General features: G+C 40.2%; 7 protein-coding genes and 1 long non-coding RNA gene across 14 annotated transcripts in view; 5 read left to right on the plus strand and 3 right to left on the minus strand.

Annotated features, from left to right (window-relative positions):
- The window catches only part of SLC35A3 (solute carrier family 35 member A3), a 22,165-nt gene extending 14,033 nt beyond the window's left edge, over positions 1–8,132 (plus strand). For 4 of the 5 annotated variants that reach the window (XM_081324621.1, XM_081324618.1, XM_081324619.1 and 1 more), the window contains 3 exons: positions 3,087–3,205; positions 5,254–5,387; positions 6,246–8,132. In XM_081324621.1, the coding sequence (XP_081180747.1) occupies positions 3,087–3,205; positions 5,254–5,387; positions 6,246–6,336 (344 nt within the window). In that variant the 3' untranslated portion in view covers positions 6,337–8,132. Of the gene's footprint in view, positions 107–3,086; positions 3,206–5,253; positions 5,388–6,245 lie in introns of those variants that run through there. The other variant, XR_014026027.1, reaches the window with a different exon arrangement.
- Positions 8,133–17,095: 8,963 nt separating this feature from the next.
- On the plus strand, positions 17,096–45,747 carry MFSD14A (major facilitator superfamily domain containing 14A). The gene is made up of 12 exons (XM_081325768.1): positions 17,096–17,349; positions 31,406–31,501; positions 33,358–33,420; positions 35,125–35,252; positions 37,609–37,723; positions 38,620–38,838; positions 40,514–40,627; positions 41,030–41,101; positions 41,475–41,587; positions 42,200–42,297; positions 42,595–42,752; positions 43,868–45,747. Exons 1-12 carry the CDS (start codon positions 17,263–17,265, stop codon positions 44,072–44,074), a joined length of 1,470 nt encoding a protein of 489 aa, XP_081181894.1. The 5' UTR covers positions 17,096–17,262; the 3' UTR covers positions 44,075–45,747.
- A 2,015-nt stretch (positions 45,748–47,762) lies between these two features.
- SASS6 (SAS-6 centriolar assembly protein) lies at positions 47,763–70,280 on the minus strand. The gene is made up of 17 exons (XM_081322657.1): positions 70,187–70,280; positions 66,427–66,487; positions 62,794–62,873; positions 61,977–62,081; positions 60,058–60,229; positions 59,405–59,482; positions 58,824–58,943; positions 58,552–58,743; positions 57,796–57,990; positions 56,873–56,962; positions 56,608–56,787; positions 55,582–55,663; positions 54,115–54,233; positions 53,167–53,292; positions 52,570–52,667; positions 50,472–50,566; positions 47,763–50,063 (listed from the first exon to the last, which is right to left on the minus strand). Exons 1-17 carry the CDS (start codon positions 70,252–70,254, stop codon positions 49,978–49,980), a joined length of 1,947 nt encoding a protein of 648 aa, XP_081178783.1. The 5' UTR covers positions 70,255–70,280; the 3' UTR covers positions 47,763–49,977.
- A 101-nt stretch (positions 70,281–70,381) lies between these two features.
- On the plus strand, positions 70,382–79,167 carry TRMT13 (tRNA methyltransferase 13 homolog). 3 transcript variants are annotated; one of them, XM_081323985.1, is made up of 11 exons: positions 70,382–70,541; positions 71,640–71,686; positions 71,769–71,835; positions 72,612–72,674; positions 73,837–73,909; positions 74,195–74,301; positions 74,858–75,025; positions 75,591–75,657; positions 77,367–77,441; positions 77,834–78,233; positions 78,749–79,167. In XM_081323985.1, the coding sequence occupies exons 1-11, from the start codon at positions 70,404–70,406 to the stop codon at positions 78,924–78,926; spliced, it is 1,383 nt and encodes a 460-aa protein (XP_081180111.1). In that variant the 5' UTR covers positions 70,382–70,403; the 3' UTR covers positions 78,927–79,167. The 3 variants fall into 3 exon arrangements, with proteins under 3 accessions (XP_081180111.1, XP_081180112.1, XP_081180113.1); XM_081323986.1 differs by having other exon boundaries at positions 73,840–73,909; XM_081323987.1 differs by having other exon boundaries at positions 70,398–70,541; positions 71,644–71,686.
- LRRC39 (leucine rich repeat containing 39) lies at positions 78,993–92,933 on the minus strand. The gene is made up of 9 exons (XM_081323988.1): positions 92,857–92,933; positions 92,335–92,602; positions 91,784–91,889; positions 89,058–89,214; positions 87,318–87,454; positions 84,108–84,253; positions 83,111–83,263; positions 79,988–80,127; positions 78,993–79,231 (listed from the first exon to the last, which is right to left on the minus strand). The coding sequence occupies exons 2-9, from the start codon at positions 92,493–92,495 to the stop codon at positions 79,185–79,187; spliced, it is 1,047 nt and encodes a 348-aa protein (XP_081180114.1). The 5' UTR covers positions 92,496–92,602; positions 92,857–92,933; the 3' UTR covers positions 78,993–79,184.
- On the plus strand, positions 79,834–84,082 carry LOC308665775. Its single transcript, XR_014025955.1, has 2 exons — positions 79,834–79,953; positions 83,756–84,082. It is a non-coding gene; the product is annotated as an uncharacterized lncRNA (long non-coding RNA).
- A 766-nt stretch (positions 92,934–93,699) lies between the features above and the next one.
- On the minus strand, positions 93,700–116,476 carry DBT (dihydrolipoamide branched chain transacylase E2). The gene is made up of 11 exons (XM_081322927.1): positions 116,395–116,476; positions 110,226–110,349; positions 108,748–108,823; positions 107,467–107,648; positions 105,849–105,976; positions 103,785–104,025; positions 101,767–101,933; positions 98,305–98,382; positions 96,881–97,072; positions 96,392–96,463; positions 93,700–95,211 (listed from the first exon to the last, which is right to left on the minus strand). Exons 1-11 carry the CDS (start codon positions 116,443–116,445, stop codon positions 95,044–95,046), a joined length of 1,479 nt encoding a protein of 492 aa, XP_081179053.1. The 5' UTR covers positions 116,446–116,476; the 3' UTR covers positions 93,700–95,043.
- An 878-nt stretch (positions 116,477–117,354) lies between these two features.
- Positions 117,355–132,536, plus strand: RTCA (RNA 3'-terminal phosphate cyclase). The gene is made up of 11 exons (XM_081322409.1): positions 117,355–117,576; positions 118,130–118,230; positions 121,785–121,928; positions 122,958–123,081; positions 124,427–124,485; positions 125,311–125,452; positions 127,263–127,387; positions 127,532–127,590; positions 128,733–128,827; positions 130,984–131,088; positions 132,202–132,536. The coding sequence occupies exons 1-11, from the start codon at positions 117,529–117,531 to the stop codon at positions 132,298–132,300; spliced, it is 1,101 nt and encodes a 366-aa protein (XP_081178535.1). The 5' UTR covers positions 117,355–117,528; the 3' UTR covers positions 132,301–132,536.
- The last annotated feature ends 10,959 nt before the right edge of the window (positions 132,537–143,495 follow it).

The raw sequence follows: 143,495 nt of genomic DNA on the forward strand, positions 1-143,495 counted from the left end.
CACAGGCATCTGCAACAAACCAAGATTACATCAAAATTACATGCATGTAGTGATGTCATGATGCGTAATCCACCCTTACGTACTTGTGTCCTGTCATCTGATGCAAGTATGTAAGTCAGTTTTTGGGTCATGATGCATGTTTTGTCACCTGCTCACCCTGCGAACCCAGTGGCACCCTTTTTTTTAAGAACCAAAAAAATGAAAATATGAATATCAACAAATGTATATTTAAGAATGCTTTAATTCAAAGACATTTTTGTTTGTCTAGAAATCTAGGATTTAAAAAAATCATAGCAGTATTTTTAACTAAAGAACAAATGAATATTTTCTCCCAAAAAATGGATATAGGAATATAGACTACTGTTTTTAAAGAGAAAAGGCCTAAATAAGTACTAAGTACCTGCATTTTACATACTGTATGCCTATATAAAACGTACTATGATCCAAAGAGTGCCTATTAAAAAAAGTAGCTCTCATAACTCCTCTTAAGTCATAAAGTGAATTTAAAATTGCAGTTGAGTGTGTTTATATTGTGAAAGTCCTAAATTAACTGTATTCATCTTTATTAAATTTGCTAATTGCCTCTGTTAAAATGTACAATGTAGTGCTCAGTATTTTAATACATAATTCAGAGTTCTAATATGGATCACAACCCAAAGAGCAACAATAAAATGTAATAACAGAAATGATGCAATTTAAAAGTACAGAAAAGTAGGGTACAGGTTCGTCCTGGGCTGACAAACACAACTGGGGCCCGAATTTTGGTTGCTAAGTGATGTGGTCATTAAATGAGCCATCACGTGACCAAACCTGATTATGCTATCATTATTTTACTGTGAGAGATGAATCACGTGCTCCTTAAGTGAATCATGCATTCATTAAGCAAATGTAGCTTCCCCGATTGACGTTGCTTGTCAGAAGCCTGCTAAAAAGATTGTAAATGACGGTCATGTGACTGCAAGGTACTGCAATCACTACAAATGTGCCAGTGGCCTAGTTCCCGAATTGAACTGATGTGAGCTTGATTGTAAGTCACTTTTTATGAGGCCACTGTAGCTTTAAACTACCATTAAACGGTCATACGTTGAGGGCTACCTGTATCATTTTTAATATATAGGCCAGGGGTGTCAAACTCAATTTCATTGAGGGCCGCATCAGCATTGCAGTTGCCCTCAGGGGGCCGGGTGGGTATGGCCAGGGTGGGCGTAGCCTATTGGGTGGGCATGGCTAGAGTGCAAATGGCCTACTGGGTGGGCGTGGCCAGCTCTACATCATTCGCATCAAGGGTGCCTCTGGGGGCCTGGGCAGGAGTGGGACAGATCTGAGGGTCTCTGGCAGAAGGAGGGTCTCTGGCCCAGGGCCAAGGCAGTGGGGGCCGTTCCCTCACTGTTTCCAGGATGGCTTCGCGGGCCGCATGAAACCACTTCGCGGGTCGGATCTGGCCCCTGGGCCTTGTGTTTGACATGTCTGATATAGGCAGTCCTCATATTTTTGATATATTATACAGGTAGACCACAAGTTACTACAGCAGTTGGGATCAGAATTCCCATCAGTAAGTGTGATGTCGCACGACCACATTGCTTAGAGATGCAGTCCCTGCAGACCCCTGTTGTCGTTAAGTAAGACCCTTCTCACAACTTCCTGCTGGCTTCCAACAACCAAAGTCAGTGGGGAAGCCAGCAGGAAATTGCAAGTGCCAGCTGGCTGACAAACAGGCTGCAGGTAGGCACGTGGCTGCTGCTGGATAGAAAAGGGGGCGCACTGATGCGGCATGGGATGAACTCAGCGAAGCTCAGGGATGGTCCATGGGTGGTGGGGGAGGTGCCGTGCCAGCACAGCAAGGCTCAGGAAGGGGGGCACGATGGTGAGGAAGTCCTGGCGCAAGCGCAGCAGGGCTTGAAGTGGTTGCTGCCAGCTGGGGGAGAGTGTGCAAGGTGCATGAGTGGCAGTTAAGCATAGTGCAAGCTCAGCAAGATTTTGAGAGAATGCATGAAGGTGTGTTTGAGTGGTGGGAAAGGTACAGCACAATTGTTAAAGGGGGTTGGAGGAGGGTGCAAGGGTGGGAGAGATTATCTGAACGATTTGTAACCTGGATTCTTCATTGATTTTGCTTGTGGGGAGTCAAAGGTTGCAAATCACAATCAAAGTGACAGTGCAACCATTGTAAGTGCGAGCCAGTTGCCAAGTACCCATATCGCCATCACTTGACCGCAGGGATCCTGAGAAGGGTGGCCTTTAAAGGACTGGTTGTAGCTTCAACAGTCGCAGGACAAGTGGTCATTACCTGAGGACTACCTGTAATAATAAGATGGGCTGATAGAACTTCCCGAAAGAAAGCCTAACTCACTTGGGATGGGGTTAACTTGGTTTCTATAAAATTTCATTTCATGTAGATGCGAAATCAAAGAGTTCTCCAGTAGACCTTAAACATGAGGAGGTTAATATTACTACTGTAACAGTACTTACGGTATTTAAAAATTATAAGCAGCCCTTTCCTGCCCCACAGTGGTTGACAGATGCAACTGCAAGTAATAGTGGTTTATGCACATTTTTGCTCCGATAAGCTGTACCTAAAAGTGATTCCCAAGTAATTAAGATAACCATTTAAAAATGCAAAGTATTGCAGTAAAATAGAAAACCTAGTTTTAGAACTGTAATGGTTTTTAAAAGAAACAGCTTCTAAGTCCAGCAGATAATCAGCATGTCTGAGTGAGTAAGTAAGTATTCAAAACTTAAGCATATATCTCTTTCTCACACATGCTGGATACAAGCCGTTTAGGTCTTTTACATGTGTAATAGAGGCCTTCAACTGACTCCTCGTAACACAACAAATAGCATGTATGAGGTGCTGCATTGAAATCATCAGTTTTTACAATCAAAAGTTAGGGTGTCATTGCCATTCTTTGATATCTTCTGATATACTGCATAAAATAGTGAGTAATATTTAAATATACTAGGAGAGGTTTCCACTTGCATCTGAATTATTGGAGTACATAATCCAAATTGTTAATGGGTACCATAAAAGAACAATCGGAATTTCTTTTCTGTTCAACTCACCATGGCTCAATATTTGTCTTGACTTTCAGGATTTTTTGGTAGTATATTTGGATTGATGGGCGTATTCATTTATGATGGAGAACTTGTATCAAAGAATGGATTTTTTCAAGGTTATAACAAGCTTACTTGGATAGTTGTAGTTCTTCAGGTAATACATCCAATCTTACATTTTATCAATTGGGCTTATGTTATATACCAATACTGAAATTACCATTGTGAGTTACGCATTGAGACATATGCTTGATTTGTTCAATTAATACTTAAAAAAAATCAATCTATTCAACAAGGCAAGGGAAAACATACTGACATGGCTTGGGGAATTTTTTCAACTCCTTAACCACAGTTCCTAGGTCACAAAATGAGGCACAGAAGGTCTTAAATAAGGGAGCATGCAGAGTCTGTTAATCAGCACTTGTCATAGGATCTGTCTGTTTTTTTAATGTAATGAAGTAATCTGTTGTGTGATTCTGTGTTTTGTCTTACCCTCGCAAATGTCTCCATGTGTTAATATGTTTGTATATATGCATTGGGAAGCATAGAGCAGGCTGCACATGTTCCACTCTAAGTCATGTGACCAGAGGCGGGGCTTAGAATAGAGCTGTCAATATCGTAGCATTTTGAGTAATTGACCAACTGCCTCTCCTAAAATACCTGAGATATATATATTTTTTACTGAAATATTTTTCTCCATTTTCAAACCCAGTCTTTTTTTTTTTTGCTAGTTTCTCCCACCATACCAAAATTGAACTTGTTCTGTTCAGTTTTTGGAAGTTTATCCCAAGGACAAAGTTTCAATATTCCACTGGGGTGGAAAGAATAAAAAATTGTCCCACTTAATCAGACACATTAATTTTTAATGAATTGTTTTATTATAAGTACTTCCAAGGTAAGTCCCCTGTCCCTCACCACTAATTATGAATGCCAATTATTTGAAAAATGACTTTCTCTTTCTTGATAACCAGAAATTGAATTGACAGGAAATGTTTAAGTTTCCCTCATTTAGTTAGAGGATAAGACTTAAGAATAAGGACAGTTTAACACTTTTATTGTTAATTAAGAATTAATAAAATGCTCAGTATGGAAGCAACTTCTAACCAAAAGAAGAGAGTAAGAATTGTAGATCTAATGGAGACTTTAAAACTTGCAAAATTTAGTTTTATTCCATGATACAATACTATTAATTTTAATATGTATCACTTTAGTTTAGCATAAATCATCCAGAATCAACTATATATTTAAATTAATAAAAAAATATTAATTGGTAGAGGACAGGAAGGCCTGGAAGAATGTTGTCCATGGGGTCGCAATGAGTCGGACATGACTTCTCAACTAACAACAACAAATAATATTAAAATTGGGAAATTGTTTTACATTAAACATTGCAGGTAGTCCTCACTATTTATTTAGCAACCATTCACAAAGTTATGACAGTGGTAAAAAAATAAACTTTGGGGCTCATTTACAATTGTATTTAAGACTCATTTAAGTCTGTATTTTCAGACTGCCAGCACAGTTTCATTGCTTTTCATGTGTAAAAGAGCAAACAGTTATTCTTTTGAAATCTCTCTTCAATCTCTCTACTCTGGGGGTGTGGAAGGCAAATAAAAGTAAGCGATTTCTGTAGGCAATCTATCCCCCATCCCACAAGGCAGAGAGATTTGCCCTCTTACACATTGAGAGCAGAGTGATAGTGTTGGCAACTGGAAAGGGTCTCGCTTCAGAGCAGAGAGATTGGAGACAAAAGGATTTTAAGAGAGTAACTGTATACCTATAGTGCACCCATGGCTCCCAGCCCCAGGTTATGGCATGATTGTATTGCTGTCAATGTGTACAAGACAGTAATCAGGCACTGTAGCATAGCAAAGAATGAGGCAGTGTTACGAGGCAAACAAAAGTTAGTCTTGTCCCAGCTGGAGAACACATTTGCAGTGACATGATTTCCCCAATTAGCAACTGCTTTGCTGAGTGATGGAGATCACTCAATTAGGGTCATTAAGTGAAGACTAGCTGCAATATAGTACTTATAAAAATCATGGCTTTCCAGATTCATTTAGAAAGACAGAGTATAGCATGTAACTTAGAAATAAAGTAATAACTTTCCCTTCAGAATTTCTTTGCTAAATATGCATAGCAAGCTTTATCTGTTTAACCATTAAGTTTAATAAAGTGATTACTACATTTTCAATGTTTTGTCAGGCACTTGGCGGCCTTGTTATAGCAGCTGTTATAAAATATGCAGACAATATTTTAAAAGGATTTGCAACATCGTTATCCATTATATTGTCAACATTAATATCATACTTCTGGCTTCAAGATTTTGTCCCCACAAGGTAAGTTGTATTTTTAAGTTTGTCTTTAAAAACACAAATGCCTTGTACAAGTATAAATGAAATATAAGTTAAACCAAATTTAAATGCTTTGGTGAGTTTGTAAACTAAATATTTTGCACCATAATGGAGAAACTATCCTTTGTGGAGCAATATTGCACATGTCAACTCAAACATAAATCAGTTCAGCTCAATGAGGTGGATTTATTGAAATAATGGTATATAAGGAAAGCAGTTTAATATGCATGTTTTTCTTTCTACTTTCACCCACAAACTTTAGTAACTGTATTTTGCTGCCAGATTTTGATGGTATAACATGGGGGCAGGATGGTTATCTGGAAAATGTCTTGAAAGAAAAATACAATATGTGGGTTGCCCACTTTTGTCTACAAAATATTGGGCTAAATCAGTTGTTTTGGAATAAGGCAGCTTTTTAAGTAAGTGTGGCTGAATAGAAATTAATTTGGAAGACCTCAAAACATGGTTTTATCAACTGGCCTGGGAGCTTATAATAGAGCTAAGTGTCCTAGATGGTTACATGATGCTTGACTAAATGCGCTCTCTCTGTATTTTTTTCACCATTTTATTGTTACCTTTTAATTCATTCCAGTTGTAGTTTTAATTTTTTATTGTGTATGTCGCCCAGAGTCATTATGCAAGATGGGCAGCTGTATAAATGAGATAGATATGAGAGAGAGAGAGAGAGAGAGAGAGAGAGAGAGAGAGAGAGAGAGAGAGAGAGAGAGAGAGCTATGAGAGAGAGAGGGGGGGGGGTATAGACAGAACAATACCCATGTTATGAATGTACAAAACATCAAAACATGTATTCTAAATATTTATTCTCTTCCTTTTTTTCTTTAGTGTGTTTTTTCTTGGAGCTGTTCTGGTAATAGTTGCTACTTTCTTATATAGTTATGATCCAAAGCCAACAGGAAATCCTATTAAAGCATAACAGACTTTTCCATGTCACAGTATTTTGCCAATATTGTGGAAAAAGGACTTCTAAATACTGTTGGAGGATTATCAGGCACTGAAAGAGTTTATACTGTGTCAGAAGAATGATGTTTAATAATTAAATTTGTAAAACCACTTCTGTAAAAGAAGGGAAGTCCAGAGCAAAACTTGAATGTGTTGCTTCTAGAACCTGGGACTAGAAGTGCTTCCAACTTGAACTCTGAGGTTAAATCAGAATGATGTACTATTATCAACAGCTGCAGAAATGTCCTATGCATTCTTCTTGCAAGAGCACCTGGCAACATCTGTTAAATCATACCTCTTTTGCAAGTTATTTCATCTTTTCTAATTTTATAGGAATGCAGATCTACATACTGTACACACACAGACATACACATACACAGAAACAAATTAGAAATCAAAGAGATGTAAAGTTTTGTCCTACAGTAGTTTTTTTTCATACTGATGTCCTCTGGGTGTGTTGGGAGTTTGGATTTTATAACCTAGCAAACAATAAATTCACCAGGCTGGCTGGAAATTTATGGAATCAAAGTATAATATATCTCGAGGAAGAATTGTTTTGGAAAGAAGGTTTGATGATGATGTTTCTGATAAGTATTCTTGTTCAAAACCAATGAAGTATCACTGAATCATTGTTTGTAGATTTATAATATTTTATATAGAAAATAATTAATTCGCTGAAACTGATGTTGTAAAATGTACTGATGCAAATGTCTCATTGTAATTGTTGGTGAATTCTCCAAGAAGAAGAATTTAATATTTTCATTTGGAAGCTTTGTATGTATGAATGCCACAAATTATATTGCTGCACCATTCTCAGTTTTTAAAATGAGACCCTCACCAATTAGAAGCAGCATAGCTACAGTACCTAGTACTTGTTCTACATTAGATGAATAACATTGTGCATTGCCATAACTGATAATGAATATGTGTCTGTTTGTTTAGAGAACAATTTCTTTACTTAATAAGAACATTCTTACAATTTATGGACCGTACATTTCATTGCTGAATATCTTAATTTGAAAATATTTTTAAAATGTATTTTTAAAAGTAGCCATATAACTCTATAAAAGTATTAAGAGTTCCTTTTGGAGCCACAGTAGTATATTAATGTGTATATTATGTACTATAATATAGAGCTTTAAAAAAAATCTGGAAAACTTATTTAACTGAAGCGGCTCTGTCCAGCCTTGAAATCCCATTGTTAGAATACATGCTAATTGTATTAACCATTAAATGAAGAATGTTAATGTGCAATAAATATTAGGCATGAATTGTAAGCAGAAATGGCCATAAAGCCCAGTGGAACACTCTCTACTCTTCATTGAACATAGAACGTGAAATATCTTCTAAGCTTCGGTCCAGGTAATTGCTTATGATGCAGAAGAGCTTCATTGGCAGTGGGGCAATTCTTTATGAACTGAAAGGGCTGTAGTCACACCCATAGAGATCATACCCAGACTATTTTGGAATGTTGAAATATTTAAATATATTCAGAGAACATGAGATAGTGATAAGCTCTGCGAAAGCAGTTTCTATACATTTGCTTGACTAATGGTAGTACATCATTGAAATCCTCATGGAAATTGCTGCTGAGAAATTATGATTGTAATCATGGAAGTCATACTGGCACTTTGTCATCCTCCATGCAGATGTCTGGAACAGCTGAGCTGCATTGTAGGTGGAACTCTTTTTATTTTTAACACATTGTAGACCAGTCTGTCCTAAATGCTTATAAATTATATCACAATAAAATAACATCTACCCTGCGTCTCCCTCTGACCCATATGCATCTATGGTTCTTCTGAAACTTAAAACTCATAGAAAACATAATTGCGCAATTAGACTAGGAATTTTATATTTTTTCTGGAACTTAAGTTACACTAGAGGGGTTGTTTATGAATGAAGAGGAATTAAAGTAGAGGTTCGTAACTCTTGCATTAGTTACATTTGGGATTATTCATTCACAATATGTCACGATTGTTTTGTTATGATAATGGAAGAAAGACTATCCTGGGAGAAAGGCTTACTCCTTTGCAAAATGATTCCAGTATTTTAAATCTAAAAAAATTAAAGATGAAGCAAGGTGCCTGGTGTGTAGTAAGATAAAGGTTTGTACATGTATAGATACTTGTAAGAACTACATAGGGTCCCTCAGAGTTTAACTGATAATTGTATGTGTGGGTGGTGGGTGGATGGATGGGTAGATGACAATTCCACACTATATTTCTGTCAATGGAAGCAATTTGGAATGGAAGAAGGTGGATTCACTTTCCTTATCCATAGTCCGAACTGCATCTTTAAAAGCCTTTGGAACTTAAAAAGTTCCAAAGGTTCCCCAAAAGTGGATTTTGAGGTCAAAGGTCAACTAGAAGAGTGAGAGGATATAGTACCATTCTGCTAGCATATATTTTTTTCTAATATAGAAATGATAAAAATGCGGCACAATTGCTGTCTGAACTAAATGAACAAATTTACAAATGAGATACTCTTATAACAATAGCTCCACTAGCAATGGTTAAGTGGTATGAGTAATTTATTATTCGAACGGTACTGTTTAAAAAGAAATGTTTAAAATGGCAAGGAACTGTAAAATTATTCTAATGGCAGATAAAGTTTCAATTATATATAACAGAGTAGAAAAATGCTATGCAATTTTGAAGGATGTGTAAGTCAGTTTTTCTTATGGATTAATTAAATCCATGATTAGTGGGGGGTTTTAATGTTATCTGAAAACAAAAAAATAAGTTTCTCAAACTGCAAGAAAAAAATATCTTAGTTAAGTACAAATTCCAAATATTAATGCCTAATGAGCTGTGGGAGGACAATGGCCTTAAAGAATAATGTACACTTTGTATCAATAAACTGTTTAAATTGTTTGTCTTCTGTCTCCAAATAATTATAATTGGTTAAGACACCAGACTAGAAATCTGGAGACCATGAAAGCCAGGGTGACTTTGGGCCAGTCGCTCTCAGTCCAACTCATCTCGGGGTTATTGATGTGCGGAAAATGGGAGGAAGAGGGAGGAGTATTGGGTTTCTTCACCACCTTGTACATTAACAAGGATAAGAGAAATGTAAATGTAAAAAATTCTTACATTTCTATAGGAGCAACATCCCTATTTTTTGGCATTCCATACCAACATTGATATAGCCCTTGTGTAAGAAGTAACTCCATCATTAGGCTGTCTTACTTTTTTGTGTATAAGTACCTGGTACCAAGAAATATCAGTCTCGCCATATTGGCAGTAAGGTAGTGTAACCGATAATTAAATACATGCCCATCAAATGTAAAAGTCTGATGCCATCTCACAGCAGCCAATTTCGGATGTCCTCAATATTCAATCACTGCCTTATTAGATCAGTCTGTAAATTCTACAATCAATCTACAAAACAGTCAAGCCATTATTTAAAAACTGATCAAAACAAGTCACTAGTAACAAATGGCATTGCCCTGCTTGGGTTCACATAATTATGTGCTAATTCATATATTTATAAAAACTCTATTATTGTATCTGAAATCAGTCCTAGAAATGAATATGCAAGCATACAACTGACAGCAGTTTCATAATATGAATATAGGTATGGTTTCTAATTAACATGAGACATTATGTCAATATGAATGGAGAAGAGCAACAAGACTAAATAATAGCCAATTATTTAATTATTCTGTCATGTACATCAATATCAAATCTTGAGATGTGTAGGTTTAGGCTAACAATTAAAGCGTTCCTTACTGAACAAGTTGTTGGATTCATTTTTTAATGGTAGCAGTCAGAAGAAGAAGAAGAAGAAGAAGAAGAAGAAGAAGAAGAAGAAGAAGAAGAAGAAGAAGAAGAAGAAGAAGAAGAAGAAGAAGAAGAAGAAGAAGAAGTTGGAAGGGACCTTGGAGGTCATCTAGTCCAACCCCCTGCTCAGGCAGGAAACCCTATACCATTTCAGGCAAATGGCTGTCCAGTCTCTTCTTAAAAACCTCCAGTGTTGGAGCATTCACCACCTCTAGAGGCAGGTTGTTCCACTGGTTAATTGTTCTAACTGTCAGGAAGTTTCTCCTTAGTTCTAGGTTGCTTCTCTCCTAGTCGTTTCCATCCATTGCTTCTTGTCCTGCTTTCAGGTGCTTTGGAGAATAGCTTGACTCCCTCTTCTTTGTGGCAGCCTTATTACTTGTCATAATGGGGGCATTGCCTACTATAAATTCAAAGTTCCACCAGTTCCCAGCAAGGCTAGCATCCACTAACCTAAAGGAATATGGAATCGTAACTGTTGCCTGAAGATTTAGCTTGGGAAGCCAAGAAAAAAAACAAACGGAACATCAAACATATCCACTCAGAGTTCTCAAGACACAAATGATTAGACTCAAATTAGCTCTCTGGAGATGTCTCAAAAATAATAGGAAAGGTGGAACAATCAAGCTGAAGTATCAAGTTAGGGACAGATTATCATGGAGAAAATTTACATGGTCGCAAGAGTCAATAATGACTTCATGGCAAATCACCAATCAAATGTAAAATATATATTCAGTTACAGAATGAGTTAGGATCATAATGGAGCTGGCTCATCATGTCTCACAACAGTCATAAATTGGTTACCCACACGACCAACTTGATCTTACCTTTTTTGCAGCTGTGATTAAGGAAATGTGGTTGCTAAATCAACCAATGGTTCGCTATGGGCTGGTTTTGCTGAAAACTGGAAGTAAATGTCAGTTTTCTGCAAAACTGTTGTAAAACATAGTCGTGTGACCACAGGATGCTGCAAAATGCCATAAATAGCCTGGTTGCCAAACACCAGTATAGTCTGGTTCCCACAAAAAAACCCAAAACATGCTTATGAACTTTGGAGCAGGTTCTATAACTACACTTGTGAAGAAAATAGTTCATAGGGATCTTTTCAAATTTTCCCCTCAGCACGCTTTTATACTGTCACATGTATGCAAACACTCTGTCTTCCTTAATCATTTGTACTAAGGCCAGAGATTGGAATACCAGTCAACAAAGACACCCAAATTCTCTTAATTTCTCTCAGGACTGAATCAAGCACTGTCTGTTCAAGTCTCAAAATCCTTGGCCAATCACATTAAAGCTCCCCCCATGCAAGTCAGTTTGTGAAAAGTGCCTTCCTTTGATTTTCTACTTGTAATAGTGGCCACTACCAAAATCTTCTAACTTAAGATAGTAAGCTATTTGCTCTATGGCAGGGCTTTTCAACCTTTTCACCCATTGAACCACTTTTGGGATATGGCAACATCCGAGTACCGCCAGTCACCTAGCACAGTGTCAAAAACTTGACCAAAAAAAGGAAAAAAGTGATGAAGTACAGGTAGTCCTCAACTTACAACAGTTCGCTTAGTGACTGTTCAAAGTTACAATGGTACTGAAAAAAGTGCCCCGCAAGCCACAGCCAAGCAAGACACCTGCCTGCCTGCCCAGCAGTGCTTTTCCTCCTGTATGAGGTTTTCATTGTTATGAGCATTTCTGTTGAGGATTGGCAGTGGGGGTGAGGTGGGGTGGGTGTTTGGTTTTTATTCCCCCCCCCATCTGCTGGATGGTTGCAGCAGATTTGGTCACTTCACATGACCCTGGGACACTGTGACCATCATAAATATGAATCAGTTGCCAAGCATCTGAATGTAAATCACAAGATCCTGGAGATCTGCAACATTCTAGCTGATTGGTGCTTCTTCTGGGCTCAGAAGCGCCAGGATCAGCGCCAAGCTCCAGCTGGAGCCTGGCGCTGATCCTGGCGCTTCCGCTGAGCCCTGACAGCCCTGCAGCTCCAGCCATCTCTTGCTCAGGCTTGTGCGGTGCTGCCACCGGTTCAGCTCATTCCCCTCCCCCGCTACTACTTTTCTAGGATGGTCGCATATCACCTGCCAGGTGCCAATGCACCACAGGTGGTACCCGTACCACTGGTTGAAAAGCCCTGTTCTATAGTACATATGAAGGGACGCGGTGGCTCAGTGGGTTAGGACGCTGAGCTTGTCGATCAAATAGTTGGCAATTTGGCGGGTTGAATCCCAAGTGCCGCGTAACAGAGTAAGCGCCTGTTACTCGTCCCAGCTTCTGCCAACCTAGCAGTTCGAAAGCACGTAAAAATGCAAGTAGAAAAATAGGGACCACTACGGTGGGAAGGTAACAGCGTTCCGTGCGCCTTTGGTGTCTAGTCATGCCGGCCACATGACCACAGAGACGTCCTCGGACAAGCGCTGGCTCTTCGGCTTTGAAACAGACATGAGCACCGGCCCCTAGAGTTGGAAATGACTAGCACGCATGTGCAGGGGAACCTTTACCTTTACCTTATGGTACATACATCAGCAATTATTATAATGTGAATCCAGTCAACTTTCTATGGCCTATACCAGTGATGGTGAACCTTTTAGAGACCAAGTGCCCAAACTGCAACCCCAAACCCACTTATGTATCATCAGGTGCTGGGTAGGTGTGGCCCATTGGGTGTGCGTGGCTGTGGTGGTAACGGCAGACTGGGTGGGACTAAAAAGTTCAATCAATTAATTCCAATTTTGCGATCTTTTCTTTTCCCCGCAGAGTTGAAATTGAACTTTTTTTTTTGCACACGGCGGCAGAGGTCTAAAGCGAAAAGGTTTTATAAAACACAGCTGAAGGCCTAGGATTGGGGTGATGGTGCACATGCCCAGAGGGCTCTGCGTGCCACTTGTGGCACGCGTGCCATAGGTTCGCCACGAGCCTATATTTTGTGTGCCTACAACTTTACAGCGTGAAGAGTTGAATTAAGCCAAACCTTATTAGAGTGCAATTACTATGTTGTCTAAAATAATGGCTCAAATTCATTTTCAATGAATGTCTTGCTGCTGCTATGACCCAGCAAAGTAAGTTGGCTTCCTCTTGGCTAATTGAAGTTTAAGACTCTGCAGACTTTCCATGAAATATCAGGTTTCATTTAGCTATGAAAAAAACACCAATTTTTGATCCAGACGTACAAAAGGACCTAAGCTTTAATACAAAAAACTATTATTCAGGCATGCTAGGGAGGCTATTCACTATGATTAAATGCCTTACTGTTTTACAGCTAACACACAAAAGAATCTTTACATTAGTGAGATTCAGTGCATTACTTTCAACTCTTTGATGAGGGAGACTCAATGGTACATCATCTATCTCCATATCCTTTGCAGGAAAATAAATCAGTAACACACCCTTCTTAGTTGCTCCTTTTATTCAAATTTTCATAAAAACTGTTTATAACCAATAGCAAAGCAGTTACCAATCTTATCTTCCCCTCTCCCTTTTTGAAAGACACATCTGAAATGACTTCGAGGCAGTGGCCAAATTCTGCTCAATCATCACTGCTATTTGTCAAGAGTAGCTTTGTTTCCTCTTTAGTGTCTCAGGAGAGAATTGGAAAGCAACTGTCATTTTACAAGATTAAGTTACAATAACTGATACTTGTATTATATTTATTCATTTATGGCTTATTACACTTCAATGACTTAAAATGGTTAGTCTCCACTGACTTAAAATTTAAATATTCTAGTATTTGATAATTTAATAATTCCAGTAATGTGAAAGTAGCTGTATATTTTAGAGATATTTTAAACTTAATTTTGATAATGGGTCATGTTGTACTTCATTATCCTAATTATTAATTTATCTTGAATTAATTTTGGTCATCTTTTGTCAAAAAAAAGAAAAACAAGTTCCACTCCTTGAGCCTGGATATCAGAAGCTCAGCTTGGGACTTAGTAACGAAATCTTTCTAATTGGGGAAGTATGGCTTTCTTTCCTTAGCGGCATCTGTGAAATTGTAATCTGTATCTGCACTATCTTCCTCACTGTCTGACTTGATTCTCACTGCTAAAGATAGCTGATCCCTCTCCGGAAGGGTAGGAAAAGGGAGCTCAGGGCAGTGTGGTACTGGGCGATGGATGAAGGAATGTCTGAATACAGTTCAATGTTTGGGAGGGTCCACCATACAGAAGTAGCAGTTGCTTGAGTGGTCAGTCAGTTCCTGCCAAATTCTTGGGATAGCAAACTTCATGACTCTCTTTTCTCCCCTGTACCAGCCTGTAAACATAGCGGAATTATATATATTTTTTTAAAAAATGCTATTTCACACATTACCTTATATTATGCAAGATATTACCATAAGGCATAAAATATATACTGTAGTCTGTATTTTCCTAGAATACTGAAAATAGTGATTTTTTAAAATTGCAACTCTTTTAAATTGTAATAAATCACTGAAATTCCAACTAGCGAGCAGCAATTGTTCACCTTACCTTCAAGAGTTATCTTGCAGTGTTTGCATGTGAAATAAGGTGCCCAGGGCTTGTCTCGATCACCAACAGGTATGCCAAAATATGTTTTGTAGGCCTGGCACATGTTAACTGATGCTTTCACAAAGTACGTTTCACTCGTCTTGGTAATTGTCCACACACATAGCCAAATGCACCTGCTGGATGCAAGCAACCTCTTGATGCCATCTAAATCAAATATTTCATTATTTCGTTATTATTTCAATAATTAGACAAACTAAAATGTTGGTTTAAGGTACCAGTACTTTTATACTTCTATGGATACTATTGGATGGTCCCAGAAAGTGCTATAAAGTTCTAAAGCAGACATGTCAAACTCACAACATCACATGACATCACGCAATGTATCGGGAGTTTTGCCATTGCCGGCAATGAGGTGGGCACGGCTTCTGGATGATGTGCGGGCCGGCACTTTGACACCCGTTCTAAAGCATTCCAGAAAATTCTAGGAAATTCTGACAAATTCTACAAACTTCTGGACAGTTCTTGCAGTTCCAGAATATTCTAGAAGTCTACTCAGCATTCAGTGTTAATCGAGAATGATCTTGAAAACAGATAAATATTAAAATATTGTCCTGAATATCCAAGCAATGTTTTTTGGAACAATAACTGTTTTCTATTTATTTTAGGCATAAGGGATTAGGAAAACACACTTTTTAAGGTAAAGGTAAAGGTTCCCCCACACATACGCGCTAGTCGTTTCCGACTCTAGGGGCCGGTGCTCATCTCCGTTTCAAAGCCGAAGAGCCAGCGCTTGTCCGAGGACGTCTCCGTGGTCATGTGGCCGGCATGACTAGATGCCAAAGGCGCACGGAGCGCTGTTACCTTCCCACCATAGTGGTCCCTATTTTTCTACTTGCATTTTTACATGCTTTCGAACTGCTAGGTTGGCAGAAGCTGGGACGAGTAACAGGCGCTCACTCTGCTACGCGGCACTTTGACCCGCCAAACTGCCGACCTTCTGATCGACAAGCTCAGCGTCCTAACCCACTGAGCCACTGCGTCCCAGGAACAAAAACTAAATTGAAATTTGTTACATAGCATTATAGGTAATCTCAAGATGTCTCTATTTAAAAAATATGTGCGCCTATGAGTCACTTATGCCTTGACAACTGTGTAGTGCCACAAAAATATGAATCTATATTTTGTTTTATAACATAGTCCATGGGCAATAACTTCACAGGATTAGCTTAATTACTTGAGCCCAACATTTCTGTTGCTAAGCTAGACAGTTGTTAAAATGAGTTTTGCCCCATTTGACAACTTTTCTTGCCATAGTTGTTAAGTGAATCACTGAAGTTGTTAGTAGCACACTTCCCGATTGCTTGTCAGGTTGCAAAAGGTGATCACATGACACAGCAACTGTCATAAATGCAAATCAGATGCCAAGCATCTGAATTTGATCACATGACCATGGGGAACGCTGCAACAGTCGTTAAGTTAGGACTGCCCCCGACCTTCGCTCATTTCGCAGGGATTTGAAAACTTGGCTTTTTGAGCTGTCTGGCCCAGATTGAGGGGTTTTAATTATTTATTAATGGGGTTTTAGTTTAAATTCAGGGACTTAATTTAATTTTAGTTTTAATCGATTTTAACTTTGTATGTATGTATTTTTAATTTTTCCCTGTAAACCGCCCTGAGTCCTACGGGAATAGGGCGGTATACAAGTTTAAATAATAAATAAATAAATAAATAAATGTGAAAAACGGTCGTAAGTCACTTTTCTCAGTGCCACTGTAACTTTGAACGGTCTCTAACTGAACTGCCGTAAATTGAGAACTACCTGTACACCACCCTTGGCGGTTGGTTGGCAGCAAACCCCAAGCGTGTCTGTGTATGTCAAGAGAACTCCCATCCACCTAAGCCAGGGGTAGGCAACCTCGGCTCTTTTATGACTCGTGGACTCCAACTCCCAGAATTCCTGAGTCAGCATAGCTGACTCAGGAATTCTGGGAGTTGAAGTCCACGAGTCATAAAAGAGCCGAGGTTGCCGACCCCTGCCTTATCCTCTCTTCTAAAAGAAACCTATTACGTATTTTTTTTCCGCTCGGTCCGTTCCTTGCTTTTCCGAACCCAAAAGTATTCAGAAATACCCGCCCCTCGCTCCCTCCCTCCCTCCCACCTTCCTGTCGAGGCCTACTAAGAGGAAACCGCCGGAGCGCCTCCAACGCCCGCTTCCCCTCGCGCGCCCCGCCCCATATGCCCGGCAAAAAGTGATTGGTTCCCAACAGAGAGCCACGGGAGGGCGTGGCCTCCCGAGTCACGTGCAACAGCACCCCTTCCCACCCCCAACCAATCGGGTGATCGCTTGATACCAACCCCCGGCCGCCGCTACTGCTGCTGCTGCTGCCGCTAGAGCGGCGGGGTTGTTGTACTTCCCCCTCCCCCCCCCCACACACACAAACGCTCCAATTACTCCCTTCCTTCCTTCCTCCCTCCCTCTCCTCCCCAAGATGGCGGCACCGGCGGGCGACTGAGGGGAGGGCCGAGAGCTGGAAGGGAAGAGAAGACGTTTCCCGCCTCGGGCGGATTTTTTTTGTGTGTGTGTTTGTTTTTTGGGTCTTTGCCGCTTCTCCCTCTTTCCCTTCGGCCCTCTAGGAGGATGGTAAAATGACCCAAGTGGGGAAGAAAAAGAAAAGGGCCGCCAACCGCAGCATCTTGCTGGCTAAAAAGATCATCATTAAGGACGGCGGCACGGTGAGAAAGCGGCTGGTGTGGCCGGGCCGGGCGGGGGAGGTTCAGCCAGCCTCAAAGCCGGTGAGGGAAAAAGGGAGGCTGACCGGGCGAGGCGAGGCTTTGTGAGGCCTGCGTTACGGGGTTGAGGGAGCCGACCCGTCAGCTTTGGACCGGCCTCACCGTCCCGAGGCCGCCTCGGGTTTTGTTGTGTTTTGTTTTTTTGCCCGCCTCGAACGACTCGGGTGTAATCGCGTCCTGATGATAAAGGATTCGCGCAAGAGGGAGGGGAGAGAGCGTCCCCCGATATACTCGGTGAGCCTGAGACCGCTTTAAAGCTGGGCTTGAGGGGAACGCGTGTCTTTTAAAAGGCGAATCGTCCCAACTTTTGGGGGGGGACTTTTTTTTGTTTTCTATCCCGTTTTGACGAGGTTCTGATTTGGCTCGGTTTGGTTTCTTTGGAGCGCCCGGGGGCGGGTGGGAGGGGGGGTTGGTGGAAGAAGAGAGATTCGGGGATTTCGAAACGGCGAAGATGAGAATACAGCATGCTTTCTTTCTTTCGTCTGCCCTCTCAACCGCTTAACTTTATAAAATTGTTTCAGCAGGGGTAGGCAACCTCGGCTCTTTTATGACTCATGGACTTCAACTCCCAGAATTCCTGAGCCAGCTTAGCTGGCTCAGGAATTCTGGGAGTTGAAGTCCATGAGTCATAAAAGAGCCGAGGTTGCCTACCCCTGGCCTATACTGACTCTTGGGAAGTTTTGGGGCAGTATTTTTATACTACAGAATCCTTCAGTTAAGAATCGGTCGTTTTCAATGATTTGATATATATATTTTTTATAAGCGGTTAAGTAGTCACTTCGGAGGATGCTTTTGAAAAACTTGGATTGGAATAGCACCATCAAAATATTTAAACCCCTGACTTGTTTTTTTTTTCTTAATCGCTTCGGCGAGTAAGTTTTGTTAAAAGGAAACTGTTCAGATGGGATCGTTGGTTACAAAATAAACGTGAGGTTTAGAAGCGTCAGTTCTGTATATCTTTACACCTGAGGATATCTTTTGGAGAAATGATCTTTAGTTGGGGAACTTGCCCAGTATTTTTTGGTTTGTTTGTTTTATCTGTTTTGTAATAATCACGTAGTCACGTGTAGACATAATTGAACCGAGGAATAAAGCATTGGATGTGATTTTTAGTGATCTGTAGAAATACCAATTAGCAGATGTGTAGGTATTCCTATATATTTGTAGGGTGTGTCTCGCAATTGTGCTATGGACTTCATAGTTTTGTTTTTCAAACTAGACCACTGTAGATTGCCCTTTTGAAATAGAAGATGTGTTTTCCCTGGTGAATAGCTTTCAGTAATGGTAGTAGCAAAGATAGTCAACCTATGGCCTACCTTACAGATCATCCTAAAGATACCTTTATGGGGAGTAAGCATAGGAAGGTTGCTGTAGTAGCAAACTAATCTGGAAAGCCACATACCTTATGGGACGTTGAAGTGATTGCTCTGGGCAGTTATCAGAAGAGCAATAAGGGAAGTTTGCCTCAGTTTGCCACTAAGCACTACTTTATTCTGTTGAATGGTAGAACTAGTTCTGCTTTTGCAGTGATCTGAATCCAGTGGTGCCTGATTGTTATGTGTTTGAATATTTGAATAAAGTTGGTGTCTGTGACATAAGATCCATAGGGTTTAATTTGAGACAAGGTTGTATAAGAAGTGCTTTACATATTTAACATATGCTGTGATTATACCAGTCCATGGTTAATATGCCAGACATGAAAAATATCAGATGTATGCTTAGGGGTATGATAAACAGGCATCAGAGAACTGCAGCAAATTAAAGTGCCCTAATGTGTGTGTCCCTGAGTCTTTAGGGACAGGTTACCTATTTACGTTGCTATCTGAATTCTGAGCAGCTATTATGTTTGCAGTCTGATCCTCAGCTGATTTTGTCTTGCCTTTTGCAGGCGTATTTTCATTTGAGCAATAAAAAAATGCCCTTGAAAATCCCATGTGCATATTAGTAACATGTCAGAGTTCTGAATTTTTAACATTAATAGTCAAAAACATGTGATACCAAATTTATGCCATTGAGTATGATCCTTGCTATTCAAAGATGTGAATAATGTTTCTCTATGCAACATTAATTATGTAGCATTAATAAGGCCTATATTCTTTAAAAGGGAAATAATAGTTACACAAAACATAGGCTTGCTGAAGAAATGTGACCGATCTGTGTAATGCCATGACTGAATGAACGGTAAAGTTTGTTCTGTTGTAATGATAATTTAAATACTGTTAATTGTGGAAAGCTTTGTTGATAATAGTTCTTTAAAATTTGTAGGACCCTTGTTAAGATCCTATTAACTTGTGAAATCTTGGATATATTTCTGTTAAAAGAATCCTCTTTGAAGTATGTTGTTTTGGTATTAAAGAAACAGCCTGGTGGTATTTGAAACAAGATGTTCGGTTACTTAAATTGGATTGTGTGCTACCATCTAGGATATGTGAAATGTTACACAAAAGGTTTGGTACATGGAACAATTAGTATTAGGCGATGTGTCTCTTGAGAGAAACTCTTGGAAGGAAGGCTCTGGGCAGATTGGCATATGAACTGGCATAAGGACAGTGTAGGGTTGACCTGTAACGCCCCTCTGAATTTTATTTCAGTCATTACCTAAAACAACTAGGAGGCTCTGTGTGTTAGTTTAAGGCAAATTGCAACCTACCCAGAACAGTTTGACCAGATTCCTGAAGCACAGTGTGTTTGTTTCACACATGAACAATACATTTTGTGAGCAATTCCTATTATTACCCAATACTAGTAATACTTTGAAAGCTTCTTTCTGCTATGTTTTAGGGTATGCTTCTATCTTTTAAGCTATTTCTTTTTAGTTCGTGGGAAATAGTACTTAATAATACCTCAAATGCACAAGTTTTTCAGAGCTGTGCGCTGTTCTTCAAAGAATAAGTAGTACAAAGTGCTCTTTTCTTTTTTTATAAATATACTATCAAGAGAAAGGAGTTATACTTAAGATTCATCCTGCACTGAAGTAAGCTGTTCTTGCTCTAATGCCACCTATTATTAAATTGCTAAACAGTCAGTTATAAATTTTAGTCAGTATAAACCTATGAATGGAGCTGGCTTTATAGATTTTGATACAGCAAGTACATGAACTCAGAACAATAAAACTGGCGTTTTCAGGGGTCCTGCACTTTCCAAAATGTTTCACATTTTGTAATTGTATAAAATAGTGTAGAGAAAGAATTTACTGTAGATTTAAGAATCAATCTTAAATTTTTCTTTTGTATTTCCATACTTCACGTTTGTTCTTTTTGGACTGGTGAAGATGATATTATTTTTTAAAGAAACTTTTATTCCTTTTTCAGTGTTATTCATTCATATTATAGCTTATGAAAAGACATACTTTAGATTTCAGAGATGCCACATTAAACTTTTGGGATTCAAAGTCATATTTGTAGGGATTAAGCCAGAAGTCAAATGTGGAACATCAAAACTATTACTTTCCAATAATTACATTCCTGGATTTTTGAAAAATTAGTGATCACATATGCTGATTCTTGAAGACTTGCAGAAACTGCTTTAAAAATTTTCTTGTACTTTTGATCTATTACTGCCAGCGTCAATTGTGGCCTAGTACTGTTGTGCAGCTGGATAAATGGAGAATGAATTTATTGTTGGTTATAAAGTTACCTTTCTCATTCTTGAAGAAAATAGAGAGTTGCAGCATTTCCTCTTGCATTTCTTAATCTCTTACGCTTCTTAAGTGTATGGTACTGTACAAGACAAGGCTATTATCATTTTTCATGCAGTGATGCAGTTGGTCCTTGAGTTAACCATTCACTGATCGAAGTTATGCCCAAGCTGAACAAAGGGACTTAAAACTGGTCCCTGAAGTTATGGCTGCGTAGCACCCCATAATCACGTGATCAAAATTTCAGAATTGGACAGCCTGCCTTATGATTACAGGAGTGCTTCAGCTTTCCTGCCTGCCATTCTCCTTCCATCTATGCCCTTTGGAACCCCTGGGCTCTGCTGCCCAAGCCATTCTAGCTTATCTTTGTCATCTTCTTGCTCCCATTGCTGACCAAGCACAACTGTCCAGGCTGTACTAGAGGCAAAAGCTAGCTGCACAGTGCTTTCTTCCCACGGTCACCCATGGCAATGATCTCATGTGGCTAAGCAGCTGGCCTGCTCCAGCAAGAGGGGAATGCTACAGACTCAATCCAGGAATTTCAGCTGGTGGGGTCTAGGGGGCAGAACTTTTCCGCTGTGTCCCCGCTCTTTGGAACATCTTGCTGATGGAGGCGAAATCCTCCCCCGCCTTCCTGGCCTTTCAGAAGAGCTTCAAAACCTGGCTCTGCTGAATGGTTAGTGCCCTGATGGGAGCACCTTATGCTAGAAGTAGCGGAGAGAGAGTAAGAGAGAAGTAGAATAAGTAGAATAAGAGAGAAGATCCCATCTCCATTCCGCTGGTGTACTTGGGTCCTAGTTTTATCCAATTCCTGTTAATTTTAATCTTTTTTATGTGTGTGCTTTTACTGTATTGTAAACCACACATACCCACTTTAGATTGCGTGATGAGTGAGATATAATAAATTTAATAAAATAGAAGGGGCCAGGGCAGGCATGCCTCATCAGCAGTGAGAGCAAGAAGAAGGGAAAGATCAGCTGCAATGGTGGCATGCAGGGTGGTTGGCTGGGCTGGAGCAGCAGTTTTGCATTGTGCTGCTGGGATTTCCTGGGGCGGCTTAGGGCTTTGTGCCATGCTTCTGTGGCTTTCTGGAACACTGCAGCTTTGCACCACGGTATGGTGCTTTCCAGGATCTGGTGGCTTTGAGCTGCACTGTTAGGCCAAGTTGGGGCAGCTAAGGCTTCCAAGGGCGGCTGCAGTGTCATGCTGCACTGCAGGTCAGGGGCTTTTGCAGCTGCAGAGCCGTGGTGCTCCAAGAAGCCCCTGACCTGGAGTGTGGCAAGCAACCTCAGAGCCTCATAGTTCAAGCTCTGCTTGCTACTTCACAGGATAGGGTGCAGGAGGACAGCCAACAGGACAGAGATGGGGGGAGGAAATAGGCAGGTTGGGAAAGTTGGAGGCAGTCTCTTACCTTACCGAAGCTCAGGGCTAGGAGGGATCAAGTCCTGGAATGACTTGTATTGGATGGGTGCCTGCTTAATGACCTGTGATTCTTGATTAACAAGTGCTGGGATTACAGTTGTCAAGTGGTACAATCGCATGACGACTTGCTCTGCCTAGTAACAAAAAATCTGGTTCCAGTATTAATTATACAGGACTAACTGTATTTCATATATTTTGCGTGAAGAAGATCCCAATTTAAATCTTAAATAGCACTGGTAAGATATTTGGAAACAGGATGCCTAACACAATGGAAAGCCAGTGGAAGTCATATTCAAAATCATTGGAATGGCTGCAGGGAGATACTGTTACTGTCATGGTTCCAACACATTAACACCAGGTTTCTGTGTGCTGCATCAGCCTCGAGCTCAGGGTAGGGGCGGAGGGGTGGCAGTTGTCATCAAGGAGGCCCTTTGTCCGCGGGAAGCCACTGCCCCGCAGATAGGCGGATGTGAGTCCCTCCTCCTGAGGTGGGGCCCTGGAGGTCAGTTGGGCCTGTTGCTCGCATACCTTTCTCCCAGCTGCGTGGCAATGGCCCTGCCCGAGCTGCTCGACGCTCTCTCGGGGTTGGCGGTTGAGTTTCCCAGACTTATGGTCCTGGGGGATTTCAACTTGCCTTCCTTGGGGGAGACGTCGGGAGTGGCCTGAGAGTTCATAGCTTCCATGATGGCCATGGACCTGACCCAGATTATTCAGGGTCTGACCCACGAGGGGGGAAACACGCCCGACCTTATTTTTATCTCCGGGCAGTGGCTTAATGGTCTGGGTGGGGTTTCTCCATCTACTCAACCCCTCTCATGGACAGATCGTTATCACCTGCGGCTGGGCCTCCGTCATGCCACCTCCCGCTGCTGGGAGGCGGAACCGACCAGGTGGTTCTGCCCCAGACGCCTGATGGACCCGGAAGGATTTCAGACGGCGCTTGGACTGATTCCTGCCTCCCTTTCCCACAGCCCAGTCAAGACCTTGGTTAACGCCTGGCAACGGGCTGCTTCTGAGGCTCTTGACTGCGTTGTGCTTTGCGGCCTCTTACCCGGCGCAGGTCCCGGTTGGCCCCTTGGTTTTCCGTGGACCTTCGGGAGATGAAGCGCCGGAGGAGGGGCCTAGAGAGCATTTGGAGATCCAGTCGGTCTGAATCTGACCGAACACAGTTAAGATCTTTTACCAGATCTTACCTTGTGGCAATGGAGGTGGCGAAGCGTGCTTACTTCGCCACCCTCATTGCGTCTGCAGATAATTGCCCGGCCGCCCTGTTTAGGGTGACACGTTCCCTTTTAAATCAGGGGACAGGGGAAGATCCCTTGTGGGGATGGGCCGAGGAGTTTAGTCAGCATCTGCTGGACAAAGTCGCTCAGATTCGGACCGGTCTGGACTCTGACTGGGCAGTATCTGATGGGGAAACGACGGGTCTGGCCGATATTATTTGGGAGGAGTTTGACCCTGTGACTCCGGATGAAGTGGACAGGATCATGGGTAGATTGAGTGCCGCCACGTGTTTGTTTGCACAGGTTCGCCTGGTGCGCCAGTTGCGACCCTATCTGGACCAAGATGCTTTACGTACGGTCACTCATGTGCTCGTCACCTCCCGGGTAGTTTACTGCAATGCTGTCTACATGGGGCCGCCCTTGAAGACCACCCGGAGGCTTCAGCTGGTGCAGAATGCGGCCGTGCGGGTTGTCATGGGAGCATCCCGATACTTCCATATTACACCCCTCCTGCATGAGCTGCATTGGCTTCCGGCTGCCCTCCGGGTGAGATTCAAGGTGCTGGTTCTTACCTATAAAGCCCTACATGGCTTAGGCCCGGGATATTTGCAGGACCGTCTGCTGCCAGGAACGTTTTCCCATCGCCCTGTGCGCTCACACAGGGAGGGCCTCCTCAGGGTGCCGTCAGCCAGACAATGTCGGCTGGCGACCCCCAGGGCGAGGGCCTTCTCTGTTGGGCACCTGCTTGGTGGAATCAACTCCCCCGGGAGCTCCGGATGGCCCAGACCTTCGGTCCTTTCACCGTGACCTTAAGACATAGCTTTTCCAACAGGCTGACCTGGACTGATGATAATGGGGTTTTTAATTATGATTTTAAATGTTTTTATTGGTTTTAGTGGGACTTTGACACAATTTAATTCTTTTTTAATATTTGTATTCATTTGTATTTTATTGTTGTTAGCCGCCCTGAGTCCTTCGGGAGATAGGGCGGCATACAAGTCTCATTATAAATAAATAAATTAATTAAAGAATTTTAAGGCAAGAATTATTCCTTAGAGAACATTTTATTCAGGAAACAAAAGTATTGGCACTACATAGTTCAGACATGTCAAACTCGCAACGCCATGTGACGTTGCGCGACGTATCGGAGCTTTTTCCCCATTGCCAGCAATGGGATGGGCGTGGTTTCTTCATGACGTGTCCGGCCCGTGGGCCAGCAATTTGACACCCCTGACATAGTTGTACCCAAAACTAGATTCCCTTCCCCCCCCCATACAAAGTAACAAGTTGCAAGTCCCACGCCCACGAAACAGTCATAAATCACATTCTCCAATTAGCCCGGAGTGCTGGCTCTCCCCAGCTCCTCAGCCCACCAGGAGCTGCATTGTTATTGTGGCTAGCTGAGCTCAAGCGTTCACCCCATCCCCCCCTTCAGCACCTAATTTCTAAACAAAAGAAAAAGCATGTTAAAAGCAAAGTAAACATGGCTGCAATTTCCATCAGTTGTCAGAGCAGGAACATCCAATGTTACAATGTTGACCGTTACTACCGTAGATCAGGCCTGGGCAACATATGACATGTGGTCTGCTGCCATTAAAAAAAAACAAAAAATCTGAAAATCCATTGCTGCCAAAAGCTGCTGTTACCAGGAAGGAACCTACCCCAAAACATGTACTGCCAAGCACCTCCAACATTTACTGGCCTCATCTTCATAGCTGCTGTTGCACTGCTGGCTGCCAAACAGCTGATTGGCCTGTTAGCTATTTATGGCCCATGATTATTTTTTAATTTATCAATATGGCCCTTTCCCTCCTACAAGTTCTTTAGGCCTGCTCTGCAGTAGATGTCCGCAAAAAGCATTTAATGGTAATAGAGCTTCACCTGAAGATAGAACAATTACCTTGAGTAGATTTGAATAGAGTAGAGCTGGAAGGAACCTTGGAGGCCTTCTAGTCCAGCCCCTGCTCAAGCAGGAGAACCTATACCATCTCAGACAAGTGTCTGTCTAGACCAGGGGTGTCAAACTGCCGGCCCGCGGGCCGGACGCGTCACGACGAAACCGCGCCCGCCCCATTGCCGGCAATGGGGAAAAAGCTCCGATACGTCGCATGACATCACGTGACGTCGGGAGTTTGACATGCCTGGTCTAGACACTAGTCTCTTCTTAAAAATCTCCAGGGATGGAGCGCCAAGGCAAGCTGTTCCACTGGTTAATGGTTTTCAATGTCAGGCAGTTTCTCCTTAACTCCAGGTTCCTTGTCTCTTTGATCAGTTTCCAACCATTGTTTCTTGTCCTTCCCTCTGATGCTTTGGTGAATAACGTGACCCCCTCTTCTTTTTCGGCAGCCCCTCAAATACTGGAATACTGCTATCATATCTCCTCTGTTCCTTCTTTTTCTTTAGACTAGCCAAACCCAAATCCCACAGCTGTTCTTCGTATGTTTTAGTCTCTTCTCTGATTTTTTCCCCAAACTCTCAACATCTTTTTTGTGAAACGACCAAAATTATCTGCAGTATTCCAGGTGTGATCTTACTAGGGTTTTATAAAGCGGCTACTAATACTTTGCGTGATCTTGATTCTATGCCTCTGAACTGCAGGAATTGCATTTAAATACCTACGTTTTTAGAAACGGAGAAAAACTAAGGTATTTCTTTCTGCTTTAACATTGTGTGTAATGAAGTAACAATAGTCCCCTAGATGCTGCACCTCCATATTGGGACTGATCTAAAGCAACGGTTAATGTAAGCAACAGTTAAATGTAAATCTGTTGTTTTTCGTTCCTTCATTCTGTCCCATTTTGTGACGTACCTTGACACAAAATTTAGAAGAATTGAAAAGTTTTATTTTTGTGGTTGAGGCTAATGAAAACATTTTCTAGTCATGTATTTTGGATGATAAACTATGGATATTTTGAATAATAATCTGTTATGCTAGAGAAGATGGCAGGAAATGTCACCAATTTACCTTCGGTGTGGGACTGTTTTTGTAGCAAAATTTAATAGCAGATCAATAGGCCAATCAACTCAACCCCAAAATAGCCCAATCAAGGAAATACCAACTCAGCCTGATCAAGGAGCTGCCAAGAACACTGACCAACATTGACAGGGTAGGCCACTTATACATAAACAGGGGAAAAAAACTCACTGCCTTCTAGCACTTAGAATGTTTCCTATGTCTGCAAGAAAACAACCTACCATATTTTTTGGACCATAAGACGCACTTTTTTCCCCAAAAGTGGGGGGGAAAACGAGGGTGCGTCTTATGGTCCGAAGGTGATCCGTATGGCCAGCCCCAACCTCCGCAAGTGGAAAGCAAGGGAGATTGCCAGGAGCACGAATCGGCACGTGCTGAGAAACGCCGATCTCACGCTCCTGCACTCTCCCTCGCTCGGTTTCAGCTTCCCTTGCTACAAGAGAAAGCAGGCTGAAACGGAGTGAGGGAGATTGCCTGGAATGCGAATCAGCTGATCTCGCGCTGCTGCAATCTGCCTCGTTTCAGCCTGCTTTCTCTTGTAGCAAAGGAAGCTGAAACCGAGCGAGGGAGTTTTCAGGAGCGCAAGATCGGCCAATTCGCATTTCTGGCAATCTCCCTCACTCCGTTTCAGCTTGCTTTCTGCAAGAGAAAGCCGGACTGCAGGGCCACCTCCGCGGGTACTGCTCTAATGCAGAGAGGGAAGGACAAAGAGGGAAGGAAGGAAGGAAGGAAGGAAGGAAGGAAGGAAGGAAGGAAGGAAGGAAGGAAGGAAGGAAGGAAGGAAGGGACAATGGGAGAGGCAGGGAGAGAAAGAGAGGGAGAGAGAAAGAGAGGGAGAGAGAGAGAAGGAGAAAGAATTTTTTTTCTTGTTTTCCTGCTCTAAAAACTGGGTGGGTCCGGTGCGTCTTATGGTCTGAAAAATATGGTAATTCAGAGAGCACCAACGACCCCATAATAAAATAGCTCATTGCTGTGGCAAGAACGCTTAACTCTGTTAACTTTTTTGACCAGGAGCACATGTAAAATATTTTGATTAGATGTTATATATGTTCATACAAATTATTGCTACGGGGAGTTTTCTTATTTAGAAAATGGCTGCTACAGTGGGAGTTTCCAATAACAGTAGAATCCAAGCTGCTGAACTTGGTCCTTGCTATCCTGTCCTCCAGGATACTCATTATAAACCAGGGGTCTTCAGACTTGGCCCTTTTATGACTTGTGCACTTCAACTCCCAGAATCCCTCAGCCAGCGTGCCTGGCTGAGGAATTCTGGGAGTTGAAGTCCACAAGTCGTAAAAGGGCCAAGTTTGAAGACCCCTGTTACAAACCCTTAGCTGGCTTTTTTCCCACTAGGGACATGGATACATTTATTAAATACTATGGAGCTCCAGCCACTTATATATATATTCATAGTCATAGTCATGCCGGCCACATGACCACGGAGTCGTCCTTGGACAAGCGCTGGCTCTTCAGCTTTGAAACGGAGATGAGCACCGGCCCCTAGAGTTGGAAACGACTAGCACGTACGTGCGGGCGAACCTTTACCTTATATATCCTGTCATACCAAATAGCATAGTTCCTTAAATAACAGCGTGAACAAAAAAATTAGGAATTCATACAGTATGTTGAACACTGTAATTAATAAATGATCACTTTCCCTTTCCTTAGCAGGGTTCTTTCAGTATGTTAACATATAGCCTTTAATTAAAGAAATGAAACCAATGTTTAAAATAAAGATGGCATACTGCAACACAGTTTTATTTCCAAGAATGCCTATAGATTCCACATTGGCTCCAAAGGCGCGTGTGTGTTTATGTGTGTGTGTGTGTGTGTATGTATGTATGTATGTATGGTATGTATGTATATGTATGTGTGTGTGTGTGTGTAGATTTTCACGGGTATAGGTATGTAGGTCTTGGCGTATTCGGGTCTTTTCCTGTGTAAAATTGAGAGTGTCTTGGCGATGTTTCGACACCAGCCTGAAGATGATGAGTGGGAGCTCGTCGAAACGTCGCCAAGACACTCTCAATTTTACACGGGAAAAGACCCGAATACGCCAAGACCTACCTACCTACCTACCTACCTACATACATACATACATACATATGTATTTTCTTTAATTAAAGGCTATATGTTAACATACTGAAAGAATCCTGCTAAGGAAAGGGAAAGTGATCATTTATTAATTACAGTGTTCAACATACTGTATGAATTCCTAAATTCTTTGTTCACGCTGTTATTTAAGGAACTCTGCTATTTGGTATGACAGGATGCAGTGTGGCTTTAGATTGTATTCCAGTGTTCTAGAAGTCAAAATATTGGAAGAAAATTAGTAGAAAAAATTGTTTCTGTTTTAGTGCTTGTACAGCGTTTACCACTAGTGTCTTTTTATAGAATCCCTTAGAACTGCCTTGGATTAGCTACTAATTCTCTTTCCCCCTCCCCCACCCTTTCTGCACCATATAAGCATTGTAAGAGAAGGAAGGAAGTACTGAGGGAAGCAGCAACTGTGGTGATTTACTGTATTTGCTTAGCAAAAGAAAGGGAATTGTTACACAAGGCTACAGTACTAACCATATACTGATGCTGTGAACAGGAGCTGCTTTATATATGAGAAAAAAGGAAGTGGGATGTAACGATTATCAGGCTTATTTATTTATCAAATTGCACATAAAGTATTTTGATTAGATGTTATGCATACTCGTACAAATTATTGCTATGAGGAGTTTTGCATAGCCACCCATCTCACCAAAAGCAACTCTGGGCAACACACAACAATCAGATTAAAAACCACAGATATATATATATATATATATAAAATAAAGCCAACATTTAGAAATAAATAGTACAACAAATATACCAACCCCTAGGTGAAGAGAGATTAGAAATAACCACCTCAACAATGGAGCCATCTAAACATGTCTCTGTCTCCCTGGGAATCCCAGGCCTAATAACATAACCAAGTCTTGAGGGCCTTCTGAAATCTCAAAAGGGATGGAGCTAATTTAATGTTGGTGAGAAAAATGTTCCACCAGGTGGGTACCACTGCAAAGGAGGCACGTCTCCTGAGACCCACCAAATGTAGATCCCTAGTTGATGGTTACCTGCAGCCTGCTTTCTCTGCCAGATCTAAAATGTGTACACTGCATAGGTTTCAACAAATTCTCAGTGACCATAGTAACAAGCCCATACATATGTTATTTCTAGGCCTCTCATGATGCAGGTTGTTGTCTCTAATCTCATGCTGCAGCATTAAAATAAAGCAGGATCTCAGGAATAAATGCCAAGTCCCTTTCTGCCTAGAACTGCAAAAGAATCTGAGCTGTTCAACCATCTTGGATGGTTGAAGCTCCAGTTGCTTATTATGAACCAAAACGAGCAAGGGATTGAGCAAGATTATTCCTGTTCCTCTGCTGTTCCAATGTTGGTGGGAAGGCAAAGACTCCATGCATTTTAAAAACCAGGTCTCCCACCACCACCCTATTGTTAAACACTGTTTGTGTGTATTGACATACACAAATCGTCCTGCAATTCCAGATAAAGTAAGTGCTAAGATTCCTTCAGCAAAACTTTTCAATGCTGACAGCTCGATCCTTGTATTTCCTACTCTTTTTTTCCCTATGGGGAAAAAAGAGCTTATGAAACAGTGAAGAAGCTGTTCTTTTACTGCTTTTTGGAACCCTGATGCAAAATCCAGTTCAGATTGATGATGATGATGATATTCCGTGTTTCTGACTTCGTTGTTCTATGGGCCAGGTCTTTTCACATCTTTTGATCTTGTTCCTTCTTCTTTGAGTTGTTCTATGCTCTGATATCAGCTTTGATGGTGTCCAGCCACTGGGTTCTTTGACGGACTGGTTTCCTTTTGCCGCTAACTCTTCCAAACATAATTGCTTTCTTCAGTGAATTCCCCCACGTGACATGGCCAAAATAAGTGAGACACGTATTTGTGATTTTGCCTTCCTTCCAGTGACATGTCTGGTGTTATGTGTACCAGTACTTGCTTGTTAGTATTAGTGAAAATATATTGAAAATTTTGTTAATTGACTAGGTTACAACTAGAAGTGTATTAATTTGACTATTTTGACTATGTGATCACTAAGGGAATCAGAGAGGGAATCGCTGTTGATGCAACCTGAACTATTTACAACTTGTTATTTTGACTACCCAACCACCGTATCGCTTCACAAATACATGTATATGTAAATATTAAAAAATCAATAAAACTTGTATAAAAAAATTATTTAATTTCCTATGAGGAGATGAGCAAACAAGTTCTTAATTCTGGTACTTAAGAATTCTCCTTGCTGGGACTCTTGAACTAGCTCCTTTTCAGGAGACAAAATATGTCTGCAGGAGAAGTGGGATTTGGAAGCTAGTCCTACCACCACAAAGGCATCTTGACTAAAGAAGAGGTGTGGAGAGAGAACTACTTTTGGCTTTTATTCTCCAGACTTTATTTAAATTATAGCATTTTCAGTGGCTGAAGAAGTATGTCTAACCCAAGGCATAATTTGTTACATTTATCTGCAGAGAAAAATAATGCATTGTTGAAATGTCTCTGAAGGGCAGGAAAGAATAAATGGAATCCATTTTTTGCTCAGACTCATAAACATTAAATTATAGTTTTAGCATGTACCTTTGGCTGTGTTGTTCATTTTCTGACTTCTAATATTATTTTTCCTTCCCCACTGTTTTTATTACTACTATAAGTAAAGTAACATTCCTGTTTTTTCCTCTTAGCCTCAAGGAATAGGTTCTCCTAGTGTCTACCATGCTGTCATCGTTATATTTTTGGAATTTTTTGCTTGGGGACTTCTAACAGCACCTACATTGGTGGTAAGTGCTAACATTTTTCTAAATCCAGTATTCAGTTTTAGATACGGTTTTTTGATTTAATTAAAAGTGCACTACAGTAGTCCAGATGTACCATTTCTATCTTTTCAGCCATAAAGATAACCATTTTTCTTCTCAATTTTAAAATTAAAGTTGATTTTAAGATTCAGGTTGATAAACTCCAAATATAATTTGCTATTTTGGCAGCAAAATGCAGTTAAATGTAAATTCTGTTGAAGAAAAATGAAATTGGATTTCCATATTCCTAGTTGTTATGCTGCAATTACATGTCCAAACTAAAGTCTTTGCAGATGAATTCCTTTAAAATAATTTTAAAGGTTGCTTCATTTACCAATTCCTTTTTGTTTTAAAGCAATGTTTCTTAAACTCTTTTCTTTTAGGAACCTTTTCCACTTTTAAAAATTATGAAAATAATGCTTTTCTTTGTATGGGTTATATTTATTGATATTTACTCTATTAAAAAAATGGAATGGATGCTTTTGCTGTCATTACCACTTCTCACATTTATTTGATAGTGTTTTAATATTGAATTATGAGAAGTCTTGGGGGGTCCTTTAAGAAATAGTGTTTTTGACAACAAATTTTTTTGAAATTATCTATTCAGTTAAATCTAGAAGTGATTTAGGAGAGGATTATATTTGAGTTGTTTGAATTTTTTTACATAAAGTTGTACAGAACAATGAGAACAATTTTTGAACATTTATTCATTTGTTTTAGATATGTTGTGATGTAATGCATTCCCTGTAATTAGCAAATTGCTTTATTAAAGCCAGTTTGTAACAGTTTAAAATGCATAGAGTTATAGGTTATTTGTTCTCAAATAAATATTCTGTTCTCAGTTAAAAATTCATAAAGAAACCTGGTTTGACTGGTGGTATTAATGAGTGCGGGAACAATACTTTCCTGATTATAGTTGAATTGTTTATAGAGGATGAGAAACATTTCAAAAAATCCATTAGAAACTAGTTTTTATTAATTAGGTGAATTGCTGCTCAAGGAGTTGCGTAATGTATAAGTACAATTATATTTGAATACAGTTATTGTAGATAAAATAACAGCTCTGCCTGTTGTTTTTCCTGCATGCCCATCTCACGGTAAAATAAATACCATTTTTGAGAAGAGACCAACTTGATGGTAGTATCTAGCCAGCCTTGGAGCATCTTGGAAACTATTAATCAGGGTCGGTCCTGGTAATGCTTGGATGGGAGACCACCCCCCAAAAATATCAGAACTATATACTAGCCTGGCAAATCAGAAGAAAATAAATACATTACTGAAGAAGGCATGGCAAACCACTTCTGTATTGTTATTTTAAAAAGTATATGGATGTATCCATTGGATCTTTCAGCAGTTAACCTCAGGTCAAAGATAGTTACTGTAACTTGTTTTTTTTTAATAGCTTTCAAATCAGTATAAAAGAATTGTGTAAATCGCAAGCATTTAGGCACTGAGATATAAATCTCAGATAATAACGTTCTGATTTCTATAAAAACATACTAATATTTCTAGTATTTCAGAACCCTAAATGCACAAAAGGAACCAAAGTGATTCCTAATCCCTCAGAACACAAGATGAAAAAGACATTTATGCTTATATTTTCTTTTCTTATTCAACCCTTCCCTGAGGAGGAGGAGTCAGTCCTTCTTTGCACTTATTTCTTGAAATCCTAACGACCACACAATCACAACTTTTATAATAAATCTGAAGTTTCATGTAATTAGGCAAAGTTGATGCGTAAGGGAAATTTATTTCTTTAAACCTTGATCTTCTTTATTTGGACAGTTTAAAAAAGTTGCACTGGTCTCTTCATACTTGTCATGTGCATAATTATTTTACAGGTTTTGCATGAAACCTTCCCAAAGCATACATTTTTAATGAATGGCTTAATCCAAGGAGTAAAGGTAAGAACTGATTGACTACTGAATACTTCATGTTCAGATAGTTAGAATAATAGATTGTAAAGATGCTTTAAGACAATGGAGTCTCTAAACCTAGCTCATAAAAAAAAGCATGTTCAAGCAGATCATGTGGTAGGACTAGTGATTGGTGACTAAAATATCTATCTTTTCCCATTCCTGTTGTGCTGCTCTTCCATACATATTGAGGAAAAAGTTTTCTTCAACTACACCTAAGCTTTCTCACGCTAATAATAATAATGCTTTTCATCTATCATTGTTTATGCTTCTAGTGACCGGTACAAACCAGAAACGCTTTCTTGACAGATTTGCCTGCTTGATAATCCTTCTTTCTTAATCCTTTGATTTTTAGTGGAAAAGTCTTTCCCCCAATTTTTTTCTAGAATTCTCCCCTCCCCCGAGCTGTGGCCTTCTACTTTCTGCACTAGAAACACTCCCTATGTCTTTGATGCTGTATAGTATATTTAAAGAAAATAATATGAGAGTGAACTTCAAAGACATGCACATACATTAAATTGAATTCATTTTTATATTCTTAAGTCAGTAACCTTGTAAAGCAGACATGTCAAACACAAGGCCCGGGAGCCGGATGCGGCCCGCGAAGTGGTTTCATGTGGCCCGCGAAGCCATCCTGGAAACAGTGAGGGAACGGCCCCCACTGCCTTGGCCCTGGCCCAGGGACCCTCTTTCTGCCAGAGACCCTCAGATCTGTCCCACTCCTGCCCAGGCCCCCATAGGCATCTTTGATGCGAACGATGTAGAGCTGGCCATGCCCACCCAGTAGGCCATACGCACTCTAGCCACGCCCAACCAGTAGGCCACGCCCACCCAGACCACACCCACCCGGCCCCCTGAGGGCAACCGCAATGCTGATGTGGCCCTCAATGAAATTGAGTTTGACACCCCTGTTGTAATCGTTGTGGTTCAGTAGGGACCATTACACATTCCATTCTGGATTCCAAAGGATTTCATATAGACTATACATGGCAGCCCTAGAGTGTTTGGCAATATATCACCTTCCTCTTCTGACTCTCTAGAGAAGAGAACAGTGGGTTGTGACTCTGGTGGACATCAATAAATTTATTTATTGATTCCCCCCCCCCCCGGCTCCCACACCGCCTTTATTTGGCCAAATCAAGACATCTTACATTCCTAAAGCTCCCATTTCCTCTTTTCTCCACAACAGCAACCTTACGAGGTGGGTTGGATTGAAAGGGAGTGATTGGCCCAGATTCATCCATACAGCTGTTGTGCTTAAGGAAAGACTAGAGCTCATGGTCTCCTGGTTTCAAGCCACAGCCACTACATCAAGCTGGAAATAGGTCTCACTTTTCCCCTTGTTCTGCCTAAATATATTGTGATGTATTATGCAGTAGATAAAGGAATGTGCACCGTAGAGCACTTATAAAAACCATTAGTCCACGTGTTATGTACAATTTGTATTCTAGACTAAAATAAATTTTCTTTCCTGGTCGTTTGGTGATTATTCACGCTTATGGTACTCTGTGTGTGTGTGTGTGTGTGTGTGTGTGTGTGTGTGTGTGTGTGTGTGAGAGAGAGAGAGAGAGAGAGAGAGAGAGAGAGAGAGAGAGATATTGGGGGAACTTGTTTTTTAATGGGGAAGTCATGGCCACTACACTCCTGTAGTGCCATTTCTTTGTGTAGGATGAATTTCTGTTTAATTCACAGGGTTTATTGTCTTTTCTGAGTGCTCCTCTGATTGGAGCTCTGTCTGATGTTTGGGGCCGAAAATCATTCCTGCTGCTAACAGTATTTTTTACCTGTGCACCGATTCCACTGATGAAGATCAGTCCATGGTTAGTATATAAAGTCTGCTTTTTATATGCTGGTCAAATAAATCCTGTAGAGTGAGTTTCATCATCTGTCTGTTTTAAAATAGAGTAAATATTGTCTGTTTTTGCCTAAGCAAAATCCCATTCTTCACCTGGTGCATACATAAAATGCATACACAAAATTTCATTTGGATTTAACAGATATTCTGCTTTAATGGACACCATTTGTCCCATTAGCACAGACATGTCAAAGTCGCGACATCACGTGACGTCGCGCAACGTATCGGGACGGTTTTGCCATTGCCAGCAACGGGGTGGGTGCGGCTTCTGCATGATGCGTCCAGCCCACGGGCCAGCAGTTTGACACCCCTACATTAGTACATCAAATTGAAAGATTAATACAGATAATCCACATTTAATAGCCCTAATTGTGACTGGAATTTCCATCGCTAAGCAAAGCGGTCGTTAAGCAAAACATCACACGACTGCATCATTTAGCAAAGGCAAGTCCAATAGTTCCAGTTTCTAAGACCGATTTTGTCATTAGATGAGGTCCTCGTGCTTCTTCTGCCCTGTCATGCTCACCTCCACTTCATCTCCTTCATCTCCTCTCCCTCTGCTTACTCTTGATCCAGCCTTCCTCCCTGCAAAGTGGCCCTGGAGGACTCGTCTCTTGCATTCGTAGGAGAAAGGCTGGGCTGAGAGCAAGCAGAGGAGCCGTGCGTAGGCTCTGACAGCTCTGGCCTTGCCTCCAGCCCTTGCTGAAGCCCGCAGGCCCGGTCTCCAGGAGTGCTTCCAATGTGAGTGGCAGAGCACATGCTGCACCGCCAGGAAGCCCTGATCCCTCAGCTTCTGCCACCACTTCCAACAGTGCCCCCAGCACAGCCTCCACCTTCCCCTGGGGAAACCACCATTGCCTCTCTTACCTTGCTTGGCAATAGAGAGCACCAGACCTCGCCACCCCGTTTCCTCCTCCCCAGCCAGGCCTGGCAAGCACTTTTCAGCTGATCAGAATCTGCAGCCCTGCCGCACTCATCGTGTGCATCCTAGGGCTGCACTGTCACCCAGTGCCTGGATCCCGGGCCAAGTGCAGGAAGAAGGAGGAGGAAGAGGAGGAGGAGGAAGTCAGCTGGAGGCAGGGGCGGGAGAGGAAGCGTAGCTTTGCAGTGGAGTGCAGGGTGGCCAAAAGGACAGAGGGCAGAGATGGGAGGAGGTAGGTGGGTGGGGGATAGCTGAAGTGCCCCTAAGGTCTTACGTGTGTGAGTGGACTACTCAGCACCCAGTGGCCAGAACTTTGAGAACTGGTCTTAAGTACCATTCGTTCAGTGCTGTCAGAACTTTGAACAGTCATTGAACTGATGGTTGTTAAGCGAGGATTCCCTATATTTAACTTCACTCAAAGTAACCTTGAGATTTCTTTGTGCGGCTGTGGGTTGACTCTTTTGGCCGAGTGCCAGATCTCTTAATAAATGCATTGCCTATGGTGCAAAAATTTGGTTTTCCTGTTTTGCTTTGCTCTTGAACAGTAGTAAATGGTAGCATAATGACATGACTATTTTTGGTATCCTTCAGACGTTCTTAATAGTAGCTAGGCTTGAAAATTATTTCTGCCACATTTTTTTTTACAAGATTGTTCTCGGTGTAAGTTTCCCAAAGGGGCAGCTTTGGAAAAGAAGTAATTATGCCTTCTGTCAGTTTCCCTTTCAGAAAGCTAGCTTGATGTTATAGTTGTTTGTTTCTTTGCTAAAAGAAGTAATCTTTTAAAGATTCCAAGGAGTAAAGAATGCTTGAAACTGTGAACATTATAAAAGAGAAATGTATTAGCAGTGGTTAGATTTGCGGTGGCTGCTCAGAATCTTAGATTTGAACAACAATTCTATAGTTCTTTTTCATTTAAAAGGAAAGTATTTCCTATTCAATGCTATCCACAATATTTAGAAACCCATGTTAGTGTATTACAATAATAGTGACAATAATGTGCATGCATCTTGGACAGGCAGTTACATAGTTATTAAAGAGCCTTGGTGGAGCAGTGGGCTAATGCCTCCTTAAGTAACACCAGCTGCCTGCAATTAGTGCAGGTTCGAGTCCCACCAGGCTCAAGGTTGACTCAGCCTTCCATCCTTCCGAGGTAGGTAAAATGAGGACCCAGATTGTTGGGGGCAATTAAGCTGACTTTGTAATAATGCCGCTTGGGGTGTGTGTGTGTGAAAGCCCTAATAAGCAGGCATATACATAGAATGAAGGCTACTGCTAAGCTTGTAAGCCGCCCTGAGTCTTCGGAGAAGGACGGGATATAAATGGAATTTTTTTTTAAAAAAAAATTAAGATGTTTTTAACAAGTTTCTTAGCTCTAATCTAATGGTATTCTCTGTTTTAGGTGGTACTTTGCAGTTATTTCTGTCTCTGGAGTCTTTGCGGTGACCTTTTCAGTGGTATTTGCCTATGTCGCGGATATAACCCAAGAACACGAAAGAAGCATGGCCTATGGCTTGGTATATGCAGCATTTCTATATATTCAGACATTGTGCATGTCGATCGTCAGATCTCTTTGTCCGTATTCATGCAATTGGAAGACCGTCACCGCCCCACCAAGAAGGAACAAGGGAAAAACAGTTGTGAAAGCGGACGAAGCACCTGTGCATTGCCCTGCTTTCCTATTCTCACTATCTATACTGTCTCTAGTTGCTTCTCTGGAATGGGAAGGGAAGGGAAGGGAAGGGGGAAAGGGAGGACAACTGGACAAACTGGAAGGGTGATAAATGAGCAGGCAAGGGAACAAAAGGAAGAGGAGCAAAGGTCTACTCAAGCGAAAAGAATTACGTTGTGCAAACACACATAACTACAGCTGGGAACAAGCTAATCTTCAGGCCGTCGTCGTGGAATTCTGCTGTACTTTCTGTTTGTTGGTTCGTTTGTTTCCATCAGCTTCTAATTTAATCCACAGATGCCATTTATAACCCCCTCAATTCACAGGTAGTTAAGGGGGAAGGGGGGAAGAGAGAGAAGTCTTGCTATAAATATAAGTAACACGATTTAAATAATCACCAGAGGATACGCAGCTTATTTCAGTTCTCTCTCACTAGCATTTTGACATGCGGCTTTCCCCAATTTATTAGAACAAATTGATTTTTTACCGTGGCTGAATTGCCACGTATATTTTTAGGATCTCTGTAGCCAGTTATTACTATCATCATTGTTATTGTCATGTTACGTGTCTTATCCTGTGAGATGCTTTGAAAGCTGCATGACAGAAAGATGGTGTAAACATATTTTAGATGCATACCTCTTCTTCTTGTCAAGAAATTCAGACTTAAAATGTTTAGGATTCTCAGTAAGTGGTGTGGTTGCCTACTAAACCTCATCTCATTTAATTGTTAATCAATCACAGGTTTCAGCAACATTTGCTGCCAGTTTAGTTACCAGTCCTGCCATTGGTGCCTATCTTGGTCGAGTCTACGGAGATAGTCTGGTGGTCGTCTTAGCTACAGCAATTGCATTGTTGGACATTTGTTTTATTCTTGTTGCTGTACCTGAATCACTGCCGGAAAAAATGAGGCCTGCATCGTGGGGAGCACCTATTTCTTGGGAACAAGCTGACCCTTTTGCGGTAATATATTGCACTATATTTCAATACAGTTGGATGGGGGATACTAAGGGGTCATTTAAAATGGGATTTGCATTATTTGGATTTTTTTAAAAAAAAAATTTTTAAATATATACCCACTCTCATGGGATCTCTCTTCCATACATCTGATTGGATTTCAACTCTGCAGAGAAATCTCCAAGCGGGAGCTGAGGGAATCCCAGGCAAAAGCAGTAAACATCCAGATTTTGCCTATATGGACTGGGAAGGCCTGTGGAATAAGGATAGTTCTGGGTTTCTTTATTCTTAAGTTCCAAAATGGAGGATAAATCACTTACCTTCTATTCTGTCATTCAAGTGATCACAGGACAGTACATTCGAACCAAGAACAAGGGGACCCTTGTGGTAGTTAGCATTTTGTATTGTGAGGAACAGGCTGTGGCAGAGAGATGACTAGTCAAGGGGAGTTTAATTAAAAAAAGAATCAGTCTGCCCTTGTCTTTCCTGTACTGCCCATTTCAGTCTCTGTTGATATTCTTTCTTGGAAAGTTACTAGCATTGGATTGTTAGTCTGTGTTTTTTTAAAAAAAATTATTATTTAATTTTACTTTTTTCAGATACAATCTAAAAAGAAAAGAGCGTAGCAGTTTATTTTGAGTTCATTTTGAAATAGGCATCAAAGGACATAGGCTTAGTTTTCCTTCTTCAAGAAGAAAATAAGTAGGAAATAAGAGTTATAAATTATATTAAACCAGGCTAAAATGGAGCTGTGCAGGGTTTAGAATGTTTCATTTTATTTAACGTTGAATTAAATAAAGTAGAATAAAATAGCAAGCTCCTATAAACACGTTGAGGTAGTTTACTATGTATGATTTTAATCACACTTTAGTTTTCTACAATATTAAAAGTGAAAAAATATTTCTGCAGCCGTGTGTTTCCCCTCTTCCAAAGTAAACGTGTGACTGCTGAGCCGAGCTGTAGGATTAGATGGGTAGTTTCCAGATCTGGCTGGAGTAGTCCAGTATTGTGCGCGCCAGTAGAAGAGAATACCTGTGGCTCAAGGTTGAATTATGGGGTCCTTGGTCCTCTCTGAGCTTGGTGGTTTTCTTGTTATCACTGATGATGATGTCTAGTTGGGTAATGAAATATCTCCAAGAAAACGACCCTCAGAGAGCACTAAGGACCCCACGGTATTGCATGTAAAAGTCTTATGGTGCTGACTGCCCTGGGTTTGGAGAAAACTGGTCATCAGGGCCTTACACTCTGCTGGGAAGATGCTATCATTATCTCACCCCTTCAGCCTCAAAAGAGCATCGTCTATAGTGGGGCTGATTTCCAAAAGCTTAACTGTGTCCCAGTTGAGATAAATTTGCTGCATCTCATAGGCGGTAAAGAGTTCTAGCAGGCTGTGTCTCTTTCCATGTCTATTTCTAAACCATATTCAATGGGACGTATATGTATTCCATAGATTCTGGAAAGCAGGTAGTAGTTAATGTACCTTCAGGCTATTTTTGTTTTTTCAACATATTGATTATTTTCTGTCTGGGAAGAATCCCCCAGTTGGCAGAAATCCTGCTTTCTCTTGTTTCTTTCCCCAGCTGTTCCCTATCCGTGATTGATTAAAAAAAAATTAGGAAATCCAGATTCTTGACAGTCTTACTAATAAAGTTAATTGGCTTATGTTTCTCTTTATTTCTAGTCATTGAAGAAAGTTGGTCAGGATTCTATAGTGCTGCTAATCTGCATCACGGTCTTTCTCTCCTACCTCCCTGAGGCAGGCCAGTATTCCAGCTTCTTCTTGTACCTCAGACAGGTAAACATTTGCCTGATTCTTTTGATTGCACACATTCATTTGCAAAAATGAAAGTGAACATAGCCATGACTTACTAATAATAGATCTAGGTCTTAATTTTTGGTAACTGTTTCAACAGAATAAAATGTTTCCATTTTATGCAATTTGGAATTGTTATCTTTTAAGAAAGAGCAGATTTATTTCATTAAAAGTGACTACTGTTCAGCCTCTAATTTCCGTAGAATAAGCTCTACTGTATATACTGTAATATTGTTGTTCTTAAAGAGAGGGGTGTGTTATCTTGATTTCTTAGAGATTTTATTAAAACAAACTCTTTTATTAACTGTACATTTATGTGTGAGGCATTCGTAGTTTATCATAATCCTCTACAGTGGGATTCTTTCTCTTTTTTTTTAAATTTAGATAATGAGATTTTCATCAGAAAGTGTCGCAGCATTTATCGCTGTCCTTGGGATTCTCTCCATTGTTGCACAGGTAATTTGTAACTGAGAAAATAACACTTGCTGAGTACCTGCCAGTACTGTTTGTTCAAGTAGGTTGATAGCCTGGGCTTATGGAACGGGTTCATTTTGATAACTTTCTAGAATGATACCTAGGAGGTATCTGGGGAGCCTTGGAAGAGGGAAGGCTGATTAAAAAAAAAACCATGGTCACCAAATGCCTCTGCCCCAACCTCACATACATGGGCAGCCCTTCCCTGATGAGGACACGCATGCAAGGTCAGCTGACTCCGCCTGAAGGAGGGAGGTGAAGGTCAAGCTTTGTATTGTCGTAGTGATCACAGTGATCAAAGTCCCTGAAAAGTCCTGATTTTTTTTTTAAATTTTTAACCTTTTTCTTTCCTCAGACGATAGTTCTGAGCTTACTTATGAGATCAATTGGAAACAAAAACACCATCTTGCTTGGTCTTGGATTTCAAATATTGCAGCTTGCGTGGTACGGTTTTGGCTCTGAACCCTGGCAAGTAACTTTTCGTTGTGTTTTTATTATTGTTACACCTTTTGTTAACTTAACAGAGGTTTTTAAAACAGCCGTCAGTAGTATGCCTCTCATTGATGTTTTAATGCAAGCTACAGGTAGTCCAGTGACCATTGAAAGTTACAATGGCACTGAAAAAAGGGGACTTAACGACTATTTTTCATACTTAACGACTGTTGCAACATCCCATGGTTTACATTTGGATGCTTGACAACCACTCACATTTATGACGGTTGCAGTGTCCTGGAGTCACGTGATTATGTTTTTGCAACCTTCTGACAAAGAAAGTCAATGGGGAAAGCAGATTCACTTAACAACTGTGTTACTAACTTAACAACTGCAGTGATTCACGTAACAGCTGGCAAGAAAGGTCGTGAAATGGGGCAAAATTCATTTAATAACTTTCTCCCCTAGCAATAGAATTTTTGAGCTCAATTGTGGTCATAGGTCAAGGGACTACTTAGTATTAAGTTTGTTATGGAGTTATATGGTTTTTTTTAGTATCTGACTTATTTGATTAATTTTAAAATCTGTTGAAATCATTGTGAATGCTAGCCCTGATTCATTTATCGGTCTCTGTACCCTCTTTTCCAGGATGATGTGGGCAGCAGGGGCTGTTGCAGCCATGTCAAGCATCACATTTCCAGCAGTGAGTGCACTTGTTTCACGAACTGCTGATGCTGATCAACAGGGTAAGTGCTTCTTAAAATTAACACACAAGATAGAAACGCCTTAATAATGGAAATAACGCCTTACTGAAAATTGACAAATCTCTCTTTTCAAACAACGCCACCATATTATTTTGATTAAGTCACAAATGGCATTTTGCAAGTATCCTAACTACTTGTCAAAAAAAATCAGAACATTTGCTGATATTTCTGTGCAAAGCATGTAAATATGGTTGAACATGTATATTTTTATCTAATAATAACTAATCATAGTACATTGTTATCATTTGCTTATAGATGTTTATTTGAATTATTTTATAGGAGTTGTCCAAGGAATGATAACAGGAATTAGAGGACTCTGTAATGGTTTGGGACCAGCGCTTTATGGTTTCATATTCTACATCTTCCATGTAGAATTGAATGAAAATCCAATGACTGAAAATGAAGTCAATGTGCCCCCCCAACACCATTCACAGCAAGTATGTTTAAGGCACAGCAAATATTTTTTTAAAAAAATGTGTATGTGGTGATAAGAAGAAAAAAAATCATATCTGGTGCCAATTCTTGATCTTTGGTAGTTCAGATTCTATTCATATATAGTATGAAAGAAACTTGTAAGTACTTCTGAACTCTACCTTAGTTCCTGACTTCTTGCACCTGTCAGTATGTACAAAATCCAAATCAGGATGGGAAGTTGTGTAGTCAGAGGATTGTGATTCTCAGTCTTCCCCCTAGCACAAAGTCATCCTAATACTGTGCATTATCTAGACCGTTTTCAACCTAAGTTCAGGCCAGGATAGAGTAATAGCTTTGGTTTGCAATCCAACCTGCTGTTTTATCACCTAAAGCCCAATGTGCATGCACTGAGCTATTTATTTAATTCAAATTTGAGGCCATCAGCTTCATCAAAAGTTCTGGGTGGCTTACAATTTAATTGTTTAATTGTTGGTATTTTAATAATATGTACAAAAAAATGCTGCTTATTTGAGGGACTGTCTTTCCCTAATGGTATTCCTGTATCCCACATGTTGGGGGGAAACACTTCCTTGAAATAGTGCCATCTGATGGGACACAGGTGGAATGCCAAATTAACAGTGCAACCTGTAGACAAGTGATGACTTACCTACAGAAAAGAAATAACAAGAGTATCATTACATAACCATACAAACCCTGCATGCATGAGGATGTTAGTTTTATATGTGGACTGCAATATAATCAACTAATTCCCTGAATATCGATACAGTTCCATCTTTGCAAAATATATGCAGCTTCGGATTTAGATGTTGCTCTCTAACTATGCCACATAAAGTGTTTAGGAGATGAAAAAAACTTAAGCCATGTAGCCAAAGGAGAGTTGAACAGGATTATTATCTATTTTTACCATATCGGAGTTCAGTAATTTGAAATCTCTGAAGTAATGAGTGGAGCAGTGGGAAAGAAACAGCTAGCTCATGGTACCGAAGCGCAACATCAAAAGTGTTCACACTCCACTTCATTCTTGCGTAAGATAATCTAACCATAATTTAACTAAATAAACTATAAAGTGCTGACTTTTTGTCTTATGCTAACTCGGCTGTTTTGTTTTTCTTTCCAGAATTCCATCATTCCTGGGCCTCCATTCTTATTTGGCGCATGTTCTGTATTACTGGCTCTCCTCGTTGCCTTGTTTATTCCTGAACATACCAATTTAAATGTTCGCTCTGGCAGCTGGAAAAAACACTGTGGTGGACATGGACATCCACACAGCCCACAGGCCCCTGGAGAGGCCAAAGAACCTTTATTACAGGACACAAATGTATGATGACAAAACTCAAGGACTCGTAGAGCAAGTTTTATTTTTTCACCTGCAGTTCTGGATACACATTCCATTTTCATTGAAATTGTCATTTCTTAAGATGTTCTTAAGAAATGGGTCTCTTGCATGAAAACTGTTAAGAACCACAAACAGGAAATGGAAAAATCATCCAAAGAAGTTACAACTTAAAATTACTTTGGTTTTTAAAAAGAAGCTAGGATTTTTGTCAAAAGTCCTAAATATATTAAATCTCCTTAATTTTGAACAAAATTATATATGTATATACAAGGTATCAGCATGTGTTCCTGCATCAGTTTCTTGAAGGTGTTAAGCTTCGTTCTCTTCATGCTGGTCTCAGTGAGACATACAAGCAGAATTTGGGTATCTCTTTTGTCTGTAAAATGGTTGGTCAGATGGATTCAAAGCCTTAACATCGATGCACTTGGCTGGGAAGGTGAATTTGTTTGCTATTGGACTTTCAAATCAATGTCTGACAGGTTTTTCCCCCTCTTTTTTTACTAACACAAATCATGTGTTGAATACACATCCTGAACACTTTAAGTGCATTATTCTGCTAATTCTCTGTAGTGTGAGCCTAGATTTTACTATTGGCTCCAACACTCTACCTTCATGAATACAATTTGATACCACTATGCTTTGGATGTTTTGCATAAGGACCTCAACACTTGAACGTACAAACTCAACTCTAAGCTGACAGCCTTGATGATGTTGATGTGCTCTATACATGATTGTCACTTCTATTACTTGACAGGATGAATAGCTGTTTGAACCAAGGACAAATGAGAGTTGATTAGCTTTTCCTACTATTTTATTTGTAAATTACATATGTAGGGGGTATGACAGGCTAGTAAATACTCTTGTCTAGTAATTCAAGTGGCAATTCTTGCTCTATAGTGGCCTTTTAGGATTGTCACAAATAACACTTCAGAGCCAAGGGGTAGTCCTGCATTTTCAGGACCACAGTACAGGAGAGAGCTTTATACAATTACCGATGTGAATTTCTCTAAAAGTGTATATTTTTGTGTCCAGTTGTATTATTTAAGTGTTCCTTTGTATAAAATGTGTATAAAGTATTGTATAGTTCACAATGTTTTCATCTTGTGCTGTGGTTATTGCTTAAGTTTTTTTAAAAAAAACACACCACGGTTGAATAGAAGCTGAAAAATTGTAAATACTCTGTTAATAAAAGTTGAATATTTTAGTGATTTCTTAAAAATGATATACTTGGTATAATATACTGTCAATGTAGTTGATTGTACATCTTTCATATCACATATTTTGTTCTAGATATACACATATTTTTATCAAAAGAATTTATGTACCTAGAAAAACACTTTCTGGAATTTTAATTAAGATTTCTTTAGCCTTAGCACTTGGAACAAAATGTACATTGTGTCAGATGAAAAATGGAAAGCAATAATTGTGTGAATATTGAAGGATTTTTTTGGACAGTACATATATTTATTCCAATTGCATAATGCTAGTATAGTTTCTCTGGGTAAGGTTACAGCAAAGATAGCTCACTTCTGAGTAATAAGAAAACAAAGTACTGTAGTTTAGCCTGTAGGAAGGCATCTTTCCCCAGTGTTAACTAAGGATTCTTTAGAACATTTCTCATTAATCCCATTTCACTGGTTTTATTGCATTAAAAAATGGCTTCTGATATTAGATCCAAGTTTATTAAACTTTATTTTTGTATTGATGTAGAAACATAATAAGAGGCCGGTGGCTTGTCTTTCGGGTTTTTTCCTACTCTTTCCTTGAGATCTTTTAAAAAAGGCTGGATTGATACATAGTACAAATGAACTCTTAGCAAATGTATAAACTAAGTTACTGTTAATAGAAATATGGGAGGAATGGACAGAGAAAGGTTTGCACGAGCTAGCATTAGCATATTAAGATCTTAATGGTAATTCTTTGTAGTCACTAAAATTCAGGTACTACTGGGTAAGGTAGTACTTACTATATGGTCTGCTCTGGATTTTTATTTTAATCTTCACTTGCACTTTCTTGAGAAATCTGGTTAAAATAGCTTGCCAGTTACTTTGCAGCTTTGTAGAAAAGCACTGAAGTAGTTCTTTACCAACAAAAACTTTAACATGTAAACTGCTTGACTCTTATTATATTTTAGAGAACTCTGATACATTCTAGAATAGGAGCATGGAAAATTAACCATTAAATTGGAGCATTCATTCTAGTGAGTACCCAGTCTTCTAGATGTACTTGGACAGAGCAGGCTTTTAAACGGATTTTACATGGGCAAAGTTAGCATCTTCATTTAGTGAGAATGGAGTTTTTTCTGTGTGTGCATACGCACGCAACGGGATTTTTCTGGTCAATCAGAAATGAATCAAAGAAAAACTTAGCATATGTTGAACACAACTCATTTGATACTAGACTATTTTCTTGGTCCTGCTTTAAATGCTTGATAGCCTCTGGAAACAAGAAAATAGTAGTAGGAAACTACATTTTAAGGTCAGTTCTATAATTTGAGCAGCTGGGTATTCAGGCATATTAAATCATGAGGTTTACCACAAATAACAGGCTTATTTTTTCTCCGCTCAAGTTGGATCCGGTAACAATTATATGACATTTGACTTAACTGGTATAGTGTGCTTTTTACGCAACTGACGTTCTTAAATTGAAAAATACTACCTTGCCTATAGAATCTACTGATATGAATATGTGTAGTACGTGTTTAAACCAATCCACTGACTTAATTCTTGCCTACACCGATAAAGTACTGGTTATAAATCAGCCCTATGTGGCTTGGCACTAAATGTTTGAAAAACTGCTAACAGACACCCGAACTAAAATTTTTGTGCTTGCCATTACAGGCAATTTGATGAAAACATGTTAAATAGCTCTCAAAACCACAAAAGGTAGCTTAGGCACATTTAGTAAGTAGTACTAAAGCTGATTCACCAGCAGATACCTGTTTTTGTTATAAGTATATTTTGTTGTTACTAGCTTCTTGGAACATCACTTTATGTGGTAGGGGAAGGAGAATAATTCTATAATTCCAGGTGGTAACATAAAAATTCTAATTTGCCTGCATATGACTATGTCACTGGAGACAATTTTTGGAAAAACAGGTCCTTCAATTGTAGGTAATTGGCACCCTAACCACCACATGAATGTTTATATATCCCCTCTTATATGCTATTTTACTCTAAGAAACAAGAACTTTAAGTGGTGCTCCAACAAGAATGGGAACCAGGAAAGAATGTCAGTTCCTAATATGAAAGTCGTCAAGACCTATCCACTTTTCTGTAATTAACAACACAAAAGTAAGAGCTTTAGTCTAGAAATTTGGACTAAGTTCTAATAACTATCATGGTGATTCCTATCAAGGTTTTATGTGAAGCAAAAGAGAACTTTTTAAGGGAGTGAAACAAAGACTGCCCTCTAGTCCAGAGGTCCCCAACCTTTTGGGCACCAGGGACTGGTTCTGTGGACAGCTTCTTCCGCGGACTGGAGAATGCGTGGTTTTGTATACTGCCTGCATCCCACAGATGGGGCTTCGCTTGTTTGTGTGGACCGGTTGCTGGCATCCCACCCCTGTTCTAGTCTTCACTTTCTAAAATCGTAACTGTACCATAAATAGAAATGTTCCTTTTCCATATTAAGAAAGCCGAAGTTTAGACTCTGGATAGAAACTAAACATCTGTGTAAAAGTTTTATTAAAATGAACAGATTATAGACAAATATACAAATTTTACACTGCAGATAATGGTGCAAAAACACATTTAAATGATTTGAGTTCTTTTTCACTCAATATACAGAATTACGTATATACGCATATACCAAAACGCCAGTAACTAAATCCAAATCACTTAAAATGTCTTCAAACTTTTAAACCCAAGCAATTGAAGGGATTTCAGTTCACACTTTAAATTACCAAGTTTATTTATCTAAATGTATATTTGACAAAAAATTACAAGATATTCAGAGCAGTTCTGTTTGGAAAAAAGTATGAATATAAAACCCCATTAAAGGAGATTATATGGGACTAATATCTAGAAATTTTCCAGCTATAATTATGATGAAGTTCTTACAGCATGCTAAAACTTTTCCCCCTGCATTTCATAACACTTAAGATGGGCCAAATTTTGCTGATTTGATTCATTTAGAGGTACAGTTGTCCCACTGCAAACTCCAGTTTAGAAAGATTCGTGATTTTTATCTTTCCATGCAGCTCTAGCATATTCTTACATCCATTTTTCCACAGGGATCCCTATGGTCGAAAACAGCAAGAACACCTGAACCTCATCACTCTTTACAGTAAAGAAAACTCGGTAGCAAGAGGTCTAAATATAAGACGCTGTACAGACTTTGTTTCCCACGGTCCACAGACCAATGTTATGCAACATATTGAAACATAATTTCTTCGCAAATGGAAACCCAAATATTTTACATCTATGTGAGCAGACCATCTAGAGTTAAAAACATCTGAACAGCATAAGTGCAAAGCATTTCACATTCAAAACAGCTCTCAAAACAACTGTTCTAAATGCAAAATGCTTTGCACATTTCAAAGGAATAGCAGCAAAAATAACATTATCCTGTTAATCTTTCTTATATTAGATCACAGCTTAAAGTATTAGTCATTATGTATGATGCAACAGACCAGGTTCCAGACAATAACATTTCAATTTAAATATATGTTGCAAAATTAAATGCTAAAATAAGGCACCCATTATGTTCAGACAGCAAACTACACTCAAGGGCAAAAATATGTACAGTGGAGGGAAAACCTTGCCAAAAATACACCAACATTTATCGGTGGTTTAAGTACTTTCTAAACCCTGGACAAAATGTCCAGATATTGTTAACCAACAACACAGGTATTCTAAAATATTCTAATATTTATGATAGATTTGTGGGCACTAGTATTACATTCCTAAATATTATTAATAGTTCCATTAAAATTAATAAAATCAATTCGCATACCTGGATTCAAATGCGTTCCAAAGGTAACAAAAAGAACTCGACTGAACCAGCTTATGTTTTTCTACCAGCATGGTTAGAAACCAGACAATACCGTGTTTAAAAATTGCTTCAAACATCCATCAAATAATCATTTTTACTTATGGCCAAGAGACCCATTGCTATTCAAGCTAGACCCTAATGGTTCAACAGCAGAGTTTGCTATTTGAGCTGGAAATGTGTAGTTTGGTCATGTAGTAGCATCATTATAAAAACTTTAAATCTATAAATAATTGGAAAATGTCCAACTTAGAAACAATTTTAACTATCTGTACATTCTTTTTGATATGTTGAAACTGCTAAATTAAAGATTGTGTGAAAGTTTATGCGTATTTAGGCTGACATACATAGGAGAACCAGGAGCCTCATACCCTATTCCATCTGCCATACCCCTCCCTGAGATTGCAGTATTGTACAGTTAGAACAATAAGGCAGATCTATTTGCACTGCACTGAATTTAAGAATTCCCTGCAGAATCGTAGACTCTGAAAAATTGAGCTCCAAAATTTTGCAAACAAAGCCTTTCACAATTTCTTCACTTTTGAGCCCCACATTCCATAAACTTCTAGCATAGAAATAACAGTAAGCCATTTCTTATCGGATAGTGCATCTTTGGTTCTTGAAACTGAAAACAAATACCTTGCATAAGCAAAAATGTAAACGGACCATTAAGAGAAGAACCAATTAGGAGTCTAGATGTCTATCCATTAGACAAATATTCACTTCATATTATAGAAAAACAGTAATTTAAGCATCTTAGAACTAGATCACTTTAGTACCCAGAAATCTATTTAATGTTGATGTTGATAATGTTGATATTTCAAAAGGGAAACAAATGCTTGTAAATGCTAATTGTTTAAAAAACGTCAAAATTGTTATAAACCTTTAATTACAATGTGCTATCCAGGAAAGTAGGCAGAAGTTTTAGAAGGTGCTGCAGACTTGCATGGAATCTGCATTTTGGGTGCAGAGGACTTCATGTATCCTGCAATGATAAGAATTGATCTTGAAATATCTTAAGTTTTCAGAGATTTTGAGAAAATTCTTTTATCTTAATTATATAAATATATATATATATATATATATATATATATATATATATATATATATATATATATATATATATATATATCAGCCCAGGTTCGAATCTCAGATAAAGGGTATGAGTGACTGATGAGAACATAAAGAGTTCGAAATGATCATCTCAGCCTCCCAAATTCTTTATTAGCAATTTGAATAATTTGCACAAATAATGAGCTGTCATAAGTTGACTATATCCTGTAGATAAGCCTTGAGACAGGCCAAAACAGGAATGAAAGAGTTAATTAGCAAGGTGCATTCAAAAAGCCTTGACAAATACTTAACATATATATATATATGTATACACATTTACCTGTGTTTTGAGTTGTGTTTTGATTGAGCCCTCTTAAGGGTATGCTATCTTCCCTTTTCTTTAAATACTTTGTATCCAATCCCACATTTTCACCACTAAATCAAAAGGAAATATAACTGTTGTAAGCAGTCATCTTTTAAAGAGCTTTCTAAGTTTCCATGAAAATTTGCAAGAATTTCAAATGCAATTGCAGATCTCTTATGAATTACTTTATTTAAGACAGCAAGTTCATGAATGCTGACCTCAAAATCATACCCTGGGGACAGAAATTCGTATATTCGAGGCTAGAAAGGGTACAGAGAAGAGCAACAAAGATGATTGGGGGACTGGAGGCTAAAACATATAGGGAACAGTTGCTGGAATTGGGTATGTGTAGTTTAACGAAGAGAAGGACGAAGGGGGACATAATAGCAGTGTTCCAATATCTCAGGGGTTGCCAAAAAGAAGAGGGAGTCAAGCTATTTTCCAAAGGCAGGACAAGAAGGCAGGAAAAGAAGCAACGGATGGAAACTAATCAAGGAGAGAAGCAACCTAGAACTAAGGAGAAGCTTCCTGACAGAACAATTCATCAGTGAAACAACCTGCCTCCAGAAGTGGTGAATGCTCCAACACTGGAAGTTTTCAAGAAGAGACTGGACAGCCATTTGCCTGAAATGGTATAGGGTTTCTTGCCTGAGCAGGGGGTTGGACTAAATGACCTCCAAGGTCCCTTCCAACATTATTATTATTATTATTAATTCCTTAAGTTTAATGTGACTATATTAATTCCTTAAGAGTTTGTCTCTGGAAACCTGGTTTTTCTGCTACTATCGAACAGACCATCTCATCTTCGTCAGGCCTCCATCATACTTAAATATCATCATCTTTTTGAAACATCATACAAAGAAGGTGGAGAGTGGCATATGACTGATTACAGCACTGATATACAGTGCCCTGACAAAATTTAAGAGATCCAGTCAGACAGATGAAGGATCTTACGTATATTTTATAATTGTTCCTATGGCATCTTTGTTATAAGGAGCCATGTTCCATGAAGTGATGGCATTCTGCTTAGACTCTGGGAAAATGAAAAAAATGTTCTAGTCCCTGGAAAAATCAGATATTTGCTTTTAGATGTTTCTTCACTGACCTAATTTCCCCCCAAAAAGGTATTCCTGCGGGTATCATATAACCTGAATCATTATTAAAATTCATCAAGATATATTCTGTTTGCCTGAAGACGTACTAACATTTCCCTGCACACACCCCAAGCTATTCTTAAAAAGAAAAAAAGAACATTAGGGGTTTTTTTCAGTACTATGGAGAGAATAATATGTCAACTTGATGTTAATTTTCTTTCAGATATATATATATAACTTCATAGTTCATTCCTTATTAGAGGAATAACTTAAATACTTAAAAACTATGTCTAGAGGGGAGATGGTGGAAAGAAGAACAAATGTGAAGGCAATGCCTCTTTCCAAAAGGTAGTGAGAAAACCTATTTTTGCACTCAATTCAGGTCAAGGGCTTCTCCTCTGGAATTGAAAATGTGCATCCTTTTAGAAGCAGATTAACTATTCTACCTGTTCATCAATCACATCTGTCCTTTCTACATCAATAGCAACAGTTTGCCCAGGTGGCAATTACATTCATGTAAGCCTTTACTAGAAGTCCTTATTTTCCTATGACTTCAGAGTGAGTATATATATAGGTAAATACATGGCTCTCGTTAGAACGGAAAATTAGAACACGACAGAATGTTGGCTTACATTAATTGCATTTCATTTCCTATTAGACCTCCCACACTGAATTCTCTGGTGCATTGAATCTTTGCCTTGGTGGCTCCCACACCATCTTAGTATCGAGAAAAGGGAAATTCTGATGTCGTGCCATTGGAAGAAATAATGCGTTTTCTTCCATTTAGAATACCGACTACCTCCGGAAGTGACACTGTTGCTTTCACTCTGCACATTCCTTCCACCCTTAGGCCTCTACCCCAGATAGTTCTGCTTCCTCCCAGTTGCCAAGTCTGCCTTCCTATTCAACTCCAAATGGCCTTTCCACCTTCTCTTTAAATGCTCCCAGTTTTCTCCTCAGGTCCACTCTCAACTGCTTACTTTTCTTTATTTGCTGAATGACCTATCAGCCCAGAAATCCCTGGCTGGGCATCTGAACCTCTGTTTGTTTCTGAGAGCTGGACATTGAAGTGAACCTGCTGGAAAAAGAATTTTTTTTCAGCATTATATTTTTTGCCATTTTACCTATCAAAGTCTTAAGTCATACAATATTACATGCAAGAAAAATTATACATATGATTACAGAAATGTTTAACGACTGAATAGTATAAACTGTCAATTATTTTGAGAGGTTGGCGATATAAATAATCTAAAAAAATAAATAAATACAAAAGTATAAGTTGCAGCCTTATGAGTTAACTGCATGGATATCGACCCTGGGATTATTTTGGCCATTCAGCTCCGTACTTCAGGAACCGGGTGACAAACTCTGAATGACATATGGAGCCTTTAGGATTTATTTTTTTCAATTGCTCATCCCTAATTGTTATGTTTTTCCCCACAGATGGTAGTCACCCAGAATAGCAGAAGAAGTGAAGGAGGATTTTGTTTTGGGCAAAAATCAATAAAATGGAAATGACACGACTTGATACAACGTAATGGAACCTTATTTTAAAAAAAACATCTTAAATTCCTTGCCTTTGTTCCTGATATCTGTTGGTTGGCACTTTTGACAGCAGCTGCTTCTGGGAAGCTTTGGAAAGCTAGCAAGGGGGAGATGGGATAGTTCAGCCCAGAGTTTAGAGACGTAATCCTATTATCAGCCTGTAAAAAAAACCAAAAAACAAATTAACTCATACCTGTTGTCTTTGTTTAAAGCAAGCATAGTCAAAGTTCATACATACTACACTTCATATATTGCAGTTCATATTTTGCCTAGGTCTAAATTTAATTTTGGGATGTGGTGGCTCAGTGGGTTAGGACGCTGAGCTTGTCGATCAGAAGGTCGGCAGTTTGGCGGGTCGAATCCCGAGTGCCGCGTAACAGAGTGAGCGCCTGTTACTCGTCCCAGCTTCTGCCAACCTAGCAGTTCGAAAGCACCTAAAATTGCAAGTAGAAAAATAGGGACCACTCCGGTGGGAAGGTAACAGTGTTCCGTGCGCCTTTGGCGTCTAGTCATGCCGGCCACATAACCACGGAGACGTCCTTGGACAAGCGCTGGCTCTTCGGCTTTGAAACGGAGATGAGCACCGGCCCCTAGAGTCGGAAACGACTAGCACGCATGTGCAGGGGAACCTTAACCTTTACCTTAAATTTAATTTTCTTGATGCAGATCCTCTGCTTGGTTTGAACCCCAGGCTGAAGCATTTGCTCTCCTCTCTGACCCTATCTAGAAGTTTGCCATTTATTGACAGGATGGTAAAGGAAGCAAATGGAGGGAAATATGCTAATCTCAAGCCTCATATTTTTATCAGGACGAAGGAAAATAGCTCAATTCCAACTAAGCCCCACGACCCATCCATTTCTGAAGAATTTATGCAAAGTGTGCACTCTCGTGGAATTTTCTCTTCTTACTTAGAAATTAAACTATGAAAGACAGCAACGTGGTCAGTATCAAAGATGAATACACAAGAATTTTACTATTACCATACTATGAGGAGAGCTGCCAGTTCTTGAAACAGTGTTGCTAGAAGTAGATGTCCCTAGCATTTCTTGCTTCCTTGTCATCTGAATTTCATTCAATTGTTTATTCAGCCATGTGATGACTGCAAAGAAAAAAAGCACTTCACTTTTCATCCCAAATATTTTTAATTTTAAAACAAAGTCAAAATCAAATTCTGAATGTGGCTGGATATACGCTTTCAAAGTCAAACCAATGCATTTATATTAATTTAATTTAATTTAATTTAATTATATTTAATTTAATTTAATTTAATAATGTAATTTAATGTAATTTAATGTAATTTAATGTAATTTAATTTAATTTAATTTAATTATGGGACTTATATGCCGCCCTATGTCGCGAAGGACTCAGGGCGGCTAACAACAATAAAACAACAATAAAACAATAAATACAAATATTAAAAGAGATTAAATTTACAAAGCCCCACTAAAAACCAATAAAAATTAAAACAAAATTAAAACCCCCATCTTCAGTCCAGCTTGGCCAGTTGGAAAAGGTATGTCTTTAGGTCGCGACGAAAGGACCAGAGATCTGGAGCCATCCGAAGTTCTTGGGGGAGCTGATTCCAGAGGGCAGGCGCCCCAACAGAGAAGGCCCTCCCCCTGGGGGTTGCCAGCCGACATTGTCTGGCCGACGGCACCCTGAGGAGGCCCTCTCTGTGTGAGCGCACAGGGCGATGGGAAGTCGTTCCTGGCAGCAGACGGTCCTGTAAATATCCCGGGCCTAAGCCATGTAGGGCTTTATAGGTAAGAACCAGCACCTTGAACCTCACCCAAAGGGAAACCGGCAACCAATGCAGCCCACGCAGGAGGGGTGTAATATGGGAGTATCGGGATGCTCCCATCACAACCCGCGCGGCCACATTCTGCACCAGCTGAAGCCTCCGGGTGGTCTTCAAGGGCAGCCCCATGTAGAGAGTGTTGCAGTAATCTATACGGGAGGTGACGAGCGCATGAGTGACCGTACGTAAAGCATCTCGGTCCAGATATTAAGAACAGAGTTATAGAGGTTCACTCCCAAACACAAATTTATAGAATTGCAATCTTATTTTTAATACAATTAGGAACTGATAAATCCTGTGTGACAAGATGGAACTTCTATGTATCACTGTTATTTATTACAAGGGGGGGGAAATAAATGCACAGGTTGCATTAATACAGACAAAACAAATGAATATTTATAAGGAGGGAAAATAAGACTGGCATTCCTCAGAATCATTCTACAATATCCCTACCCTCAAAAATTCTTCAAATATTTAAAAAAGAACTATTCATCTTTATCTTAAATCCAACATTCACAATCATTGCCTAAACAAATGGATAACAGAGAAAATGCCTAGCCCAAACTAAGACTATATCTTCTAATAAATTCTATATACTAAAATATACAGTTGAAAGTATTACAGTAGTTAATGCAAGAAAGTCACATACCATTTTCATTTGTTTTCAGGAGATGTTTGCTTTCTTCCAGTTTTTGTACTGTAGCCTCTAACTGTTCCTGCAATTTGCATATCTGAAATGTTTTCATATTATTAGTTATCTGGAATATTTTTATCCCTAGTAGCAAAACAGCATTTCAAAATTAATGTCAGAAGACCTTTTTCCTAAATAATCATCATTGTATAAGTTGTTTTTGAAATCTAAATAAATAAATGTATATAAATCTATGGGCATTGTTATTTTCAAGACCATAAAACAAAAATACTTCCGGGTATGTCAAAGCAACTGGTAGCATCTAATTACCATTATCTGATTCTAAAAAAACGGAAAAGAAGGTTCGAGTGTTGTTAATGCCTGGATGGGATACCACCAGGAAAATCCAGGACAGTAAATAAAATTGGGAAATAGGAAAATCATTCCTTAATAATAATCATTCATTTTGCTAAGAGACCATTTTTCTCAAGAAAATGACAAGGACATATGGCAAACCTTTTAGACACCGAGTGCCCAAACTGTAACCCAAAACCCACTTATGTATCGTCAGGTGCCGGGTGGGTGTGGTCCACTGGGTGGGCGTGGCCCATTGGGTGGGCGTGGCTGCAGCGATAACGGCAGACTGGGTGGGACTAAAAAGTTCAATCAATCAATTCCAACTTTGAGAGATCTTTTTTTCCCCGCAAGAAGCTGAAATTTATTTATTGATTGAACCTTTTCTCTTTTTTTGCACACGGCGGCAGAGGCCTAAAGCGAAAAGGCCTAGGACTAAGGCCTAGGACTGACCCAGCTGAAGGCCTAGGACTGAGGCGATGGCCCACGTGCCCACAGAGAGCGCTCTGCGTGCCACCTGTGGCACGGGTGCCATAGGTTCGCCACCACGGACATAAGGTGACCAAGAAATGGTCTTTGCTTCAATACAGAGAAGAGTGGGTTTATAGGAAAAAAGAAAACATTATTTCTGATGAAAGGAAAACTTAGCATTTAAGCATTTGCTATTTAGAAGCAAGACTCTCCAGTTACCTCTTGTTCTTTTTCTCGAAGAGAACTTTCCAGTTCCTGTAAATCCTTTTGTTCTTTCTGCAGTTTTTCTTCTTTTTCGGCCAAGAGCTTTTCTTGCTGAACTGTTACTGTGTTTTTCAATTTCAGCTTACTGATTAGCGTTTTTACATCTCCTTGCAGTTTCTTTATTATCTCATTGGCCTGGAAATAGTATTATAGAATACTAAATGATGATCGGATGAAATCAAACCATAATCATAAAAAGGAATGCTATCTTTAAACAAACCTTAAGGAACTCAGTTGATAGAGCTTTCAGTGAGGTTTCCAGTTTTCCTATCTGAACTTGTTTCTTTTCTGCATTTTCTTCCAGGTTTGCCTTTTAAAGAGTATATAATGTTAGGGAGATTATGTAACAAATAAGAGTGAAAACCTGCATGTGTTGGTTTCCAAATATGCAAGGAGGTGGTAGTTCTGCAAATCCTATAAGGGAGTCCGTAAATCCAGCAGCACTTTGAAACTTTAATGTGTTATTAAATATCTGTAAAAATGTTTAATAATGCATGATACAGCAATATGTTCTACAATCTATAATTTGGGGATGGGGGAAGATGATGTATACAATGTGTTTCTAAACACAGCCAGGTTCTAATGAACCATATTACTAGTTTGGCAAAGAAGCTTCAGATTGTCAAAAAATTGTGTTCTATTGTTGCACTAAAATAGGCTTTCAAAATTTAAAAAAACAAAAAATAAAAAAACAGGCAAAAATTCCACAAAGGCTCTACTTTTAATATAATATAAAACTTATAGGTAATACACAGAGATGCTCTATACTCCAAAGCTGAAATCAAAAAGGTGTCTCCTTCAATTAGCTATGTTTTTCCCTTGGCTTGCAAGGTAGCCATAAAACCCCAGGAAAATAATTTTGAGTTAAGGAGGCAGAGTATGATAAACTGCTTTAAAATGGCTATGAACGCTCAAGTTTCTTCCTCCTGAAATCATGAAGCAACCTAGCTTTTTAAAACAAGTACTGGCAGGTAAAACCTGCATGTTCATGTCTCCCCCAATGGAGCTTTTTTTATTTGCAAATCAGACAGTGCGTGCCTAGTCACATACACTTAGCCCAACACGTAACGTAACATTTTAGATCATAATGAACTTTAATGACTGTGTTTGTTATAATGGTACTATAGGAAAAACGCTAGGAACCTTTTGCTCCTGTGTTGCTTCTAATACTTCTTTTGTCCTAGCAACAAGTTGGTCTTTATCTTTGATCTCTTGTTCCAAAACAGCAACTCGCATTTGCAGTTGATTAACTTGCTTCTCCTTTTCGTGGCATTCTGCGTCTAAGGTAGTATTCTCCCGACGTAAGGATAGAACCTCTTGCTTCATTCTCTGGCATTCCTTATCGATTGGAAAAAAATAAAGCATTCTAAAGTACTTTAAAGATTGAAGCTTGATTTAAAAAGTAAAAGTATACACTGCAACTATTGTTTAGACCAGACATGTGAAACACAAGGCCCGGGGGCCAGATCCGGCCCGCGAAGTGGTTTCATGTGGCCCGTGAAGCCATCCTGGAAACAGTGAGGGAACGGCCCCCACTGCCTTGACCCTGGCCCAGAGACGCTCCTTCTACCAGAGACCCACAGATCTGCCCCACTCCTGCCCAGGCCCCCATAGGTACCCTTGATGCGAACGATGTAGAGCTGGCCATGCCCACCCAGTAGGCCACGCCCACCCAGTAGGCCACGCCCACCCAGCCCCCTGAGAGCAACCGCAATGCTGATGTGGCCCTCAATGAAATTGAATTTGACACCCCTGGTTTAGAGCATATAGCTGCATTATATTCACCTATTATAATGGGGAATATTTGCTGTATTTTTAATTGCTTATAAAGTATACAACTAGAAATTGTAAGTCATGAAAATCAGGTCTGTAAATAGACAAACTGCAAATGCTACATACGTCTTCTGCACTTGATAATTTTGCTTTAAGTTCCCTGACTGTGGAATCGCCTTTGTATCTCCTTTCCATTAAGTCTTTGTTAGCAAGTTCCAGCTCCTTCAGCCTGTTCTGCAGTTGCTGGGCAGTTTTCTGATGCGAGTTTTCCAAGTCTCTTTTCTGTTGCTCATTCAGTTGCTGATAATGTGCTTGTGCCTATGAAAAATAGAAAGCGTTTTAATAATTCTTAATTTTAAAAGGCATCGCTTGTTTTATACACTGTATTATTTACATACCTGCAGAGTTTTTTCCTTCTCATTTGATAATTCCTGAGTATGTTTGCTGTTCAATGATGCTATCTTGGAGGCCCATTCGCTTCTTAAATTATCTAGTTCTCTGCTCTTTTCTGACAAGGCCTAAGAGGGGGAAAAAACAGTCACTAGGGTTTCATATAATCCTAAAATTTAACTCTAACAAAGTTTTATTAAAGGACCACAGTCATAATGTCTTATTTGTCTATTTAAAACATATAGCAATATAAATATTGCTCTGTATACCTTCACAATCCTGTATGTCTAAATTGTTTTCTTTTAAAAAGTTTTGTAGCATATTAAAACATGAATTTCCTCTAATGAGGCTTTCACCCACTTAAGCTTGTTACAGTTAATTTGTTATTCTTCAAAATATAATAACACTTCGTTAATTTTGCTATAATTTGCTATTCTGATAAAATTTTCTTTATTTCTATACAGAAGTTCAGCAATATATGTTCCATTAGCTCTATAGTTAGAAACTCTTGATAAAACATAGCTAAAATAGTTAAATATATTTATATTGGTTTTCTGTAAATTGGGGCATACTGAAGCTTTGCTCTTACCTGCTGTGTATAATTCAGCTGTCTTGTAAGGTCCTCCTCTGTTCTGCTAAGTTTTTGTTCTAGCAATAGCTTTTCTTCCTATAAGCAATTGAAAGTTTCACGTCAATATATTTTCAGTCTACAAAGTGTTTAATTGTAATATATTCTCCTGGACATTGGAGGACTTTTTTTATCAGTCATGCACAAGCTTGTACTATAAGATTGCCTTATTTAGCACATCTTTTGCAAGCATATTTACTGTACACTACAGCAGTTACACAGGCTGTTTGGTTTTTTTAAAATATTTTTAGAATATTCATTCGAAACTAGATGAAATTTCAATTTAAACTTCAGTAACAAAGGACTTTGGATTAAATGGATAAAATTTTCCTGTCACTGCAGATGGTGTTTCCGTTGATTTAATGGACAGTCAAAAATAAGACATCCCTTACCTCTCAAATGGTCTGTTAAACTAAGATTTCATTGTATTGCTATCAATCAATTCTAAAAATACAAAGAAATTTAAAGCTAAGATATTAGTGAGCCTTAACTCAGTAGCATGTCCCATTTAACTTCATCTTTTACTTCTCTTAATGACCAAAAATTATTATTGCCAAAAAAGGGCCACACCTACCTATGTATCTATGTATACGTAACTGAAACTATCATTGTACCTTAGAAGATTTGAGGCAGGATGCCAAAAATTTCTTGATTTCAGCATCACTTCCTGGTAAGAATTTTAGTGATAAATGGGTAAGATGTTTAAATGGATTTGTCTCAACCACATTTAGAAATGAGGGTGTATGATCCAAACTAGATCCTGAAGAAACCAGCTGTAGCAAAAACCTAAAAATAAAAAAAATCACACATAACAAAATGCTTCTCAGTGGAACCGCAGAGTTTGCTGCTGCGTGATTACAGCTCATTATTAACTTGCTTTTATTGTACATTAGTACAGAAGCAATACTTGCCTCCTCAAAAAAGGGCAAAGCTACTTATAATCCCTAAGGAAGAATGGGAAATGTTTGCTCACGAACATTTTTAGTAGCCTCAAATAGTTTTCAGTGCACCGATAAAACTCAACACCGTGGTGTTTTTTTGGGGATTTTTAGAGTACAACCGCTATCCCCAGGCCTCTACTTCAACCCCGGTGCCACCAGTTCCACCGATACCAATGGGTACCGCCTCAAGCTCCTATGCCATGACCAGCTATCGCAGCACCACAAAGGCCCAGCTGCTACCATCCCAACATCATAGGGTGAAGCCGCCCCATGGCATAACACACACACACACACACACACACACACACGCTGTCATTGCCTCAGAACATTTTGGCTGCCTTGCATAGTGGCATTGCTTGGAGGCAGTGGCACCTGGGCTGAGGTAGAGGCCCAGTACCTTCAGCAAATTCACCCTGCCTCTGTTGCCCCAGGCCTCTACTTCAGTCCTAGAGCAGTTAGCAAAGCTCCTGCCACCAAGGAATACGTACTGCCTCAACTGAGTCCTTCGGGAATAGGGCGGTATATAAAACCAATTAAATAAATAAATAAATAAATAAACTCCATACCATGGCCAGCCAACCCAAAGCCTCAGCCGCTGCTTCAAAGGCCCAGCTGCCCTAGCTACAGCCACCCCGGCTCTCCAGCCTGAAGTCCCAGTAGTAGCCACCTCCTCCACCTTGTGCTCTGCTGTCCTCAGCTGACTTTTATTTATTTATTTATTTATTATTTATTTATTTGATTTGTATACCGCCTTCTTCCTCTGACTGACAAGGTGTGTCCAGCCTGGGCCTTCATGAAGCAGCTACAGCCTTCGGAATGCCTTGCAAGGCCTTATAAAGGAGGCGTGCAGCTTCGGAAAGAAGGGTAGATGCAGCCAGCAGCTGCCTTGTGAAGAACCAAGGCCGAGGTGCAGTTTATTAGCAGTGGGAGGAAGAAGATGGCAAAAGTCAGCTGTGGATGGCAGGGCAGTAGAGCACAGGGCAGAACAAAAAAAATTCTGTTTGTGTGTGTGTGAGGGATAGAAAGGGAGGGGTGGAGTTGAAACTCATCCTGTAGTAGTTACAATGCCAAGGGCCTGAATTCTGACCACGTAACCACTAGAGGCTGTAACGGTTGTAGCTTTGAGGACCAGGCGTTAAGTATCATTTCTTCAACACAATCCTAACTTTGAACAGTTGCTGAACAAATTATTAAGTGAGGACTACCTGTAAGATGGAGATACTACTACTGGCTGTGCTTTTTGCCTGAATAGCCAGCCCCTTAAAAAAAACAAATAAGGGTAGCTCTAAGCCAGGGGTAGGCAACCTTGGCTCTTTTATGACTCGTGGACTTCAACTCCCAGAATTCCATGGCTGGCTCAGGAATTCTGGGAGTTGAAGTCCACGAGTTGTAAAAGAGCCACGGTTGCCTACCCCTGCTCTAAGCCATCAAGATTCTAGAAGCAAACAAATGCAAATGATCCTATTGTCTCTCCTTTTTTTTAATTTTAGTTTTATTTTCTTGAACTTGACATTCTAAATGATTGATTTACAAATATTATTTACATTCTTTGATTTGAAGATGATATAAAGTACTGTTTATATATTACTAACCTTGGGATTTCTTTATCTTGTTCTTGGATACAGTGCAGAAGAAGATCTATAAATCTCTGAGGAAAAGCAGAAAAATCTACCAGAAGACTTTGCTGGAGTTTTAAGCTACATAGAGAAAAAGAAAAAATTAAATACACCTACCAATGTAATGTGTGTAAGAGCAGCTAATCCTCAAGACATTTCTTTCAAAAGCTAAGAATTCTAAAGTGTTTGGCCCTGAAAAAAAATTACAAAACAATTTTCTTATAACCTTTTGGAATGCTAGCACAATTTACCTGTCATTTCAATTAATCACTTATTACTGCAGTAATACTCATTTCCCTTTCTAGCATTATTTATTTTTAGCCCAGTAGTTTTCATCTAGTTCCTAGAACATGATCCAGAAATAAGAGTGCCTTAAAATGTTGAAAGTCTAAATCAATGTTTGTCAGTGAAACTTGGCAATTTTTAAGATCCCTGGCGTTCAATTCACAGAATTCGCCAGGCAGTGTGCTGGGAAAATTCTGGGAACTGAAATGCACGTGTTTTAAAGTTACCAAGTTTGAAAAATACTGGCCTAAATAGATCCACGTAGATCCGTAGACTAAGGCTAGTATTCATGATTCATGCAAAAAGAGGAAATAAAGTAAACATACCAAACAACATATAAGTACTGAGTTATATACTTTACATAATCCTAACATTATAGAGATTAATTGGGGTGGGTGGGTTTGTTTGCAGCAAGCCTATTGTACCAATATCCTTTATTACTAATGCTGGATAGTGTACTTAAAATGTAAATGTATAAAAAAAAATCAGAACATTCATGAAAACCTACCTCTGAAAATCTTCCTCAGAAATAACAAGATTATAAAGGAAAAAGGGATCTGAATCCTCAGTTAGCCGAACAACTAAATCCTGAAGGAAGACAATGTTAATTTCAAAAATTAAGAAATGTATTTCTCTAGAATTACTTCAATAGTACCAAATCATATAACTCATAAAACGCTGAAAGCTTCTATGCAACATACAAATCCTCTGAGCATCACAAAACAATAGCAAAAGTATGAAGTCTTAAGAGCAATCCTCATTCCTAAATATTTCAAAAGAGACGTCTGACTGCAGAATCTATCCGAATCGGTCTTTAAAGTGAAGGTAAAGTAATGGAAGCCTTGGTGGAGCAGTGGGCTAATGCCTCCTTAAGTAACACCAGCTGCCTGCAATTAGTGCAGGTTCGAGTCCCACCAGGCTCAAGGTTGACTCAGCCTTCCATCCTTCCGAGGTAGGTAAAATGAGGACCCAGATTGTTGGGGGCAATAAGCTGACTTTGTAAAAATGCCGCTTGGGGCCCCCCGAAAGCCCTAATAAGCAGGTATATACATAGAATGAAGGCTATTGCTAAGCACATTGTGCTTTAGATTGTAAGCCGCCCTGAGTCCTCGGAGAAGGGCGGGATATAAATGGGATTTTAAAAAATGGAAGCCTCCTCTCTGATCCATCAACTTCTTTTCCAAGGCCCAGCCCATATTTCTTGGTCTTTTCCATTCCACAGGGTCTTTGTTTCCAGAGTTCAAAGCTGAAAACAGGCTCATCAATACTGTAACTTTGATCCTTAGTCAGCAGATAACATACAACGTATTACAAGTTCCAATTTTATGGATTTTTAATGGCATTGTTTTAATAAAATTTATGCTAGGGTACAGGTGTAGAATGAGGTTTAGGAGCTTTTGATCCAGATTCCGCTCTTTTACCAACTATTTAAAAAGCTACCACTAGTTATTGTGTTATTGTGAAAGGTGAGTGAAATGAGGCATGGCATAGGATTGACAGGGCAACCAAAAACACTGGTGATTTTCAGGGTGCTATTAGAAAGAGAAGAATGGCTCCACAAGATTCTGGCAAAGAGCAGGGCAGGAAATATAAATGGCAAGAAAGCATCCTTGAAGAGGACTAGCATTAGGGAGATGGTTAAATGGCATTAGTGGTGAGGCCCTGGAGAAGCCTAGCTGCAACATCAGCCCAACAATCATATTCACCTCAGTAAGACTGGAAGGTCCCGCAGCACAGCTATAGCTAGTTTCAATAAAGGAGAATATTTGTAGCTCGGGGCTGAAATGAGGGGTCCTTGGGTGTTCTCTGAGCTTAACTGTTTTGTTGCATCTGATGATATTACTTAGTTTGGGTAATGAAACATATGCAAGAAAACAACCAAGATCAGTGTAGCTAGTTTGCCAGTGAAAGATCCAGAAAGGGTCAAAAACAGTAGTGCTCTAAGGACATCACACAGTCTAGGTTAAAACATTTGCTGTTTGAAAAGGAGGAGGGAGAATTAGCCCAGAAAGAGATTTTTTTTTAATGTGTGCCTTTGAATCAGTGTTGACTCTTGGCAACTGCCTGGACAAACCTGAAGTTTTCTTGGCAAGATTTCAGAAGTAGTTTGCCAGAAACACAGATATAGATATAGCAGAACAAATAAGATGTTCAAACAGAAATAAAACATAGGTGTAATTATAAGAAATAAGGCATAGATACGGAAACAAAGGAATAAGGTATTTAGAAATCTAAGATATCTAAGTATAATGATAAAAATAAGTACAACACAACACTTCCACTTCCTCTATAATAAAGGGAAATAAATGTCACCCCTACTATGTGTTCTGCACCATTCCTCAAAAGAACCTATGGTTGTGGGACTGCTATCAACAAATACTATTTTTTCCAATCAGCTGAAGAACCTATAGAGAAAATTTATGTAGTAAACATAAATAATTTGAAGAATCCTCACCTATTATGCTGCTTTTCACTTTTTCTATTGTACATTTACCCCATTTATGTCTCGTCTATTTTCTAAGAGTTCATGGATGAATAAATGAGGATCTAAAAACTAGCATTTTTAAAATATAGGTTAAACTGGCCTATATTAACCAGTGAACCCTTGGTGGAGTGGAAACTTAAACCAATATCTCTCATGAAAGTCCAAGTCTTAGCTACTACATTCTACTATCAGCTTATGTATCCACAATAAATCACAATGAAGTACAAAAATTGTCACTGGAAACAGAACATTCTAGAATAGTCTGGAACATTGCTTCCCTCAGGACCATGGGGACCTCTTCCCAGACTCAGCATTCTTAAAGTAAATCTTACAGATTAGAATGACAGGGTTTTGGCAATTGCTTCAAAGTATTTATTTCAAGCAATTTTTCCTTTAAAGAAGTTATTAAAATGAGTTTAAAGAATTTCAGCATTTGAACTATTTTCCTTTTAGAACTACTTCACTCTGTCATTACTTTATGGTGGAGAGTTTCTCAATTTCTTTCTAATGATCTTTCTGTGAGCCACAAGGATTTTTTTTTTACTAATAACAGAGAAACCTACAGCTGGCTGCTTAAAGACTGAAATGTTATCAGTCTGTGAAACAAATTACATGAAAGCAGTCTGAGGTGTTCCAAAGGGGAGGGTGTAACCCCCAAAACAGGCCTTGTTCACCGACAGTATTGTAAGTTGAACATCTTGAATTGTTTCCTAGAATAGCATGATCTTCTAGGAGATTTCAGCAATAATAGGGGACTGGAGGTTAAAACATATGAAGAGCAGTTGCAGGAATTGGGTATGTCTACTTTAATAAAAGGAAGGATTAGAGATGACATGATAGCAGTATTCTGGTATCTTAGTTGGCTGCCACAAAGAAGGGGGAGTCAAGCTATTCTCCAAAGCACCTGAAGGCAGAACAAGAAGCAACTGATGGAAACTAATCAAGGAGAGAAGTAATTTAAAACTAAGGAGACATTTCCTGACAGTTAAGACAATTAATCAGTGGAATGACTTGCCTCCAGAAGTTGTGGGTGCTTCAGCACTGGAGGTTTTCAAGAACAGATTGGACAACTATTGTCTGAAATGGTATGGGGTCTCCTGCTAGACTAAAAGACCTCAGTTTCCTTCCAACTTTGTTACTGTATAATATTCCAGTTTTCTGGAGTGATCTGTTCACAGTTCAACATATTTTGTATATTTTAAATTGATAAGAAAAAAACAACAGCTTTCTCAGCAGACAATACCAAAGTTCAAAACTGCTAAACAAATGAGAAGGGAATACAGATGAAAAATTAATCACGATGATGTAGAGAAGGCCAAGTGAAAGGATGGGAGGGCAAACTGTGCGAGGGTATCGAATCGAAGGGTAGAAAAGAAACTGAATGAATACGTTATTTGGAAATATATGATTTGATTAGGCTGGCCCCATTTTTGTCTCAACTTTGCCAATGTACAGTTATCATGGAATATTACTTCCAGTTTTATAGGTTCCTTGCTCTTTTCTGTAGTAATGACATATTATTATTCAATGATCAATAAAGTCTATTGCTCATCAAGGCATATGCTTGGCCAGAGTTAGAAAAGTTAGTTAAAATTTTAAGCAGGATCACTTATTGTAACAATTGAAAGCACAATGCATAATGAAGGAGATACAAACCTTCCTATGAATGGGATTTGTTGTTGATTGCATTTCAACACTCACTTGGACCTTTATTCGTCTGCAAAATACATGAAAGTACATTCAATATATTGACGTAAGTAACAGCAATATATTCTTCAATTGATAAATGGAATGTTGTATTTTAATTCAAGTAAAGGTGATCCATTAAGACAGTTTGCACAGAATTATATCTATCATAAAGTCAATATACCATGATTGTCATAAAGCCAATCTTCCCTGATAGTTTTCCGGAAAGCCCTTAAAATGTGACTTGTCCAACAACTTTGGGGATCCATGGGGCCCCTACAAGATGGCTGCATTGTTTGATGGTTGTATTCACCTGCACTTTTGTTTTTTAATGTTTATTTTTATTTTTTAAATGATTATTCTCACAGTTCTATTGGATGTTACATTGTTTTAGCTGCTGTTGGTTCAACATATTTTGTATACGTTTACTAGATAAGAAAAAGATTCACCCAGAATTGTGTTCAATGAGATGGATAGCTACATAATTCACTAAATAATCAGTTATGATTCTATATATCACTATATTAATAACCACTCACACCAGTCATTTTTATTAATGCAGCTTAATAACTAGACATTACTTTGCATGAATAACAATATTCAGATAAATATTATGACATGAAAAAAGTATCATTCATGTACAAGGAAGACAAACTTTAAAGAACCAACAGGAGGAGGAATAAAAAGGGGAAGTGGGGGAATATTTTTTTCCTCAGAGAAAAAAATCCAAAAGCCCAATGAGAGTTGAGCATGGAGAATTGGTTTCAGAATATTCCAAGCAACAATCTTACTCATTTGCAAGGGTAAGTAGTTAGTTCTGAATAGAATATTTAAGAAGACTGTACAGCCCTATAAAATGTGAGATTACAATTTATAGTAATAAATTCCCCCAAATTCAAGGTGGGGATGCTTGGATTTACCATTTTTAATTCACATTAATTTTATGAAAAGATAGAAATAATTATTAACATGATAAATAATCAGAGCCCTTCAAAGATGAATATATAGCATACAGCATGAGGTGAGAACTACACTTTCCAAACTATTTTTTGTACATGTTATGATGATTCTCTTCCTTTCTCCAGGATTTTAGGATTCTATTCTCTCTCTTTCCTTTTCAACCACTAAGGGAAGTCATCTGACACTTTGGGGTATAGCACCCTCAGTATGCGATAATACCCAATTATAATATTTAAACTCCAGAGCAACCAAATAAGATTCTCAAGGTTCTGTCCCAGTGCCTGAAAGCTACATAGGTTTGGATGGAGAGGAACCGCTTCTGACTTAATCCTACGAAGACTGGGTAGCTATGGGCATTTGAACCATCCAGATCGGGGGATATTCCATCTTTGACCTTGAAAGGATAGCCCTTCCCACTTCAAGGGTGATAAACAATCTGGGGTTTAGCTAGACTTGCAGCTCCTGCTTCAAGAGCAGGTGTCAGCTGCATTCAACTGGTACCCCAGTTGCACGCTTACATCGGGGGCTATCCTTCAGACAGTCACTCATGCCCTAGTAACCTCACAGCTTGACTACTGTAATGTTCTACAAGGGACTGCCCTCGAAGACCACCCAGAAACTTCAACTGGTCCAGAATACATCAGCATGCCTTTGTAAAATCTCTGCTTGGCAAGATGCATTAGTTGCCAGTTTGCTTCAAGGTGTGATAGAAAGGGCTACCCTTGTTACCTATAAAGCCCTATGCAGTTTAAGGCCTAATTACCTCAGGGATCACCTGTTGTCTCCCGTAACATTTGCCCAGCTAATTCAATCTTGCAGGGTAGGCACACTGTGGGTTCCTTTGATTGAACGTCATCTCAGGACCCCAGAAGTGTGTCTTCTCTGTAGCAACATAGACCCTCTCAATAGAATGATGTTCTCCCTGACGGTGAGATGGCTCTGGTTCTTCATCCAGTCTTTTGGCAAGAGACATCCGAGGCCCCTCTTTTCATTGTGCCTATTTTTTTTAAATGTATGTTTTACTATTATTTTTTTTGTTTGATTTTTGAGAGCTGCACAGACATGGAGACTTAGGCAGCATATAAGTTTAGCAAATTACTAATCGGTAACATCTGATCCCAAAAGTTATTCCCATAACACCAGCTGCCTGCAATTAGTGCAGGTTCGAGTCCCACCAGGCTCAAGGTTGACTCAGCCTTCCATCCTTCCGAGGTAGGTAAAATGAGGACCCAGATTGTTGGGGGCAATAAGCTGACTTTGTAAAAATGCCGCTTGGGGCCCCCTGAAAGCCCTAATAAGCAGGCAATACATAGAATGAAGGCTATTTATTGCTAAGCACATTGATTTGTGCTTCTTAGATTGTAAGCCGCCCTGAGTCTTCGGAGAAGGGCGGGATATAAATGGGATTAAAAAAAACACTTAAAATTGTGGGAGAATACCATTTATTTTTTTAAAAAAACACCACGAGGAAAGCTTGCTAAATTAAAACTACCAGATCTGAGCTGCAAAAATCCAGACAACCACAGATGACAACAACAAAAACTTTTAGTGGTTGTCGGGATTTTTGCAGCTTAGGTCCAGTGGCTCTGCCTAAACAATTCACACTGACTAAGAGAAATCATGAGCAGGTGGTTAAAGAGTCTTTCCTTTCCCTCCCTTTTTTTCCCCTGACATCCTTCCAAAAGCTTTAACAACTAACCAAGGGACAGATATTGATAAGATGACAATCGGCTCCAAGAGTCCCTCTGCCCAATATCTGGCTGTCATTCAACTGTTAAAAGCACGGAAGCTCCACCAAGGGGAAAAAAAAGAGGGCCAAGATACGTTTAAAATACCTGAAAATATCCAGCTGCTATACAGAGACAGTCATATTTAATTTTTTTAATTTTTAACTTATTGTAATTGGGTTTTTTAATCAGATTTATAGGGGTTTTAGATTTTTAATCAAGGATAATTTAATCTATTTTAGTTGCTATTAACTTTTTGTATTGTAATGTTGTTTTAATTGCCTTGTGAACCGCCCTGGGTCCTACGGGAGAAGGGCGGTATATAAGTTCAATAAATAATAATAATAATAATAATAATAATAATAATAATAATAATAATAATAATAATAATAATAATAATAAATGTAGCCGTTTATTATCTATAATACATCATAAACACAGGATTAATCACAGGCGACTAGAGTGTTAGGTTAGAAAAGCAGCGGCCAGGGTACCATCAACTTAACACAGTTGAAGAAAACAATGTGTACATTTCCAGAATCAGCTCGTCAGCCTGTTGAATCAAGCAAAAACCAAGCTTATACACACCCTCAAGCTCGCAGCAGTTGAAAAGCCTGACAGGGTCATTGATCACTCCCAGCGGCCGGAGCTTGAGAGAAATCTGCGAGAGTTTTCATTCACGACTGTGGTGTTTTTTTTTCAGAATTGCGAGGGGCTTATAGAAACGGGCACGTTCCAAAAACCTATAGCTATTCTGGGGGGGTTTTGTTTTGAAAGGGTTTTTTTTTGGGGGGGGAGGAGGGGGAATCGGGGGAAAATGAAAGAAGCGGAGGCCACTCCCGACGAGAAGTTCCGCCCCGCTTTCCCCGGGCTGGTCGGGGAAAAGCCAACCGTCCGAGTCCCGGCCTGAAGTACGGACGGGCGGCTCCAAGACAGGAAAAGAGGAGGAGGGGGGAAAAAAATCTCCCCCTCAGCTTTTAAGCCGACCGCAAAGACCTCAGACCCCGTTCCTGCGAGGGAAGAAAACCGCGCCGGCGCCTCACCTCTCCTCGCAGCCCTGGCATTTCACCTGCACGGGCACCGACTGGCTGAAGAGGCTCTCCGACGCCATCTTGCACTTTGAGTTTGGCGCCCTGCTCCCGCGGGGGGGAAAGCCAGGAAGGAGCCGGGCAGGAAGGGCGGGGAACGGGCCACGCGGCCCCCGGGGGGAGGCGGGGCGGAAGGAGGAGAGGGGGAGGAGCCACGACACCTGTAAGCAAGATGGCGGGGGCTCCGGCCGAGGTGGCTTCTATTCCTCAGCCGGGGCGATGCGCCTATTTCGTGGAGCGGAAGAAGCGCTTTTGCAAGATGGTGCCGGCGCAGGGCAGGCGCTTCTGTGGCGAGCACAGCGCCGAGGAGGTAGTAAGGGGGAGAGCGAGACAAGCGAACGATCCGTTTCATTTGTAAAAGAAGCTTTTGTTTCAGTGAGCTTCCAGTTTTATCTTTTCTGACCACAGGCAGAGGGAGGAAGGAAATTCACCTTGATCAGGTCGCCTGCGTGTCATATATGTAGAGTGTGTACACACACGCACACACACCTTGATCAGGTCGCCTGCGTGTCATATATGTAGAGTGTACACACACACACCTTGATCAGGTCGCCTGCGTGTCATATATGTAGAGTATGTACACACACACACACACCCCTTGATCAGGTCGCCTGCGTGTCATATATGTAGAGTATGTACACACACACACACACACACCTTGATCAGGTTGCCTGTGTGTCATATATGTAGAGTGTGTACACACACACACCCCTTGATCAGGTCACCTGCGTGTCATATATGTAGAGTATGTACACACACACACACACACCTTGATCAGGTTGCCTGCGTGTCATATATGTAGAGTGTGTACACACACACACCCCTTGATCAGGTCGCCTGCGTGTCATATATGTAGAGTATGTACACACACACACACACACACACACACACGAGATGTTAGATTTTTCTGGTTCATCCCGTTTTTATCTCTTACGTCCATCCGGTATAAAATTTCCGTCTGCCACCCAGTACTGGAAATTATCCTGATGATTGTGAACGTGATTACATGTTTAGGGCAAGTTTTGCTGGGTTGGAGGAGGCTGCCTCAGTTTCCCTAGCATGCCATGCATAGAGAAAATGTTGCCATCGACTTAGAAAACAAGTAATGTACAAGTGGAAAACGGGCAGTGGCAGAATACAGAGTTCTTTTAAAAAACCACAAGTGCCTCAGATAATTTTTTTCAAGGAAGGTTTCTCTTTCACATCACCCCTGGATATAAGTCACCTTTTAAGGCAACATATTGTTGATTCCAATGTAAATCAATTCCATTATGTTCTCTCCCCACCCCACCAATTCCATTATGTTACATCTATATCAATTGGGACTCGCTTTTATTTTGGGGGGGATGTGGAGCTGAAAAAGGGTATGATTTAAAAGTTTTAGTAAATTGTTTATTTTTTCAACTAGGAAGAACATAAAAGGAAAAGAATCCCTTGTCCTTTGGATCCAAAACAGTAAGCAAGAGTAGATTGTGTGATTTTTTTTAAAAAAAAGAACAACGAATAGCATTGTTAATTTGTTTATTTTTAATTTTAGCACTGTGTATGAAGATCAGCTACAAAAACATTTGAAAAAGTGTAATTCAAGAGAGAAGCCAAAGCCTGTAAGTGTCATTGAAACTGCTTGAAATAAAATTAAGGGGGATTTTCTAGGGGCATACTAGCAGAACTGCCTCCAGTAATACCCTGATGAAAGTAAGGATATTTACAGATGGATGCATCACAGAACCACCAATAAATATATGGTAGTGTTTGTACAATAGGGCTTTATTGTATCGCTATTCTACTTTCTCATACTTAATTGATTTTCAGAGATAAGAAAGACTGGAAAGTTTGTGAAGAAATATGGGAAGTTGCAAATAGAAGGCAGTTTATCTGAATCCTTTGTGGAATTCAGTGAATTTAGCCAGATAATTGCATAATGGAAACATGTTCTGGAAGCACCCAGAATCTGTTTGCAACATAAATGGGTCTTGGGTATTATAGCAGAGCAAAGAGGGCTGCCTTAAAGCCAAGAATTTCAAACTATAAGGCAAATCCTTTCAGTAGGTAGCAGTAAAAACAACAACAAACGAAGTAGAAAATAATAGATGTTAAATAAAGTCACATTTTGTTTAGTCAAATATTATATAAAAATTAGAATTCATAAGTTTATTACAGGTCTTATTGTGCTAATAGAAAAAATAGTCCTTGGTTCGCCTATCTGTATACACTTGTCTAAATATTACAAATGATAACTTTATGATTGTTTCGTGCTATAGGTACAATCAAACTCCAGAATGATTTTGTTTTTTCTTAAATCATTTAAAACTTAATGCGTGTAAATACTGGAAAAGAGAGTAATAATTACTCTATAACATATTTCCATATTTCATTTAAGGTCTACTTTATTAAAGATATTAATGCAGGACTGAAAAATGAAACAGAATTATCTGAAGAACAGGTGAATAAATGTCTTAAATATATTTTGAACTGCTAGAAGAGATAAATGCTGCTTTTTAAAAATCCATTATTTTTATTTATTAAATTTATATGCTGCCTATCTCAATAGCCTGTTTGATATTGTGAATTAGGCACTGGCCTAGAAACCAGGAGACTGTGAGTTCTAGTCCTGGCTTAGGCATGAAAACTGGCTAGGGCACACTCTCTTAGCCCAACCCACCTCACAGAATTGTGCGAAAATTTGAAGCAGAAATATTAGGTACATTTGCTGCATTGGGTTGACCAGAAAGATGTGTAGACAGACAGAGAGACATACAGGATTAAAATATAATAATAATATATTTAGTGAGAATATTATAGAAGAATGCTGTTTTATAGAAGTTGCAGAGATAACAAATACCATACCATTGGCCACTGTTGCAGAATTATAGCAGCAAGATATTTGGTCTTGGCAATTAATAATAATAATAATAATAATATATAAAATATATCTAATGCTATTTGAGCAGCAGGAAGAAAAATCCTGGTGTTGGAATGGACAGAAGCATTTATTTTGCCGTGACATCCAAGTGTTTTTCCACATGATGGCTCAAGAACTGGCAGAAAAGTATGCTAGCTTTAAAAAATGCTGACTGCACTGTACCTTTTCTATATAGATCAGGCATGTCAAACTCGCGACATCACGTGATGTCACGTGACATATTGCAACTTTTTCTCCATTGCCAGCAATGGGGTGAGCGCAGTTTTCAGTATGATGCATCTGGCTCGCAGGCCAGCAGTTTGACTTTCCTGATGTAGATAGATATAGGATTTGAATACAGATGTTGTGTAGCATGCAATTCAAAAATTATATCAAGTGTTGTAAAAAAGAGAGCAATACATAGGATACAAACACCCATCCCCCAATAACCTGAAGGCTTGATATGGTTACCCTTATTGGCATCGACTGATTGAAAACAAAACAAAAAGAAAAGCTTTTCCACTCCTGTGAATTGTACTGTATTTATTACTGTTCTTGTCCTTCATCTAAATATATTTTCTAGTCAAGGAGAATTGGATATTGTTTAGATCCTATCCGATGTAGTACAATTTTTGGACTTATTTTTGCTTTGTATAGATGGGTTTCTATAAACAAAGTAAGAAATATACTATGTCCATTCTAGCAGGTACGAATTTCTGCACTTTCTAAACAAGAACTAGAGAACTTAATTAGGAAGCTTAAAAAAGCAAATAACGGTAAGTATTTTATTTTTATGTGGGTAATCACACAATATAAACGATGAAATAATTCAAAATAACTGTTTTGTTATTTAATGGATTTCGATATGTATGAGAATTACATTGTAAAGTTATTTACAATGTAAATAGTGTAAACTACATTGTAAAGTTGTTTACATTTAAAATATTTGCAAAATCGGATATTAGTTTTCTCATACAATAACAACAACAGACATTTGAGAGAATATTTACATTGTTAATTCAATTCAAACTCAAACACACAATTCTTCATTCTATTCTCAGCTATAAATTATGTACTTAAGGACCAAATCCTTTCTCATCATGCCTTAGAAGAAGCCCTAAACGATCCCCAGAATGGAGATGCAGCTTTTAAACATTTAAAGCAACAGGTAGCTGTCTTGCAAAAATTAATATATTTAGTATAATTTCTTGTTCTAAATAAATTGCTTTCTAGTGGCTGAATTATTGTTTCCTTGAAAACACTGATAATTTTATACATGTTTTTTTTAATCTGTTTAATCCACAACCCTAGATTTCCCTAACATTTCATAAGAATATTAATGAACCTTATTTTCTTTTAGGTATATTGTAAAGTCGTTCAGGATTTTTTTTGTTCTAGGTTTTGCAAAAGAAAATTAATTTTTGTAGTAAATATTAAAAAATAAATGTCAGCGTGGAAGAATTAGTTTTCTAAATTTACTGAAAATAATATAATTTATAATAATAGTAATAATATAATGTCATGCAAATAATAAGTCATGCAAAACCTAAGGAAGATAGTATTTGGCTATAGGACTAAATCACAAAGCCCATGCATTTTGGAAGAATTACAATAATACAATATCGTTTCAAAAATCTATGGCTGATTTTAGGATTCATTCACGCTTAATTCAAATAGTACAATGAATATCTTTGCTGGTTCATAAATAAACTTGATGTCTATAGGCTTCTATATTAGGTAACATGAAAAGATTGCATTTGCTTGGACCAGGGAACTGTTTTGTGGAATTTGGAGCCGGACGAGGAAAACTGTCCCACTGGTTGGATATAGCTCTACAGGATGTCCAAGATGTTAATTTTCTTCTTGTTGAAAGGGCATCTACCAGGTTCAAGGTAAGGCGATTATTGCTATAGTTAAAATTAACATTTTAATAATGCAATATGTCAGAAATATAAGAACATTTTTAAAATTATTAGATTTTGAATCTTGCCAGTGCTAAACATTTTTGTCCAGGTTGTAAAATACAACCAGTGTATATATACCCAATATGTTATAATAATTTGTAGTTTGACCCTGCAGGTAGATGGCAAACACAGAAAATTAAAATTAACATTTTAATAATGTAATATGTCAGAAATGTAAGAACATTTTTTTTAATTATTAGATTTTGAATCTTTCCAGTGCTAAACATTTTTGTCCAGGTTGTAAAATACAACCAGTGTATATATACCCAATATGTCATAATAATTTGTAGTTTGACCCTGCAGGTAGATGGCAAACACAGAAAATTAAAATTAACATTTTAATAATGCAATATGTCAGAAATGTAAGAACATTTTTTAAAATTATTAGATTTTGAATCTTGCCAGTGCTAAAATTTTTTGTCTAGGTTGTAAAATACAACCAGTGTGTATATATACCCAATATGTCATAATAATTTGTAGTTTGACCCTGCAGGTAGATGGCAAACACAGAAAACGTTACTTTCAGAGGCTTCAAGTTGATATCCAGCATTTATGTTTAAGTAAGTTCCTTAAAGGTCTCTCTATGAACTCTCTGAAAAACAGTGCAAATGATCCTGGTTGGTTTTTTTTAAAAAATGATGCAGGTAGTGTTCACTGCAGTTATGGAAGAAGTGCAGCGGCTACAGAGTTGGTTTTGGATGCTAAGATTTTTCTTGCTCAAGGATAGTGTCATCACATTAAAGATAAAAGAGTATGGTGCATCTCTGTAGCCCCACCCCCTCCAATCTTCTCTGCATTTTTCTTCCCTCTGTTTTCCATTTTACAGTTTTTATTAATTTATAATATAAAATACAAAAAGAAAATTGAAGGGAAAAGAAAATCAGACCCGGGTCGATAGAGTTGTCCTGAACCAGCCAGGCAGCCTCGTCTCCGAAAAAGAACTCCCTGAGCACTGCCCGCTGAACTTTTATTCACCTCCAACATTACAAAAAACCTCATCAGTCTCATACGAAATAGGGTACATAGAAATAATAAGGATTACTCAGGTGCCTATGAGATCACACAAAAACAAGGTACCATAAGATGTATGTGAAGGCTTTATCATAGCGTTTCCCAAACCTCCCACATGCCAGCCCTCCTGTGAGCCAGGAGAGTGTGCTCTCACTGAAACCAACAGGGAGGCCCATTAGGGGGGTCTGGAAAAGCTGAAGGGTGAGAAACCAAATTCTTGAGAGACCAAATTCTGGCCATTCCCACAAAAATAGGGGAAAAAGGGAGGGAAAGGAGAAGTGTAGAAAAGGGAGGGAGAAAAAAATGGGCATTGACTTCCAACTACCTCTAGTGGAGTAGAATAAAACAGTAACATCAAACCTCAACTTTTACATAATAGTATAATCTAGCCATTCCTACAACAACAAATCTCTCTAGTCAGTAAAACCCAAAATCAAAGTTTCATTTTTATCCATCTCAAGCACAAAAGTCCAGAAGTGGTTTCCTTTTCCCTCTGTTTTACCAGCTGCCACTAGTGATGTCCTAGAATGGCCCTCAGCCACTCCAATCTTCTGAGTGCTGTTTTGTTGCCTCCCTCTCCTTAGTGACTTGCTGTCATGGTTTTTTTTCCTGCTATTTTCCCCTCTCTGAACCCCTTCTACTTAGGACAACTGCATTATTAACTGTTACTGTATGTGCTTTCCATATTCTGCTGGAAAAGAGCTTGTGGGAACTGGAATGCTGAATAAGACAGACTTTTAATCACAATCAGAAGGTGTCTTATATTTTATATTATATATATTAGATTTATACGTATTAAGACAGGGGTCTTCAAACTTGGCCCTTTTATGACTTGTGGACTTCAACTCCCAGAATTCCTCAGCCAGCGTGCCTGGCTGAAGAATTCTGGGAGTTGAAGTCCACAAGTCATAAAAGGGCCAAGTTTGAAGACCTCGGTATTAAGATTTAATACAGCTTCCCTTCTGGGGCTATTGTTACAACAGTCCAATCAAAACAAATTAATATTACCCCATAATTAACCTTTAAATTAAATCTGTGTTTTCCTATGGTATTTCATTACGTATTAATGTAGCAGCATGCATTACTTTTAAGCCCCCAAATGTTTTGACTTACATGCCCCATCAGCAGTAACAGGAATAATGTTCAGGTTTCCTGAGAGTTATTGGCCAAGAATTAAGCTGAGGAAGGATGATGTGTATTATTAACAAAGGTGATAGCAGAATGTCATCATTCTGTTTGGATTTTTTTTTTTGGACAGGTAAAGTTCCTCTTCTTATGGAACAGAAACTACCTCTGGTAGGAATTGGAAAGCATCTGTGTGGTGCTGCAACAGGTAAAATAGTACAGCTTGCTCATATGTTGAAGATATGAGTCATTTAAAAGATAATGAAGTAAAAAAGCTTGCCAACAACTTTTATTCACGTACACATGCTCGCATTACATTGATTACCATTGATGCTTATGAGCAAGGCTTATGGAAGTCATTAAACCTGCTTATTATTAAACAGTAATAATAAAGACTTAGCTTAAAATGAATGCTTCGTGATGGATTTGCGGCAAAAGTAAAAAAAAAAAGTGATTTAAACTGCGTGATAACATGGTCCAGTTATAAATTATGTAGAATTTTCACAGTTACATTAGTGTGTGTGTGTGTGTGCGTGTGTGTGTGTGCGCTGACACCGCATGTAGCAATTAAAGATAAAAATAATCCTCCTCTATTCACAGATCTTGCTCTGAGATGCTTAGTTGACACCTATAGGAAATCATGTCCTGAAGAAAAGGAAGGCCCAGTAATTAAACGCCTCAAGACTGATTGTTCTGGCAAAATCCATAGCAAGTGTGGAACAGAAAACTGGAGCCCTATAGCTGGAATTGTTATTGCACTTTGTTGTCATCACAGGTGTGAGTGGAGGCATTATGTTGGCCAAGATTTCTTTACAAGAGTAGGACTGGGCCCCATAGAATTTAATTTTTTCAAAAGAATGACCAGCTGGGCTACCTGTGGCATGAGAGAAAGAGGATCGGAGACCAGCAGAAGTGGCATTCAGAATAAAGGACAAAGAAACGAAGGTGAACATGATCGGGATGATATAAATGCTGACTGCGGTTTGGATAGTCTTCAAGGGTATGTGGCTCACTTTCAGTACAATTGTCAGCCCACTACACAGGCCAGACTAGGAAATTAACTCCACAGGAAGACTAAAATTTACTTTTATTGAGATTTACTAAAATAGTACAGTCTTGCAAGTCTGGTTGTACTGTACTTCCTCCTGCTTCACTGGAATAACATCTCATTGTTCTGGACTTAAAAAATGTTTTTGCCCCTTTTGCCCAGGTAACTGTTCTTGCTTACTTCCAGTAGATCTTCCTTCTACTCTTAACAACAATAGGTTTCGGAAAGATAAATATTTTAAATATTTTCACTGCCAAAATGTGTTTTTTATCATTTATGCAGTAAGAAAGTCTTAAGTTGGACTAGTCTTTATTCAATTAACGTTTATGTCACAGCTGATTAATAGTACACTAATCAATGAATCCTTTATTTATATTGGAAGGAAAAAAAACAAGCTTGCATTGAATTGCTTGAAAGAGTGTGAAAGTTAGTCACTTTAGTTTCTAAAATTTTTTTTTTTGTTCCAGGCTGCTGACTGCTGACGAACGAAAGCAGATAGGGCACCTTTGCAAATTGTTGATTGATCACGGTCGGATCGAATACTTAGAGCAGAGAGGATATGAAGCTGTGTTGCAGCACTATACAGACTCCAGTGTGTCATTAGAAAATGTTCTTCTGACAGCTGTTCCAGCTCAGTCTTCGTGATCTTCCACAACTGCTTAAAGGTGTTTCAGGAGCTTCACTGCTTCCAGGATTTGCAAGTTTGTAACATCCAGGATTGTGTTTAACAAACCAGAGATAGCTTACAGCATTCTTTGGATCAGAAAAAAAAAGTACTACTAATAAGTAGACAGCTCAAAATATTTGTTACAACAGATCTGGCTGCATTTCAGTTTCAATTTTTTCTGTGCTCCAAAAATTTGTAATAATAACCGTATCAGCTTGGTGTTTTGTTTTGTTTTTTCAGTCCGTGGTGTCAGCAGCACCTGGAATATCACTGTCCGTATTTTCTGAAAGAAAAAAAAGTATGTGTGCCAAGAAATGAACGTTTTTCGGAAATATATCAACTTTGTAAAAGGTTTTTTTTCCAGTATAAAAGATTAAGGCATTTACCTAACCTGACCTAGGAATCATGTGGGGCAGCATAACCTTATTTTTTCACGGTACTTAATGATTATGCATCAGCTTCCTGTACTCTTTTTTGCAGTGCCCACTCTGCCCCAGCAACTCTCTTAAAGAGGAGAGGGAAGGTTTACTCTCTCCAGAGCTCTGTGACCTCACATAAACTAGGATGTTTCAAATGTTTGTTTATTGGACCATTGCGGCATGGTTCATATAACATTAAGACCATGCATTTTAGCGCTAAAGCGAACAGTATTGGTACTCTGGTTCACATATCAGAATAATTTAATGGTCAAGTTCAGATTGGATATTGTTTAATATTTTGGATCTCAACCTTTAAACAATATAAAATGCCACAATGTCAGGGAAATTCCAGTGTCACAAATTTGCCTTTAACAACTCTTAAAAATATTGCAGGTCACATTTGTCTGATTCAGACTTTTTAAGAGAGAGAATGTTTGGTGGTTGTGTACTACGAAGCTACCTATTTTGGCTTCCTGCTTTCCATCCACAAGGCCACTATTGCTTGTCCAACAAGCCCGTCATTAAAAACTGGTTTAAGGTTACGTGCAAACTCAGCTCTTGAAAAATATGGCAGTCTCCTCACTGAGTGAGTATTTATTTTAAACATAAATAAGTGGTACCTTCACTGTTGAGTGATTCCTGGATATATAAATGCATGAACTGAATTCCATAGAGTTCTTGCTCCTCTTCCTCTTCGGGATTCTCACAAGGAGGAAGTGTCACTTGCAGCTTTAATGGGTTATCTCTGAAGTTGACAAATCTATTATGCATTATATAATGGAATTAATGAACTGGTATTCCTTAAACTAGAGTCACTGTTTCAAACTTAATAATTTGACTTTTAGATAAAAATATTGGAACATGGAACACTGAATAATGGTTTAGTGTTAATGTTGAGCCTATATTAGCCCTGCATTAAACTAGTCTTTTTTTCTCCCCCCTTTCTCACTCCACAGAGAATTATGAGAATCTGTTTTAGGTTAACCAGGTTGACTTTAAAACCTCACTGGATTTCTTAAATAAGCTCTTGTTTTAAACTAAAATTGAGATAAAAATTATATGGTAGAGGTGTAGACTCCAGATTGTCACAGCTTGTTTCAACAAAACCTAGTTAAAGATAACCATACTATATCAAGTTCAGATAAGATGGTAAATTATGAATACATTAAACAAAAGCATCTGATTTCATGGTTATACTTATGAGAAAATGTGGCTCAGTTAGGATTACGTATTATTTTCATGTTAACAAAAATTCTGTACCATATGAAATTAGTTTCATTGTATCTTTAGCCCAAAAGCCAATTTGGTATAGTGCACAGGTCGGCAACCCGCGGCTCCGGAGCCACATGCGGCTCTTTGAGCTGTCCCGTGCGGCTCCCAGGCCTCCTCCCTCCGCCATGTTTACTTTTGAAAAAAAAAAGTGGCACTAAAAAAGTTTAATCAATTTAAACTTCTCACAAAAAAAACCTTGCAAAGTTTAAATTGATTGGTTGGTTTGTGGGACTGCCCACAAACCGTTTGTGGGACCGCCCACAAACCGTTTGTGGGACCGCCCACAAACCGTTTGTGGAACTACCCACAAACCTCTTTGTTTTTCTAACTGCACTTGGCAGCAGTGGAGGAAGAGACGGGAGAGCTAGAAAGGTGAGTAGGGGGGATGGTGGAGGCTTGCAGATCTGCCTTCACCACCTCTTCGTTTGCGGGGGGGGGTAGGGTTAGGGTTGCCTCCCCCTTCTCTCTGCCGAGGCTTGAAGCAGCCCCCGCAGAGAGAACGGGTGGTTTGCCTCCCCAGAGAGAAGGGGCGGTTTGCCTCCCCTTCTCTCTGCCGAGGCTTGAAACAGCCTGAGCAAAGAGAAGGGGCAGTTTGCCTCCCCTTCTCTCTGCCGAGGCTTGAAACAGCCCACGCAGAAACAGCCCGAGCAGAGAAAATGGGGCGGTGGAGCGCTCCGCTGAGAGAATGGGGCAGCAGAGGCTGGATCCCCCGAAAGAAGTCTCTGCCGAAATGAGAATGGGGCGGTGGAGGCTTGCCGCCCATTCTCTCGGCAGAGACTTCTTTCGGGGGATCCAGCCTCTGCCACGCCGAGAGAACAGCAAGCTGCCCCATTCTCTCGGCGGAGCGCTTCACCGCCCCATTCTATCGGCGGCTTGCCAACCCGAAAGAATTCTCCGCCGAGATGAGAGAACGGGGCGGCAAGCCGCCAAGGGAATGGGGCAGTGGAGCGCTCCGCCAAGAGAATGGGGCGGTTTGCTGTTCTCTCGGGGCAGCAGAGGCTGGATCTCCCGAAAGAAGTCTCCGCTGAGAGAATGGGCGGCAAGCCTCCACCGCCCCATTCTCTCGGCGGAGCACTCCATCGCCCCATTCTCTCGGCAGCTTGCCACCCCATTCTCTCATCTCAGCGGACACTTCTTTTGGGGGATCCAGCCTCCGCCACCCCATTCTCTTGGCGGAGACTTGCAGAGCTGCTACCTTCGGCTGCTTTTCTTCCGGGGCATCCAGCTGTTGAGAGAAGGGGGTGGCAGAGGCTGGATTCCCCCAAAGGAAAAGTAGCCGAAAGCAAGCTGAAACAGAGAGAAGGAGACTGCAAGAAGGGTGAGATCCGCGCGGGCTGAGAAACACTGATCTCGTGTTCCTGGCAATCTCCCTCAATTTCCACTTGTTGAAGTTCGGGGCTGGCCTTACGGAGTTGTCAGAGCTCCCGGGAGGACTCATACACCCGGCCGCTGATCAGCCTCTTGTTTTGTGCATGCGTGTGCACTCTTTTTTGCGGCTCCCAGTTTTTTCTTTTGTGAGGGAACCGGTTCCGAGTGGCTCTTTCACTGTTTCAGCTTGCTGACCCCTGGTATAGTGGTTTAAGGTAAAGGTCTCTAACCTTTCCAGGCTCAAGGACCAGAGGGAAGGAGAGCAGCTTCAAAATTGGTGTACATGCGCACGGGGCCACGCACAGTGGTGTGGCATTAGCCCCATTCATGCATGTGGCCTGCACTGGCGCAGTGCGCATGCACAAACAGCCGCACACCTCCCACGGCGGCTAGCAGCCCGTTCGCGCCGCACCAACCACCCAGGCTAGCAGTGCAAATGGGCTACAGACACCCATCCCACGCTAGCATCCCTGTCACGTCCATGTGCATGTGCAAATGGGGCCATGGGTGCTACCACGAGTGTGTGTGGGGGGAATACACATGTACACACCGGCCAGCCGTTTCCGCGGCCCGCTGGCCAAGAGCCCACAGCCCGGTCTCGGGCCGCAGACCATAGGTTGGGGACCCCTGGTTTAAGGCATCAGCTAGAAATAAGGAGACTATGAGTGCCTATCCTGTCTAAAGCACAAAGCCAACTTGGTAACCTTGGGCCAATCACTTTATCTCAGCCCTAGGAAGGAGGCAAACCAATTCTGAAAAACTTTACTTGCTAAGTAAAAAGCACAAGATAATTTAAAATATCACCTGCTAGTACAGTTCTAGATTTTGTTCCTCTCAGCTGTTCTCTAATAGATGCTGAGGAATCTGGAAACATAATTGCTTCCTAAGACAGTACAGTATGTCAGTTCTCAGATATTGTGCAGAGACTGGAGATGAGATTGAGATTAATAATGCATTCAGCATGTTATTAGGGATGAATCTGAGCAAACTTTTGAAAAGAAGACTAAAAACATCAGCCATGGACAACAAAGCCAGTTACATTTATCTAGAGCATTTAATCTTCCAATTGCAGCTAAGGTGGGTTTTCTCTTCCCCCCCCTTACCTTAGATTTAGCATGTCCTTTAGGCATTTAGGAATATCTTGCAGTTTGTTGCTGGTCAGAACAAGGGTGGTCATATTTTTAAGATTAGAAATAGATTCAGGCAAATAGGTTATTTCATTCCTTTGGAGCCACAAAGTATGTAGGTTTTCTGCTCTGTAAAGTCAAATGGGTCTATTCATTAGAAAGAACATCAGTTGAAGATGATGTATAATAGTTTGTCTTACTGTAGAATTTCTCATTTGGGCTATAGACCTGGAGTGCAAAAGTGAAGTGTGATAACCTTAAGCAATTTGGAATCTTTAAAAGCCCGACTCCCTGCCAGAGAATCATAGTTCTCTGCTTGCTGTTTATTTTGGTCGGAGTTAACAGTACTTCATAACTGTTCCAACTTAATTAAAAGTTTTAATACATCTGATAAATACTGCAGATTTCCATGGGAAAATATGAACAGCAGTCTTCAGTGAAATAACTATCATTTATCTGTTCATCCTTCTCTAAAGGCATTTTCTGTAATTTCAACAGCAATGAACCAAACATTATTAAAAGTGTATACAAAGTGCCATCAGATAAAGATATGAACCTAGACTGACTGGTTTTAAATTGAACACTTTCTGAATTTTGGTAACCATTAATTATATTTTTCAGCTTTACTTTCCCCATCTGTGAAACAAATCACTGTTTACCTGAAAGATTTTTTTTTACAAGAAATGCTCAACAATACAACAATTAAAATGCTCTTAAAATCAGTTAAAAGAATGGGATCCAAATGGTATACATTTCAGTTTATCTACTTAAATAAATTGTTAGGTCCTATTTTAAAAAGCCTTTATGTCGTATGACTGTTACAGGATACATATAATTCAACTGCTTGTCTGAATTGTATTTGTTTCGTTAGGTAAGTAACAACCTTTTGTTTTTGTCTATGGAAATAAAACTACAAGATCTTTGATAATTAAGTCACACAGACATGAATCGCATCTCTGATTGTTATACTTGCTTGTCAATATTTCCAGGGATTTCTTTCAGCCTGTTGCTCGCCATATCTAGCCACTCCAAGTTAGGCATATCTAGAATGACTAGAGGGAAAGTAGTGAACCGGTTCATACTCAGATCTAAGTGAGAAAGCTTCTTCAAGTTGCTCAGCTAAAAAAAGAAAAAGAAATAAAGAATCTTAGTGAAGATTAATTTTGATAAACCACATTTCATCAAATGATGTCAGCTTCAGTTATAATGGAACAGTGGGAAATTCTGCATTCTGGCAAGACATCTATCATGCTTTGCTCAGGGATCGAGAGGGAAGTGACACCTGATTCATGTTATTTTTGTGGGTTCCCCTCCCCACACACATTAATGCGTTGATCCTGTAAGTGCTAAGAAAGCAACACTGAAGCTAGATCAAATGGTGCAGGCTGGCTGGGGAATTCTGGGAGTTGAAATCCACACATCTCCAAGTTACTAAGTTGAGAAACCCTAAAATAGTACATTAGGTCCAGAAATGTTCAAAGTGGACTCTGGACAAACAGTTGATCTTTCCTGAGTGCTTCTACTCAGTTGTTTAACTCTTATTTTTAAGCTGCCCAACTCCATTACGATCTTGGATGACATATAATATATAGCACAACAGAATAGGGTACAGTACAATACATGATGCAACACAATACACTATAAAATGAAAAAAAAAAACGTTTGGGGAACAAGAACCACCCTCTCAAAATCGGACAATCCCCAAGAGCCCTACCAACTCTATAGCCATAAGCCTGAGGAAAGAGCCAGGTTATAAAGACTTCAACTAAATAACGTCACTGTCAGTGAGCACTGCACAAATCTTGAAGTGGGGCAGCGATGTGATTCTCAAGGATTAGGCATTAAAGAAAGGAAATCTTGCTTCTTTAGTCCCATTTAGTGTTATTGCTTAATTGAAGGCATTGGGAGCTTGGTTGGATTGCTGCATATGATAAGCAGCAGCTACAGGTAGTCCTCAAATTATGACCACAATCAGCACCGGAACTTCTATCAGTAAGTGGGGCAGTTGTTAAGGGAGTCATGCCAGATTCAATGACCTTTTTTTTTTACTGCAGTCAAGTGAGTCACACGATTAATGGATTTTCCTCCATTGTCTTTGATTGTTGGAGGTTTGCTGGGAAAGTAGCAAATGGCGATCACATGGCCCCAGGGGCACCGCAGATGTCATAGATGCAGGCCAGTTGCCATATGTCCAAATTCTGATCACACATCACCATAAGGATGCTGCAACAGTTATAAGTGCAAGGACTGGGTTGTAAGCCACTTTTTGCCCCGTCACTTTAACTTCGATTAGTCACTTAATGAATGGTCATAAGTCAAGGACTATACGTATGGAAGAAAGGTGGCCCTACGAGTAACCAAGACCTAATTCCCTTTATTTTATAAAAAGAAATTTAGAATCACTGTATATAATTGCAGATAAACCGAGAATTTTAAGTGCCAAAATGCACTCAAAAAAATTGGGTTCAGCTTATTCTCAAATGACTATCTCCGAGTATACCGTATATGGTTGTACTATTTAAAGTATTTAAATCTATATTTCCTGTATATAATAGTTAATAAGGTCATCTGGAAATTAGGATACCCTGTAATTTTTAACCAAAAGTACATGAATAATGTAGGTTGGTTTATCCACAGCTGGCACATTTTTCATGGTATTTTGGTTAAACATTTAAGGTTTGATTTATCCGTGCATGGGCTTATATGCAATTATATATGATACTCTAGAATTTCAGAAAATGAGCAGCTTAATTATGCATTTCATTCACACATAACCTGAAGCCAGCATGTGATTTGTTTGAGGCTTAAATGAGATGGCAAAATTCTTGATTGCTTGTTCAACCAATCAAACTTTAAAAGAAACCCTTGACTTGATGTGATACATGAAACAGGCCCTAAGTCTGATTGCATTGGTATCAGATGTGAGGTCTAACCTAGAATACCTTCCATTCCCAATAGGGTATTTCTGAAGGACTACAATATTATGTACATCTAATAATTCCAGGACAATTTGTATACTTAAATTAACCAAGAACCACATGAAGCAATTCTAAACTTGATTTATAATGGCAACCCTCATGTATACATGTACTGTTAATACACTGGAAGTTCATAATAATAATGTATTAAATTTATATGCCTCCAAGCAACTCTGAGCAGTTTACAAATTGTTTAAAAATACTTCTAAAACACGGTGTCATGGTTTCGACAGATGAAACTGTTCAAAAGAACCTTTTATTCGAGAAGCAAAGTATCGGCACTACATAGTTAAAGCCCAAAACTGAATCCCCCTCCCCTGGGCACAAAGTAGCAAAGTACAATTCCCTCTTCCAATTAACAGTCATAAATCACATTCCCCAATTAGCTTGAAGCGCAGGCTTTCTCACCAGATCTCCAGCCTGCCAAATATCAGCTCTGGGTGCAATAACCTTGATTCCCACGGCTGACTTATTATTGTTATGACTAACTGGACTCTCATCCACATCCCCCCTCCCAGCATCATCTAACTCTAAAAGCAAAAGAGAAAAGATGGCTACATTTTCATCAGTTGTCAAAGCAAGAACATCCGATGTTAGCAGCGTTGACACACTGGTGTCAAACCCGCCACGTCATGTGACGTGTCACGACATATCGCAACTTTGCATTGCCACCAATGGGATGGGCACCTCTTGGGTATGATGAAACTGGCCCGCGGGCCGGCAGTTTGACCCCTGTTCTAAGAGAAGAAAACAATACACACACATAAAGATGACAGAAATAACAAACCCAGAACAAGGAAAAAGATAAAAAGGGTTTTTTTTTCATCACGTTCAACCAAGGTCTGAGGGACGAAATTCAAAACACTAGCAGGGTGAAGGCCATTAAAATTTAATTTATTATATGAAATTGCTGTGAGACTCTTGATTCAACTACAGAGGTAGTGATATAATTTATCAGCAGTGACATCTCTCATTGTGAGGCTATGCATGCAGCTGCTGAAATGTTATAGGGAAGAAAAATCACCATCTGATGCCTCCATGTCAGTGACACATTTTGCATGACTGATGAGGCAAACAAGTATGTTCATATAGGGGAGCAAACGAATGTTCATTAGCTGCTCATTTGTTAGTTTATTACAAATCATTTTAAACATTTAAACATCTGGTTATTATGAACATAGAGGAAGACTATGATATTTCCTAACCTGATGGGGAAGATCACAGATGTCTCTATTTACTGCCAACTCGAGTCTTTCTAAGCCAACACAGTTGCCTAATTCTTTAGGAACCAATTTAATTTTATTATAACTGAGAATCAACTCCTGAAGATTTGACAATTGACCTATAAAAGCCAGACAGATTAAAGAAAACCTTGGTTTAATATTCACTTGCAAAAAGCTTCATTTTAAACAAAAAAACTGTTAAAATTAGAGGGAAAGGAAAAAGATCAAGAATATTAAAATTAAGAGAAAGCTTCTACAGATTTTTAAGACTCATTTTAGAAGTCTAACATTACTTCACTCATAGAAATGTTAAGTTGCCCAAGAATTAATATTGGAAACCAATTTCATTTCCTAGTTACATTATTGATCCAGCCAATAACAAATATCCAATAATCTGCATAATTTACTCAACACTTTTTTCTGATACCTATTTCGTTAGAAGTTTGCGTGTTCTCAACTCTGGTAACTTGTAAATAAGCCTTGAAGAGATCTGTTCTTTTTCCATCCTTGGATGGGGCTTGTTTTCAATTGATGCTTTGTTTAATTAGGGTTTTTTTTGTTTGTTTTTTCCATCATTTTTATTCTGTTTTTTTATTGTTTTATTGTAAGCCACTCTTAAGTTGATGAAATTGGGTGGCTCTATAAATTTCATACAATAAGTAATTCAACTGTCCTCAATTCAGATGCATCAGAGTTACAACACAGAATTTCCAAACTCAGGCCATGAGATAAGAAATTCTGCAAAATGTAGTCTCAATACACATGGAATGTATAGAAGGAAAGTTACGGTACTTAGGACACTATGAAGAAATCAGGAGACTAGAACAGGAAAAAAAACAGAGAAAAAATTTACTCTTGTTCCAGAAACAGCTGCTTCTTTCCAGTTGCCAAATGACAGAAACCTTTATATCCCTTGCTGAACAAACCCACCAGTTCACCCCAATGTCTTTTTTAAAGTATCTCAACACCGTGCTTCTTGAAAAATAAAATTGAGTCAACTGAGGACCAGGAATGTTAAAAAAGAACAGGAAATTCTGCTCGATAAAGATAGTATGTGGTCCACAAAGTAGCTCTTATATTAGCAGCCCTCACGTTCCAGAACATGTTCCCCTGGAGGTATTTTTCACCACTATTTTCTTAACATTTCAAAAAGACTGTGAGACAATTCTGTTTTAACATCCCTTTGAGGATGAATAATTGTAGCAGCCATGTATATTGTTATATAGTTTGTGTGTGTTGTTTATTCAGAGTAGTAGTCCTTTGTTCTCCTTTCTTGACTCATTGATATATGCACCACCCACAGAATAGTGATTGGACTATACAGATATTGCTAATAAATAATCTTGTCAATATCTGATGAAAGTGGACTGTGTTACAAAAAAGCACAGGTCAAAATCTATAATGTTTATAATGTGTCAAGACTCACTTGTTTTACTGTTGCATCAGTTTTATAAGATAATCATGGGAAGCTTCTGGAATATTGTGAAAACATCTCATAATGCTATAAAGCACAATAAACATTTTGAAAGAACCAAAGAAACAAAGAGAGTAAGTTAAAAATGTAATATATTCAAAGAATAGGGCTCTCAATTTCTTTCGAGCCTGTGCTGTTTATCAAGAGTTTTTAAAAATTAAGCACTTCCTTAATTTCAAGGAACTTCCTAATTCAAAACCCAACCTGAAGAGGTAAATCACAAGGAGGAATGTTGACATGAAACTCACCAATCTCCCTAGGAATTTCTGTAATAGAATTTCGAGATAGATCTAGGACCACAAGATTTTGAAAGCGACCAACGTAGTGAGGGATTTTGATCAAATTAGTTCTGTGAAGCTGCCATTCCTGCAGGTAATTCAGTTTCAGTAAGCAAGATGGTAGAGTCTAAATTTGAATGAGAGAAAACAAAAAAGGGGTGGAGTCTCTAAGCACACCAGATCAGACATGTCAAACACAAGGCCCGGGGGCCGGATCCGGCCTGCAAAGTGGTTTCATGTGGCCCGTGAAGCCATCCTGGAAACAGTGAGGGAACGGCCCCCACTGCCTTGACCCTGGCCCAGAGACCCTCCTTCTGCCAGAGACCCTCAGATCTGTCCCACTCCTGCCCAGGCCCCCATAGGCACCCTTGATGCGAACGATGTAGAGCTGGCCACACCCACCCAGTAGGCCATACGCACTCAAGCCACACCCACCCAGTAGGCCACACCCACCCTGGCCATACTCACCCGGCCCCCTGAGGGCAACCACAATGCTGATGCGGCCCTCAATGAAATTGAGTTTGACACCTCTGCACCAGATCAATAACTCTACAGGCAGTCCTCAATTTATGACCACAACTGGGAAGTGCACCCAATTTAACAACCATTTTGCCATAGTTGTTAAGTGAATCGTATGGTTGTTAGACATACCTGGTTTTCCCCTCATTGCCTTTGTTTCTTGGAAGCGGGCTGGGAAGGCTGCAAATGGTGGTCATATGACCTGGGACACTGTAGCCATTGTAAATACATGCCAGCTACTAAGTGCCTGAAGTTTGATCACATGAACCTGGGGGATGCTGTGACAGTCTTAAGTATGAGGAGCAATTAAACGTTACTTTTTTCAGTGCCGTTGGAAATTCAAACAATTGATAAAAGAATGTACGATAAGGGCTACCTGTACATTAAAAGGTTACAACAGTCAGTTTCAGGAACTAAAGAAACTGAGACAAAGTACAGTATACCTAACCTGGGCTACAAAAATATGGATAGCCTCTTGTAAAGAAAACTAAGACAATGCTGCCATACAGTGGCGTAGCGTGGGGGGTGCAGGGGGGGCCGGCCGCACCGGGAGCAACATCTGGGGGGGGCGTGCTCGCACTGAGCTGCTCAGGGAGCCCCAAGGGCTGCACAGAGTCGGCTTGGCTCCGCTCTCGAGCTGCTCTTTCTTGCAAAGCGAAACGAGTCCGGCAGGTGAGATGGGTGGCCACATAAACTGAATAAAATAAATAGAAGCACCCAACTCTTCGCCCAGGCTCAGGCCAACCGCAAGCGCCCCGCAGGCGCCCCGGCAGGCTTGGCCGAGCGAAGACGGACCCGCCGGCCAGCCGGCCTAGCTTCGTGCACATGCGTGGCTTTATTTAGCAGGGCTCACGTGCGAGCTTGAATGCAGTGGCTCTTGCAGGTCGGAGCCCCGCCCAGCCGCCCTCGAGAGGGACCCGGAAGCATCCCGCATGCGCGCGACTCTTCTTGGAAAGTCTACGCCGCTGCGGGGCGCGTCTTTTCGGCGGTGCCGTGACGTCACTTGCCTTGCCCAGGGTGCTGACAACCCACGCTACGCCACTGCTGCCATACATTGATTATCTGGTTGTATGCAACTCAGTCTTTTTTTTTATGAAAAAGAGATATTTAAGAAACACAACCAAGCAAAAAGAAGAGATAAAAAATAAAGGAACAGTAAAGAGGCACATAACCTAATTAGGAATTTTCAAAATAACACTGGATTAGTATTGCATATAAGGATGATCGTATTTAAATTCAACACTTTCAAATCATTGTTAAAATCAAATCCTTAATCAATACAGCTAGGTCCTGATTAATGCAGTTAATGAATCCCACAAAATGACCACATTATTTGAATTTGCACTATTTGAGCTGATGTTTCTATAGAAAATAGGATAATTGGTTCCAGTTTGACAGAAATAGGCAATGGAAAATTTCTAACATAAATTATATATGTGTTAATGATTTTTTTACAGTAAAGAATAGAAAGAATATATCTACAGTTTAAACTTATTAACAACATCATAGAGGCAATAGAAATGTTATCTAAAAACAAAAAAAAATTGAATATCACTCCTAAAGGTAATCCTACACTGATGAAAACATTATGTCTCAATCTCCTTGTAGATGTTTGCAAACAACAAAAAGGTAATGCAATTTGGCATTTTTTAAAAATTTCCCATGCATGTTTTATAATAATGCGCTCTGTAGATTTAGCCATTCCAATAGCTTGTCCTATTTTAGTGTTGCTATGACATTAATAAGGTTCAACTACATCACATTTTTCCTCTTAACAAGCCTCTTCTTTTTTTTGAACTTGTTCTGTTTCCTTTGACATATTTCTTTCTTCCATTTTACATATACAAAGATGAGCAACATCTGTGCATATTGACTGCACAATCTAGCCTTCCATGAACTGAATTTTGGGTTCCATTAAACCCAACCTGAAATCAATTTACAAGTCACACTAAATCAAATATTGCATTGTTTGAATTCACATTAATCGTGCCCTAGTTATAATTAGCAAAAGTGATGCTGTTCTTTCCACATGTTTCCAAGGGCTCTCAGCCAAAAGCAAATAGCTCTTGCAGGTCTCCAGGAAGTGGGGAAGCAGCTGAACATTAAACTGATAAAACAAAATATTGAAGCAAAGTGAAGAATGAAAACTCATCTCTTAGCAGTTCTTGCACAAATACCTGCCATTCCTCCTGCTCAATCCTTAAAACAGCCCTTCCATCTTCGTTGATTACTTTGCCTTTCAGCTTGGCCAAACTCGTCCTCTCTTCCCAAATAATTGTCAGTCTAGAAATAAAAGTTGTAAAGGTTTAGAGATGCATTTTCCTTATTGCTGCAATTTCCAACGTGCTTTAAAACTTCTGTAGTCTGGAATTGATAAGGCAGCACAGCTGTTGCTATTAAACAGTGGAGCAGTTAGTATTAACTGTTTCTCGGAAACCAAAAGCTCCTAAATCATCATACTTTACTGCATTTACAGCCAAGTTGAATATCATCCTCGGGCTGGCCTTGACATAAAGGAGATTTTAGTAGCAGAACACTGGAATGCATTACAACTGCTATTTGTAGAACAGAGCCAAGAGTATTTTGGAACATTTTTAAAAAAATCTACTACTTCAGTATTTGCTGGGTTGTTTTTTTTTTACATTTTTGGAGATCTCCTGAAAATCAGAAAGAGATCGCAATTGAAATATGATCACACTTCTCATCCCAAGGATCTCTGAGTACCTACCTCCCTGCAGCCTTTTGACTGAATTCTTTTTGCTTCCGAAGCTCTTCGGTGATTTTCTGGATTCTGACTTCCCACAGGTCTTTAATAGCCATAAATGAGCCAACAGAAACCGCGGTTTCAGTCACAGCTCTTCCACATTCAAATTCAGCCCCCACTTTCATTTTTTTGCTAAGGTATCCAGAACTGTTGTGAGCGAAACAGGAAACCCGTGTGAGATGGAAAAATGCCTTCAATTTCTGGATTTTTAATTGACATCCAGGAGAAACATCTATAGGAAGGACAAACATTAATTCACCATTAACACCGAGCCTATTCTTAGGAGTCCTGCGTGCAGACTTCTGTGGCCTGCCACAGGTTTTAGGGCAAAGCTTCTCTGATAACTGTGCAAAATAATGGCAATTGAAAAGAACCAGCCATTTGAAAAGCGTGCTCCCAATTTTAGCTGCAAAGCAACAACAAACTCCTTGCCAATTCACTCCCCCCTCTCCAGGAGTGAATTAAAGGATTTTATCAACCACTTACTTGAAACCACAGATGGTTTTCCATGGCCCAGAGATTTCTGTACAATAAGAATTCCGTTATGAATCCTGATAGCTTTGTTAAAGCCATTAAACCCTTCCTGCCAGTTATGACAGAGCAAAATGTCACGGCAGCTAGATTCTAATTTTAACCCATGACATTGGCAGGAACAAGTTCAAGCAGTAACAACCTTCACAAAGACAGTTACTGCAGCCATAAAATAAAAGTTCTGCCTGGGAGAAAAACTACAATAGATTCTAGACCACCTAGATAGGTAGCATGCAAAACCACGCCCCCTCCGGTCCACCAGAAAACCTCTACCCCTAGTTCCCAAAAGGTTGGGGGGCACTGGTTTAAATATTTTGGACATGTGTAAAGGAATGAATCACCAGAAAAAGGCTGTGATGGTGGAGAAACGAAAGAAATGTGAAAGAAGCCAAGAGAACACAAGGTGCCTCACTACCATTAATGACTGCATAAGCATTAGCTTACAAATCAAAGAAAGTTATACACAGTTATTCAGCAAAATGATGCATAAGTCCAGCAACCAGCTGGAAAAGCTTCAGCCACCACCACAAATATTCTTTAATGCTTTATCTGAAATTTTCCCTCAGCCCAAACTATGTATTGCCATTGATAACAATTACTAAAATGATTGTAAATCCAGGCCACAGCACTGTAAAACAGTAAATACTAATAATCCATTCCTGAGATTTTGATTAAGCTCTGATTCAAAAAGGAATGATTTTTATAACTTACAAAGACTTTTATAGGAGCTTGCGGTTCAAATCCCCAGTGTAGAGGATCCAGAGTCACAATATAGCATCCCAGTTAAGGCTACAAAGGTTGTGAAAAATGTGATTTATTAAAATATGCTTTATTAAACAAACAACAAAGAAATGTTCAATTTATATGTTTATGTGTTATATAAAATTTCTTAAGAGATCTACAGATTTATCAGTTTTATATTTCTTCTGCTTGCTCCTCAAAATAATGAATATAGAGAAACGCTCAGATCTAGATATGTTCCCCTTTCGTGGATTATATATTACAAAGATCTTAAATAAACATATATATGTATATATTTACACAGTTACAATAGGTTTCCTTAAATTGACACTCACCACCAACTTTCTGAAATTTTTCACATTTTGTTAAAAGCACACGGTCATTTTTTTAAGGCTCTCAATAATCACATCCACTTTGGGGAGTATATAGATTTTAATCCTATTTCAGAGTTTTTACAGCATGTTTTACACCTGAAAAAGCTATTCATTTATGGCTCCGTGGCATAAATACGTTTATGAAAATGGTGGTTTTACAGCAGTGTTATTCAAACTTGGCAACTTTAAGATGTGTGGACTTCAGCTCCAAGAATTGAAATCCACACCCCTTAAAAGTTGCTGAGTTTAAAAAACAATGGTTTACAAACTACTATTAAATATTTCAAAGATCTCCACATTAACTGAAAGCAGCTTCATATGTTACAGAAATGTTTAATGCAAAACTTGGATCTTGTGTATGCCTAGTGTAACTTCTATGCTATAAAAGTCAGTTCCAAATTCGGAGAGAAAAAAAGTAGCCATGATGCAGGGCTTGCCATTTTCCTAGAATACATATTCATTTTAGTAATGAAGAATGTCTACTACGAAACTCGAGACAGAATATTTTAAAAAGAACAATTAGCAGTATATGTCAAAAACGGAATCTTTGCATCTTTAATAAAATAAGCATTAAAAACATTTTATTTGAACATCATCTGTAGTGAATTAATTGCATAAGAAATAGTTAACATTCGGTTAATGTTTTCATCCAGGGACTTTCATTTCTAATCGGGTCGCAATTTATTTTGTGAATTGTGCAAGAGGTTTTAGATAAGAGTCCCACAAGTATTATTAGTGGCCTCCATCTGATAATACCATAAAAGTGGAATATGGCATTATTTTGTCACAAATTTCCCCCACCTTGTGAAAGAGTGATACCATGACCCATTACAGCTTCTAGACAAATAATTTACCACTAAGCAATTCAACTAGACAAAAATGTAACAGATAATCAAGACACAGAGCCGGGATCTGAAAGATCTACCATACGCAGTACAGTTCTGAAATAAGAAGTCAGTTTTAATGGCACTTGCTAGCCTGATTGCACTTTTGGGTTTAAAATAAGCCATCCAGATGTTTGTCTTCTTTACTTAAGATCCATCAGCATGGAAGCAGGATTCTCCAAGTACGATTTCCACAAGTTAGAAAAACGAGACATGGTTGCACCATCAATGATTCTGTGATCAGCTGACCAGCTCACATTCATTATTTGTACTTTAAATACTTCACCTTTATTGTTAAATCGAGGAAGGGCCTAGAAATTAAAAAAACAAAATGCTGTAAGAAAAACAGTGGATTAATTCATGAGAACTTCCCACACCTGAGCAACCTTACTGATAATTAAAAGGTATTTACTCAAGATTTCAAAGCTTATGAACAGGCATTAAATTTATAAGTCTTTTTGACAGTGTAATAGTCTTAACGGATTTTACAACACAATGTATGTGAAAATAATGTAAGAGTCCAGACTTGGTCAACTGAAAGTGATTAGTAACAGTGGGCTCTTAAATTACTAAGTATCCAAGATATCACCTGCTATTGCATTAAAGATAATAGATTTTACATTAATATGAACAATGTTTCTGGGATTTGTCATCCCCACAAATTAAGAATACAAATAAAGAATACAATATAAAATCAGTTATATTTTTTAGAGATTTCCCCTTAATCCATTGAAAGATATTTTTATAGTCTATCTTTAGGAATCCCAAAAAAGAAACAAGTTCAGATTTTTAAATCTAACTCTTGCCTTCCTTTTGTGCCAATCAGGCTTCCCTCTTGGCATCTTTAAATTCTCAAATGTATCTTCCTTTCTTCCTATACCCCTTATTTGAATCCAGGGAGCGTATCCAAATGTCAGTTTTGCAAGGAAGATGTCCCGTTTGTAACCATTGTATTTTTGCTTTAATAATTCAGTTTTTGATGATTGATATAATATAAAAGGTAGAGGTAAAGGTTCCCCCGCACATGCGTGCTAGTCGTTTCCAAATCTAGGGGCCGGTGCTCATCTCCGTTTCAAAGCCAAAGAGCCAGCACTTGTCTGAGGACGTCTCCGTGGTCATGTGGCCAGCATGACTAGATGCCAAAGGCACACAGAACGCTGTTACCTTCCCACCATAGTGGTCCCTATTTTTCTACTTGCATTTTTATGTGCTTTCAAACTGCTAGGTTGGCAGAAGCTGGGACAAGTAACAGGTGCTCACTGTTACGCGGCACTCAAATATAAGACATCAAAAGAAAAGGCTCTTCTGTTGTTAATAACCACTTGTTAGATCATCAATAGTCAAACAAGAACTTTAAACTACATGTGAAGTATTAATAAACATGATTTAACATATTCACCATACAAGACTACAAAAAAGTTAGAAAACCAACAGAAACATTTATTGGGGAGTATTTCATTACTGATCTTTCATAATTCAGAGTGAAAATACCTGTATTTTTCCCAGAGCACCAATAGCTACTTCAGGGGGAAGGATCACGGGTTTTGCATAAGTGCCACCAATCTAGGAAACAAAAAAGGGAAGTTATTGAAAATCAGTACACTTTTAGTAGTGCCTCGTTTAGGCAGATTTTAAAGCAGCTTTCTTCAATCTGGAACATTTCAGACAAATTATAATTCCCAGAAGTTCTAGCCAATGTAGCTAACGTCCATTCTACGTGGAAAATAAATTTTGTTTAAATATAATTGGGGAAATAAGTGACAAGGCACTTGGGCTCCGATAGACTCCACTTCTTGTCCTTGAATCTATTCTATAGCCCCAGCCATTAAAGGAAGCCCAGTAGATATCTTGTCCTAGAAGCAATGGCGTTATCCTTTGACTCTTCTAAATTACTTCAATTTTCTCTCCTTTGTTACAGTTTATGACCCCATGATATTCCAAACATTTTATCAGTTTAATGTTGCATGCTGTTTAACTTACTGTGCCAATGTTGGAAAGTGTGAATGTTCCCCCTGTGAGGTCATTTGTTCCCAACTGGTTAGCTGAGCCCAATTTTTGGAGGCGATTTAATTCTGAAGCAACTTCAAACACACTACAAGCCTGGACATTTTTCACATTAGGGACGAGCAAGCCTTGTCCTGTGTCCATGGCAACTCCGATATTGTGAGAAGCCTAGAAATGCATGGAAATGTACAGGATCAATTTGTATAGAAGTATCTCTCTTCATTCTTGACAAAATAAAGTATTTCTCGTTCCATCACTCTTCAATTATTCTTTTGTAGGTTATAACAGTTACACCTACATCGTGATGGTCAAAAAACAGGCCATCGCAAAAAACTATTTTTGCAATGGTCGTTAAGCAAATCTGCAGCTGTTAAGTGAACCAATTGTTTGCTATGGATATAGTATTGCTGAAAACTGAAAATGCCAAATTATGACAAAATCGCTGTAAAACGCAGTTCTGTGACTATAAAAGGTAAAGGTAAAGCTTCCCCTGCACATGCGTGGTAGTTGTTTCCGACTCTAGGGGCCGGTGTTCATCTCAGTTTCAAAGCCGAAGAGCCAGCGCTTGTCTGAGGACGTCTCCGTGGTCATGTGGCCGGCATGACTAGATGCCAAAGGTGCATGGAATGCTGTTACCTTCCCACCGTAGTGGTCCCTATTTTTCTACTTGCATTTTTATGTGCTTTCGAACTGCTAGGTTGGCAGAAGCTGGGATGAGTAACAGGTGCTCACTGTTATGTGGCACTCGGGATTCGACCCACCAAACTGCCGAACTTCTGATCGATAGGCTCAGCATCCTAACCCACTGAGCCACCATGTCTGTGACTATAGGACCCTGCAAACACTGTAAGTCTGGCTGTGTTGCTGAGCACCTGAAATTCAGCCATGTGTCCATGGAGGCAGAGGAAGGGCAAACCATCTGAACCTTGAATCCAGGTCCTAAGTTGCCCCAAGGCAGATCCATCTTAACTTTGAATAATTGCTAAGTGACCGTTCATAAGTCAAGGACTACCTGTCAGGCAATCCAGATTTTAAGAGAAAAAGTGATTTGGAAAAATATTGGGGCAAGTCCAACAAGAAGCTATGATTTTTCTCAAGGTTATACTCCTGCCCTCTGCATCTGCAATGTGATTCCCCCCCTCCCTGGGGGCTAAATTCCTGAAAGGGAATAAGGCCCAGGACAATTAAATGGTGGACTAGTTCACAATTAAAGCCAGAGATTTTCCCTCATATTGAATCCATGTCTCTTTCTGAGTATCCTGCAGGAAAAAGACCTGAAATCTTTCAGTGTTTATTTTCTATCTGCAGGATGCACTTAAACGTACCTTTACTGAAAATTAAACAAAGCTGGACCCAGTTGAGGATGTATTAAGAAACTACTTTTAAAATCATACACAAACCTTGTAGGTGATGTTTTGGCAGCCTTCATCCACAGAAGCATTAAGAATGGGATAATGTAATAAGCTTAGAGAAGCAGCCTGTTAAGCATATAAAAAGAACACATTACAATATAATTTATGCAATTCTGAAGTCCATATATGTATGAGAGGGGGGAAAAGAAAGGGAGAATGGCAGAGGTACTTCATTAGCTCCTTCACTGCTATCTTTTAGTATGAGAAGGGCATTTTCCAGGTGAACCTACCATAGAAATGTTGGAGTCTTAAACATCTTTTCTAGTTTACAGCAAACAGGGTTTCTTTTGTCCTTCTGGGCTGGTAACTCAAGGGAGATTTGTGTCTTTGAGTCACTCTTGACTGATAGTAATTACACACAAGTCCATGTAGTTTTCTTGGCATCTTTTTCAGAAATGATATAACACTGCCTTCTTCCTAAGCCTGACAGAGAGCAACTACCACAAAACTCTCAGCTGGCATCAGGCCTAACGCAGAACTAGGACTCACAATTGCCCATTTTCTAATCCAATACTTTTAATCACCATACCAAACTGACTCTCAAGAAATTTTGATTAGTTTATGTTTAATGTTGCAGTTATTAGGCTAGCTCACATGAAGCCAGGAGCCACAAAGGCCATAACCCTCTTTATTTTTCTGGGCTGGGATTCTGTAAAGCTGAAAACTCATGAAGATTTGATGGATTTCACTATACTCTTATCTACTGTCCCAGTCCATAAAACAAACATATAAAAAAATTGAGTGATCCATTCCTTTTTACATTTTATGATTCCTATCCTTCCATAGTAAAGTTCCAGATATCTGCAAAGAGTTGTACTATCTAGATCAGGGTCCCCAATCCCTGGGCCATGAACTGGTACCAGTCTGTTGCTGTTAGGAACTGGGCCGCGCAAGCGACGGGCGAGCGAGTGAAGCTTCATCTGTGCATTCATCTGTGTGAAACCATTCCCACCCACCACCCATCTGTGGAAAAATTGTTTTCCACAAAACCGGTCCCTGGTGCCAGAAAGTTTGAGGATCAAGTGACCTTTCTAGGAAAATCTGTCTAGGATTAGAGAGTTGTTTTTGAAAAGTATCTTATCATGGTACTTATAATCAATGCAAATTGGACTGTGTGAATATGGTTATCCCAATTGTATTTTATTTTATTTTATTTTATTTATTTTATTACATTTATATACCGCCCTTTCCTTGAGGACTCAGGGCGGTTTACAGGGAATTAAAAACCAAAAATACAAAAGTTAAAACCAGTTTAAAAAAGATTAAATTTAACCCTGTGCAACTAAAACCCCAATTAAAATAAATTAATCCTCAGCCTGGGCCAGAGAGCTCGAAGAGCCAGGTCTTCAGGCCCCGGCGGAATGAACGGAGGTCGGGGGAAGTCCTCAGCTCCACTGGCAGCTGGTTCCAGAGGGCAGGCGCCCCCACTGAGAAGGCCCTATCCCTGGGCGTTACCCGCCGGCAATCTCTTACCGGTGGGACCCTGAGCAGACCCTCCCTGTGGGAGCGCACTGGACGAAGGGCACTTGATGATGCTGGCAGCAGGTGTTCCCTCAAGTACCCCGGACCCAAGCCATGTAGGGCTTTATAGGTAATGACCAGCACCTTGAATTTCACCCGGAGGGCAACCGGAAGCCAATGCAGCTCGCGGAGTAGAGGTGTTACCTGGGAGTATCGGGAGACCCCCATTACAACTCACGCGGCCGCATTCTGCACCAGTTGAAGCCTCCGAGTGGTCCTCAAGGGCAGCCCCATGTAGAGAGCGTTGCAGTAGTCCAAACGGGAGGTCACGAGCGCATGAGTAACTGTGCGTAGGGCATCTCGGTCCAGATAGGGACGCAACTGGCGCACCAGGCGAACCTGGGCAAAAGCCCCCCTGGTCACAGCTCCTATGTGGTCTTCAAAATTGAGTCGTGAATCCAGGAGGACGCCCAAGTTGTGAGCCCTATCAACGGGGGGTAACACCTCACCCCCCATCGTTAGAGATGGAATAGTCTGGTTGACCCGAGATGCCGATATGCACAGCCACTCAGTCTTGGCGGGATTGAGACGAAGCCTGTTTCTCCCCATCCAGACCTGGACCGCCTCCAGGCACCGGGACATCACGGCGAGGGCATCACTGGGTTGGTTCGGGGTGGAAAGAAAAAGTTGGGTATCATCAGCGTACTGATGATACCCCACCCCGAAACCACGAATGATCTCGCCCAGCGGCTTCATATAGATGTTGAACAGGAGGGGCGAGAGAACCGACCCCTGAGGAACTCCACAAATGAGAGGCCTCGGGGCGGATCTCTGCCCTCCCGCCAACACCGACTGCGAGCGGCCCAGGAGATAGGAGGAGAACCACCGTAAAACGGTGCCTCCCACTCCCAACCCCCTGAGACACCGCAGCAGGATACCATGGTCGATGGTATCGAAAGCCGCTGAGAGATCTAATAGGACCAGGACAGAGGAGCAACCCCTGTCCCTAGCCCTCCAGAGATCACTCACCAGCGCGACCAATGCCGTCTCCGTGCTGTGTCCGGGTATGAAACCCGATTGGTACGGGTCCAGATAATCAGTTTCCTCCAGGAACAGAGGAAGCTGATGCACCACCACACTCTCAACAACCTTCGCCAAGAAGCGAAGGTTGGAGACTGGACGATAGTTATTTAAAACAGCCGGGTCCAAGGCAGGCTTCTTGAGGAGGGGTCTCACCACCGCCTCCTTCAAGGCGGCAGGAAAGACACCCTCCTTCAAAGAAGCAGTTATTACTGCATGGAACCAGCCTCGTGTCCCCTCCCGGGCCGCATAAGCTAGCCAGGAGGGGCACGGATCCAACAAACAGGTGGTGGTGCTCAGTCTCCCCATGATCCTGTCCACATCATCAGGGGAAACAGGGTCGAACTCAGTCCAGATAACATGCTCAAGACCGCCCAATTCCGCCACATGAGACTCTGCCCAGTCAGAGTCCAGACTGGTCCGGATCTGAGCGATTTTGTCCGCCAGATGATGACTAAACTCCTCGGCTCATCCCCGCAAGGGATCCTCCCTCACCTCCTGGTTAAGGAGGGAGCGAGTTACCCTAAACAGGGCGGCCGGGCGATTATCTGCGGACGCGATAAGGGCAGCAAAGTAGTTAGACTTCGCCGTCCTTATCGCCGCAAGATAAGACCTTATATTTTAGTATCATCCTGTGAAGCATTTTGAAACAATATGTTTGAAATGCCGATGAAGAACAGATATGAAAACATATCAAACCAGTGATGCAGAATACAGGCAGATTTGCCTGCAGATTTTCTTCCAAGGTTGTTTCCACTATAAAACAGTTAAGACAACCTTTGTACCTTCACATTGAATTCATGTTAGTCAACATGAAAAATTAAGGGACTAGAAAGTTTCCTGACAAATTTGAAAATCCTGTGCCCCAACATATGGCTACTGGGCTAGAGGAAGCAACCTCTCGCTCACCTTTAAAAAGAAGGGCATAAAAGTGAGTTTAACTCCCCGTTCTTTTGCTAAAGACTTCAACTCTTCTCTCAGCTGTATGAGCCGAGTAAGGTCAATCTCATCACAATAACCAAAGTGAGGAATTTTCAAAGCAGCACTCATAGTTTTGACCATTGCCTTCTGAAATCCTAAAAAAATAGAGAAGGGAAACCATTTACCACTAGTGATACTCTAGTTGTTTTGGTATTGAAACATTTTGGGGGGGGGGGAAACAAAAACATCATAATTTTGTTTTTTCAAAAGTTTCCTTTCAATAGCAAAACAACTGACTAAAGGAAATACGTCATGCAATATTATACCGTAATTATCCAGTCTGATGTATGAAAAAAAACTGTATGATTAAGGAAAAGTCAGTTATCTAAAAGGAATGCTGTAAAATCAACTTTGCTAAAGATGGTTTATCCAGTGCATTCAATGGGGACAGTCAATAGCTATAGAAATAATCAAGATTTGGGTGGGAGACTTTTAGGAACTCTTATGTAACACCACATATTATACTTTTCACAACACTGTATGTTAGCTTGCATGGCCTGAAATTATAGTTGGGTACTTCAGAGTGTAAACAGAGAGTCTTTAACACCAGGGGTCCCCAACCCCTAGTCCATACCGGGCCGCGGTATGCCAGCAACCAGTCCGCATAAACAAGGAAAGCCCCATCCACAGGATGCAGACAGCACAGAAAACCACGCCCCCTCCGGTCCGTGGAAAAACCTCTCTTCACGTAACCGGTCCCTGGTGCCCAAAAGGTTGGGGACCTCTGCTCAACACCACCAGTGAGTTATGCAGGAGAAGCAATTAAAGTGAGTAATATAACACCCAGTCTTAGGTTGCAACAGAAGGTTGCTCTCTAGCAAAATTAGAATGTTGGAATACTAAGATCTTATTACTGCAATCCAGAAATCCCCAGAAATTATATTAATTTTCTAGGAAAGGGAAAATTAATCCAACTAATTCTGAAAAATTAGGTAGTAAATTTAGGCTTCTAAATCTGATAAATAAATAATTCTGAAAAGCAATCTAAGAGGTAGGAAACCTGGGGCTGGTTAGCAATCTTTATCAGATTCTACACTCATTTTCCTAAAACACTGATATGCATTGCTTTCTGTACAGTACATTAATCAGGACTCAGATTCAATTTATTAGGCTTAACTACCGGCTGCATCTAGTAAATACATAAACTCACATGCATTGAAAACTATTAGTTTCTTTTTAAAGGAGTCTTGATGAGCACTCCAATTCTAATCTAAATCTGCATTGGCTGTATGTGTAAAAACTTCCTTTCCAGATCAGCATTTTCATATTTATTGTGGGGGGATCTGGAATGTGAACTTAGATTGAAGTAATTATGTAATCATATGCTCACTTTCAGTACTATAGTATACTGTATATCTATAGATATCCATATGTCTATTTTTATATTTCTCATATAATATTTAAGAATGGAAACTTCTTTACTGTGCCAGTTTGTGCCTGTTAAGTTTATAATGGATTCTATAGTTAGAACAATAATTAGTATCTTGGCACAAGCCATACATCAAAGCTACTATGATACCTTCCAAAGTCTGTGTCTGTAATATTTCTGTATCATGAAGAATGCCCAGGTCTACCTTTGTAATTACCTTGTTTGCTTATTAGTCGTAAAGCAGTTCTTTCATCTGGGGTGGCTTATTAACATATGTTCAACCTGCCCTCAATCAACGTTCTATATAAGACCTATGTAACTTCATACTTTTTTTCTTGGGCTCATTTGGGTGCAAGAGATATATGAACCACTGTAATCTGCTAGTTTTGGAACTATTAAACACTGTTTGGATTCCCTCCAGTTGCTGGTGTTTATTCAGTGAAGTTTCACTACATTTCTCACACCTATTTCAGTGGTTCTACCCCTTCTAAGATCACAAATGTAGTAACAGCATTTTGTAGTTGTTATTTATAAGTGTTTCACACACGCTATTAAAATCACTCCCCTGCCTCTTTACCAGATAAGGCCATTGTTCTATCTTTCGCTGAAATTACAGGTTTCGAAAGTGGTGTTACAGTTCTTTCAGCTTTCTCTTTTGACATGTCTGAAGCAAGCTCTGGTTTTGATGAAGGCGGAATGATCTCAGGCTTTGGTGACAGAGGTAAAATTGCTCCAGTCTGCTTGGCTAAGTAGTTAAGAATGTCTTCTTTGAGAATACGGTTATCTTTCCCTGTTCCAACAACTTCACTCAGCTTTATCTGAAAGATACAGGATAACCAACAATTCAGAGGGATGTAGCCATCTATGCTGAACAAAATAACCAATATGTAGATTACAAAGTGCTCCCTCAGATCCATGAAAACCTATATACGAACTCCAGAAATTGATCACAACATGAAAACTCAGGAAGAATGGAAGCAAATGGCGGGTCTGTAACTCACCTGAAGAATCCATGTAACTGTTTGATTTCAGTGGGTCAAGTTTTGGAAGCACCTGATGCTTGAAACCATGGACCTGAGATGCATCCGCCCTTTCCCCAATTTGTATGCAATTAAATAAGTTATTAAAATCCCGTATCACTCGTTCATAACCACCTATTCAAGTCCACATGCAGAACCCACAGTAAAACAAACCACATATAATTCTCGTTAGATTTTTGAAGCTGATTTGTTGACAAACCAGGCAGTCAAAAGAGCTCCTATGCTTTCTGAGAGAAGTTTTCAATATGCTGGTCCATCTTTCCCTCCTTAGCAGATTTTCTGTAATATGACTGAAAATGAATAAGGAAATATGAGGGGGAAATTCAAGTGGAAGATGGCAACATGAGGACCTTTTATTTCGGATTCTAGAGATGAAGGGGATGACTGCATTATGAAAGTGCTGCCCAGAATAACTTTACATCTGCAAGAGACTGTTTGATGCAACTGGCATTGCTAGGGTGAGCGCAGACACTACAGCGGAGGGATGCTGCTCCCCAAGTTCTTCCTTTTTCAGACACAACTCACCTAGTGCATTAAAGAGATCTCTTTCCATCTGGCTAACAATTATGTTCTCTGTGCTTTCACCATTATGCTTTATGCATCTGCTGAAATGCACCAAGTCTTTGGCAATAACACATTTAGTTTCCTTTATAGGACACAAGACTTTGCTCTATTCCCCGAACAAAGTAGTCTCTTTAAATGCAAAATATTTAACACATGGCCATTCATAGCATAACTCCAGTGTTTAAAATATCTCAGACTGCCAATATTCCATTGAAGCTGAAATATTCTCACAGGCAGTTCAAAGCTTCAAAGTTTTCAACTCTCTTTTAAGCCAGGTAGGAGAGAGAGAGAACTCTTTCCAAACTTTCGTTTGGAAAGTAATTCCTTGGAAATTATGCATCCACATTAATGCTCAGCAACCTCTCCTCTATATTTGATACCACATTCAGTGGAAAGAATAGTTCCTATTCTAAACCTAGATCAGACAATGGAATACATCATAATTTTTAACATACAGTAGACCAGACATGTCAAACACAAGGCCCGGGGGCCAGATCTGGCCCACGAAGTGGTTTCATGTGGCTCGCGAAGCCATCCTGGAAACAGTGAGGGAACGGCCCCCACTGCCTTGGCCCTGGCCCAGAGACCCTCCTTCTGCCAGAGACCCTCAGATCTGTCCCACTCCTGCCCAGGCCCCCATAGGCACCCTTGATGCGAACGATGTAGAGCTGGCCACTCCCACCTAGTAGGCCATATGCACTCTAGCCACGCCCACACAGTAGGCCACGCCCACCCTGGCCATACCCACCCGGCCCCCTGAGGGCAACCACAATGCTGATGCGGCCCTCAATGTAATTGAGTTTGACACCCCTGCAGTAGACCAGGGCTTTTAAAGAGGCAAGCATATTGCCAGATCACTTATGGAGCATAACATATCTCTTTCATTTATAAAGTAGATGCCAAATCTTAAAAGTTTATCATCGCTTTCTCCGATCAGTGATGATTTTGGCATGTAGGCAAATGTATACATGCTATATGTTTACAATACATATGACACATCAACTGCAAGAACCCTCTTTTCAGTAATAAAAACATACATTGTTTTCCATAGCAAGGCGGCGAACTGCAGGAGTTACTAAAGTCTTATGGCCTTTGATTTGCTGGTGGATCTGTTCTTCACGTGATACAGCAGGTGTTTCCACCACATCTTCTTCAGGAGTTACAGCTGCAGATTGGACCCAAAATAAAGAATGTGAATTAAGTGAAGGGGAACCAGTTTTGTATAGTGATAAAGGTGCCAGGAGACCATGGGTTCTAGTCCCACCTTTGGCACGAAAGCTAATTGGGTAACTTTGAGCCAGTCACTCCCTCTCAGCCCAACTCACCTCACAGGATTGTTGTTCTAGGGAAAATGGGAAGAGTAAAGAATATTACCGTAAGTACAAATAGCCCTTGACTTACAACTATTCATTTGGTAGCCGTTTGGAGTTACAACAGCACCGGAAAAAGTGACTTATGACCCTTTTTCACACTTACAACTGTTGTAGCATCCCCTTGGTCATTATGATCAAAATTCGGATGCTTGGCAACTGGTTCATATTTATGACCGTTGCAGTGTGACCTTTGTGACCTTCTGACAAGCAAAATCAATGGGGAGTCCAGATTCCCTTAACAACGGTGTGACTAACATGTGTGTGGTTTCAACAGGCCATATTAAATTGTTATAGTAATGTAAGGAAGCAGGAGCTTTGGCACACTTCCCAAAAACAAGAAAGGAAAGAGGCTAAGGTCTCAGCCGTATGAAGAAAGGCCCTATCACATTAGGTCAAAATAATAGTATAAGATATGCTATTCTTACTCTATATGATGGCTCTAAAGAACTACAGTTCCATTGATTGTTAAATTTCTGACAAGGATTAGCCACTCCCTGCTTGGAACTATTCTGATGCCTTCTAGTATCCTTTTACTTGAGCAACAGCACATCATCTACACTTAACAAAGAAGCACCTTCTGTTCTGATAACCATTTCATGTCTTCAGAGCCCTCTGTTGTTGTGACTTCTTATCAGGCTTCATTTTGGTAGTTTTCCAGAGGTTACATAAATTGAAATCGCCTAGAAAAAACTCTCTAGAGCAGTGGTGGCGAACTTATGGCATGTGTGCCAGAGGCGGCACTCAGAGCCCTCACTATGGGCACGTGCGCCATCACCCCAGCCGTGCAGCCCCCTCACCAGCAGCCTCCCCCAGAGGACAGTTGCCCCTTGGCATGGCCCGCACGGAGCAGCGCAGCCAAGGACATGGCAGCTGGGCAGCAGGGACGAGACTCCGCCCTCATACCCCGTCGCGCGCAGATGATGCTGTGGGGATGGGTGGATGGCATGGCCGCCATGGTGCTGCAGGGTTGCCTGGGTGATCTGCTGCTGCAGGCCGTGGAGGCGGTGGGTGGTCCTGTGGGCAGGTAGGGGCGGAGCAGGCGGGGGGCAGAGCAGGGGCGGGCAGGTTTTGGGCACTCGGTCTCTAAAAGGTTCGCCATCACTGCTCTATAGTCTTTTTAAGGTCTCATATTTTTTTTACACGTGTACATTCCCATCTTCGCATGAGCACATGGCTTAAAGTACATTGCAAATACAGACACCAAATAATTACAAATCAATATTCAATGCTGTTGGTTACATGGTGACATGCTGATTCAGCGATGAAAAGAAACAAATGTTACCTTTTAAAGTAGCTGTTTCTATATCCACCAGCGGTTTCCCCACACGGGCAATTTCATCCAACTCATAATGGAGTTTTCTAATGATGCCATCGTAACGGCTGGTGATTGTGACCGAGGCTTTATCACTTTGTACTTCACAGATGCTATCAAACTGTGACACAACATCACCTTCTTTTACATACCTGAAAAAAGGGAAAATAGTCACAATACACAAGGGTAAAGCTGATCTCCAAAAAAAAAAGCTTTCATAAGATCTCAGCAGATAGTCATCCTGTTCTGGCAGGTAATCAGGTCATCTGCTACAAGGATGGGAGACCACAAGCAAGTGCCTGGCTCAAGGCTACAGCAGCATCTAAGAAAAAGTCAACAACCTACCACTTTCTTATGGCTGTCAAGAAAACTGCATGAGCCCTAGTGGTGCAGTGGTTAGAATGCAGTATTGCAGGCTAGCTCTGCCCACAGTCTGGAATTCAATCCTGATGGGCTCAAGGTTGACTCAGCCTTCCAAGGTTATTAAAAGGAGGTCTCAGAGCGTTGGGAGCAACATGCTGACATTGTAAACCACTCAGCGTGTGCTGTAAAACACTATGGGCCGGTATATAAGTCTAAGTGCTATTGCTATTAACGTAGCATTCAGAAGTCAACCTGAGGGCAACTTCAATAAAAGTGATGTATATGCAAAAACAAGAAAAAATATGGAAAATGCTGTTACTGTAGACCTGCAAAGTGGTTCTTTTTAACAACCTGGTGTGATCAAAGGCTTTGAACAAGGGAGTAGCTGTGTCTATCCACTATCTTTCTTTAGTTTGAGCAAACTGACAGTGATCAAGCATGAACATTTATTTCCCCAGATATTGGGTTAATTAAAGCATTCCAGACTTACTAAGCCCAAATGTGTGAGAAAGTGTTCCTATTCAGTTGCTTAGAATCTTTAGCAATCTTGTTTTAGGATTGTTTTTAATGATAAACAAGAGAATAAGCAATTTATAAACAGAATAAATTCAACAGAGATGTTAAAGGCATAGAAATAAACTCTCTTGAGAAATATGATGACATTCCTTCACACACCAGTCCTCAAGTCAGAAAAATGAGGCCTAGTTCTCAATGCCTCGATTGCTCCAAATGTAAAATAATGACTAATAACAGAACGTTATCTCTATAACTTTCTTGGAATTAAAAGATTCTTATTTTCCCCCCTTTTCTTCCCCGATCCCATTTTTCCAAAAAACAAGCTTTTTTAGTCAGGGAATTGCTCCAAGGAAACACACAATTTAAACTTACCACTCTTTCACTGTCACTTCTGTGATCCCTTCTCCAATATCAGAGAGCTTGAACTGTACAATCTGGCCACGTGAAACTTGGAAGACAAAGGAGAAAATGTTAAGCAGCGAAAAATAACTAAGAAGCAATACTAAATAAAATTTGGAAGAGATGAAGTAATTCAATATACAGACAGACAAATCAGAATCCTTAAAAACTAAAATGCAGAAGAAAAGGGCCTTGGGAAAATTACAATGTGCCAACAGAAGCAGAGGTTCCATGCCTGCGTGGATTTTTTTACTTTGAAATCCTGCAGCTGAAGCTAACTAGCCAGGAGATGTGAACAAAATGCAGGGTGAACTTCGAAAATCAAGAAATGTTAATATTTAGGCTATCTGTAGACAAAGGATTGGTAAAAGCAACATGTGTCTTATGGGTAAATGTTCTTGGTTTGTTGACCCAGCACTGTCGTAGAGTTTGCAATGCAATCTTTATATCTTTTTTTCTGACACATTATGTCAAGATCCAGCTATCTGGAGAAGGCTCTAATACTGGGAAAGGTGGAAGGAAAAAAGAAGAAGAGAACAGCCAGCAGCAAGATGAATGGACTTAGTTATAGTAGTGATAGGGGCACCATTGGAAGAGACCAGGTTAGGGACAGATAATCAGGAAAAAAAATCTATCTATATGGTCACTAAGAGTTGAAACCGCCTTGATGCATATAATCAATCAATTAATCGGCATTTTAAGCAAAAAATTGGGTGGATGATAATTACTGAAAGTGAAGCTATCTCTGCAAATACGTACTGGACTACTTTTCCTGTAATTCAAAAGCAGAACCTATAGAGTTTAAATGCTCTCTTGTTAAATGTGACATCCCTTTAACAAATTATCTAAGTCTTTACCCCAATGAAGACAGGGCTATATTCATTTACATGTTAAGTTTTATAAACTGAGCAAATAAACATGGGCTTGGGCAATTTTTATATCTTTTTGCATGAAAGAAGCCAGAGTCCTCAATTCAGTAGTTTATTTTACTTCAAATCAGAGAATAATAGCTCACGCTCTCCGAACTCTCCAACTTCTATACTGTATAGCAGGCATGTCAAACTGCTGGCCACTGGGCCAGAGGTGTCACGCTGAAACCACACCCCTCCTCCATTGCTGGCAATGGAGAAAAAGTCGAGATACATTGCACGACATCATGTGACGTCACGAGTTTGACATGCCTGCTGTATAGGAATAGGAAACTGTTACTAATGGCTTAGGTGTTGTGCACATGATGAACTGTGTGATCAATTAAAAGGTTTATTTTAAAATAATTGTCCTTATATCTCCAGAATGGTAGACTGTACTGCTTCTATTTGAAACCTGCACACTTGGAAAACCTGCACATTTCAAACGCCTGAATTTTTCATTCTTTGCCTTGCTTTCTCTGGTATTTACAAAACAAATGACAGGTAAGAAAAAATAATAATTTGAACATGAAGGAATCTTACCAGCAGTTGTTCTAAATAATTGATGCTGATGTTGATACCTCCATAAAGTCTTCTCAAACTTAGAAATGTATTTTTGCTTTAGCAAACAAAAGTTACTATGTAGTCTTATCTGGTGAACACAGAGCTGGTCAAAGGGGGGAAAAATAAAAAAAAGGTAAGAACGTGAAGTATTTTTGAATTCTCCACATATTCCTTTTAATTTTCAAGAAAAGTTTTTTTTTTTAAAAAAATTGAGATCCAAATTAGCAGAAGCATCTTTTTTTAATCTCTCTCACCATTAATGACCATTCTCTTTGAGAGAAAGGGAGTTAATGCCATATCAAGGGCTTGTAAGAAGCTAAAAGAAATTATTTTTCTTAGTCTTTTTGTGTTTCATTCAAGAAAAAAAAGTGCAGCCACAGTATACAATTTTTTAATTTTTCAAATGGCTTACATTTCACAAGAATTATATGAGCCTACTACCCTAGTCCATTGCTCCACACACAAAGTACAGCATCTTGAAGAGGCAAAGATAATTTCCTGTTCTTCCAAACTGTTCCATCTTAGGATGTATTTACAGATAATGCTCCGGTGCTGAAAGGACAGCAATCTTGCAATCTGAGTTCATCAGAGCTATTAACGCCACCCACATTTCACACAGCAAGATTAGCAGACACCAAGGTCTATTTAAAATCTCTTTGTTTCATTCATTCTATTAAAGAAATCCCAATGTATTTAACATGGCAGCTATTCTTTATGAACCTTTACTTAACGTATTTAAGGGGACGCATATCTAGTGAGATACAGTTTAAGGATTGGAGATGCAGTACCTCCAGGTTCTTGATGGTTCTTGATGCCTGGGAGGCTCCTTGCCCCAACCATCTTGAAATTGCTTTTATTTTTAAAAAAAAGGAAAGCTGCAAGTTACAAAGCAAAAGCCTGTGACAGCTATTTTATTTTTACTTTATTGAATGTGTCCAGACCAGTGGTTCTCAACCTTTTCTTCTCACGGACCCTCTTTAAATATCTTTTGAGGACACGGACCATGGCCATGGATCACCAAGACTTAACTCAATATTTAAATCATAACATTTCTTCAAGCCTTCACAGACCCCCTGTGACGACATTGTGTTTCCCCCCCCCCCGCCCCCAGGAGTGTGTGGACTGCAGGTCGAAAATTACTGATCTAGGCTACACAATTATTGTTATACAATAAAAGAGGAGGGAGGGGTTGTAATCCATTGTTTGATATGAAAATGTGACCACTCTCCAAATAAAGTTAGGGCATTTGGGGAAGTGGGGCTAGTCAGACCAAGGATACAACTTCAATAGGAAAACCTTCTCATGAGTGTCGTTCTGTACTAGTTCTATATGCCATTTTAGAAGTAAGTAGATTCAATAAGCTTTGATCAACCATCCCCCAAATGCTCTCAGAATAATAAGAATTCTTGAGGGCATTCTGGCTTGGATAAGGAAAGCTTCTTGGAATTAATTTCATTCAATGTATTTTATTTAGGTGCTGCCTGACCCCACAGCTACTCTGGATGGCTCACAATATCACAGACAATCATATAAGATAATACTGTATGAATAGAAAAAGACAATTTTTAAAAGCAAGCAATGTTTTATTAAACAAATAAGCTATTTTTGAACAAACTTTTTATTGTTTCACTGTTCTGTATATTTCCATTTTAAAAGTAACATGAGGATACAATAGGTAACATTTATGAAGATAATTGCTGCATAAATATTTTATGCAATCTATAGCCAGACTATATAGCATGTGAAGATTTAAAGTTTACAAATAGAAGGAATCAATATATATTTGTACATATGTAGAGTTATACAGGGACGCGGTGGCTCAGTGGGTTAGGACGCTGAGCTTGTCGATCTGAAGGTCGGCAGTTTGGCGGGTTGAATCCTGAGTGCCGTGTAGCAGAGTGAGCGCCTGTTACTCGTCCCAGCTTCTGCCAACCTAGCAGTTCGAAAGCACGTAAAAATGCAAGTAGAAAAATAGGGACCACTATGGTGGGAAGGTAACAGCGTTCCGTGCGCCTTTGGTGTCTAGTCATGCCGGCCACATGACCACAGAGACATCCTCGGACAAGGGCTGGCTCTTTGGCTTTGAAACGGAGATGAACACCGGCCTCTAGAGTCGTAAACAACTAGCACGCGTGTGCGGGGGAACCTTTACCTTTTTACCTTTAGAGTTATACAGCAAAATTATGTTTACTGCTAATCCTTTAGTTGAGATTAGTTGTTCTGGTATCTTACATAAGTCCTATTTCATTGTGGAATTCAGTGTAATTATTAAAGACTTTTATAAAGTGATTTCTCAAATTCATCAGTTATCAGCAGTATTACAAATAAACTTCATTTATGTATGTAGATAATATCAAACGCTGGTAGAACAGTTAGGTAACCTTGGCCGAACTTGAAAAATGTCACTACTTAAAAAACCCTAAGGAAACGGAAATTTCATTGGGAGATTTGAAAAGAAAGCCTACAAAAAGGATGGAAAGACACTTTGATACCGTTGCCAAAAAACCTACATAAAGTTCTTGGGAACTGAGAAAAACGTAAGTCTTTATTTTTTAAAAATAAGAATCTGTAAAAGAAAAAGCAGTTTGTAACTGCAGACAGTTTAGTGCAGGGGTCTCCAATCCCTGGTCCGTGGACCGGTACCGGTCCACAGCATGCCAGCAAATGGTCCACACAAACAAGCAAAGCCCCATCTGCAGGATGCAGGCAGCACACAAAACCACACACCCTCCAGTCTGCAGAAAAAACTCTCTGCACGAAACTGGTCCCTGGTGCCCAAAAGGTTGGGGAACTCTGGTTTAGTGCATTTAGTAGCTTAAATGCTAAAATATTCCTTTTATCTGAGAAGAATTTGAGCCTATCAGCCCCAAGGAAGTGGACAGAGTTCTTCAGGCTCTAAGTGGGACCACCCGTATATTACAGTCATGTTCTTCCTGGTCGGTTAAGGCCTTCCAGGAGACGTGTAATTGGATCCAGATGATGAGGACTGGATGAATGAATGACAGAGGAGAGGGTTCCACCAGGTCTCAAAGAGGTGAGAAGCTGGATCATCACCTATTTGAGACCTGGGGAACCAGTGTTGGGGACAACTTCCATCGTTGTTTCCAATCTTCCATTCTGGAGAAGAGGAGAGCCCTAATATGCAGCTTTGATTCAGTGTCCGGTACTGAAGACTGTTTAGATTGGATATTGCTTTGAAACCTCATCTAAACCGCTCCAAACTTTTAGGGTACTGAATGTTTATTACCACAATTTCACATATTTTAAATGTCATTTTGGTTTATGCAAAGAAGATAAAAAATGAGATTGTTTCTTTTTCTTCCTTGAACATGGCTTCCTGAATATAGGATTTATCTCTTGCTGAATATAGGATTTATCGGAGTTCCATATGCAAGAGTACCTGAATTTATGGATGATACCAAAGAATAAGTAATTGTGAATTAAGTAATTCTTAGGAAAAGTTCATATTACCAAACGAATATGTGAAAAAGTGAGCTAGGGAGAGAGAAGTATCCCTCTTGTTGATTTAAAACAGAACAAAATTTAAACTGATAACATGTTATATGGGAAGTGAAATAGAAGCTTCCAATAAGTTTAGTGCTCAAAATAAATAGCGCTATCTTTCCAAATCAGATGATAAAAGTATCCTAGTAGGATAATTTTATGATGATTCTGGTTAGATATGACCTCTAATGTCTGCTTTGTAAGCCTCTTTAAACCTGTTTATTGAATGTTCTGCTATACAACTAACGTTCTGATATGAAGCTTAAGGTTACCTTTTACCTAAAAAGATTACTGTAGTCAGCCAGGGTGACTAGAAGAACTTCAATGTCATTTTGGCAGGCAATCTACATCTAGTGAAAAGCAAATCTGAAAGTCAAAATTGGAATAAAGAAATCCACAATTATATATAAAAAAGGAACCTTGTAAAGATGTCACACAAGGATGGAAGTTATTATCAAGGACATACTTCCTTCAAAGGTGGAAAACTAATAATCCAAGATTGTGCATCTAGCAATCCAAGATATAATATAGCAAGTAAACACAACTGCACAACTTGCATTTATTAACACAAAAGGACTACCAGCCCTTGGGTCCTTTTCAGATCTGTAAACCATTATAGTGCTCAAACCGCATCGATATACTACTAAAAATCTTGTGTCTGTTTGCAACTACAAATTGGGCAAAACTGATAGTAAAGCTCAACAGGCAAGCAGTAATTAACTGCTTTGGCACAGAAGCTAAAATTTTATATCTCTTAATAGTAGTGAGTGGTGAGAAAAGGATGAGGGAGTGATGCCTGTTTGCAAAGTCGGGCTGGCTGGGAGCAGGATGCCAAAGGCCAATGGGAGAGCTCTCTTCCTTCCTGGATGGAGGTGATCTTTAGGGACATGCCAGACTGGGGAGTGGGGGTACTGTTTTGTTCATGATCCATGGTTACCTTTATTTCCCCTCCCCTCTACAAAATGGCGGGCAGTTCATCTGAGAAGGGATTTTCAACATTCCCTGCTAGCTTTCCAAAAGCAACGTCAATGGGGAAGGCAGCAGGAAATTGGAAGTCGCACTCGCACTATTTTTGCCCAGCTGTGATCATTCTGTTTTTCTGAATGTTTAGGTAAGGAAATATTGCTGAAAGGAGGACCTAACAGATCACAGGTTGTCCAATTTTATAAGGAGGCTTCTGAAAGGTAGAAGCAGACAACTGATACCGTAAAGCTGAGAAACTCAGCCATAGCTAAAGCTATTTTAGGTAATCCTATGTGCTTACATTTGAACTAGAAACACTGTTTTTATTTTTTATTTTTTTATTTTTTTATTTTATTAGATTTATATACCGCCCCTCTCCAAGGACTCGGGGTGGTGTACAGGGCAAAAAACACTAACAACACACAAGATATAAAAATTAAAATAAGATTAAATCAATAGCCCTAAGTAATAAATACATTCTAAAATTTAAAATTTTTAAAATATAACTCTAAAATCCAATCCCTCAGTCCAGGCCGTCCTGTTCAAACAACCAAGTCTTAGATCTTTAGATCTCACACACACAAAAAACAGCCAGAATATATTTTCAGCAAAAAGAAATCTGGAACATAGGTTATACAGCCTGAAAAGGTCTGAAAACCCTGATCTAGAACATCCATGAGGAATTGGAGCACTTTCCAACATTCTGTTTCCACCATTTATTTTAGCAGCTCAAAAATGATCAGCTGTGGTCTGTTCTTCCATGAATCTAAACATGCTGAGAATACACATAAGAGATGTCAGTCTGGAAATATCAGTCTTCTCCTACCTTACTCCCACCTGATGTGTGATTTATTGCTCAAATCATAAATAAAAACCCTAAGCAATTACTTATAGGGAGTTTCAAAGTCAGCTTTACCCCTGAAAGATCTGTGCATTAACAACCTGGTGAGTTATGATCAGAAAATGGGGCCAAGGTGAGTTTTTCACTAGTGCCAGAACAAGATTTCTTAAAGCTCAGTACAAGTGCATATTGCCAAGAGAAAACCAGCTTTGCTTTAGTTTCAAAAACAAAAAAGATTCCTTAGCTCTCAAAAATGCTAATACTGGGAACTGCACAGATCCAGGGCTGCTTCTGAACTGCTTCAAAAACTGAGAAAGTGTCTTAAATCAACACATCTGTGATATGTCAGGAAAGTCCGCATCATTCCAGGCAAACAGCTGTTGGAAAACATTTCAGCCATGAATTAAAACTCTAACTTTAAAAACCTGCATGAATAAGATAGAATATAGAAATGTTTTTACAGGTTTGGCAGCATAGAAACCATATAAATTAGCAAGATAAGAATATCAAATCACAAAGATGCGTATATTTATGCACCGCACTGAAGCTTATTTCTGGAAGGATGAATATGGCAAAGAGGTCACAAACCGTGGATGACTTGCAGTCCTTTCATTATGCTGGCTGTGTCGCTCATTCTTAATAAATATCCAAAAAATCATCTCAAATTCGAAAAGAACAGAGCCAACGATTTACTGCATTTGCTAAATAGGCAGAGGATCAAGTAGATACTTTCAGTTTTGTTTTCTCTAGAGAAAAATGGAAACATGCAGGACCTACGAAGCATCTACTTGTTCTTCCTTCTCACATTTTTCAGCTCTCCCACCGCTCATCACTACTTACCAAACGCCGGACTGCTCTGCAGCTGCTGCTCAATGCAATCGTTGCCGCCATCTTATTCCGGAAGGAGAGTTTCCCACGCCTTTCCCACTCCTCCCCTTTATCAGCCAGTCGGATTGTACCTTTTCCTCCCGCTGGCCAATTAGAACGTGAAAAGCTGCCTTCTTTGGTAAAATGAATGATTTGCTTTATGAAACAATCGACCATCGAAATCGAGAACATCAGACGTTACAGTCAACGGAGTCATCTCATTAGCTCATCATTCTCTTGAGATCCCCAATCCTGATATAACCAAGTTTTGAGGGACTTAAAATTAACAAGGAATAGCTCCAACTTCACCTGGTTGGGAAATAATGTTTCACTTGGCGAGACATCACCCTACTGCCCGTGAAGTTGCCTGGTATCTGTTTCTATGTATGTGCATACATACGCTGTCTTTTTCTCTGAATGTATATGAATATAACTCACCTATAAAATGGATAAAATGGATGCAAGCTTTCAGGCCATACAGGTTTCTTAGACAACCTGCACAGTCCGTATCCTAGAGGCAGAATCTTATCTTATCTCATCTCATCTCATCTCATCTCATCTCATCTCATCTCATCTCATCGTGGTCTGCTACAATTTTCTCTCGCCCAATATCTTTTTCTGATCTGTGCACCTACCAACTGTGTTTATTCAACACACCTCACTGGGGATTGACAAGCAATCATTATGCGTAATGAGTCAGTCGAGCTGTAGCTGAAGAGAAATTTAAATGCACTTAGGAAGAAAGAAAAAAAATAACAGCCTTCCTTGGCAATGATTTCTCAAAAGTTGAATATGGACATAACTCGGCAACCGAAGCTCTCTATTTTCTAAGCCTCGGGAGTTAAGCGAGTTCCCGAGCGCCGCAGAAGAAGCAGCGGAGCCCGGCCAGTTCTGCGCCTGCTCCCTGCCCGCTTTCTCAGTAGAGGCCGAAAACCGGCGGAGGTGGCGTTGCTTGCGGCCGTGGCTGGATTTCTCGCTCTCCGTGCTTGTCTTGGGTCGGGTTCCGGTCCCTCGCCATTTCTGCTCCTGGGAGCGAGGAGGTCGATCTCTCGGGGAGGCCTCTTCACTTCCAGGACGCAGGACGCGGCCTCTCAGCGGCGGCCCACCATGGGCGACGAAGGCCGGGTGGAGATAGATGGCAGCGTTATGGAAGGGGTGAGTTAGCGGAAAAGAGGAATCGTGGGCAGCCGGAATCCATGGCTCTGGCTCGGGACGGGGACGCAACCGAACGTTCCCAAGAAATGAATGAACGAACGAACGAACGAACGAACGAACGAATGAATGAGTAGGTCGGTTGGTGTCGGAGAACCAGCAAGAAGGACGCGATTCTTCTAATTTCTGGCAGGAAGAAGTTAACTCCCGTATCTTCTTCCCCGAAACTGGGACTTGGTTAAACCGCCCCCCCCCCCCCCGAAGATCCATTCTGCCGTGGATCTTCTTAACTTTGGAAAAGGAAATACAATATTAATCTTTGGATTCCTCCTTTTAGGCATGCCTCCCGTTGAATAAGAATTCCAATTTTAGTGGCTTGCCTGCCTAAGTGTATTATGACATCTGTACTTCCCAGCCCCCGACGCTCCCACCCCCCCATCCTCGTTTGAAAATGGGGATTATTACAGATTTGTGAACTTGGCACAGACCCTGGGTATATAGGCTTTCCAGCCTTTCCCAACAGCTCCAATTTTATGACGATCTGCTTTCCTTGCAGGGTGGCCAGATCTTGAGGGTTTCTACGGCTCTGAGTTGCTTGCTCAATAAACCTTTGCAGGTGAAAAATATCCGAGCTGGCAGGAGTCAGCCTGGTCTAAGGTAAATCCTGGTCAGCTTTTGGGAAAGTGAATTTCGAGCTAATCTTAGGGGGGAAAAATCTGCTATCAGGTCATTGTAGCTCGTGTTTATGCCAGGTTTGTGAAGAAGTTCAGAAAAATTACTAATCTGCAAAACCCTTTTAGGTTTTATGGTGGCTACAAAGGAGTAGCCATTTGCTGATGGTTATCAAAGATAAAGACTCCCTTAAGGAAGTTGATGGTTTGGCATTGCCTTTGACATCCTTGTCTAGCCTACAGCCTGGTGACCCAAATAGTAAGCAGGTCCAAGCCTGTTTAGCTTCCAAAGTCAGAAACATCAGCCAGATGCTGCCATCTGTTAGCATAACAATTCTCAAGTTGTTGGTGTTGGAATGCTAGACTGGTTTAAGCTATTTTCTTAGGCTTAGTTCTCATTTTGTTTTAAAGCTGTATTTTTCACAGACTATGAGGGAAAGCATGTGAATCTCAAAGACTACTAAACTAAAATTCCAAGCACCCTCCAAGCATAACCAATAGTGAGGTATATTAGGAGTTGTGGTTTAGCAGCATTTGGAGACCCATGGTTTGCTTTCCCTGTCTCATATTTCAAAATGCAAAGGGGGCTGGATCTCAATCGATCAATCAGTCCTTCACTGTATATGGAAAGCTTATTTAGTAAGGTTTAAGGTTTATTAAATTTATATGCCGCCCTTCTCCCTGAGGACTCAGGGCGGCTCACAACAATAAAAAGTTAAAAGATATAAATACAAAAATTAAAAGAGGATTAAACAATATAAGAAATAAGAACAATTTAAACCAATAAAAAACCAAATTTAAAAACCATGATCAGTCCAGGCCCGCTTGTTGGAATAACCAGGTTTTTAGGTCACGGCGGAAGGACCGAAGGCCAGGGGCCATCCACAGCTCTAGGGGCAGTTCGTTCCAGAGTGTCAGTGCGCCCACAGAGAAGGCTCTCCCCCTGGGGGTCGCCAGCCGGCATTGCCTGGCCGACGGAACCCTGAGGAGGCCGACTGTGGGAGCGAACCGGGCGATGGGAGGTTGACATTGGCAGCAGTTGGAGTGTTTGGTATTGACTGTTCTCTATATGTCAGAATCTGCTAATATTCTGGATCAGGTTAGAAATAGATTGGTACATAGTTAGCATTCCAATAAATCCTATGAATTTTGTTACGAGGGATATATATGGCTGTTGGTGATATCCTTGAGTATTTTATGCTGAATGTTCATGCTCACACGATAGGTGGCATAAAGTATTGGGCATACTTTAAAATAAAATCTATTTACCATCTCCTCTTCCAAATAAATTCCCACTAGGAACTCTCCTATATAAATATTTACTTTCTGATTTACTCTTTTCTTTATCATAGTTCAAAATCCCCCTTAGAAACCTCTTGATACATTTCCCAGATTGTTGATTTCTGATAGTTTTAATTTCTTATGCAGGTAGAATGACAGAATTTGCTTTCTGTATTATAAAACATGGAAGGATCATCCAAAGCAAAGTGTCTAGACTGAGTAGTAGAAAAGAGAAATAACAAGCTCCCTCAGTTAATTTTGAACAGGCATTTGGGCATCTTTTCTTATTATGCATATAATAGTGATGATCTGAAATAGGACAAAGGGGTGAATGCTTCTGTGGCTATTTTTATTTTATTTTATTTTAATTCCATTTATATCCCGCCCTTCTCCGAAGACTCAGGGCGGCTTACAAGCTTAGCAGTAGCCTTCATTCTATGTATATGCCTGCTTATTAGGGCTTTCACACACACCCCCAAGCGGCATTATTACAAAGTCAGCTTAATTGCCCCCAACAATCTGGGTCCTCATTTTACCTACCTCGGAAGGATGGAAGGCTGAGTCAACCTTGAGCCTGGTGGGACGCGAACCTGCAATAATTGCAGGCAGCTGGTGTTACTTAAGGAGGCATTAGCCCACTGCTCCACCAAGGCTATAAAACTTTTTTCATGTGTTTTCATCTACAAATATGTAAGTATATCTACAGATATATTTATGGATAAATAAAAGTGTAGCAGCTTGCTTAAGTCCTGTTATGATGGGATTGTGGCATTTAATTATATTATGTTGTATTATATGGTTCTACACGAATGTTGTTTTATTTCTACTATTATTTATATTTTGCCTTTTAGAACACATATTTCATCAAAGTAGCTTATAAGCCATTTCAACAATCATAAATTATTTTTTTATTTCTCAGGCTTGTGTGCTGTTTCCATCATAAAACAATCCAGTAGCAGTTATATATGTAATGAATAAATATAATGATTAACAAAAATATAATACCTATCATATCACTATTCTTATATAATATAATATAATATATATAATAATATAATATAATAATATAATATAATATAATATAATATGATATAATATAATATAATATAATATAATATAATATAATATAATATAATATAATATAATATAATATAATATAATATAATATCAAATGGGGATTGGGGGGGTTTGTTATTGTTATTTTATTGGGTTTTTAAGATGTATTTTAATATATGGGCATTTATTTAATCTTGTTTTAACTTTTGTAATTTTGTATTTTTATTCTTGCCCTGTTCACCGCCCTGAGTCCTTCGGGAGAAGGGCGGTATAGAAATATTATTAAATTAAATTAAATTAAATTAAATTAAGCTTCTGTGCAATTGATGGTTCTATCCTTGTTGATAATGGGCCAGGAAAAATCCATTTGGAATAATTTTGGCCTGCCATTGGCCTTCCTTTCTCTTTCAAGCTCAAAGAACTGAGAGACAAAATTCCTGTGATACCTTTGTCTTGGAAGTTGCTACAGGGTCATATGGTGCTATACTGTAGTGAATCAGACTAATTTTAGTTCTCCTAGCACCATATTTCCTAACGCAGGGGTCCCCAACCCCTGGTGCGTGGACCAGTACTGGGCCACGGCACGCCAGCAACCGGGCTGCACAAACAAAGCCCCATCCGCGGGATGCAGTCAGCACACAAAAACATGCCCCCTCCTGTCCACAAAAAAACCTCTCTCCACATAACCGCTCCCTGATGCCCAAAAGGTTGAGGACCTCTGTCCTAACTGACTGGGAGGTACATCCCACATGGTGGGTGGGGTTGAAACAAATGGTGGGTGGAGTCAGAACCAAAAGTACCGTAAGTAGAACCATGTATCTCTGTCATCGCCCTCCCTTACTCATTTTGACATCCTTTTGACTGTTTAACCTATTGCTATCAAAGGAATATGTATCACACATGTCAGAAATCTGAACTGATTGCCTAGAGAAGGATTTTAAAACAAAAGGCCTTGTGAAATTAGGTAAAAGGCACTCCTTTCTTAGTTTTGGGGAAATATTCTTTCTAAACAAGGGATGAGGTAATTGAGAATATTTGCCAGTTGCTTGTCGAGGGATTATTGCTATTTTTCCTGGGCAAGTAGGGAGAAGTGGCTAATTAACCTGTATGGAGGAAGACATCACTTTAAGCTGAGCACCCTTTGTATCATGTATGCATGCCCAGGCTCTCTCTATGTTCTAATTCAGTGTACTTGACTTGAAGGCCTCAGCACCTGTCTGGACTGCAAATGGTTCGTGATCTATGTGATGGACAGATGGAAGGTGGAGACATCGGGTCAATAGAGATCATTTTCACACCTGGGAAGATCAAGGGTGGAACTCACATAGCAGACACTAAAACAGCAGGGTATTTTTTTTTGTTTGCATTTGTACGGTATTAATTAGCACTCAGTTTTGAAGAGATCTTATACCTTAAAGCTATAGAATTGTGTCTTTCCAAGTGTATTTCATACAATCCTACCATCAACAGTCAGTAAAGGGATGGCTAAGTATGATATGGGAATTGTAGTCCAGTGCACCTAAAAGACACCAAACTAACAAAGGTCTTGCTGCAAAATGAAAGAAAAGGTACAAATACATATACACACACATACACTGATATTTTATTACTGTATGTCCTGATTTTTTGTGGGGTAGATTTTTCTGCTGTTTTCTAAGAATAATTCTTTTGTAAAGAGCATTTTTCTCTTCTATGGATTTTTCCCTTTTGTGGATCCTGGAGCCTTTGAAGTCCAGTTTCTGCAATTGCAAAATCCTAACACCAAATTACAAGTGCAGAACGACACAGAATTTCAAAGTTGAGATTAACCAATTGTTGAATTAACAGTGGAATGGCATAGTTCCAATCCTTTTTAGCTATGAAGCTGACTGAGTGACTTGGAACCAATTGCTTTCCCTCTAAACTAGTGTTTCTTAAAGTGTGGACTTAGGACCTTTGGGGTCCTGCAAGACACTCTCAGGGGTCAAAATTATTTGCCAAGCGTTTGTTGAAATACAGTATTAAAATCTCATCAGTTAATGAGAAGCAGTAGTGGCAACAAATGCAGCAATTTTAATTTTTAATGCAGTGCATATTGGTAAATGTAATATTTAACAACAAGAGTTCTTCTGGGCCCTCCATAATTTTTAAAAGTGGAGAGGAAAAAAAACGTTTAAGAACTACTGCTCTAAAGCATAGTGAGAGTAAAATGGAAGGTGGGTGAGAAAGAAAACCATAGATGTCTTTTCCCTAGACAGCTCAAGAAGGGAGAGTGTAAAAGTAGCAACAAAATCATAGAGTTGAAGGGGATAGTTAGGCATTTGAGTCCCACTTCTTGCTGGGAACATAATGAGAACATAAATCTAATATTGTCTATGCATTTATTTTTAATCATAGGAGTGTTTGCTTGCTAATGCAAGTAGCCATGCCTTGTGTCCTTTTTGCGGTCTCTCCTTCTGAACTCCGTTTGAAAGGCGGCACCAATGCAGAGATGGCTCCTCAGATTGACTATACTTTGATGGTAAATGGAAGTTCATGTGCTTAAAGTTGGGCCTTTGATCTTGCAGAACCAATTAGCCTTCATTTGGGGTTGTTTTATAGTGGACTTGTCCGATTAGTTTTATCAGTGAAGACACAGGGAATGTATTCACTATATTTGCTGGTCCTCAAGTAAAGTATGGCAGAAAAGAAAAGAAAAAGCTTTTAAAAGCTGATGTGATAAATTAAGTGGGCTAAAATCAAGCACAGGAGGTTCCAAACACTCAAGAGGCTCATGAGCCAAGACTCACCCCTTTTTTATATGCTGATGCGCCGCCGTGTTAACTTTTTAAAGCTTGCGCAACATATCTGGTGAAGCAGTGATAAAGTTTTTTTAGAACAGTGTTAAAGCAAGTTAAAACTGCCTTAATCAATTTATTCAGGTTGTAATAAATGCCTCCATGTCTATTCATTTGGAAACTTGATTCATACTTGTCACAATCAAGTGAATGGTTATTTCCGAATTTTGTTTGCTTCTTGTAATTATTCAGTTGGACACTAAATATTTTTATTACTGAAAACAATAGGATTGTGTGGATCATGTGGCACATCTGCCCACATTGCAAAGAGGGTGATTCAAGTATAATTGGTGGTTTTGTTTTTATTGATTAGATATTTTTTAGTCCAAGCTGTGTCTCAAGTGAAAAACACAGAGACTCTGAGGTCCTTAGTGCTCCCTGAGTTTGGTGGGTTTTTTGCAAACATTTCATTACCAGACTAGGTAACATCATCATGATGGTCAAATTCAGTAATCATCAGTAGCACCGATGATATTACCTAGTTTGGTGATGCACCAGTGCAAGAAACCAAACAACAATTAATCAGAGACCGTCAAGGATTACAAAGTTCAATCCTGACCTACAAATATTCTCTTCTGTTGGAAAAAAGAGGACGAGAATGATTTTGTCTGCCTGAAAAGAAATAAAATGGCATATTATCCCTCCTTCTAATTCTTTCCCAAGGATATCTGCTACATTACCTCATGTCACATAAAATGGTAGTCAACATGAGCTTGAAAACACTTGACCCGTTCCTTTTCTTTTATGTCCAAGGGAGTATCTGTGAGGTTCTACTAATTTGTGGCAGATTAGAATAGAAGCGATATGCACAGATTATAGTTTGTCCTTAAAACATGAAGAAGTTCTAGCTTTTGATAGCAAACTATTGTCCATAAAAATTGCAGTTTTCCATACTCAAGATAAAATAGTGAGGCCTTCAGACAGATAGATACACTGTTTTTTGCATCAATCTGGCAGCATGATTAAAGGGTTCTTTATTCATTAAAAGGATGTACCTATGTTTTTTCAATAAATGTGTTTACTCTCCAGGTCTTCAAGCCAATAGCTGAAAAGTTTGGTGTGATTGTAGACTGTGACATAAAAAGGAGGTGAGTTCCAGTTGTGTGTTGACTTGTGTCTTCTCTCTGTGATTGCAAGTTTCTATCTTGCATTTTGGCAACAAAAGATACTCCCTTCCTTTTGCTTATGACCTGCTATAGTGGCCTTCTGAGTCAGAGGCCTTTAAAAGTAAGCGCAGCCTCTGAAAACTAGAGAGTAGCTTCCCTTGAACTCTTTCATAACTTGCCCAAGTTGTTAAATGACAGGGAGAATAACATACACTGTATTTATTAAATTATGACTTGAATTGTCTCTTGATTTTCTCCTTTGCTTCTTTGTCCTGGTTTCATCTTCTTTTTGGAACTTGCACATCACTCAAAGCCAGATGATTTTAAATCCAGAGAACTAGATGTGCCGTAGGAGTAAGGGGTGAAGTGATAGCTCCTTCGGCTCTTGAGCTGTCTCCTCTAAGAATATTTACTTGCTTGGTCCCTGATATTCATAACATGCTTGTGGGCTTATCAAAGATATTCTAATGCAGTGTGGTGTAGGACAGGGGTCCTCAACTCCTGGTCTGTGGACCGGTACCGGGCCACGGCATGCCAGCAGCCGGTTCGCACAAACGAGCAAAGCCCCATCCATGGGATGCAGGCAGCACACAAAGCCATGCACTCTCCGGTCCACGGAAAAATCTTTCTCCGTGGAACTGGTCCCTGGTGTCCAAAAGGTTGGGGACCTCTGTGAAGGAAATAGAGCACTAGATTAAATCAGCCTTTTGCAGGAGTACTATTTATGTTTGAGAAGGTTTATCTTTAATGGCAAAAAAAATAAGCTCATTATTTTGAGCTCTGCTTGTGTGTTGTTATTTTCAACAGGGGCTACTATCCGAAAGGTGGTGGTGAAGTGGTTGTCCGAATGTCCCCAGTTAAGCAACTAAACCCAATCACTTTAACTGACCGTGGTACGGTGACCAAGATACATGGAAGAGCCTTTGTTGCTGGGGCTTTGCCAATCAAAGTAAGTATGTCTGATTTAGGTGAGGAAAAGGGCTTGTCCATTAAGATTTGGATCCAAAGTTGGACTGAATTCACACTGCTTTAAGTTATAAAAAAGTTTGGTTTAATTAACATGTTAGAATTTGTAAATAATAGCTTATGATTTTCTAGAAGGAATACACCAGTCCTCTGGTTATTAGCAAGCTATTGTTACGCTAACTATGTCTTAGAAAGATGTCATGCTACCTTGAAAAATAATATGGGCAATTTAGTTATAATAGCAACATAGTAGAGTGATCATTTTACAGTTCTCCACTTGTGCTATATTAAGAAATTTGTTATGCAGTCATAAGGGTAAAAATAATTAGCTCCATTATAAAATACATTCTTTGCCTGAAGAAGATCCCAGATCCAGTCCTTTAATTGGCATCTTTATTTACAACAGGACACCAAAGCAAATAAGAAGGACATTTATCTAAGATATGGCAAAACTGGTTCTGGTCAAAGTTCACAGTAGCAGACAAGATGGACAGATAGCCTAACCCAGTGATGGTGAACCTTTTAGAGGCTGAGTGCCCAGACTGCAACCCAAAACCCACTTATGTATCATCGGGTGCCGAGTGGGTGAGGCCCATTGGGTGAGTGTGGCCAATTGGGTGGGTGTGACCCATTGGGTGGGCGTGGCTGCAGTCTTAATGGCAGACTGGGTGGGACTAAAAAGCTCAATCAATTCCAACTTTGCGAGATCTTTTTTTCCCCCCGCGAGAAGTTGAAATTGATTGAACCTTTTTTTTTGCACACGGCGGCGGAGGCCTAAAGCAAAAAGGTTTTATAAAACCCAGCTGAAGGCCTAGGACTGGGGCGATGCAAAAAGGTTTTATAAAACCCAGCTGAAGGCCTAGGACTGGGACGACGGTGCGCGTGCCCATAGAGAGGGCTTTGTATGCCACCTGTGGCACGTGTGCCATAGGTTCACCACCATGGGCCTAACCTGTTACAATATAGCATTTTGAAAGATGGTGATTATGACTATCTCTTAAATGTGCCCAGGACTTGATTATAAGAGAATCACCGAATAGGTCATTAGAAAAGATGAATAAGTAATCCCCCAAAACCATGAGTCTCTCTGCCAAATATGTTATATCAAAACACTGGTGTATAACAACTTCTGAGAGTCTGAATCTCACCTTTGTCCAGAAAGTTATTTGATAGCTTTAGAAAAATCATTTTTTTACATCTGTCTCCCATCTGCTGAATGAGTCAGATAAGCCAGGTCACCTGTAAAGATGCTCTGTAGTTTAGGTAACTGATCACAGGGGGTGAGATTTGCTCTGAAAGAAGGCTTTCTATACCGGGGTTATCTTATCAGTGGTCCTAAGGCTGCTTAGCACCATCCAGAGTCTTTGATGTGGTCTCCAGAACCTCTCCAGAATTTGCATTGATCTTGCAGTTGTTGTTTTTTCTTCACAGAAAAAGCTCAATAAACCCAAGGGCCGTGGTCTTATTCCTGTGTATGATTCAATTTAAAGACGTTCACGGTTATTTCCCCCCCCCCAACGTACTTGAGTTCAGCCCCTGACTTGCCATTCAAACACCAGGTAGAGACTTCAACCTGAAACGGGTTCAGGTTGTGCTGTACAAAACTCTGCACAAATGGCAGGGATCATCAGGCGAGCTACTTTAAGCAAACAGTCTCTAGACCAGCTTTTCAGGAGACACTGCAAATTTCTGCAAAATTATAATCTTTCCCCTCTTTCCAACGTGCAATACATATAAGATGGAAAGCGCTTGCATTGAGAATTCCATGTATTCCTTTTATTTTGTTACTTTAGGTGGCCAAAGATATGGCTTCCGCTGCAGTGAAATGCATCAGGAAAGAGATTCGTGATCTCTACGTCAATATTCAGACTGTTAGAGAGCCGGATAATGAGGCCTTTGGAACAGGATCTGGAATTATGTGAGTGAGTTTGTCTGTCATTTGAGAGTCCAGTTTATTGCCATAGGAAGCCAAGTGGTTTCTTGTGAGCTGTTTTGGGGGAGAGAAAAGGAGGGGTGGGCTTCAATGTTTTCATATAATTCTATAAGTTTTTACTTTATTTAGAATTGTTGCAGAGACATCCACTGGCTGCTTGCTGGCAGGATCATCCCTTGGTAAAAGAGGTGAGAGCTTTAGGCACTGGGACATTGCTTCACACGACTTGGCCTCCTCAGCACACGTTTTGTAAAAGGCTCTGGCTTTATTTATTTATTTATTTATTTATTTATTTTATTTATTTATTTTTATTACATTTATATCCCGCTCTTCTCCGAAGACTCAGGGCGGCTTACAAGCTTAGCAGTAGCCTTCATTCTATGTATGGTGACAAACCAAAAGCATGGCGGTGTCTTCCCTAGGATCACAACTCCAGTTCTTTTCTCCGGCTTATATCCATTCTATGTTCTTATCTGATGACAGATAAGAACATAGAATGGATATTCTTTCTCTTTCTTTCTTTCTTTCTTTCTTTCTTTCTTTCTTTCTTTCTTTCTTTCTTTCTTTCTTTCTTTCTCTTTCTCTTATTTTATTTTATTATTTTATTTTATTTTATTTTATTTTATTTTATTTTATTTTATTTTATTTTATTTTATTTTATATTTTATTTTATTTTATTTTATTTTATTTTATTTTATTTCTGCCCATCTCCCTGATAAGGCAGCTTTGAGTGGTATATAAATTTAATAAATAATATTCCCAATAAGGCAACGTGGGTCTTCTAGTCCAAAAGATCTCTTATTACAAATAGAGAGCTTGCATTGGCTGAGTCTCTAACGCTGGTTCTGAAGAGGAAGCATGTGTGTGTTTGTATATGTGTGTACATATATCATTTCCTCCATATACTTCATTTGTATAATTGTGTCAACATGCTTCGGATCCATTGCAGGCAAAGTTCATTGTATCAAGGTTCACTAAATTGGGCTCTTAATATAGCACATATTTGGAAGGAGCCACAGTAGTCATACATGTTGTGTTGTGTTGTGTTGTGTTGTGTTATGTTATGTTATGTTATGTTATGTTATGTTATGTTATGTTTCATTCTAAATTAAATATAACTTTATGAGTATCTGATATCAAATTTCATCAGAAAGCAAAACTTCATAACTCTCCCTGGCTACCTTGTGAAAGTGAATGAAGGCCTTTTATAATTTTAAACTATCCAAAGATAGAAATCTGCTCTGAACATATTTTCATTTGTGTTAGAAGCATTTTATTTTATTTATTTTATTTTATTTAAATCAGGTTCCCTACTTAATTTTTCTCGCAGGTAAAAATGCAGACAAAGTTGGAATTGAAGCAGCAGAGATGTTGCTGGGAAACCTTCGGCATGGAGGTGCTGTGGATGATTATCTGCAGGACCAAGTAAGAGCTGCGTGTGGGAAATCTCTCACAAAAAAAAGCTGAAGTATCACGTATACACCTTCTCATACATGTGGATTAGGGATCCAAGGAGTTATTAATTCAGTATCCAGGTTTTCTCAATCTATCACCCACCAGCTGTGATAGCCTTGTCATCTTGGATGATAGGTGTATAGGAGTTGTAATCCAACACAGCTGGAGAGTGAAGCGAGAAGAAAGCTCTTTCTAATAATTCCTGAGCTTTAGGAGCATACTAATAATAAGGAAATACTCTTGACATTTCCAGCATGTTGCTGAATTTCAGACCAACCTCACTGGTAAAACAAAATAGACACAGCTATCCCTCTCCCTTCTTTTTTGTTTGTTTTTAACACCATTTCCATCTGGTCGTATACCTTGAAGGAGAATAAACTTAAATAAACTCTTGAGAAGCTGAACTTTCTATTATGTTGGGGAAGCAGGCTGGTGTCCCAGGAGAGCTTTAAGCCACATGGATTCCTGAGTTTCCCCTCTTCTTGCATACCTCAGTTGGAAGGTATGCAAGAAGACAGGAACAAACCCAGCTTTCTGGAGTTGGGATTTTCTGGCATTGGGAATTCCAGCAGAGGTGGCTGTTAGTGAAACTGGGAAGGTGGATCTGGCAAAAGAAAATCACTTAATCCAGCGGGCCTTATTCTCAGATCATTCGCTGTGAAAGATTCTCTTTCAATTCCACCTGCAGTTTTGAAAAGCCACCTTTATAACTTGGCAAATTTTGATAGAAATTTACAAAAAAAATTGGGCTTACATTTCTGCAGCCTTATTTTTCTGTAAACCTGCCTTTTGAGGGGGAAAAAAAGAGGTAAACTGATGTTCTCACGATGCTAAATAGTTGCATTAATACAAAACAGCTTGAAAGTTTACTGAAGCGATACCCATCTTCGAGCCATTTTGGCTTGGGTTTTCAACAATGTCCTCGGTAAGACTGACCAAACTGGGCCCACTAATGAACTCTTGTTTAACTAGCAACAATAATTGTGGGAATGGCCAGTTTTTTGGCCTCCCAACCTTCAGCTTTCCCAAACGTTTCTTATCGGCCTCTATGTGAATTACAGTGATGAGCACACTCTCCTGGTTCGCACAGGATGGCATGTGGGAGGTTTGGGAAACGCTGTGATAGAGCTTTTACATATATCTTTTAGTATCTTGTTTTTGTAATGATCTCATAGGCACCTGAGTAGTTCTCACTATGTATCCAATTATCACTATGTATCCTATTTTTTTGAGATTGATGGGGTTTATGTAATGTTGTATTTGGTATTCAGAAAAAGGAGGTGAATAAAAGTTCAGCGGGCAGTTGCTCAGGGAGTTTTTTGGAGAGACGAGGGTGCCTGGCTGGTTCAGAGCATCTCTATCGACCTGGGTCTGAATTCTTTTCCCTACAAATAATAAAGCAGCAAGCTAAAAATTAGCCAGAATCTTTCCAGAGCATTAGAACCTTGTGTGAAACTGGAAAAGGTTGTAGATTTAGTGTGTTTTACAATAGAGATGGTAAAATATGTTGTAGGAGGACAGTCATGTTAATCTATGGTGGGACAGGGGTCCTCAGTCCCTGGGTCACGGCCCACTCCCAGGCTGTGGCCTATTTGGAATCAGGCCACATGAGTGGCAGGCCAGCGTGCATACACAGCTCAACCTGCGTGAGCGGCAGGCCAACGCAGGTGCAGCTCAACTTGCACAAGTTGAGCTGTACGCCTGCATGCACGCCGGCCCATCACTCATGTGGCCCGGTTCCCTTCTCCCCCTCCAGGCCTCCAAGCCACAAAGGTTGGGGACCACTGTTGTAGAACCTTTTCTGACTAATACATTTTATTACCGGCAAGTAATAATAAGAAATAAGATTACTTTATAAATATATTTAAGTTCAGTGGCACTTACTCCCTAATTATATGTTCAGGATTGCAACCATACATTTTTTCAGTGACTTGACTGCTTGTAATCAATTCAGATAATTCAGAATGGCGCAAGCAAAAACATCTAGAAAGAAAGGCACCCCATAAAAAGATGCTCCAGTCAGATAGTCCAAAGAATGTGTCTTTCTTCTTCTTTTTTTTAAATAACAGGGAGTGTTGTATCCCTTCAGGCATTCATAATGCTGGCTTGTTTTTGATCCTCTCCAGCTGATAATTTTCATGGCTTTAGCCAATGGGAAATCGAGAATAAAAACTGGACCAATTACGCTGCACACCGAAACAGCGATACATTTTGCTGAACTGCTGACAAAGGTAAGTACGAATCGCTTGAACTTCCAAATCTCTCAGTCTGGCCAGTAGTGGTATGGCATGATCTCTAGTGAAAAATGGGCCGGCACTGGGAAGCAATAGATGCAATGATGCCCTTCACAGTTCCACGTATACAGGAAAGAATGGCAATTACTTTCAACATATTGAGCCTAAGGGAGGATGCATAGCAATTGCAGCTTACATCCTTACTGCCCTCCAGCACCTCCTTTTTGAGGTAGCTGACTTGCCTTGTCTACTGGATGGATTATGGAGTATCTGCTTGAAGATACGATTTTTAGCCATCCACATTTTGCCCAATGGGTGCATGCCGGCAGGATACAAACTTGAAATTTCCCTGAATATCATTAGCAGTAGCACATATCAGATATAATAAAGTCTTTTGGGGGGTGGCACTCTGACTTGAGAATGCTCTCTTTGGAGAAGTTGAAGTGATGCTTAGATTACAGCAGGGGTCTTCAATCTTGGTTGTTTTATGACTTGTGGACTTCAACTCCCAGAATTCCTCAGCCAGGTACGCTCACTGAGGAATTCTGGGAGTTGAAGTCCACAAGTCATAAAAGGGCCAAGTTTGAAGACCCCTGGAGTACAGTATTAAGAAATGATCACCTTACAGGTAGTCCTCACTTACCGACAGCCTTGTTTAGCAACCGTTTAAAATTATGACAGTGCTGAAGAAGGAGGTTTATAACCTGTCCTTGAACTTAGAGTGTCCTTCGATCATGTGATTCCAGTTTGGCACTTCATAACCGCTGCGCCTGTGTGATGGTCACAGCATCCAATAGTGACATGATCACCATTTGTGACCTTCACAGCTGGCTTCTCACAAAAGGAAGCTGGCATGAAGTCATAAGTCATGGTCAGATGATATTGCATTTAATGACCAATGGTGATTTGCTCAATGACTGTAGCAGAACTGATGGAGGTCCGGTGCAATCACATGACTTTAGTTGCTGGTCCCAATTGCTGTCGGTAAGTGAGGATTATCTGTATTTGTAATTTTTGAATGTTTTGTGTGGTGCCCTTTGCCTGAAGTCCAGTTTATGCGAAGAACAATTTTAGAAAGCATGGGGTTTTTTTTGTTTATTGTTTTTGCAGGCTAAGTTTACCGTGACAAAATCAGAAGATGAAGAATTTTCCAAGGATGCCCATATTATTGAGTGCCAAGGAATCGGATTGTTAAATACAAATCTGTAATTATTGCTCTGGGTGGGATGGTGTTATGTTTATTTTGGTTTGTTTTTCTTTAAGTATCTGTATAAATGTATTGCACTTCGTTCACTGGAACGTTTGAATAAAGCGCTTCCTTAAATTTCCTTTATTATTAAAGTAATAATACATAAATGTACTTATTTATTGGGCTTATATCTTGCCTCAGCCCAAAGACTATTAGTGTTTTATGTGATAGAAAAGGGTTAATTAAACAACCGCACCTAAAATTCAACATTTTAATTTGGATTTATTTCCCCCCTCCCCCAACTGTGGACAAAATCTGTTGTTTCCAAAGCTGTCCAGACAACTGATGGTATTTGCATCACAAGGACAGTGATGTTTTTTTCACCACTTGTATCCTCTTTTTGACAAAATGATCCTTCTGTTATGTACTGGGTTCTTCGCTGCAATGACGAGGTGAGGCGAGTGAGTTCAGCAAAGATCATTGTTTATTGCTTGCAGGATCTGAACTGAGAAACAGGGCTGCGAATGCAGCAATTATACCCTGGCCTCTAGGCGGCGGCCAATAGGTTTAAAGCAACCTATTGCCGCCCTAGAGGTAACCAATAGCGGCGCTAGAGACGGGTTGTCTGAGGAGCTGGGAGCCGTTAGCCAGCTTCCCAGCTTAAGCAACCTTCCATCAAATGACCCACGTGGTGTTCCCTTAACAGGACAAAGCCCAATACATTACACCTTCAATGATATAAATAACGTCAGTTAGAATTTAAGGGATATCCCTTCTCTGCCACATAGTCCTAAGCTAAATTGTAGTTTAAACTGAACAAATAGGCTTATCAGATCTAGGTTTCAAGATGCCAGATCCCTCAGTTTTAACAATTTTCTGTCTTATTAGGCCACAAAACAATTCTGACACCCTAACTGCAACATTGCCTGCTTTAAATAAAATTCAGTATAACTTAACTTTGTGAGGGGAGGGAGGGAGGAAGGAAAGAAGGAAGGAAAATTCTATTGTTTTCCAATCCATTTTGTCTAATGGTTAATCACCAGGCTAGAAAGAAGACCGTGAGTTCTAGTCCCAGGGTAGCCATGAAAGACAGCTGGGTGACCTTGGGCCAGCCCCTCTTTCTCTCTCAGCCCAATTTATCATACAGGGTGGTGGTTGTGGGGAAAAGGAGGAGGAAGAAGGTGTGTCGGATATATTTACTGCCTTGAGTTATTTGTAAAAACAAAGATGGCATACAAATAAGGAAAGGAGGAAGAAGAAGACAGACTATTGATTTCAAAGTCCCAACACTCCACTCATCTCAAGGACAATGGTAGAAAGAGGTTAAAAGCATAAATATTCCTTTGGAAAGTAAAGCTCTGATGCCATTATTCTGTTAAGCTTACCTGGAGCTCCATTGCCTTAACCTAAGCCCCTTTATCTCTCACTGATTTCACTGCTTGTGCAAGGACTCCTCTCAGGCACCCAACTGTAGCCAAAGGAGGCTGTAGGAGACATGTGCTTTGTTCTTTCTGCCTTTAAAAAGATTATGAGGAATAGCCAGCCATCTTGTCTGATCAGATCCCGAGATCAAAGGTACAATGCTATAACTGGGGATAGAAAAAGGAGGAGCTGATTAAGATTAGTGCAAACCTCCCCAAGGAGTAAAGCAAGCCAGAATGTAATTGGCACCTTCCCGATATGTCTGGCATCTTCCAATGTCCACCACTCTGCAGTTAATGCCAGCTTTTTAAGCATACTTAATATTAACATAATACTTAATTATTAACATAATAATATAACTAAACATTAAGAAAACCAAGATCATGGCATCCGGCCCTCTCAATTCCTGGCAAATAGATGGGGAAGAAATGGAGGTAGTGACAGATTTTATTTTCCTGGGCTCCAAGATCACTGCAGATGGGGACTGCAGCCAAGAAATTAAAAGACGCTCCTCGGGAGGAAAGCCATGGCAAATCTAGACAGCACACTAAAAAGCAGAGACATCACCCTGCCAACGAAAGTGCGTATAGTCAAGGCTATGGTCTTCCCAGTTGCAATGTATGGCAGTGAAAGCTGGACCATAAGAAAGGCTGAGCGCCAAAGAATTGAGGCCTTTGAACTATGGTGCTGGAGAAGACTCCTGCTAGTCCCTTGGACTGCAAGGCAATCAAACCGGTCAGTCCTAGAGGAGATTAACCCTGACTGCTCTTTAGAAGGCCAGATCCTGAAGCTAAAACTCAAATACTTTGGCCACCTAATGAGAAGGAAGGACTCACTGGAGAAGAGCCTAATGCTGGGAAAGATTGAGGGCAAGAGAAGAAGGGGACGACAGAGAATGAGGTGGCTGGATGGAGTCACTGAAGCAGTAGGTGTGAGCTTAAATGGACTCCAGAAGATGGTAGAGGACAGGAAGGCCTGGAGGAACGTTGTCCATAGGGTCGCGATGGGTCAGAGACTACTTAGCAACTAACATTTCAGAAAACCCCAAGTCTGGGAATCTGGCGCCCTCTAGAGGCTAAAACCGGCAGACATTTGCTCAAAACACAGTTTTGCTGCATCTCACCTAACTCAAGCCAGCGAACACGTCTAAGATTCCTTTTTTCTCTTCATTTCAGAACTTCTGAACCAGCTTGTAAGTACATTTTGAGGGGTTGGTCATGACGGTAAATAGCCACTAAGCACTTTTTATTGTTTTCAGGAATTCCATAGCAATGCCAGAGATGGAAAAAATTAATAACCTATGACACTGAAACGTTTGGAGGGATGTTATAGCTAAAAGGCCTTGAATTGGACCCAGAATAAAATGGGAAATCAGTACAATTTGAAGAGTGATCAGTATTGATGGTTTATTATGTCAGTGTTTCTCAAACCTGACCCCTTTAAGACATGTGGACTTCAATTCCCAGATTTCCTCAGCCAGCATGCTGAATTCTGGGAAGTCCACACATGCCTTAAAGTGGCCAAGTTTTAACAATACTGGTCTAAGCTGTTAGGAGCCAACATCTGAGGATTACCCTTTCCCCCCAAAGTGCAAACAGGGTCATGGATTGCTGCAAACAGGCTGCAAACCTCTAGTGGCCAAGAAGTCAGGCCAGCCTGCAGTTGCAATATTCAGTGATCAGGCTGGCTGGAGTTTCCAACTTCCAGTAACCAAGAGAGATCAGGATAAACTGAGTCTGCAATCTCCAGACAGTAAGGGGAGATCATGCCGGTTGGAATTTGCAAACTGCATTGACCAATGAGAGATCAGGTCAGCCTGAAAACTTCAATGTCCAAGCGGAATTCAGGATATCCTGTGTTTGCAACCTCCACCGATGAAAGGAAGGTGAGTCCAGCCTCAGTTTGCAACCTCCAGTGAGCAAAGAGAGATGAGGCTGGCCTCATTTTAAACCATCAAGAAAAATCAGGAGATCACACCAGCTTCAGTTTGCAAACTCCAGTGAAGAAGGAGAGATCAGGCTGGCCTGAGTTTGCAATGTCAGCTGACCAAGGGAAGCGGAGGCCGACTTGAGTTTGCAGTCTCAAGAGAAGAAGTGGCAAGCAGGCCTGTCTGAATTTTCATCTTGCAGCAGTGAGGCGGAGGTCCGTTCAACTTGACTTTGCAAGTCTATATATAGGTGCCCCTCAACCCACCTACTACAACAGATCAGGCCGCCCACAGATTGCAACCTCCACCGAGCAAGGACAGATGTGGCCAGTCTGATTCTGCAACCTCAGGGAGGGAGAGGACAGACTGGACTGACTTTTCAAATGGCTGAGGGGCTGGCTGAGGAATGGCTGGCTGAGGAATTCTGGGAGTTGAAGTCCACAAGTCGTAAAAGTTGCCAAGTTTGGAGACTCCTGCCTTACAGTTGAAGTCCACAAGTCTTAAAAGTTGCCAAGTTTGGAGACCCCTGCCTTACAGTGACCTAGGGGAGATCACCCTCATTTTACAACCAAGAAGAAAGAACAGGAAATCAGGCTGGCCTGAGTCTCTAATCTCCACTGACCAAAAAGAGATCAGGCCACTCTGTGTTTTCATCCTCAATTGAAGAAGGGAGATTAAGTCGACTTGACCAGAATAAGTAGGATGTGCAAATGTGGCCACACAGAGGGAACTAAGCCATATTTGGGTTTGTCTGGTTTTCTTTAGGTGCTTGAACTAACTGCACCATAGTGGTTTAAAGTGAAGTGTTTGACAGCTGAGAATGTTGGATGACACACACACACCCCTCTTCCGAGGCAGACACATACTGATTGTGGCTTTTAAATGTAAAGTATGACCTGATTCAGTCTGATCAGGTCTTCCCAGCATGGGCCTTTCTGCCCACATCAAACAACCTGTTTTTGGATGTCAGTAGCTGAATGTTGATCAGAAGGTCAGCAGTTTCGCAGGTCGAATCCCGAGTGCCGCATAACAGAGTGAGCGCCTGTTACTCATCCCAGCTTCTGCCAACCTAGCAGTTCGAAAGCACGTAAAAATGCAAGTAGAAAAATAGGGACCACTACGGTGGGAAGGTAACAGCGTTCCGTGCACCTTTGGCGTCTAGTCATGCCGGCCACATGACCACGGAGACGTCCTCGGACAAGCGCTGGCTCTTCGGCTTTGAAACGGAGATGAGCACCGGCTCCTAGAGTCAGAAATGACTAGCACGCATGTGCGGGGGAACCTTTACCTTTAGCTGAATTCACATATCTTTGTCCTGAATGTGTTTTGGTTGGGCCCTGTGTACTGTGTGTGCCCAGTTCTTGCAGTCTGGTCTTGAGGATTTGTACCTTCACATGTTGACAGATGTTGTACCAACACATGTTGGTACCAATTTGTACCAACACATGTTGACCAATTCTGTTTTCGTCAAACATTTTTACTCAAAAATCTCCCAATACGCTGTCAGCAGGATGGCTAGAAAATTCAGTGAATTGCTGTCCCAATGGATCTGGGATTAGGGGTCAGGTTGGGGAAAGGGTTCATAAGAATGGAGGAATGGACCTCCAGCAGAGATGTTCAAGAAGGTTTGACCCAAAGCAGAAGGGTTTGCTACCTGCACTGCAGAAGCCGAACTGGCCACTTCATGGTGCTATTGCCTCATGAATGAAAGTAATTAAGGCCACATCTGCCTAGCATTGTATTTCTCAAGCTTGGCAACTTTAAGATGTGTGGACTTCAACTCCCAGAATTTCCTACCCAGCGTGGGTGGACTTTAACTCCCAGAACTCTGAGAAATACTGAAGGGGCCTCTGAGTTTCTAGACTTGAAGAAAGTGAAGGGGAATCCACCATCTTTCTTGGTCTCTGATTCTACTATCAGTTTGCTCTTACACGTAAGCTTTTCCTAACTTTGCATCAGAAACTGCCTTCCTGTTACTTAAATCCAATGCTTTTTTTATCATAGAACACACCGGAACAGTGTTCTGGCACCTTTTTTTGACGGATTTTGCAGGTTTTAAAAGTAACTTTTGAAATTTGATGTTTGGTCCACGTAGCCTTGAATCACCCTGTCAAACGTAGCAGGTTGGTGGCAAAATCATTAAAACAGTGCATGCAGGCTGCTTGTGTGTCAAGTCCTATCCATGAGTACTTCACGCTGGTTGCGATGGTGCTGCTTGGCTTGTGATTGTATGGTCACACGCTGAGTGCTTACTGCGGGCGGGTGACGTTATGTTATATATATATGTTTTCTGAGGTTTTCGCGGGTGTTTGTATGTAGATCTTTGGTCATTCGGGTTTTTTCCACATAGAATTGGAGGTATCAGGGCAATGTTTTGACGAAATCTCATCCATCATCCTCAGGCTGGTGACATATATATATATATATATATATATGTGTTTTCGTAGATTCTCGCGGGTGTCTGTATGTGTAGATCTAGAGTCTCGGGTTTCTTCCCGCGTTCCTTTCATCTTCAGACAGTTGTGGCGACGTTTCGACGAAATCCCATCCGTCATCATCAGGCCGGAGTGTTTCTCCTGCTGCTACCAGGAGCAATGCGTGGTCTGGCTGTTCCTTTCCTTCCAACTGCCGGTGGGGCTGTGTTCTGACTGGGAGGAGGCGTGGCTGCTTTCTGATTGGGTGGGGGTGTCCTCTGGCTGGGTGGAGGCGTGGTTGTCTTCTGATTGAGTGGAGGCGTGGCTGTCTTCTGATTGGGTGGATGCGTGGCTGTCCCCTGATTGGTTGGAGGCGTGGCCGTCTTCCGACTGGGTGGGGTGTGTTCCGAATGGGTGGGGTTCTTTGTTGTGTTGTAATATCCTGAGTGTTGTGATTTGGTGTCCTGAGGAGTGGGCTGTGTAGTGGCCTTCAGAGCTTTGGTTTGGCTCCGAGTTCGAGGACCTGCTATGTATCTCTGGTATGGGTCAGTCAGGTTCGTGTGTGCGTTCTTCTGCAATGCCACCAGCCCCAGCAAGACTCATCCACACCCAGAACAAAAACTCTCCCACACAGAAGACAGAACAAGTCAAGCAAAAGGGCCATCACCCAAGCAGAAGAACGCACACACGAACCTGACTGACCCATACCAGAGATACATAGCAGGTCCTCGAACTCGGAGCCAAACCAAAGCTCTGAAGGCCACTACACAGCCCACTCCTCAGGACACCAAATCACAACACTCAGGATATTACAACACAACAAAGAACCCCACCCATTCGGAACACACCCCACCCAGTCGGAAGACGGCCACGCCTCCAACCAATCAGGGGACAGCCACGCATCCACCCAATCAGAAGACAGCCACGCCTCCACTCAATCAGAAGACAACCACGCCTCCACCCAGCCAGAGGACACCCCCACCCAATCAGAAAGCAGCCACGCCTCCTCCCAGTCAGAACACAGCCCCACCGGCAGTTGGAAGGAAAGGAACAGCCAGACCACGCATTGCTCCTGGTAGCAGCAGGAGAAACACTCCGGCCTGATGATGACGGATGGGATTTCGTCGAAACGTCGCCACAACTGTCTGAAGATGAAAGGAACGCGGGAAGAAACCCGAGACTCTAGATCTACATATATATATATATATATATATATATATATATATATATATATATATATATATATATATATATATATATATATATATATATATATATATATATATATATATATATATATATATATATATATATATATATATATATATATATATATATATATATATATATATATATATATATATATATATATATATATATATATATATGAGAGTTCTGGCACCTTTTTTCTTACAAAGAAAGCACTGCTTAAATCCATTGCTCCATGATCTACATTCTGAAATGAAAGAGAAAAACTTTTGGCTTACTTCTATATGATCTTATTTTCTTTCTATCTTCAGATAAAATGGTTCTTCTGTTCTGAGCAGGGCTAGCTCCTTCAATCTCTTCATAAGCTTTAGTCTGTAATTCCTTGATCAATCTTCAATGTCATTTTCTAAATCTGTCCCCATTTTTCTGAGATCTTCTAAAACATGTGGGGCCTGGAATTGGACACAAGCTTCAAGCAAAATCACCTACAAAGGACAACACAACCTTGACAGGTAGCAAAACTCAACAATATGTCTATGAAGATCAGGGATTAGAAAGTTAAATGGATTAGAACAGGGGGTCTTCAAACTTGGCCCTTTTATACTTGTGGACTTCAACTCCCAGAATTCCTCAGGCTAGTCCCGGATTAGAAAATTGGAAGAGATCACTGAGGTCATCAGGTCCAGCTTCCTGCTGAAAATAGGAGTCCAAACTGAAGCCTCCTCAATAAGTCATTGTCCAATCTCTTGCACCCATCCATTGAAGAGAAGCCCACTGCGTCTCTGGGCAATTAGTTTCACTGTTAAGTTGTTCTTATTGTGAAGAGGGGTTACTAAAGTTTAGCTGGGCCTTGCCTTCTTATAATTTCAATTATATAGTGTCCTGCACTCTGAGAATGAATAAAAACAGCCCCAGACCTCCAGACATCTCACAATGGCACCCCATTGGGCTGGCCTCTCCTCTACCGCAATCAAAAGAACGAGATCATTACAGGACAAAACTTTTCAAGTAAACATAGTTCTGTACTTGTATTATGTGTGATTGTTTTTATTCTGTAAAATATACCTATGCTTTTAATATTCCTGTGTGAATATCCAAATACATTTTAACGATCCACGTTAGTCTTTTTTGGCTTTTACCTGAATATTTCTTTAAAAATATTCTGATTTTTGTTCTAGCTTTCAGTGGCTGTTGGCCAAAATAATTGTGTTTTTCTTTTTATTATTGTTTTGTGTATAACATATTGTATTTTGGTTTAACAAATTCTTTAGTCATCAAAATTAAATTTAAAGTCACTTGATATCATTATCTTTTTACTTTTAACATCAGCTGAAGATTTTTATTTCACCATATCCAGCTCTAAAGTGCTTCTAAAAAATTGGGATAGGAAGATTAGGGCAACAGTTGCAAATACATTGACTTTCGGCTTTCATGTACTTAGTTAGAAAGCACCAATCTGGATATTGTACAGCAGGCATCATAAATGCACAACATATGCTGAGTGGTTTATCTTTAATACTGTTCAACTGCCAGGAATGACTCATTAAAAAGACCCTGTATATTTCAAACAATGACTGCAGTAGATCTTTGGCATACAGTCCAGATGTTTTCCAAGATGGGAATGTTGCCATCAGAAGAAAAATGGTAATTTCAAGCAGAGGTAAAATGATCCAAGGCATTAGTAATTGGGTATGTGTAGTTGGGTATGTGTAATTTAATGAAGAGAAGGGTGAGGGGTGACATGATAGCAGTGTTCCAGTATCTCGGGCTGCCACAAAGAAGAGGGAGTCAAGCTATTCTCCAAAGCACCTGAAAGCAGGACAAGAAGCAACGGATGGAAACTAGTCCAGTGAGAACAATTAGCCAGTGGAACAACCTGCCTCCAGAAGTGGTGAATGCTCCAACACTGGAAGTTTTTAAGAAGAGACTGGCCAGCCCTTTGTCTGAAATGGTATAGGGTTTCCTGCCTGAGCAGCAGGTTGGACTAGATGACCTCCAAAGTCCCTTCCAACTACTACTTCTTCTTCTTCTTCTTCTTCTTCTTCTTCTTCTTCTTCTTCTTCTTCTTCTTCTTCTTCTTCTTCTTCTTCTTCTTCTTCTTCTTCTTCTTATTATTATTATTATTATTATTATTATTATTATTATTATTATTATTATTATTATTATTATTATTATTATTATTATTATTATTATTATTATTTATTGCATTTATATACCGCCCTTTCCCTGAGGACTCAGGGCGGTTTACAGGGAGTTAAAAATCAAACATACAAAAGTTAAAAAACCAATTTAAAAAAGATTAAACCAACCCTGTACAATTAAAAACCCCAATTAAAATAAATTTCTCCTCAGCCTGGGCCCGAGAGCTCAAAGAGCCAGGTCTTCAGGCCCCGGCGGAATGATCGGAGGTCGGGGGCAGTCCTCAGCTCCACTGGCAGCTGGTTCCAGAGGGCAGGCGCCCCCACTGAGAAGGCCCTATCCCTGGGTGTCACCCGCCGGCAATCTCTTACCGGCGGGACCCTGAGCAGACCCTCCCTGTGGGAGCGCACTGGGCGAAGGGCATTTGATGCCGGCAGCAGGTGTTCCCTCAAATACCCCGGACCCAGGCCATGTAGGGCTTTATAGGTGATAACCAGCACCTTGAATTTCACCCGGAGGGCAACCGGAAGCCAATGCAGCTCGCGGAGTAGAGGTGTTACATGGGAGTATCGGGAAACCCCCATTACAACTCGCGCGGCCGCATTCTGCACCAGTTGAAGCCTCCGAGTGGTCTTCAAGGGCAGCCCCATGTAGAGAGCGTTACAGTAGTCCAAACGGGAGGTCACAAGCGCATGAGTAACTGTGCGTAGGGCGTCTCGGTCCAGATAGGGACGCAACTGGCGCACCAGGCGAACCTGTGCAAAAGCCCCCCTGGTCACGGCTCCTATGTGATCTTCAAAATTGAGTCGTGAATCCAGGAGGACGCCCAAGTTGCGAGCCCTATCAACGGGGGGTAACACCTCACCCCCCATCGTTAGAGGTGGAATAACCTGGTTAGCCCGAGATGCCGATATGCACAGCCACTCAGTCTTGGCGGGATTGAGACGAAGCCTGTTTCTCCCCATCCAGACCTGAACCGCCTCCAGGCACCGGGACATCACGGCGAGGGCATCACTGGGTTGGTTCGGGGTAGAAAGAAAAAGTTGGGTATCATCAGCGTACTGATGATACCCCACCCCGAAGCCACGAATGATCTCGCCCAGTGGCTTCATATAGATGTTGAACAGGAGAGGCGAGAGAACCGACCCCTGAGGGACTCCACAAATGAGAGGCCTCGGGGCGGATCTCTGCCCTCCCGTCAACACTGACTGCGAGCGGCCCTGGAGGTAGGAGGAGAACCACCGTAAAACGGTGCCTCCCACTCCCAACCCCCTGAGACGCCGCAGCAGGATACCATGGTCGATGGTATCGAAAGCCGCTGAGAGATCTAATAGGACCAGGACAGAGGAACAACCCCTGTCCCTTGCCCTCCAGAGATCATTCACCAGCGCGACCAATGCCGTCTCCGTGCTGTGTCCGGGCCTGAAACCCGATTGGTACGGGTCCAGATAATCAGTTTCCTCCAGGAACAGAGGGAGCTGATGCGCCACCACACTCTCAACAACCTTCGCCAAAAAGCGAAGGTTGGAGACTGGACGATAGTTATTTAAAACAGCCGGGTCCAAGGCAGGCTTCTTGAGGAGGGGTCTCACCACCGCCTCCTTCAAGGCGGCAGGAAAGACACCCTCCTTCAAAGAAGCAGTTATTACTGCATGGAACCAGCCTCGTGTTCCCTCCCGAGCCGCATAAGCTAGCCAGGAGGGGCACAGATCCAACAAACAGGTGGTGGTGCTCAGTCTCCCCATGATCCTGTCCACATCATCAGGGGAAACAGGGTCGAACTCAGTCCAGATAACGTGCTCAAGACCGCCCGATTCCTCCACATCAGACTCTGCCCAGTCAGAGTCCAGACCGGTCCGGATCTGAGCGATTTTGTCCGCCAGATGATGACTAAACTCCTCGGCTCGTCCCCGCAAGGGATCCTCTCTCACCTCCTGGTTAAGGAGAGAGCGAGTCACCCTAAACAGGGCGGCTGGGCGATTATCTGCGGACACGATAAGGGCGGCAAAGTAGTTAGACTTCGCCGTCCTTATCGCCGCAAGATAAGACCTTATAAAGGTTCTTAACTGCAATCAGTCGGATTCGGATCGGCTGGATCTCCAAC

The sequence above is a fragment of the Vipera berus genome, assembly GCF_964194415.1.
Source record: "Vipera berus genome assembly, chromosome: 3".
NCBI classification, from domain to species: domain Eukaryota; kingdom Metazoa; phylum Chordata; class Lepidosauria; order Squamata; family Viperidae; genus Vipera; species Vipera berus.

Coding starts and splice junctions, on each gene's coding strand:
- MFSD14A (XM_081325768.1), top strand. CDS start 17,263: ATGACCCAAGTGGGGAAGAAAAAGAAAAGGGCCGCCAACCGCAGCATC. Junction 17,350..31,405: donor TCATTAAGGACGGCGGCACG/GTGAGAAAGCGG, acceptor TTTTCCTCTTAG/CCTCAAGGAATAGGTTCTCC. Junction 38,839..40,513: donor AACAAGCTGACCCTTTTGCG/GTAATATATTGC, acceptor CTTTATTTCTAG/TCATTGAAGAAAGTTGGTCA.
- SASS6 (XM_081322657.1), bottom strand. CDS start 70,254: ATGGCGTCGGAGAGCCTCTTCAGCCAGTCGGTGCCCGTGCAGGTGAAA. Junction 66,488..70,186: donor TGCCAGGGCTGCGAGGAGAG/GTGAGGCGCCGG, acceptor TGTATTTTGCAG/ACGAATAAAGGTCCAAGTGA. Junction 53,293..54,114: donor GCAGCTCTCCTCATAGTATG/GTAATAGTAAAA, acceptor TTTTTTTTACAG/GCTGATAATAGGATTACGTC.
- TRMT13 (XM_081323985.1), top strand. CDS start 70,404: ATGGCGGGGGCTCCGGCCGAGGTGGCTTCTATTCCTCAGCCGGGGCGA. Junction 70,542..71,639: donor GCGAGCACAGCGCCGAGGAG/GTAGTAAGGGGG, acceptor TTTTTCAACTAG/GAAGAACATAAAAGGAAAAG. Junction 78,234..78,748: donor GGTTTGGATAGTCTTCAAGG/GTATGTGGCTCA, acceptor TTTTTGTTCCAG/GCTGCTGACTGCTGACGAAC.
- LRRC39 (XM_081323988.1), bottom strand. CDS start 92,495: ATGAAAGTGGGGGCTGAATTTGAATGTGGAAGAGCTGTGACTGAAACC. Junction 91,890..92,334: donor AGTCAAAAGGCTGCAGGGAG/GTAGGTACTCAG, acceptor TTTTATTTCTAG/ACTGACAATTATTTGGGAAG. Junction 89,215..91,783: donor TTGAGCAGGAGGAATGGCAG/GTATTTGTGCAA, acceptor ATTCAAATTTAG/ACTCTACCATCTTGCTTACT.
- DBT (XM_081322927.1), bottom strand. CDS start 116,445: ATGGCGGCAACGATTGCATTGAGCAGCAGCTGCAGAGCAGTCCGGCGT. Junction 97,073..98,304: donor GCCAAAACATCACCTACAAG/GTTTGTGTATGA, acceptor ATGCATTTCTAG/GCTTCTCACAATATCGGAGT. Junction 95,212..96,391: donor GTGCTCTGGGAAAAATACAG/GTATTTTCACTC, acceptor TTTAATTTCTAG/GCCCTTCCTCGATTTAACAA.
- RTCA (XM_081322409.1), top strand. CDS start 117,529: ATGGGCGACGAAGGCCGGGTGGAGATAGATGGCAGCGTTATGGAAGGG. Junction 123,082..124,426: donor AGATTGACTATACTTTGATG/GTAAATGGAAGT, acceptor TTTACTCTCCAG/GTCTTCAAGCCAATAGCTGA. Junction 127,388..127,531: donor GGAACAGGATCTGGAATTAT/GTGAGTGAGTTT, acceptor TACTTTATTTAG/AATTGTTGCAGAGACATCCA.